This window comes from Mytilus trossulus, chromosome 14, assembly GCF_036588685.1.
Source record: "Mytilus trossulus isolate FHL-02 chromosome 14, PNRI_Mtr1.1.1.hap1, whole genome shotgun sequence".
Lineage (NCBI taxonomy): Eukaryota > Metazoa > Mollusca > Bivalvia > Mytilida > Mytilidae > Mytilus > Mytilus trossulus.
The window spans coordinates 44,202,554-44,346,732 of NC_086386.1; the positions used below are offsets into that span (position 1 = coordinate 44,202,554).

A 144,179-nucleotide genomic window follows, 5' to 3' on the forward strand; every position below is an offset into this window, starting at 1 on the left:
GAATAGAAATTATGTCAATCAATAATTTATAAAGCTAATAACAATAACACATATCTTGAAGTATAATGTTCCCATTTATTCAAAATATTAATTTTTATCCGTTGTGGTAAGTTATGCATATGGATGGATTAAATTATTAAGAGTTCAAGGTCATTTTAGGAAATCGCATTTTCCTATGGATTATGTCACTTAGAAATTAAAATATATTAAGTTGTTAATCGTTCAATCTTTAATCTCAAACTACTTCTTAATACAATTGAAGGTTTCTTGGTTCATATTGGTCATTTTTGGACTTCACAACTGAGGTAGGCTTTTTTAAAATATATTTTTAAATTTCAAAATATTGTTATTTAATTTACGTTTGAGATGTTATATGTATTTGGTCTTTCTTGTCAAACAAATATTTATAACCTAAGAATTCAGAGTTTGAACCCAAACATGCCAGGGAAATACACAAAACCGTTCAATCATCATGCATTAAAAAGAATGGAGATGTGGCGCAAGACAGCAACACAGACCAATGAAATTTTTTAACACAAAAGCTTGTAGAAGGAAAACAGTCTTCAACAATAGACAAGTGTCCGTCTAAACAATAAATTAATCATATGGAAACAGAAGTTTTCAAGACCAAAGAAATGCTATCAACATCAAATTCTACAAAAAAACACACAATAAAACACAAAACAATCAGACATGTCATAGACAACAACTGGCCTTTGACAAGCTATTACGTACTAGTATGTGACAGAAAATAATACATGTGTTCGCATTTTAATATCGACCAGTAGTAAAAAAAGAGCTACACAAGAGAGTCACAGACATGCCATAACATACCAGTGCACGAAAAACCTTTTATTCTGAAACACAGAAATACTAAAATTGAAAATGGAAATGGGGAATGTGTCAAAGAGACAACAACCCGACCGTAGAAAAAAAAATAACAGCAGAAGGTCACCAACCGGTCTTCAATGTAGCGAGAAATTCCCGCACCCGGAGGCGTCCTTCAGCTGGCCCCTACACAAATATATATTAATATATATATATAAAACAGCATCTTAATTCATCAATAAAACTAGACGAAATATTTGATTTTTAAAGGTCAAAATGACATTAGATTTAAGGCAGACTCAGCATTTAGTTGAATATAAAACAAGACGGTTTATAAGAAGTTCATTTGCCGACATCAAGATAAAGCACACAGAAAAGTGGAATGAAGCTGTCGACGTGGAAAATAAAAATAAAATTGCTCTTCAAAAACGAATGCATCAAGTGAGAAAGCGAAATGCCCTAGTTAAGCAACGCATGCTGACAAAAGTGGTTGGTGTTCCAAGAATTATCTCCCTTCTTGGAAGGAGCGTTACAGTAAGTAGTGTGAAATGTTTCTATCATGATACTGACACCGTTTGCCATAATACTTCATATCTAACAAGTTAAGAAACATACTTTTCATAACGAATTATATTTCCTGACACCATTGGTTGATTTGGTTTTACACTTGTAGTTTTCTCAAGGAAGTTAAATAACATCTATTAAATATAACTCCTTGGCTGTCAAAAGAATAAGATATTTGTCCCCGTGTAATCACTATTTGTAAATCTAGCTTAAATATAGGAATAATGCTTTTTGTCGACTCGGTCTCTAAAAATAAGAAGAATTGGTTCCTATAAGTTTTCCGATCATTCCGCTTTTCAATATTTTTTTCAAACACTGAGTCTATATATGAGTTTCTATTGGTTTTCAGTGGAGAAGGTGTAAAACTTTGTCTAAACGGCCCTTGAAACAATTTGTTTTTCTAAAGCTGCTTAACTTCACGCGAATAAACAAAAAGACAGGCTATGATATCACAAATATTTTGGAAATCCCAAATGTAGGTTAAGGTAGGGTTAACATGATAAGGAACAACTTGGGGAAATTATAATATAGAGAAAAAATAGATGTTTATAGATATTATGTAGTTCTAAAGAATAGAGAATAAATGTTAATAAATGATTGAGGAATAGAGAAAAAAATACTAAAAAAGAACCCAACAACACAGATTGAAATGAAAGAGGCTTTTAAGCTCATTAGCTACTCAGAAATCCATGATTGTATAATATGAAAATTCAGGGACAGTATTCAGAAAGAAGTTTGTGTAGACTGGAAATATTTTGCGAAAGGAAAAACTTCAGTATATATATGCAAACTCTTGTAAAAATAAACCTGTATTACCAATGTATTTTTATAACAAAAAGTTTTAAAAAGACATTATTAGATATTAAAAGACTTGCAGTCTGATAAAAGGATAAACGAATCTTTCGAAATCTGGTGTTCTCATTTGCATATGTATGCCATGGTTAGTGCTAATGCAGGTTGAAGTATATACATGTGAGTAGACATCATATTCAACATCTTTAATTGAATTTCGCATTCTACTATATTAACTGGTGAATTCATCTGAAAACAGTCCCTATCCACGTGCACATTGTCACATTTATTTCTAGCTTTTAAGATAAGTACAAACAGTTTTTTAACCGATTCCCATCGATCCTCCTATAAGCTACTGACATATTATAACCTTTTTGAGTCTTGCTGTGACCGAGATATTTCAAAGCCTTGCTCATATAATAAAAAAGCATTGCAAATAGAATCAAAACTTTATAAAAATACCTGCGTCTTTCGTCCATTTTATCGTTTGTGGAATGGCAGATCAGACTTACAATCAGAGACATACATTGTTAGAATGCGAATAATATAACTTTTAAAGTCATATAGACAAATGTTTTGTAGCACTGAACACAGTGCAGGCGGAATGTCAGCATGTCAGCAGCATCCAACCGAAATGAATTAAAGGCTGAATCTTCCACTTCATGCAAGGACTTGGAGAGTTATTATTTTAGTGGTTATAAAATTCGTTTTAAATATATATATCGCACTTATATCCATTAGGTTATTTTGTAACGGAAATATCAAAATTAATGATATTGTTTTATGAAATTGTTGAATGCTGACTTTAAGAAAATTCTATGTTTGTCTCCCATTTTTCATTTAAATTTCCAATGCAAACAAAAAAAATGCATCTGATATCTTCAAAGTTTTATAAATCAATATTTGTCTATTACATTTTCTTCTCGTCGCTACAGGACACACCAGTCATTTATCAAGTATCAGATCTTAATTTACTTTTCGCTACATAAAATATAATTCCAGTTAATGTTTAAATTCATATTTAATGACAAAAAATTGATTTGTTATAGCGAAAATTATTTGAATGAATTCTTTAAGCTATTGAATCTCCTCGCCGTGATTTTAGGAGTAGATAGATTTTTAACATTGTTTCAACTGAAAGACGTTTGTTTAAGACAGACTCAAGAAATGAGACATTTTTATAGTTCAAACAAAGAGATCAATATTAAACTTTATTCAATAGATCTGAGATTTGTCTTGTACATACAAAATCAAATTATAACAAAATCCATACGTCTTTATCTTAACGTTGTATTGTGTTTTATCACACAATGGTGTAGCAACGGGGATTTAAAATCTGTAATTTATACAAACCCCACCGCCTTCCCCATTGTCAGGGTTTAAAAAAATTCTAATGAATTATTAACGCATTTCGTACGGTGCTTTGAACCTTATGATAAAGAAAGATATCATTGCTGTAATCAGAAAACTTTATTAATGTCATCATTTTGTACCTGAACTGAGTAGAGAATCATTAAGTTATTCAAACGGATAATAACTGAAACGTTTCAATGTAACAAAATCATCAATTTAATTATAAACGCTTGTTTTCCGATGAAAATTGAAGAAATTAATTTCTAAAATTGAAATCAATACAAATACAGAATAAAATATTATGTTACAATTTCTTGAGTAGCTTTAATAGAACAAGTGTGATTAAAAACTAAAATTCACGGAAGAAATGGACGACCCTGAATTAATCCGTCTTGATACACCAACGAGAGATTTATGGCCACCAAAAGATCCAAACGAAGAAGTCGAAGAAGAAGACGAGGAATCTGAAGAGGAAGACGAAACGGAAGAGGAAGAACAGGTAAAGGGAGAATTTTATCAACTTCGTTCTTAAATAACTTCGATCTTATATTCAAAATTCTATATAATGAAACATTCTTGGATATAAATTCTGCATTAAGCGTTAGCGTTAATTTTCTATCTGAAATCGAAAGACTTTCTCACTGCTTACGATCTATACGTTATTCGTCAATATTTCGAATTGCATCGCGACACTTTTAATACTTCTGAATAAAAAATCGAAAACCAATGATGTATAGTCGTCAATTTGTACGTCCGTGTTTGTATTCGAATCAATTGGATTTCGGGAAACACAAAGTCGTCACTTAGTACGTCTGTCTGTGTATCCGAAACAGTTCATTATTTATGGACTGTGATTGAAGTTATCGCTGTTGGATGTGACATGTAAGATATAGGGTAGGGAGAGAACATTTTTGATTTTGTAGAAAATAGGTGAAATCTAGGCCACTCTCTAACTAAAGTTAAAAAAAACCCGGGAAAATGGTTAACCAGATGGAACATCATGTCCGGATTTCCTACATTGCCTGATGGGAATATTACTTTACATACACTACTAAATAAAGGGAAATGGAAGAGGCTGATCGATCAATTTTGGAGTCAATACGAGAATTAAGGTTAAATGTCACTGTCACTCAAAAAGCAACGTTCCCCGTTCAGTTGGATCATTTCAAATTAACTCTGTCTGAAAAGAGAAAGTTCCAATGGCATATCATCGTGGTACTTGATGGGAAATAGAACGATAACTATTTAAATGAAAGAAAAATGAATATGTAATAGTAAATCATTTTAAAATCAATAAATGCATATTCTAAACAAAATTGATAAAATATGTATGTATACAGACTTACTTATTACAGTCAAGTATTCAAACCAATTAATTAAAATTTTGCGTTTAGATTTGATAAACGATTCCGTATTAATCCCAAGGGATATATCATGGTATCGTCGACACTGTGGTAGTACATTTTGAAATTAACTTTCTATAAAACTAATCATATTTAATTGAGAATAGTTGGAACTATCATATTTTGGCCTTCGGTTGACTTTAACACATTGAAGAAATTTTAGATAAAGAGTGCTATCTTTTCAAAGTAATTCCTGGTAGTGGACTGAACGACCATTTAAGTTAGTATAGAAAGTCCCTGCATCATTCCAGAGCACAGTGTTTATGTACCGATAAACAAAAATTACAGTTGGTGAAGAAATAGTAATTAATTTTATTCATCTGATTATAAAAAGATAATATTTCAAAATTGAATACCGAAAGAATCGTGTTTATGCACACTTTTTTTATTGGCTTGTCCGAAGTATGAAATACTATTCGTATAGTCACTCATTTATGCTGTTTTTTGACATCGGATCTTTGGTCTAATGAATGTTGGTTTTGATGTCCTGTAAAACGTTAGTCGTCGCATTTATTTTTTTCTTTCACATTAAACAAACTATAGAGATGATTACATTTTGGGTAGTTGACTATCGTTGTAAGACGTCTTGGGACCTCAAATAAAATAGTTCTGTTAATTTTAATGATTTGGTATGACGACTTATTTGCGTTTGAATATATATATATATGTTATTCTAACTTATTCAAATTTACTCATTGCATAGAAAGGCATGTAAGCCAATGAAAATTACGAAAAGCTTAGAGGTAAACCAGCACAATGTTTTTACTTGAGTAATTAAATTTGTATTTCAAAGCTAATTAAACATTTCAACGATAAAGAGAATATTTGACCGAACACTGTCTGAAGCCTTGACACTTTTATACTATATTCTTGTCTTGGCTTATTGCAGACACGAAGCAGCATACATAAGTCGCTTTTTTTTCTTGATTCGTCGTCGTTTTTGTCACACATATACAGTACATGTCATTTTTTGGAATTTTGAGCTTCAATTTTCACCTCTGTCATCTAAATAGTTTAGAATATCTAAATGTAAGAATATAAATATACTAGTACATGTCTACATATATATACTGTACATACAATGTAACTTTTAATTGAACAACAATAATACAGTTCAATAAAATTTGCTTAATTGGTTTTAATGGTACTCCAGTACCATGAGTACTGTCTGTAATAACATACTTGTACTTGTACGATGTAGAGAGGCCTTCACAAATAACCCTTTTAAAATCAAAATCTAAATATTTCCAAATTATATGAAGATCAACCCGATCCATAAAACAGATTAGAGTTAGGTCGAAGGAGGATGAAACATGTTGCTCCATCGGTAAGCGCTAATAACTTTTACCATTTATATTATTTATTGAACGACTATAATTGTAGGTTTAGTTTTTCTTTGTTACTTATAAACAATCTGACGCTTAAAATGTTCATTATTTTTATGTGCAAGCATTTGAATATTCTCTCTATATATCTAAAACAAACATTTTGAGGAAGCCTGTAAATTACCAGCAAAAAAATCATACCATATGGTTAGTCAATATTCATGAAAATTAATAAGAGAGGTCACGTAGCATAGCGAGGTTAACTTTTCAAAAAAACTTTAACACGATAACAGGTTAGGGTGAGATTTTCAGAAATGTGCAGACTTAAGGGCAAAGGATAAAGAATAGAATAAGCTAATCAAAATATCTATATATATAATTTAAGATGGATATGGCTGCCGAAAAGTGAAAAATAAATAGTAATAGGCAATTAAATATAGAATTAAATGGCCTAAAAATCTAAAAATGAAAAAACGAATAGGTCCCCCCTCCTAGACCCTCATACAAGTACTATAGTATCCGATATAATATTAGACTATACCGATATTTGAAAGTTTATATGAATTATGTAAAATATTACCACAATTACTTCCACAATCGACTTTTTCGTAAACCTAGACATATAATCAAATAAGCAATTTTAAAAGAAGATGCACATATTACATTACAAAAACTCTCATTGCACTCAAAGGCGACGATAACAAAATGTATGATCTTAAATTTATGTGCACAAAACACATAGTTACGTTATTATTTATGTTAGTGCATTCTGCTTGTGCACTGAGTAGATAACGCCATTATTTTTTCTTCTAAAAGAAAATATAAGTTCAGAAAAGAGAATTATAGTTTTGCTCGGCGGTTTACGTAATTATGTCAGATAGGAATGGGGACGTTATGAAACCTGTTTACGTATGCGAGGAGAGTGTCTCTTTCTCGGAGAGTTAAGAATCTATTACACTTGTTAGTTAACAGTTCAGTAGTGGCGGATTCAGAACTTTTCATAAAGGGGGGTGGGGGCGCTGAATGACCTTAGAGGGAGGCGCTGACTGAAATAAGAGAGGGCGCTGACTGACGACCAGGGGGGGGGGTCCAGTCATGCTTCAGCGATTCCCTATATTATCAACCATTTTTTCCACGAAAGGGGGAGGGCGGCCCCAGGTCCCCCTGGATTCGCCTATGTTCAGTGCCTCTTTCTTTTATCATTTTGAACCCCACACCCCTGATATAGTTTGATTGGGATTAAAATCTAAATAAAATCAAAATATTTGCGAATAACGTTCGGGTTTTTTTGTCGTTTGGATACTGTATCTTTGACTATACGTACCTTAAAAAACAGTTTATCCGTCAGTCTTTTTTGCCTGTACAAAATTATAATATTTAAATCAGAGTAGTTAACTAAACAAACACAAGTGGATATTTAAACTAGAAAATTATATTGATAAATGTCTAATAAATTTTAAGGTATTTAAACATGATTAAAATTGAATGAATGAAAGAGGGTGCTTTCCGTTGCATCTGGTAATAACTTTTTAAATATTGTATTTAAACACAATAATGCTACATTTAAGAAAATATGGTAGCATTATGAAGTTATTAAATAAAAGTTTAAGTACTTTAAGAGGTAATTAAATTAAATGTACTTGTATTTCAATTATATTATAGGTCACGATGCCTAAGCGCATTAACAAATATATTTCTTTCTCCTTTATCAGAATTAATTATTTGATAGATTAAGTGCTTTCACTACTTGTAAGATGATTTTTTTTAAAACAATACATCGAACTACATACATCATACAATTATACGTCTAAAACGCGTTAATCCAGGTTTCAGTCAAATCAACTCGTTTAAAAATGTTTTTTTTTGTTGTCGTCGTCGTCGTCGACAGTGTTGTTGTTGTTGATGTTGTAGTTGTTGTTGTCGACTCGTCGTCGTCGGTGTAATTTTTGTTGTGGTTTTTGTTTTTTCAATATATGTATATATTTACTACTATGGTTTCGTCCTCTAATTTTCAAAAGCATGTCTCACCACTGGTTGAAGATACATGGGGGGGGGGGGGGGGGGGTGTAAACTCGTCAAGTGTCAGTAACAGCTAAAAGAAACCAATACGACAATATTGGCAAAACCAACGAAATTGATGTAACTATCATGAATATCATAGAAGTTTATCCTATAATAAGTGTTTTTAATTATGAAATTAGTGAATTTATTACTTCAACCGTCTTAAAAATATAGAATGCGTTCAGCATTTATCGGTCAGTACATTTTATGCTATGTTCTTTGTTTTTGGAAAATTTGGTGCACTCCGGTTTTTATTTAATCACTTAATACTGTGTTGCATCATATTGTTTCACAGACTCCAATTTTCACACATTTCAATATTAATATCAACTATTAATGTTCCACCTATCTGATACTGTTATGCATATACATATTTGAGCGTAACTAACTGTATAGAGCGAAGCGTATTAATAGAGCAATGTTTTTGCTTTCATTTAAATTGTACTGAATTAATGTTGCATTAATTCTGAAGAGTACTTGAACATTTTCTATACAATGGTAAGTAATCTTTTAAGAATTACTACCATTTTCAATTTTTGAATTACAACGCGATATCTAGTTGTGGACCTTATAAAGTCCTTTTGGTAACTAAGTTCACACCTAATACATGTACAGATAATACATGTAGTATTACTATAAGACATTTCTGACCTAAATTAGAAACACCGTATAACTTTCTTGCACTGTTCTTAATTTTATTTTTTTTCTTACCAGGATTTGCTTCTCGCATACAAGTTTAGAGCTAGTTCCCCCGGATTTATTTCATATCTGGTTTAAAAGTCCTTCGTTCCTTACTTAGTTCACAGTGGTAAAACTAACTTCATGTGTGTATTTTCTTGTATTAACAATATTTAGCGTATGTTTCAAATGTAACCAAAACATATGAGTATTCTTAAAGTCAGCTAGAACATAGATTTTGACAAAAATAATGTAATTGTTTTAAAATAAGATATACACGAAGAAACATTCTTAACCAGAAAAAAACTTTTTGTAAGCTTTTATGTTGATTTTATGACGTAGTCTGATGAAAAAAAATATTCAATACAAAATTACAAAAAAAAACATAAAATTTGTTTGCACTTTGAAATATCAACGGTCATTTACACCAGCCCACCATAATAATTGTACCAGCAGCTGTCAAAATGACGAAGAACATATACAGTGTAGTTTTTTTTTTAAACAATATTGACAATTCTTGGCATTCCGAACGTGTTTTTAAAATCATATACCAGAATTACAGTTTTGTCTGCAAGACTCGTTAAAACTCGCTCGAATAAAAAATATTGAAAAGGACAAATAAAATACAAAGTTGAAGAGTATTGAGGTAAAAAAATCCCAAGGGTATGCTATATACAGCTAAGGAAAATTATGCCTGGTTAAGAAATGCCTAATGTAGACATTAATATATAAGATATATCTTGAAATTTATTTGTAGCCTTACGTCAAATTTCGACGGATGGCAAGAGCTGTGAAGATGTTAATTCATGTCTGCCATGTTTGTAAAAGGTGAGTTATAAGTATATAAGTATATATGTTGCTATGCTAAATAGTATGATGAAATATGAATGTCTGTTTCAAATTCGCCCAAAAGTAGTCCGTTTTAAGTCATTTGATGTATTATGTTAAAAACAGATCTCTCCCTTATTAGCAATAGAGATTTTTTTTTTGAAATTTCTGAGATTTTTTAAAATTGGTCAAGAATACTGCTAATCTTCAAATTGCCTTCATTTTGACATCGCTGGAAAAATTGTTAAGGCACAAGCATATAATTGGTTGCCATAACCACTGTTGTAACAACCATCATTTGCTTCGATAATTATTCCGTTGCTTAACTTTGATCTGTGGGTTTCTTCAGGATGCCCCGTCTTACACTAGCGGCAAGGGTTACGATCCAGTCCCCTCACACGAGGTAATTTAGTTGTCATCTTTGGCTAGTAGAAGCTGTTTAACAAATGACCACTGTTAAATGTTGCCAATTCAATGTTCCATTTTTTCTCAATTAGTTGGGTATACAAGTTTGTTATCCTTCTGCTTTTTTTTATTCCAAAGCCTTTTAGTGACCTCTGTATCACAAGAATCCTGGTTTGCCCTACTGGACAATTTGATCGCTGTGACCACATTACAACAATCACAGAAGAAAGGAAGAGAATTTGTTAGACTGGTACAAAATGGTGCCGGAAAATTCATGCAGTTGACATTCGATCTCAATGATTATAAGCAACAAAAGCAGACAGAGGTATGAATGCATGGAATATATGTTTAACTTGTTGGACACTTACATAATTGATTCAATCATGTTTAATAAAATTGAAAAAATAAAAAGAGATAACTTGACCAAAGATCAGATAACAGCCATATACCACCAATGAGTCTTCAACAGAGCGAGAAAATATCGCACCCAGAGGTGGGCCTCAGCTGGCCCTTAAAATTTGTACTAGTTCAGTGAAAGATTTTCTTGAGATAACATGACCATTTCAATCTGTAAAAGCAGCTGTAGAGTATAATAAATTTGGAAGTAAACTGACACGAAAAGAGAGATGTTGTATGATTGCAAAAAGGATTATGGCCCCTTCAGCGCGATTTCAAATTGACAAGAATAGAAGCGGATAATTTTACCTTTGGACACCATTTTTTTTATAATATGCTTTAAAATGTTATACCAAGTTTGCATATTATCTATTTCAAAATGCTGAGTAATTGCGCAACATAGTCAATTTTCTACAAATCAATAAAAATGCAACGAATATTCTAAGTATGATGCATATCCTGTGCTACTGTGTTACGCGTTTTTTGTTTAATTGATATATTCAAATATTTCATCAAATAAATGATAGTTGCTGAAGTTGACAGCATCAACATTACAAACAATTTAACAAGCTATTATCCAATTACAGAATACAATAAAACTGTAAAATATCTAAATTAGCAATAGTTATAAATCAATCGATGAAGTACTTTGTATTAAGCACCATACGCTCAAGCAATTATCTATTATGATTACTGACCAATTACACAGACATTCGATGTTTTCCAAAGGTCATTTTTGCAATTTCGTTCTCATTTTATTTAAAGAATTAAATTATGAATTATAAATATGGAAGAAAAACATCTAGTTGCTGTGGTTTATACTGTTGCTGCTTAACGATTTCAAAGCTCATTAACACAATCCCTTGCATACCCGTAGCAAGGGGGGTTCGGACGAACCCCCCCTCCCCTTGAAAACAAATAAGCACTGTTAAAGTCAATGTTCTGTTTGAATTGTGACTGTTAAAGTCGAGTTTGTGAGTCCAACGAACCCCCCTTTGGAAATTCCTGGCTACGGGCCTGCCTCCAAACAGCTCTCTGAGGGTCCGTTTCACAAGGCAAACTTACAGTGGATGCAGTTCTTAATCGCTAAATCTAGGGCAGTCTAAAGTTCCCGCCATATATCCCGGTTGCATCTTGTATAGCCTACCTGTTGTATAAATGTGTATCTCGGTTATCATTCTGAATACGCATGTAATATTTGCCACTGAACGTTGTCCATGCCAAAGTAAAGCATTCATTCTGTATTGCTAAATGAAAAAGCCATTATATAAAAACAAAATGAGTTTGTCCTGGCTGTACCAGTTATGAATATTCTTTTATTAGAATTGGAATTATTGAACCTTAAAAACAACAAAACAAAACGAAAAATAAATTCTATATTCTAGAAGAATATTGAAGAGCATTTTTGTAAACATAAATTATATATTTTACAAAGCAATGTACGTTTGTTTACTAAACTTGCACCTTCTGAGTAAGAAATCTGAGATAGTATGTATTAAATGCGGGTGATATTTTTTATTAAAAAGTAGGGTTAAACTGATGTGTGTTTATTTTATCATCTACAGGGTTTATTTACCGACGAAATAAGAGACATTATGCGACAGAGACCAGGAACACGGAAGCAAGACAAGGTTGATGAAGTGAGTTACAGTAAAACCAATGTTAAGAAAAACATGATTTAGTGAGTTACAGTATAACCAATGTTAAGCTAAACATGATTTAGTGAGTTACAGTATTACCAATGTTAAACCAAACACGATTTAGTGAATTACAGTATAACCAATGTTAAACCAAACACGATTTAGTGAATTACAGTATAACCAATGTTAAACCAAAAATGATTTTATAATTCCATTTCCTGTAACTAACAAAAATTATTATGTACAATTATGTGATTAACGTAATTACCGTTAACGATTAAGGAGAATACAATGTGTAATTATGACCAAAATTGATTTTTATTTTTCACACGGAATGGTCAGTTATTTGTAATATTCTCGGATCGACTATACATTGAAGGAGGTTGGCAATAAATCATAATGTAAGTGATTTTATTAATTTATTTTGCTTACAATAAGTGCATGTTATGGATATTTTATTGAAAGGTTGTGAAATGCCTTAAAAGCATGAGTAAACAGTTCAGAGAGTATCCATTTACTGTACAAAGGAAAATTGTCCAGTATTCTTTCTATGACAAGTAAGTAATATGATGCATTTAATATACAGTATTTTACATTTTACATATAAAGATGTTAAAAAAGACGCAATCAATTTGTTTGATATCATAGAATAGAACTAAGACAACTATTCATTCATCATACCTTCATTCATTTTTGCTAAAAGATTTAATCTACAAATTGTAAATATTCATATGGACACGGCACACCAACTGCTTTTCTTTACAATAAAATTGAGAATGGAAATGAGGAATGAGTCAAATAGACAACAACCGGACCATAGAAAAAGCAACAGCAGAAGGTCACGAACAGGTCTTCAATGTAGCGAGAAATTCCGGCACCCGGAGGCGTCCTTCAGCTGGCTCCTAAACAAATATATACTAGTTCAGTGATAATGAACGCCATACTAATTTCCAAATTGTACACAAGAAACTAAAAACTTAAAATAATACAAGACTAACAAAGGCTAGAGGCTCCTGATTTGGGACAGGCGCAAAAATTCGGCGAGGTTAAACATGTTTATGAGATCTCAATCCTCCCCCTATACCTCTAGCCAATGTAGAAAAGTAAACGCATAACAATACGCACATTAAAATTCAGTTCAAGAGATTTTTAAAAATGTTTTAAACAACCTTAATTATACAGCTTGCTTTGTGGTATGAATTTTCGCATAGTTGAAGGCCGTGTGGTGACCTTTAGTTGTTAACTGTTACGTCATTTGGTACCTGATGGTGATTTATCTCTTTGGCCCTTTGAACTCATGCAACATCTTATTTGTATACCGCTCGATGTTCAAGGATTTACGTACGGTGATCTGCATGAAATTGCAACACATGAATTATAACTTAATGAACCATGGCGCCGTGATTTAAAAAAAGCGGACAAAAGTCAAGTAGTGCTCATGGTCAAACGGCCAAGGATCAATGTCAATGTTACTTAAAATAGAAGAAAAACATATCAGTTTTCGAATGTTTATAGCTCGAGTTTCCCTTGCCTTTTTAGAATGAAACTTATACTGGCGAGAAAAAAAGGGTTCTGGGAAGAAGCCTACTAATTTTCAGAGGTCAAGATCAATGCCACTAAAATATATCTTTTTGAAGTTTGTTTTGGTATGGTTTTAAGTTATGAATTGTAACACATTTATATAGGGTAAACAATTCACAATAATAGTACCTGCGTATTTGTCCTTTCACAAACACTGTCATGTTGAATCCTGGAAACAAAAAAGTTTTCTCTAATTAAAGAGAATCCGTTGCCAGCGCCAGCTTTTTCTTTGTCTTTATTGTATCCTTATGCGTCTGTTTTAACAGCCTTTAGCCAATCTAAACAAAAGTAAAATCACACAAATACTGAACTCAGAGGAAAATCAAATTGGGAAGTCCATAATCACATGGCAAAATCAATTAACAAAACACATAAAAAAGGAATAGACAAGAACTGTTATTTTCCTGACTAGGTAAAGATTTACATTTAGTTCACACATTTTATAATTTAATGTTATTAGTTTTCTTCTTTAACTGCTATAATATAGAAATCTACATCAATGAACGTATGACAAATAAATGAGTATGAATAGCAATCATTATAATTTGTTATTTCTTTAATTAGACTTTACAAAGGTTAACTAAATTACAAATATTTATAACAAAAGGGAGATAATTAGAATTTATTTATCAGGTACAAACATAACAGAGTTATCCTTCGTGAAGGATTAGCTCCAGATGGAATCTACTTTAACGTTAGCGGAACATGTAAGTATTTAAAAGTGATGATACACTTATATGTTAAAAATTAGGAAAACCCGCGTTATGTTGTTCTTGTTGATTTTACATAGAACTACGATTTGCTAACCAGAAAAAATTATTATCAATCCCTTGATATACTTTTCCCTTATATCAATACAAGCAACGATGTTATTTAAAATGTTTGTTTTGAAGGGGAAAATCTTAACCTCTTTTAAATAGAAATGATTATGCAGTTTCACATTGTCGGTTGAGATTGATCATTTTTTATTGACTGTTAAATTTTATATTTTATCTGTAACCAACTGTTAATAATGGCAAAACTATCTCGTTTTTTTGTTATTTATTTCTTTACAAATAAAAATACTGCAAATTTGTCTTGCATAATTTTTATATAATTGTGAAATAAATTAGGAATGGACCTACTTAGTCGTAATCGCATTTACTGATCCTTTTTTTTAATACGTAATAGCAAATAAAGATAATTAATTTTAAACTTAGAAATAAATGGTATGAAAAAGTAAGATACATTTAGCTGAAACAAATTGAATGAAACTAAATTATTCAATCAAATAGTACCCATAATAGTAAGAAAACATTTGTCTTTCTCTCTATATAATATATTTCGATAAAACATAAATGCGCGTACTTTGAACAAAAACAAACAATATTTTTTTTTTAAAAGTTGTTTAAATCATGTTGATTTTTATCGATCCAGAAGTAAATCTATGGTAGTGTGTTTGAAAAATAAATCACCCTGTGTTCTAAATCAAATTTAAATAATCAAAACAGAAAATCGGCCGAATTGGGTAATTTGTCACACTTTGAATTATGCATATGACAAGGTACATGCTGATCATTAAAGATCCCATACAAACTATAAACATAGAAGGTTTAAAAGGTATTTGTTATATCAAAAACACCCGTTACATTAGAAAACCATTTGTAATGTCACTGTTTACAACAGTTTAATTTAAAACCTAAAATTAAAAGTTCCAAGGTTCTTTAGGCTTTGTTGGTATTTCCGTTCATATAAATCGTATTTTGTGAGATACAAAAGCTTAATATTGGCCCCTGTCATATTTGTAATTATGTCTATATACTATTAACATAGATATATGAGCATATACACAATGCTTTGCTACGTATACACTCATTTACAACATAAATGTTTAGGTATTTGAAAAGCGATCACTTACACATTTTGATGCATTGATAATGTTTGAAGATATTCGATTATTACGGAGTATGTGTTGCGTAATTCCAATGTAATCAAGGAGCCTTTATTGCATGTTATTTTTTCAAAGTGATAACAAAACCTGAAGGAAGAAAGAATACAGAAGAGATTCATCCTGGCGATAAATTTGGGGTAAGTATATTATATTGAAAAATATTCTCAATATTAGAAAATAATACATAAGTTGTATAATGAAAACTATCCATTTAGTTATAAAAAAAACATATGCATATTATTTTTTTTTTAATTTGAGGTTTCATATGCTTTATGCAGGCTTAGGTAGTTGTCAATATTCCTTCCGGCTTTTATTCAGCAGGTACAACTCAGCATGTGGTTTGTCAGTTGAGACTGTCAGGCATACCATTTGGAAAGTATTCAATACGATTTTAAAAATATATGCATGTTTTTCAATTTACGAGCCCCGATAATACATATATATGCTTTGGTCGGGTTGTTGTCGCTTTGAAACATCCCCAATTCCATTCTAAATTCTATATATATTAATTCTTTTGATGATAAGGGTTCAACATATTTTCATAATTTTTACCTATATACTAACGTACGTATCAGCGGAAATTTTGATACTGACATTTCGCTTTGTTTCTCTTACTCAAAGGAAGAAGATTTGATTTGCGGATGTGCCAGAAGATCAACTGTCATAACAAGACACGAAGTGGAACTGCTATTTCTTCATCGATTTGTAAGTTTTTCATATGTCTTTTGTTTCTTTTATACCGCGTAGGCGGTGTTGTGGGAGTGCCCGTACTCATCTTGAGTTGGGGATGTCGTAGTTTCAACCCCGGTCAGGTCAAACCTGAAAAATTGATTTTGCTGCGTCTGCGCTAAGTATTATAGGAATAAGAGCAAATATTGAAAAGAAGATGTGGTATGATTGCTAATGAGACAACTCTCAACAAGAGTCCAAAATGACACAGAAATTAACAACTATAGATCACCGTACGACCTTCAACAATGAGCAAAGACCATACCACATAGTCAGCTATGAAAGGCCCCGAAATGACGATGCAAAACAATTCAAACGAGAAAACTAGCGGCCTTATTAAAAAAAAAAAAGGAACGAAAATCCAATATTGAACACACAAACAAACAACAACCACTGAACTACAGGCTCCCGACTTGGGACAGGTACATACATACATATATAATGTTGCGGGGTTAAACATGTTAGCGGGATCCCATTCCACCCCCTAACCTGTAAAGCGCAGAGGAAGAACAATTATCGGACTTCTACCTTGCAAATTAGGTCGTTATAAACTCGATTTACAAAATGTAGTGTGTCGGTCTAGTACAAAACCAGGTTTATATTCCTATTGGATTAATATATTCTCGTCCTGGATATGCATCTAATTTGTTACTCGACATTTATCACCCATTGATTGCATGGTCTTGTTCTTCTTGTAAGGTTTTATTTAACAAAAGTAAAACTGTTGTTCTAGTATATCGGCCATAATGTATCAATATAATATACATGAATAAATAACAAATATAGACTTACGGTATTTGAAAAGCTTGACACAATACAATTAGGGTGTAGGGTTGGGGTTGGGTAGTGGTTGCAAACAATTAATAAATTTTCAGATTGTTGTGTTGCACATGTGTACGCCGCAGAGAAAAACTAGTACGCGATCTTTTTAACAAAACTATCTACTTGATTTTTACTTTGATAAAAGAACACATATAGTAGATACAAATAACCACTTAAAGTTAGAAACCTAACTATGTATTGAGGATATTTCATATTTTAATTCTTGTTATAGATTTTTTGTACTATCGACGGATAGTTATATGTAAAACTTTCCACTTATCTCCCAAACTTTGACTTATAAATATGTACATACTGACAAACTGATAAACGTTTAAGTGCAATATACTTTTGATATCACAGTTTACTACTTGTCTGTGCATTTCTGGAGAGCCCTAAAATTGTCTTATATTATTTTCCAATATTATTATATTAACGTGTCGACTTCAAGTATTTGCTTTTGACGATATCAACTTTGACAGTAAAATTGTTATAACCTCTCTCAGTCGGAAGTAAGAAATATACAAGGATTTAGGTTGTAAGTAATTTCCAATTATATTATACTGTCAATTAAGCATTTAACTAACTTATTATACATAAGGATACATAAGAGCACATTAGACGTCTATGTCACGAACAACAATATTACTACTAATATCAAATATTTCAAAGGAAAAGTAATGGTTTTCTTTCTTTTAACAATATGTTCTTCCTTTCAACGAGATGTTTATAATGTTATGAAATCTTATTAAATTATCTTTTAAAATTTTGAGTGAATTATTGCACGACAGGTATATTATTAAATTGAATAATAATTCTTTGGACTTATTCGCTATCAGAGAATACAACATTAAGTTTGTCCTTCATTTTGTGAAGATACAAGACTGCTCATTTCTGAAGTTTTTATTACGTCTATAAGTTTCAATTACATATACCATAATGGTACTTTACATAACATTGAGAATTGAAATGGGGAATGTATCAAAGAGACAACAACCCGACCATAGAAAAAACAACAGCAGAAGGTCACCAACAGGTCTTCAATGTAACGAGAAATTCCCGCACCCGGAGTCGTCCTTCAGCTGGCCCCCTAAATAAATATATAATATATAGTTCAGTGATAATGAACGCCATACTAATTTCCAAATTGTACACAAGAAATTACTATAGTTTGGGATACTTTCATTATTAATTAATGCATGATTCATGAATATTTTTTTTTTCTTATTTTTTTTTATTTATGAACTGAGAAAAATATTTTTCGCCTCTTATGATAAATACATACGGGCCTTATTTTTTTTTGGATTTGAACGTTCCTGATGAAAGTCTATCAAGAATAGTGTTTCGGACGATATAAAAAAGAAGATGTGGTATGATTGCCAATACATACGGGCCTTAATTTTTTTGGATTTGAACGTTCCTGATGAAAGTCTATCAAGAATAGTGTTTCGGACGATATAAAAAAGAAGATGTGGGATGATTGCCAATGAGACCACTATCCACAAAAGACCAAAATGACACAAACATTAACAACTATAGGTCACCGTACGGCCTTCAACAATGAGCACAGCCCATACCGCATAGTCAGCTCAGTATAAAAGGCCCCGATAAGAAAATGTAAAACAATTCAAACGAGAAGACTAACGGCTTTATTTATGTAAAACAAGAACCAATTTATTTAGAGTAATATATAACTAGTATTTGTTTATTTCCTTGGCTCATTGATCCCAGACAGAATACTTATAACAAATAATTGGACATATCACAGCGCCTTTTTGTCGGTCAATTATCCTATTAACGCGTGAAGTTATATATTTTTCTGATTAAGTCTATTTATGTCTTTATTTTAATTTTCTTATGGAATTATTCAAAGATTAACGGATAAAAACGAAGATAGTCAAGCTGTAAACATTTAAAATCATACTATCGAGGGTACTTCATTTTTTTCCATTATTTGAAATTAGTTGCATGTTAAGAGTTAATGTAGAAATAACACGAAAAGGACATTTAATAAAGTTTAATGATCATAATATTGATTTACAAATTAAAACATTTTTCAATAAAATTTTATCACGAACGGTACATGAAAAGTTACTTTTGTAACATTTAGTTCCGCCTTTGAAATAAATCCTTTCAAGACCATTAATTCCTTACATTTTCGTATTTACTAGACACACTTCCGTTCCTAACTAAACGAATAGGTAAAACGTTGACAAATTGGTATATATAAAATCATACAAATTAAAACTTAAATGGTTTGAAATGTTATTTGTGATATATCATACATGTACATAATGTTTTTTATTAGTTGTTCAAACAAGTACTTTTTTTTCTCACGCTCGATGTATACCTACTGATTTAAGTCTGTATATGAACAAACTGTGAATTTTGTGCTTCAACACGAACTTCGTTGCTTAATGATGGCTACCTATGAACTAAATATCACAGTTTTGAATTAGATAAATTTCACCAGATCAAGAACGAAAACTTTGATATTGTGCATCATTATTTAATCGTTGTTTTAACAGGATTATATGGATATATTTGATATGGCTGCTGATTCTAATGACGAGAAAAACCTAGAAATCTGCAAGTAAGTAACAACAGAAATATTATCAAGTATAAAGATATCTCAAATTTTAATTTCATGCCAAACTATATTGTACAAAATGGTTTTTGTTTAGGGGGTTGGGATTGGGGGGGGGGGGGGGGAGTGTAAAAAAGTGGAACACTTCGTGAGCCAAATCTAATCATACGTTAACATTGTGAAAGCTGCATGGTTAAAATGTCAAAATATTGATACATTCTATATAATATACCTGTCCCAATTCAAGAGCCTGTCATTTAATGATTGTTGTTTTTTGCTGTTTCTCATATTTATTCTGTCACATAAATCAGATCGTTGAATTTTTCGTTTGAATTTATTTAGATTTTACATGATCGGGCTTGGTGCTATATATGCGGTTCGCTTTTTGCTCATTTGTAAAAGGTGATGTAAAACTATCTGAAAGAGGAAACTACGTGTTATGGTCTAAATTATGTACAAAACAATATTAGTTAACATAAAATATTGACATGATACACTGCAACAAAAGACAACTACTGAATAACTGGCATGGCAGTCTGGCTTAGAACAGATTCATACATACTGTGGCGAAGTTTAACACGTTTGAAGTCGCCCAACCCTTCCCCAAGCTATGGCAGTGGCATAACATCACAACATAACAACATTACGTACATATAAATTGAACGCTTGTCTCATCAGATAGAGAAAAAAAGGATCCAAACACAAAATACAGACGCAACAGTATATTTGCAGTTACTGAAATCTAGTGCAATGTCAATAAGGCTAATGAAAAACACTTGTATACAAACATTGCGAAATTTTGTGTGACGGTCTAGTACAAAGCCGGGTTTAGATTTATACCACATTACCATTTTATCGTTCTGAATTTGCATTTAATTTGCCACTGGACGTTTGATAATCATTCAACACAATCACATGATCGAATATGTGTTTAAACTAATGAAATAATAATTCATATAGATAATTGAATAGATCTGTTTTTAACATATGATGTTGTAACGTTTTGTTTTTTTTGCTATAGAAAGAATGAAGTCCTCAGACATTTTCCACTGGAAAAATTAGCTGAAAACCCTGGAACATGGAGTGTTTTGAAATACAAGTAAGGAAAACTGTGAAATGCAAATATTTGTAAACACCCTTGGGTTATTTTAATTTAAATTTACTATTATATGCATTGACAATTACGTCTACAAAGGAACATGGCTATGCATTTTATTCAATGTAGGATTAGTATACTTTGTTACGAACTACTGTGAAATGACTGACATGTTGATCATTGACACAGTATATTAGATCAGTGCGAGTGCCTTGTGTTTTTCTAGTGTGCGACGAAAGTCGCGATACATTTTTTGAATGAACATGGTTATGAATATATTTGTGTGTATGTTCGTGTTTGTGCACATTTATAAAAGTGCTGATCCGACAAAGAAGCGATCTATATTTACTGTTTCACCAGTTTATTCAAACCATTAAAACTATACTTTTAAGGGAAATCAACAGGAACATCAATTTTTAAATATGTTAGACATCTAAGACCACGCAATGCTTAAGAAATATAAAACATTCATATAGAATGAACATATTAAAATATTCAACAAAGTTTGATTGATGAGTGTTAAACGCCACTTCTGTGCTATTGGCTATACAATAAATGGTAACTTAGTCATCGAGATTTCCAAAAAACTTGTAAAAAGTTGGTAATAATGATAGCAATACCTTCATTAAGCATCTTAACGACTTGAACTGTTGAAGTGGATTTTTAAAACAATGTTATGTTTGCAAATCTATAGATATGGAAGACTAATGGTCAAAGATAGCAATGACGTGGAATGGATATATGTTATCAAATCAGTAAGTAGTAAATACATATAATGCATCATTGAAGAAACATGTGCATATATAATTGTAATTTAACATCTGACTAAATCATATTGCAGGTAAACCAATTAAGCATTTTCCCAGTGACGTCAGTTTTCAAATATCGTTCCATATGCATGATATTTAGGTAGCGTTTATTTTTTCGAAACTAAATTGTTGATTACATATGTCAACCATAGGTTGCAGATCGGGGTGAAGCAAAGCATATTTCTGAATTTTATGTTCTTATTTTACTTTATGTCTTTTATAACTATTTCTTTTCTTGTCTTATATATTTTTGTAACTGACAAAAATCGAAAAGAAACCCTACTCTTTCTTAACAGTACGCTCCGCCTTTATTTGATGAGATTTTTTAAATGAAAGTACTGAAATGGTTCCTCTAAATAAATACAATTCTCATAATAATGCTTCAACATGAAATTCATATGTGTATTATTATTTTCATATGAAATCAATTTTCAATTAAGTACATTAGGAAAAATTAATAATATTTCTCAGGGCGAAGCGCGTGTCTTATCATATTTGAAACCAGAAATCATTGATATCTCTAAAAGACGGAAAGAGATACAGAAAATGATGCAAATGGAGTCCCCATTCTACAGGAAGAAGAAGTTGCTCAATTTTATAGCTGGTCGTGATTCAAGTGAGTATTTAATGCAAATGAAATCAGTGAAGAAAATAAAATGTGACAGCAATCATAAAAGTTCAGGACGTTTGCTACTCCTGGTTTTGAAGTTTTGTCAAATATTCGGAATCCTCTAGTTTTTGAAAGAAAAATGTTGCCAATGTTAAATATATAAAACTTCTTAGGGGAATCATATTTCATATATATCATATATTTTTAATCATGTTAATACATCTACGTATCATTTAAATCCGTCAGAATGAATACATTTCCATTAGCATGGAATATGATAAATTGACGGGAGGAACGACAAGACAAAGAGATGTGGTGTGATTCTCAATGAGGCAGATATCCTCAAGAGTTCCAATGATGTGTATTGACGTTTGTCGTTTGAATTGGTCATATAACAATATTCCGAATTCCATCATTGTTATTTGTTCATTTGACCACAACAATAGTTTTTTCACATTTTTCAGCTGAGTCAGCTTATAAATCGGCAAACTATCACCCAGGACAACGACGAGGTTTAGTGTCTGCACCGCCTACATATGGACATCGAAGGTGTCTTGACGATTTGGCTTACAAAAGTTTTCCGGAGACGCCTAGAAATTATCAAACATTAGAATCGGTAATTGGAAAGAGAGAACCATTGAAGCAAATTACAAACGATGTTAAGTTGCCAACACTTCAAGTTATTAATTCGGCAAGATCCTCAAAAAGAAGGGACTCAGAAGACGATAATGAAGAAAATGAAACCAAAAATAGTGCACGTGAACCGGAAGAGAAAACAGAAAATGAACACGTGACCATTGAAGACCTTAAACCAATTACCGAATCAAAAACTTCGTTTTATCAGAAAACTGGAACAAGAAACACGGTTAATTTATTGCCAAGAGCAAAATCAGAAATGTCAAGTCTTCTAAGCAGATCTGGTTCTAGAATGAAAATTGAAAAATCACAATATGAATCAAGTGTCAAAAGTTTATCTGAAAGACAAAAAAGTGTTGTCAAAAAGAGGGAGCTCCCTCCATTTGTGCAAGTAGAAGTGCTTCATCCAGGACAATCGTTTGTAAGTGTAGTTTTATTTACAATAATTACAAAATGTTTTTTTGTGCGTACAAAAATATAAAAATAACGTAAAACGGAAACTTCGCTATATATGACTATGTGGCACTCAAAAATACCATAGTAAAAATAGAATATTTCAAATGCCATTTTGGTAAAAGAGAGGGGAAATATACCAAAAAGACATACAAACTCATAAACTGACACCGATAACTTTCGTTTATAATTGCAGTAAATATAAACTAGTATATATGAAAAGAAGATGTGGTATGATTGCCAATGAGACAACTCTCCACAAGATACCAAGTGACTCAGAATTAACACCTATAGCACATACCGACAATCACTGAATTACAGGCGTATGACTTGGGACAGGCATATACATACATAATATTGCGGGGTTAAACACGTTAGCAGGATTCCAACCCTCCCCTTACGTGGGACAGTGAACAGTACATGTTCATTCACAAAACTAATGATTCGGATATGGACATACTTACGCTTGTGCTAGATATATTTGATTGTGGAATAAAATTTCATGAAACTTCTTAAAAGTCTTCTTCAACTTATTCTTTTCATATTTTATCTTAAAAAAAAGCAACGAAACCTCCTTTCCCTTATCAAGTCAATTTCAATCTATTACGGATTTGGCTATATGTTTTGGACCTTTTGGATTATAGCTCTTCATCTTTTATATAAGTTTGCATTTTTACTATTTTGGTCAAGAGCATAACTAAAGAGACATGTTTTGTCGAAATGCGCATCTGGTGCAGTAAAATTGGTACCGTTAATGTTATTACAATTAAAAATGGCTGATATATTTTTGTCAGCGTAATTACAAGTTCTCATTTCGTTTTTAGGGTTTGCTGTCTCTTTTGGAACCATCACAAAGAGGACCATCAGTAAGCTTAGTAAGTAAAATAAAATATTCTAAATTTTATTGACGAAGAAATTTGTCATAAAGATATAATACAATGTGGTATGAATGCCAATGACACAACTCTCCATTCAAGTCACAATATGTAAAAGTAAACCAAGATAGGTTAAAGTATAGTCTTCAACACGGATCCTTGACTCACGCCGAACAGCAATATATAAAGGGCCACAACAATGACCTTTCAAACGGGAAAATCAACGGTCTAATCTATATTAAAAAAAAGCAAGAAACGAGATTCATGTATGAACCACATCAACAAACTACAACCTACTGAATGTCAGATACCTGACTCATTTGCCAGTTAATGATTTTGAAATTATATCAGTATCTTCCTTAGAATTATCGATGTAATATTTTAAATCTTAGCGTATACCCTCAAAATTCAGAATTAGTAAACGACACTGTTGTAATATACGTATCATTGATTAAGATTAATTTGAACATTCCATTCTATGGTTGTTTTAATAACTTTATAACTTGATAAATTATGTAAGTTAATCTATCTCAGCAGGACATTGCTTCAAAGTCATTTTGTCTATGATTTGTCTTTTATTCAAGTAGACTAGGTTAAGATGAAGTCATATGAAAGTTATTACATGTACGTGTTCAAAAGTGCACACGAAAGGCTTATTTCAGATTTATATATTGATTTAAGGCTAATGGTCGTTTACAATGTTTTACAGGTAAGCGGAGAGTGCGAAGTCCTTGCAATCAACAAAAAGTTCTTCAATAAAAACTGTGATGATGCGATGAAAAGTTTGATTATTTTGAAGGTGAGAAATATAACAGAGACAAATTTATTCCACTTACAAATAAAAAAATCAATAAGTAGGACTTGTCTCTTTGATTATCATATTTCTTATTTTGACCTGAGGCACGATTACATTTCATGATGTATTTTAAATTTTATTTTTCTGCAATACTCAATTGGTACCGTTAAATTTATTTATACTATGAGTTAAACTTGTTGTATTCTCATCAATAACAGCCTGTTGAATGAGTATTATGAATATAAAGCTTTTTATAAATAGTCAATTACTTCAATTGTAGGAAAAACCCTTCCCTCCACAACAGGAGCTGGTGGACAGGCTAGATATATCCATGCAATGGGACGAATTTAAACATGATACTGTGAAAGATTTCATGGACAATTTAACGAGAATGAAAGAAATTAAGCGATGAATTGTTTGAGGCGTGATTGATATACTAACTTGTCTTTCATTTCATGTTTTAACTCTTTTTTTATAAAAAAAAACAACAAAACAAGAAAGAATATTGTGATATCAGCGTTTTTTTATAATAAGGTCACATTAAAACATTAGTTGTAACCCTAAAAATACATCGGCATGCACTTACGTATTGAAAAAAGGGAATTACAAACAATAAACTAATACATGGAAATTAAACCAAATTGAATAAAGTTAGGAAGAAATTGTAGAAGTTATGGACAAGATTTTAAGTGATCTGTTAACTCATGGCTTAAACATATCAGTTGTTAGGACCACTGTCCAACAAATATATATTTTTGACAATGTTTCTGAAGTCTTTACTACTTTTTTATATTTTCTTTTGTTTTCTGTGGCCGTCCGTTTAAAAACATATCTTTTCCCGGTTTTGTGTCGTGATTATATTAAGATCGTTCAGTAAAACGATAAAAATAACATTAGAGATAATAAGTCAAATTCTATAAACTTCAATGACATAGTAGTGTACGAATGTGCATCAGCAGGTAATTAAGTTTGGATTCGAGCGTCATTGATGAGTCTTTTTTTAGACGAAACGCGCGTCTGGCGTATATACTAAGTTTAGCCCTGGTATCTATGATGAGTTCATTCTCTATGTGTGGCTGTCATATTAGTACCTGTGCAACTGAAATTAGGCCACAAGTCTATTTGTTAATATCAAACTAAATGGAAAAACAACAACAAGGCTACAGTTGCTAATCCGATAAGATGTAGATATTTGTGGTCGACTGCGAAACATATTTCGTTACGGTCATTCAAATTAAAATGACGTTAGTGAATCATTGATGCAAAAACGTCCTTGCGAGCCTAAATTATATAGTGTAATGATAGAAAAAGCAACATATGAAACATAGTATCAACTGGAAGGTATGTACTTCATATGGAGGCGTTTCTGGATTGTTACTACACTAAAATAGAAGAATTAAAATTACCTTCTTGTCTTAAGGTTAAGTGATTCACCTCGGTTGAAAGTTCTTCTTTAATACTAATTCGCTCGTTAACTCACTCAGAATGATGTTGTTTATATAATAACTGCTGAATAAAGGCAACAGTAGTATACCGCTGTTCAAAAGTCATAAATCCGGATAATAAAGTAAAACCGAAGCAAAAACATCAACTATAAGAGGAAAACAACCAAACAACAGAACAATTAAGTGCAACAATAAACAAACCACAATGCAACATATATAGAAACGACCTTTTAGATAACAACTGCCATAAATCTGACTTGGTTCAGGACATTTAAGAAAAATGGTGAATCACTTACAAAGAATGAAGTCCTGAAACTTGTCCCCCGAGAAGTATAAACAAAACAAGTTAATTCACAAACAATTGGAGAGCATCTTTTCAATATATGAAAATAATGCATATAAAAGAAATGGATTTGGAAAAGTATTATTTTAACCTTGAGTTATTATACTGTCCAATTCAAGGTTTCAAGGGGACGTATTAAAAACCTTCAATCATATCAATTTATTTTAACATCTTTATATGCTTGTAATTAACTGATTCATATTTGCCTCATATATTGACTTATTTGATAAGAAGAACATCGTTGTCTTTGAAATTTGAAATTGAAAGCTATCATCTATGATGTTATGTATATTATATATCCGCGTGTAATAAAGCGCACACATAAAAAATGTCCCCTGAAGGCGAAAAAAAATACGCATGGGAGAGGATAGAGTATAATTTCTACCTTGCATACACATGATTAAGTCGTATAAACTTATATTCTTGAATTGTAAGTCGCAGTATAGACCTTGATAATTTTATTGTTATACATGTATCAAAGTATCATTTGTTTTTCATTTTTCCCTTTTGTAAGAAACCAACATATTTATGAAATCTTGCTATCAATCCAACCAACCAATTGCCTGAAACCTGTAAATAGATCCATATTGAAATTAAAAAAAAACGTGGTATATATGACCTCAACAATATTTATTTACTTTGACATAATACAGGTATGATTCTCATTTTTTTAAAACTACACGATAACAGTAGCAGAATATAATATGACTGTATATAAAAATACGTTTTAAAAGTAAGCCTGTACGACCCCTTTATAAAGCAACGGTCCCTTTTCATGTAAGTACAGTGCTGGCCACACAATATATCGAACTTTATCACCACTCTGGACATATTCTTTGTATTCAGTCTTGTTGTATTTTGTATCCACTTGAAGCTTGTGATCGAGGTACATCATCGGTTCTTGTATAGCCATGTACCAACAAAGATGTACACATTTGTCAAAGAAAGGTGTTTTCAACAATTCTTCCATAAACATTGCACTTTTGTAACAGTAATCCCAATTCTCCAGTATGTTCTCACATAGTTTCTAAAACAAATGATAACACATACAAACTCTGTTAATGAAGTTTTTTTTAAGAAATGGTTGCATTTTGTTCTACATATAAGATGTGCTATTGAATAACAGACATAGTATAACCGCTTGCGTACATGTATGATCAGGGTACATTTTTTTGTATGAATGCGCAAAATCAAGAACCTTTAATTCGGTCGCTATCGATAATACTTGTTTTTGTTTATTGTGTTGTAAATGAACCAGGTCGATGGCTTTCACGTTTGAATTGTTTAAATTTTGTCATGTCGGGTCTTATTATATACAGTATGAAGTTTGTACATTATTGAAGGACGTACAGCAAAATATAGGTGCCTACTTTTTCATTTCTAGTTTAATTAACCTATCACTTGCTTATTTTCGTGATTCATGTTATATTTTTCAATAACTTCTCACACATTTTTAGTACAATTGATGTCTTTAGGATAATGGACCAACATGATAAAACAAAACAAAAACTTTTTTAAATTACCACAAGCATGTGTTTCGAATTTATCACAAATATGAAGTAACAGATCTAGAGCTAACTCAGTATCTTAACATGTTCAACGATGTATCAGTCTGTTTCAGCAGCAAAGACTTTTAATATATATATTTGAATGAAAGCTTGGATTCAAAATATGTATATACAAAAACACCATTCTGTCAATATATGAAGTTACAAGCAGAACTGAATATTGGTAAATGGTGTAGGTATTTGTTCAATAGAACAGTTACCAAACAACAAAAAATATCTATATGACAACATAATGCCGTCAATAATAAAATGAAGTCTATGCAATATGCGGAGCTTGATTCGCTTAAACATGTTAAAGGTTTTTCAAAAATGTGTTTAAGTTATCAATGAATTTCATAAGGCAACATTTAGAAGTAATTTCTATTTTGTAATAGCTATAGTTGAAGGTTTAACATGCAATATAACCAGTTTTAACCAATCGTTTTCATCGGAAAGTGCCGTCCATGTTCCATGTCAGGAAAATGACTGCTGTGTTCCAAGGGTTCCGTTGGTTAATAGAGCTTGGTTTTTAGAGAATTCCTCCTTTTTCATAATACACTTTCGAGTTTGGTATTTTTATCGAAAAAAAAAAAATAAGTCTAGGGAGTTTTCTCGAACCCGAACATCTACCGTATACAGTTTTAACTTTAAGGTCTGTATTTCTTCTATATTAATTGTTTACCTGACTTGTGCATTTTGTGATCAAACTGGTGGCGAAATCATCACCATGGTGTTTGCGATAGAAACTTATTTCCTTCCAACCAGGCAAATTTGGTTCAGTATTTTCCTGTTATAAGATAATTTACAACTCTACTCTTGCTATTTTATTGATGAGTTTCCATATATTAGTATCATTAAAATAATCTAATTATTTTGTAATAGAAACAAACATGATATGTGAAATTGATTCAAAGGTTATAGATTTTAAATCTTGGACAATTTCTAACGCACGCATTTTGTTTGGTTCCCATGTTCAAAATACTAACTAAATAGATGAAACCTCATTCTCTGTATATGTTTTTTTGAATTGCATATTGGGTTTATAGAGTTTAATTGAACAAATTGTGATTGGTTAAAATGATAATAAAATGCTTCCAAAATATTACTCAAATATATTCTAAAATAACCTTGATATAATTTTTATTCTATTATTTTTCTAAATTGAAAAAAAAAATATTATACTATTTCTGCTCATTCATATGTACTATTGAATGCGGTTGAGGTTACTCATACTGCATTATAATATACTTACTGAGTCAATTGTTAGATTGAAGCTCTCGGCTATAGTCTGTCGAATTGTCTGTGTCTGTTTGAGTGAAATTTTCGTACACTCTTGGTAACAAAACTAAAGGAATATAGATTTTTTTAACAATAATCCACAACTGTTCTATTAAAATATTTAAAAAACAAAACATAACATAACATTGAAAACTAAAGATTCAACAACATGAACCCTACCATTACGCGGGATAGATCTCAAGTTCTTCTGAATAAAAAAAACTTATTCTGATCCAGATAAGTCATTCGTGTTGTTGTAAAGAGAAGAGGTACTCCAATAACAATCAATAGTCGGCCTTTGCAATTGCAAAACCACAAAATTTTTGCAATTTTTTCCAAATATGTCAACTTCAGTTATAATTTATCGGATTAATCTAATCAGGACGCTTTATGTCATACAGGTTATTTGTGGTAGCATGATTATGACGTCATATAGATATGTCAAAATTTAGTGAAATATCGTTTCGAGTTCATCTATTGCTTATACTTAGCTATTAATGACAAAAACTCAGAATGAGGTCATTTTGGAAGCTTATACTATTTACACTAATTGAATTTGAACAAGGTGAACCAACACCTGAAGTGGTTATCGTGCGGTTGGGTAATAGTGGGTGGATACCTTAAGGTATTCACAGTTGTCTATCACTATAAAAGTAAAATAAAACAACAAAGACAACAACACCCATCAATATTTACCCTTATTGTAAGAAGTACGAAGCCTTTCTTGAAATATGTAAAACATTATATTTTTTTATATATGAAATCTGTTTTTCGACTCTCTAATTTCCAACGAACATATGACGAATGTTATTTGGTAGATGCGTGTGGATTTTCGGATGCAAATGACCAATGAATGGCCTTTTCATATATTCTTTTGTTTTCAGTTTTATGTTGCATTAATTATATTCAATGTGTATGTATTTTAACTAATTAAACATATATTTGAACTAATAAAAAAATGAAAAAAATGAACACTGACAACATCAGTGAAAGGTTCACAGAATCATTGGAAATTTATAGAAATCTTGTACAGTCAGTTTCAATATAATTATATCTATTTACTTTGTAAATGAAAATCATAATTGCATACCATTAATGTTCTGTAGAGGTGACGTACGATAATCTCATCTAACTCTGATTTTTCTAAGTCGGGGAAATGTGGTTTTATAAGTTCAACTTTTACCATGACATCTGTCCATTCATTATCATAAAGTTCCCCATACCGTTCACTAATTTTCATTGGACGATTTGGATCACTAAGGTCTGTTATTCCTGGATTTCCCTTTGATAACTTTTCGCCAGCAATGCTACTCAATCTAAATAGGATTTGCAGCCATTAAATGGTCAATACGTTTTTGAATACAAAATTTAAGAAAGTAGTAAGTATGATCTGTACTTGACGTATTTGAAAAAATGAAAAGTAAGGAAAAGTCAAATTGATAAAAAATGTTTAATGAAATTAGGAAAATTTACACTTACTAGTAGTAAAACTCAATGTATCCATTGAAATACGTTGACTTACAGCCCTTGTATGGTGTAAACTTCCCAAAAAAACGTGCATGGTGTAATGGTGTATGGTATATGGTGCAATGGTGTAAGGTGTATGGTGCTATGGTGTATGGTGTAACGGGAATGGTGTAATGGTGTATGAGGAATGGTGTGATTGTGTAACGTGCTATCGGGAATGGTGTGAATGAACGGTGTACAACTTTTCATTGGTTGAAAACGATGTTTTTTTTTGTTTTTTTTTCGGATTGTAAACATAAACAATAAAAATAATCTCAATATTTGAAATTTGATTGCATTATGGGTAATTTCGGATCGTGTAGATAGAATGGGGAATGGTGTATGGTGTAATATGTAAGGTGTATGGTGCAATGGTGTAACGTGTATGGTGTAATGGTACAAGGTGTATGGTGTAAAGGTGTATGGTGTATGGTGTAATGATGTATGGTGTTAGTGGGAAGTTTACACCTTCCAAGGACTGTACAAATTGAATATATATATTAAAAAAACTGCAGGTGTATCTGCTTACAAATTAACTTAGTTATACCTTGATTGTAGTTCATCTTTCTGCTGGAGTAAAGTTTGAATTAATTTATCTTTATCTTCCATAGAATCTTGGAGTTCCTTTCTTTGATTTTCCATGCACATAAGGGTTTTTTGGTTATCTTCGTTCAGCATATTTGCTGCATGCAAACTGTAAATTGTAAAATAAAGATAGTGTTTGATGTACAAGAGCTTGAATGTGTTTTTAAAAACGCCCCTTACATGTTTTGTCTCTCAATCTTACACGAAACTGTTTAAATAATAATCATAAGATAATTTTGTTTTCTCCTCATTTACACTTAATTGTGTTAACACCTTAAAATTAATATTGCAAACATTTCAGTCAGAAACAACAGTGAAAATTATAGATTAAAAGCTATGACGACATAAAAGGACACTATTCTGGTTAACGTGTGACGCTAGCAAAGTTTTGCAGACGGCATTTTTAACTCTTTATTTGTTACTCGATCATTTGCATTTTTCATATCATATTTATTTCGTGTAGCTTATTCTTTAAGAAGGGAATAAAGCCTGATAATGATGTTCAACAGGATATAATGTTATAAACTTGAACAACAACTGTAGAGATTGTTTTATAAAACTTTAGAATTATTTGTTTACATTTTTTGAGTTGGTACCTTACACTACAGGGACATAACTCTGTAAAATCAGTGAAACGTTTTAATTACGCTGTGTTGTTAAGGGAATATTAAGCTTATCAATGATCAAAATATTAAGTGTTTGTCACACTGCTATACAACCAGTGTAAATTTTCTGATAAAACGGTTGGCTCAAATATTTTGAATGTTTTATACTTATGTCAAAGGGTCAAAGCAAATACTTTGCCAAAACGTTGTGAAAATTAAAAGAGCCAAATTAATCTCAGTTTAAGTGTTGGGTACTACCTTAAATAAACATATTTCAATTATATCGATAACAATATATCTACGATGGTTATGATATAACAAAGCGCAGTTTATTTTGTCTTCCTGGATCTCTGTTCTGAATCGAGTTTCATATTTACTAATGAAAAAGATTATTGATTGGGTATGGATTTCCAGACCTTCTCATTAGAGTTTGTTGTACCTGTTTAGAATGCTTGATAAATATAATTATGACCATACGGACAGAATAGTTTATGGTTACCCCTTATTGATATGTCAACCTTCTCTTCTTTATTAAGGATTTGTTGTCATTGCATTCTTGATACTATACCTTTTTTGAAGAGAATCTAAATCCGTACAGGCTTTGTTGTGTTGATTTGTTTTCATTTTGCCTGATTTTGAATTTTTTAACGCTCTAATCTCGTCGTCTTTTTTCTTTAATTCTTCTTCGCATTTTTGTCTATGATAAGGAAAAATGTAAGAAAAGAAATTTTCATTAAAAAAGTAATTATCGACCATATAAACGAATGAAACGACTAGAAAACAACTCTTAAGTACTTAATATTAATTTTGAAACAAGTCCTTTCCAAGGTAATGGGTTGGATTTGTTTTTATCGCTAGAAAATAATCCCACCTGGATGAAATATTACAATAGTTTTGTTATATCGACACACATAGTGCAAACAACACAAACATATTAAGTGGTGGACATTAATTGGAGTCCTGCAGCTTTTCAAAAAGGGGAAATACTGCTCGACATATGGCACCTATCGTGTTACTTATGTTCGGAACGGGATTGTTGTTACGACATAAAGAACATATGAATAGCCAACAAACTCGCAATGGCGTCCCTGAAATTTACGATGGGATGATTTTAACTTTATCATTTGAAACTTTAAGTAACTACTTCCTTGTGGGCAGCAGTATATAGGATAGGAAAACATGATAGAAAATACAGGCCGGGAATATCGTATCAATTAGTTATCATTCTTTTTAATACTTTTTTCTAACGTTATGATGATGTTGTCATTAAGTGTAGTTGTACCAAAAAGTGAGATATGTTTCTGTTTAAATTTACGATAACTGTGTTTTTGTCCTAATCTGATTTATTCGATTACTTTCATTTTACTCATTGTACATTTACATGTAAATCATTACAGTTATTGCAAAGACACAATTATCCATCTTTAGCTTTTACTTTAAAGTAAATTTATGTTTTACCGTTATACCATGTTTTTTTGTTTTGTTGTTGTTGCTGTTTGCAAACAATCAATGATTGGGGAATTGACGGGACCTGAGAGCATACTAGTTTTCGTTTGCTATCGTACTCTGCCATTGGTTTCAAATATTCACGCTTGGCCAGTGATCTACCTTATGGGTATTTTATAATGATCTTGATTAATCTTATTGATATGACGATCACAATTATTAGATTTGGATTTATATTGTTTAAGCTAAACATATATACAGAAAATTTACTGTCACAGATTTCGTGTTACTTGTACATGTATGTACATATAACCTCATTCCTGGATGAATCGTGACTCGGGTCGTTGTAGTATATGTAATAATTTCCCGGCAAGATAGTTCACATAGTAAAATCAGAAAGAACCAACGGATATCGAGTAGCAGTTATCTCTCTGAGAGAAAGTAATGAGGAAATCACAAGTTATCGCTTCAAATTTTAATGATGATATGTATCATAGTGAGAAGAATTGCTACAGTAAACTTGCTAAATAAAGTCATGTAAGAATAGCAATTAATCCAGGGTCAAGAAATGTATTCTCACCGTAAAAATGCAGTTTTTTGTGTACCTTTGATAAAGTAACTAAATGGCAAATTCAAACACAATTTTGTAATCATAAACGATATCATAACTAATCATAACACCTTGTTTTCTTATTATGAAACCAATGAAATAATTACTTGAAATTTGAGTAGCAAAACATGCTATGAAAAACAACATATTAAATACACATTGACAAAAAAATGTATTTGAAATGTAGGTAAATTACGGTCAAACATTTCATTGGACATATTGGTCAAAAATTTAATATATAAAAATGTGCATTAAGACATATTCATCTTTGGTTGAGAGAATAATTCTGTCTTTGTAAGTGTCAAGTCTATCTTTGTAAGTGATATTCCGTCTTATTCATGTAAGGAGAAAACTTAACAATGTGGCTACAATTGTAGTTAAACAACTATATGAATCCTTCTATGTTTCTGTGAACTTACATCTTTTTGTCTTTTTGATTTACAACTATCATATGCATATCTTGTTCTTTTCCTCTGTCACTTGTTTCTTTGTTAGTCCACTCTGCACTTTTATCAATATTTCTTTTCAGATCGCTTTGAGTTTTTATTCTAAAGAATATTATCAATTATCTTCAATATATTGTGCTTATAGATTGATTACTTCTGAGTTGCCCTCACGCTAAAATTATACATATATATTTAACTTTTATTTCCCTTCCGTTATAATCAAATTATTAATTCATAATTTAATCACATTGAAATAAATAATGAAATAAACACGAAATATTAGAAGAACATATAATACACATTTTCATTTTAAAGGTGAACAACATTATTCCAATTTGCTTTCATATGAACTACTAACAATAAACTTACAAATCGTTTTTCAGTCGAATGATAAAGTTGTATACTATTTCAATGTGTTTAATGAATGCGTTTATCTCAGAAGAGTTTGTACAAGGCAGGGTCACTGTATCCCCTGGCGTTTTCCACTGATCAATTTTAACGACGACTTCTGACAGATCCTTTGCCATATTTGAAATCTTCTGTATATCTGGATTTAAATGTCTAAAATAAAAAAAAATATAACATCGTTTTTATAAGGAAAAGCATAGTCACTCGAAACAAAATCTGCTTTGTATCACACAAACTCGATAATGAAAAGGTAATCGAAGAAAACATCAAAAATCCTTCAAAAATATAAGAAGAGAAATGACTTTGTTTTTTAAAAGAAAACAACCACCCTCCCAAAATAAATGACACATGTCACAATTTGCTTGGACATTGCATTGTTTAAAGCCATTGACCCAAGTGTTTTGTTTATGAACTGCATATTAAGCCTAGCAACATTTTATCAAATAGGGTTTTTGACATGGGTAACGGCTATTTCGTTTTATTATTAATGCATTTTTATTATTTTGGTATATGACTTTTATAGCCATTATGTATACTCAGTTGACATTGAGAGAGGTCCCTACTAGATTACTTATAATATTCATATTTTTTCAAATTCTGTTTTATGAATTAGACAAGTGGTAGTATAATATCCGAGGAATAAATAAAGAGGAGAAATCATATTAAATGGAATTTTGCCGTCCTGTAGCATGTGTAGTAAGACCCTATAAATACATGTTGTAGATATAGGAAGATGTGGTATGAATGCAAATTAGTCAAAATCTTCAATAAAGTAACAATTTATAAAAGTCAACCACTATATGTTAAGGTACGGCATTGAACACGAAGCCTGTTCACACGGAACAGCAAGCTTTAAAGGTCCCAAAAATTACTAGTGTCAAACCATTCAAACGGGAAAATCAACGGTCTTATATATATAGTTTTCATTGTTAATGCTGGATTTAATTTAGCAATTAGAAATGTTTTGCTTCAAAGGACAGTGGACATATATGTATATACATGTATATATATATCAGGCATGAATTGGGAATATGAATCGACGTAGAGAAATAATAGCATGCTTGGTCAGGAATGTGCGAAACGTATAACCCCCAATACATTTCCTTATTTGCCAGTAACACGCATTTTGTCAATAAGTTAAGTTACAAACAAAAGATACGGACACAATCAAATATCAATGAGGCATAAGGACGCATTTGATATTGTTAAATATGATAGAATTTATCTAAAGGAAATGTTTATCATAAAGTAGTTTTACGGTATCATAATAACAAAATTAATTATTTACGCGTATAATAGATTTTTTTCTTATCCATACTTTATTAAGAAAGTATTTTCGGGAATGATTCAAAATAGCTACTCAGTGAGCGTTATTGCGTACCGTCTACATATTATCAAACTTGAAAAACTATTTCAATGATTTATTACTCCCTTGAATGATAGTTTCTGTATGCAAAGAAGCCATTTAACTGTGGGTTTTCAATATATATAGTAAAGTTGATATTATTACCTTGTATACTTTTTTTTTTCGAGTAATGACTTTTATTTCATTGGAATTCAATTGGTACCATCTTATTGTTGGTCGTTACTTAGACCTTTTAAATGTATGTTTTGGGGTTAATTAGTTGAAAATAAAGCAGTTTCATTGTCTTCAAACTTTTAAGTTTTCTAAAGTAAATGATAATTGACAACCAACTTGTGACATATAGAATTCACCTCACAGCTTTCAATTGTAAACATATATCATCATTATCTGTTTAACCCATTTCTTAATCTATATACATCGCATTGAATCAAGATAATTATTTACATATTTAGACATTGAAGATATGTCAATAAGACGTTATTGGGTAATTTGCGAAACATTAAAATGTTTTAAAGAACCGCCGATAACGGGCTTCTAATTTTGGACAGACAGATACACATGTGGTTAGGTAGAGCATTGTTTAAGGACCAACCTCTTCCCTTTTCAACCGCAACCACTCAAATAACTAAAGGCAACACAGGCAAAAAATATACAATAAAACGAATCATTTTTTTTTATAATACCGATGAAATGGTCATCAAAACAAAGATAAAGGGAAAACCATTTTCAAAAGTTAATCAGATGATGCTCTCTTAGTAAATCCAAAATGTAGAATAACGGGGTCATTATGGACTACACAAGTCATTATGGAATGGCCCAAGATGCAAGATGGCTGGCTGTTTTCATGAATTCACTCTTCTCAATTGAATTATCTTCCACTACAGTAAATAAATATTTCGAATATTATCAGTGTTAATATAAAAATATGACAATGCAAATATAAGACGTGTTAAATGATATGAACTTACTTGACTAAAGAACTTCGGAAATTCCTGGCTATGTCTGCATTGATGATCATACTTATGTCATCCGCCTCTCTGTCTTTCAAAATGCCATCATGCGTTTCAATAACCGACCTCGGGTTTGACCACTTGGACAGAAATACAATTGGAAATTTTTCACCCTGCACAAATTTTAAATTTGTTTTCGCTGCAATTAATTTGGAAATAATTTCCTTAGCATCACTCAAATGTTTCTTGTTCAGATCAATTATTTGAGTGACCAGCGTATCTCTCGTATCTTTTACCACTTTATGCAATTCGTTTGCTTCTGCGTCTATTAAGGCAGGTAGTTTCAGTTCATAGTAATTTTTCCTTTCACAAAACTGTGACATGGCACTCTCTTCTTGAGCCTTCCTTTTTTCCAAATCGGTAACAGAAATAAGTAAATCACTACGTATATTATGCACAGCCTCTGGTATTGAGACAAAAGTGTGGTCTATATGTCTATCTTTAGAACAGTTTTTACACACAAGATGAAAACAGGTAAAACAGTAGCCATTTACAAAAACATCATGATCAGCACACATATGGATCTTTTCCTTTTTCAGTGTACTACATGAATCGTTGTGGAGTTCAATACATTTCTGACATCCCTTTATAAAACAAATAGCACACTGGTTGCAGTGTTTAACATAACCACATATTCTGCACACCTCGTTTGACATTTTTAAATAGTTTCTTGTTCAATATTATTCCTTGTTTTTAAAGGAATTCTACCACATATGTTACACAAATAAGGAAGTAATATTAAACACTTTTAATTCATTATCCCGTGATAAAATTATGATTATTAAATTGTCACTATATAAGACAATTTATTTATATATATATATCATTGTATCATTTTATTGTTTTAGTACTGGGCTTATTTGAACATTGTTTACACGAAATGACGTATTTTTTTTTCTAAATTTAGACCTTACAAAATTTAACACGTAGGGTTGACCTATTTAGAGTGTTCATTATATAAACATATATCTAAAGTTAACACATGAATATTTGCTAATAATTTGCTATCTATACTTTAACCAGCAGTCGAATTTTAACTGAGACATTATAAAACCAAATGTCACCATCGGGAATGGATTATATTAAGCAAAAACGAACCAAATCCATAACATAGGACGTACTACGTGTACCAGAAATGTCAGGAGTTTCTTCTAAATGATCTATGCAGGTGACTCATATAATTATGTATTATGATTTGTGATCCCCATAAAATATAGAACTTTTTAATTTTTTGAACGATGAAGTTTGTTATATCTTATATAGATGAATGATATATCAAAATTTCTTTTAAAAGATAAGGTGCAAGTACAATGAATCTAGTTTAACTAAAAGCATTTGCAAATCTGCATTAAATCAGACATCATGTACTTGTAAATGAAAATAAGGCAATATATTTATGAAAAAAACCCTGTTTTCTTATATTGCACTCATAGTTTCTGTTTTAAAGTATTATTTTTAAGAGAAAAATATGAAGCATTTTATATTACCAAAAGCTTAGCATTTGTAAAGGAGCTTTGTTTTCTTGCCAAAATATTTAATTGTGTAAACTAGTTATTTGCAGGGTCTCTGTGTCAGGAAGATAGTCATTTAGTTCAATACTGCTATGACATCTAGTGGTATAGGAGGAGTTTCTGGAATTATTTTACGTCAGCGAGCAATTTTAATAATTAAAATGGAAATGTTCGACCCAAACTTGAGCTGGCAAGGTTTTGTCTCGAGTCGTAATAAATTCCCTTTCAGGTAGATAATTCATATATCATTCATTTTCATTCGATTTTTTCTCAGCAACTTTTCATAAAAATCCGTTGTAGCACAAGCGAAATATTTTATTGACATTATATTTTCATTACAGTACTGAACTTTCGACATTCCCAACAGGCTTGATATCAGCAGACTTATAATCCTGATTGTTAACAGATAAAAAGATTCAAAAACAGATATTAAAACTCAAATGAGGAACACAAACTTACATTGCCATGGTCAAATAAAAATAAAAGTCAAACTGTGCGCAAAACAATTAATCAAAGATTGAGTAACCAAAATCCAAATAACATTTTTTAAACAATGAGCGGTAATTAAATTGTAAGAAAAATTGTATTTTTTAAACAAATGAAATTGAAAAGAAATTAAAGAAAGTATAAAAATATCTCCTCGCTCCTCAATGAAAACATTAAACAAAGTTTAGAATATGTTTATTAAAGTCTTTCATGGATCGTGACTGATTCTGTTAAATATCGGTTGTCAAGTAGATGATCTAAACAAATTCATTTAAGGGGGTTCTTGCTGATATCTTCTTCAACAAAAGAGTGGTGCTAGAAAAATTGTAATTTTTAAACAAATGAAATTGAAAAAAAAAAGTATAAAAATATATCCTCGCTCCTCAATCAAAACATTAAACAAAGTTTAGAATAAGTTTATTAAAGTCTGTCATGGATCGTGACTGATTCTGTTAAATGTCGGTTGTCAAGTAGATGATCTTAACAAATTTAATTAAGGGGGATTCTTGCTGATATCTTCTTCAACAAAAGATTGATGCTATAAATAAACAGTACATTAGTTATGGAACAAATTAAGATAAAAATATTGATATTATTGAGATTCTTTGTTTTTTTAGAAAGGGCGGGAAAAGGCAATCTCGTACTTTTACCTTATATTCGCATAGGTATTATTTGATCATTTATCGAAAAAATAAAACTCCTGTATTATAGAATAAAATATAGGTTTCTTTTGACATATATAGCCATATACATATGAGCTATACATGGTGCTTCTAGTTGTCGTGTTCTTCATATTATAATATGTTCAAAATTTGGTGAATGACACTGATGAGCTATTGAAGTCTTATATGGGAAAAGAAAATTGAAGTTGTGTGCAAAACATGTTTCTCTGTATCGTAAGAGAAAACCAAGAAGTCCGAATATCCGACAACAATTACACATTTACTTGAAAAGAATGGTGTCACATTTCACAGTCGAAGACTTTCTTTGCTAAATTAAGCATTAATTATATTTTAATTTCCTATTAAAACTGCACACAAAGGGGTGATCACTAATCAATAGAAAGATACTGCTGACAACCTCAGTTTGCTTCATCTGTATAAGATACTTTACCTTTTGAACATGTATTAGCACTTGCAATTAGTTATAATAGTTCCAGTTAAACATGTCAATTGAATGACCTCTTGACATATTTCGAATTTGCAAATCTCAATTACATAATGTTTGTTATTGGATTCAAATATTTTCAAAATTACGCAAGGAAAGATTGAAAACTGTACTCGATTTAGTAGTGAAACATTGCTTCTACAATTGTGCTTTTTAAAGTAAGGATTTAATGGTTTTACAAAAAAGTATCCTCTTTTTCTAATTTGAAAGATATAACATGTTTGATATAAGCAAATTATAATTCAATCGTAAGATGCTGCTTGAACATTTCATGAGTATAATTGATACATGATATTGACATTACACCTTTTGTTCATGTATAAACACTTGTGATACTTTACTATAATAGTTCCAATTAAGCATGTCAATTGAATGACCTCTTGACATATTTCGATATATATCATCCGTTACTAGTTTATATTACCTATTTGTCATTCTCTAACTCAAATCATAATTTATGTTCAGTATTCTGTTGCATCAGCTACAAGCATTGACATTTAAATAGTGAACATGAAAATCATCGTGCTGCTTTTGTCAATTTGTTTATGTATCAGATATGGATCCTGTATGGTTGGTGATTACGATGCAGCAATGGCAGATCTAAATGCAGGAGGAACAAGGGTGTGTTCGTATTGTTCCTACTGTTTCTTAAGAGGATTATGCAACAGTGCGTGTCATCGTCCGCACAGACTTTGTAACTTTTGTCAGTTTGTTCACTATTGTGACACAAATTGTAGAAATAGCTGTTTATTTTGGTGGAAGTAAAGAAGGATATGGATAGTAAATGTTCTCATCAAATCAGTACTTTATAGTTAACTTTTCTGCAAACAGAGGAAACATAATTTTGTGTCGATTGTTATATATTAATTTTGCAGACAGCTAAAGACTACTTAATGAACTGGAATTTCAATTACATTGCGTTTTTGATTGGATTCAATTATTTTCAATATTACGAAAAGAAAGATTAAAAACTGTATTCCATTTAGCAGTGAAACATGACTGTCGCTATTGTGCTTTTTAAAGAGTTTTACAGATATGTATTTTCGATTATTACTTTGAAACAGATAACACGTTTGTCAGGAGCTAGTTGATTCAATCAAAAGATGCTGCTTGAACATTTCAACGAACATAAATGATGCAAATTATACATGAAATTTACTTTTTGTTATAAAAACCCTCTGTGCAATTTAAGAACATTTTGTTTTCTCGTTTAATTGTTTTACACTGTTTTATCGGGGCCTTTTATAGCTGACTATGCGGTATGGGTTGTGCTCATTGTTAAAGGCGGTAGGTGTCCTATAGATGTTAATGTCTGTTTCATTTTGGTTTCTTGTGGACAGTTGTCTCATTGGTAATCATACCACATATTCTTTTGTATATGATATGTAAAATGTATTTTTCCCTTTGTTGTAAACTTATAATTTTCAAATTATTATAAGATCTAATTTAAGATCTGATATTTTGATAATACATAGCGTACAACCTTCTAACAAACAGTTAGTTCAAAGCAACTAAGACAAACAACCACACAAGGAAAATCAGTAGATAACAGTTCTGATTTTATTTGACGCATACATGAATTTTTATTAAAACATCCTTTTAAACATATAACTTGCAAATTTACACCAGACAATAGTTTACCAGCTAATAATTGAAAGTAAATGAAAAAAAACCAGTTGAAACATGATTGATTCATTCGATATGTACTCAACACGATAACAACTAGCAAAGAGATAAAACGAGAGTGTCATTCTACTAATGAATATATATACACTCACAATTGTTGTCCTATTGAATTGATATACGAATAATTTAAGGAAATATTCCAAAATAAACATTAAATGGAAAAGAACTGTGTAACATTTAAAAATTGAAGATTTTTTTTCGCTTAATCTAAGGTTAATTGTGTATAAATTTCCCATCCTAGTTGCAATCGAAATCACACATAATTTGCAACGGCGTGATCGATGATCAACAAATAGAAACTGCTGACAACCTCGGATGGCCTCATCTGTATAATATACATCACCCTTTGTACATGTATAAGCACTTGTGATACTTAATAATATTAGTTCCAGTTAAACATGTCAATCGAATGACCTCTTGATATTATATTTTAATATATAGCATCCGTAAATAGTTTTGATTATCGTGTTTTGGTTAAACTTGTCACTCTCTAACTCGAATTATAATTTATGTTTAGTGTTCAGTTGTTTCAGGTACAAGCATTACATTAAAATAGTAAAAATGAAAAATGAAAAACATCTAGCTGCTTTTGTCAATGTTTTTTATGTATCAAAATTGGGTCCTGTATGGTTGGTGATTACAAAACAGCAATGTCTCTTATTGCGACCTATAAGATTTAAAAAAATTAACTACTTGTAACTTTGCTTGTATTATGGATAAAACGTTTATATGTCGTTATTAAATCGTGACGAACATATTTACGAAACTACCGATATCAAAGGTAATTTTGTAAAAGAGAGAAGTTCATTAAAGTTATATTCATGACTTGTTACAGGCATTTTCTAAAGACAATGTTTGGTGAAACCCGGTTTTATAGCTAAACAAACCTTCAACTTATATGACAGTTGTTTATACTTCCCGTATATTGACAACATCGGGTAAGCAACCAAAATATACATAATTGGAGAACGCAAAAATAGTTTGCATCCTGGCCGCAGTCAAAAATATACAAACCTACATCACAGACATATATACACAGCTGATTTTAAAATGCATCAAATATACAAATACATTGAACATAGACGCTAACACAAACATTTTTTGCAGTTAATCATATAAAAAGCGCATTATTGTAAAACATAATTTCTTTTAACTTTCCTAAAGATAACATAAACAAAATCGTTGGTTCCGTGGTCATTTTTGTCATCGACTTCGTTGTATTAAAACCAAAAGATTAATAAATAGCTTAGTTCAAAGTTAACATTACAGAAATTCAAGAATCCTAACGAATGTTACCAATAAGCTTGCACCACACCTTTATGAAGTAAGGGTCCATCTTTATGCAAATATAAAGCTGGCCATACCATGAACTTAACCTTATCCCCGCTCTTTACAAATTCTTTATATTCGTTCTTATCAAATTTCGTGTCCGGAGGAAGATGCTCAGCAAGGTACATCAGTGGATCTTGTATGGCCATACACCAACAAAGATGAACACATTTATGAAAGAAAGGTGTTGTAATAAGCTCTTGAAGTACAATTTCACTTTTGTGACCATAATCCCAGTTTTCAAGTACGTTCTTACATGTGATCTATAAGAAAACGTAAACATGTAAATTTTAATACCTAAAAATATATAGTCTATACAGTACAAGTTAAGGTTCTAAATAATCTATATCGGGTATACTTACTAAACATGACACCACATATGCATATGATAACACTCACAATACATCTAAACCAATTGTGTTTAAAAGTTAAATTAGATCTGTAATGAAACCTGAGCACAAGCTGGGGTAGGGGCTTCCACATAGACGTTTAACCCAAAGCATATTTCGTGTAGTTGTCTGAATTTTGGATCATGTTCTTCATTATGGTTTTTATTTTGTTGGTTACTTTCTCTCATATTTGTATTTTTGTTTATCGTTTAGCTGAAATCTTGTCCTGTGTTTGACCTGTTGCACTTTGTAATATCTATCTGCCCTTTAAGTTGTTATGAACAATACGGTTTAGCTAATAGTAATTGTAATTGAAATTGTCGAACGGTGATTCATAGTTCCTTACATCAATGTCCGTTTGGCTTACCTGGATAATAGTCTTCTTAATGTTTTATGCAATAAATTATTGGAAGCAATAAGAGTTCGACAAAAATTGTCTGTCACTGTTAGTCGTAAGCAACCCAGAGAACGACCCAGGGGAGATAAGTATTCACATATAAGGATATCGCGGATCAACATAAGTTTATGTCATTTCTCCATTGTACGCATGCCTTTTTGAAGGGTTCAACTATATTTATTCATGCAACATAAGCTATAACTTTCCATATTTGTAATAGTTGAGAGTTTGGCGCCAACAACATAGTTTCAACCTGCTGCATTTGTATGTACCAGTCCTTAGTCTGAAGCCTGTTAAGTGGTTGTCGTTTATTGATGTGGTTCACAAAAATGTTTTTCCTTTATTCAGATTACACTGTTGGTTTTCCGGTTTGAACTGATTTTTACTCGTCATTTTGGTGGCCTTTACAGCTTGCTGTTCGTTGTAGGCCGTATTTTGACTTATAAATGTTTACTTTTGACACTTTGTCACTTAGAATGGAAGTTGTCTCATTCTTAATCATACCACATCGTTTTCTTTCTATTGTGTACATTGTAGGTAATGAAACAAAATTCAAGAATGTATATCCTAAAGTTACCTGACTTTTGACAAGGTAATTAGCAAACCCTTCTGAATTCTGTCTCCTATAAATTTGAACTTCTTTACACCCAGGTAATGTAGAAAGTTCTTCATCCTGCATGAAAAAGGTATTTTACAAATAAAAGAAAAGATACAAATTTAAAGTGGTATGTTCATTTTCATAAAAACACAGGCCATGGGGAATTGATGTGGAAACAGCTAAAAGGAAATTTTTAAATGCAGTGTGCACCAAATGATGTACCCGGCAAATAACGGTAGAATGTGTATTATTGATTTATACGATACGAAGTAAATAGTAACAACAATATCAGACACAAATAAAGGTATTTCCTTAGCAATCACCATGACATGTTATACAATACTTAAAAACAATCTTTTATAAACAGCAATATTGGATCGGCATATCGCTTTTTTATATATATATATATTTGTAATGTTAAGAAAATGTTGTGTCTTATGTTTGAAATAAAATAAATGTTAACGCTTCAGAAATTCTTTTCCCCAGTATGCCATTATGGAATGCAGGTAATTAATCACAGCAATAAATAATATAAAGTTACAACTCATGGCAAATACTAAATTTTGGCAAACTTTTCGACATTTTATGTCCTAAATGCTTTGAGACCAAATGAACGTCTGGAGTACACAATTTGAATCTATTTTGAGTTTATTTCGCGAAATAAAACCGAAGACACTTTTCATTTGTCAGCAAATGCCTTCTTTTTTTCTTTTTTTTCTATTTTAGATATTTATGAAATAACAATAAAACATACAGATTTTATATTTAGGCACATTGCTTCTGCGACTTTTTGTCCGATATTTTGTATCTGCTTCATGGAAATAATCCTGCACTCTCTAAAACAACACTGTAAATGTAAAGAAATAGACTGTTTAGAATAAACCTTGAAAATAGTATACGTTTTTTTTGTTTGTTTTTTTTTCATTAACCGTGTTACTTATGGAAGATCTTATGCCTCAACAACGTGTGTAAAACGACACATGTTTTAGTTTAAGTAAGAATTCACTTGTGGTCTTCTGTTTCTTTCTTCATTCAGGGAAATTGATATTGAAAGCAAATCTAAGGTATATATACGGTTTAACGCTAGAGGTGTTGTGGTGGTGTAGAGCTATGCATTTTGTGTCCACAATTGTCTGTTGTTTGTGAACATTAACTTTGTTGACCCCTTGTTATCTTTCAAATTGGTTTGTCTCGTTGAGTTGTTGTCCCGGTAAACCTCATCCTCTCCTCTTACTCTAGTTTTATGTTTTATGCTATTATTTTTTTTCATTCAACTTAATTGCGTTTCTAGCTGCATGTATTATTATTTTTTATGTACAATTTTATATTTCTTTATATCGTCTTGTACAGTACAAAGATAACTACCATCAACAGTCTATACATATGATGTATGACAATTTCCTCCTGGTCTGCCTTTTTTAAACCAGGGAAACAGTTTTCTATAGAATCCACATTATCCAACGCATCTGTCCATTCGTTGTCATATAATTCGCCGTACTTTTCTCCGATCCTCATTGGACGGTTGGGGTCTCCCAGATCAGTTATGGATGGGTTACCCTTGGTTAATTTTTCGCCAGCAATGCTACTCAATCTATCAAAGGGTAAATAGCTTAGGCTTATTATCAAATTTCTTCCAATTACCATTGAAATGTATAGGTTCCATTTAAAGCTTCGTTTATTTGCGAAGATAGAAAAATGCAACGAATATTTAAACAAACGGTAAAATTATCTGCCCTGTACGAATTCTTCCAAAGTATAAATCCAAACGATAGTTTGACAGTCTAAAGTTTTCAATGATGTATTTTTTTTTTATGTTGTCTGTAAATTTAATAGTTTTTCGCTTTTTTGCTATGACATTGTCAGTTATTTTTCGACTTGTGAGTTTGCTTATATCCCATTCGTACTTTCCGCCTCTCCTTACTAACTTTCCTCTTATAAAAAAGACCAATAAATATGTATCAATTCATGACACACAATTATCACGTAGATATAACTTAGAAGAAAACAATAGCAAAGTAAAATGTTGTAGAGCAGTTGTAATTAAAGAAACCATGATACTTGTACCATGAACACAAGCACTTGTCTGAGAAAAAAAATCCTACATACCTTCATAAAACTTAAGGTACTCAACTTTTGGAAAAATTTCCGTCGGTCGCGCAATTCCGATATATGTCAATTTCTCTGTTGTCAACTCCACTAAAACTTGTTATGTCGTAAATCTGAATTGATTTATCTACACAATGGTGTATAACATACCTAATTGTATTGTCGGAATTATCCGTAGCAATCCTACCAAGTATGTCAATCGTAATTATTTCGTCTACCGACGCCAAATTGAAAGAAAAAAAAAGTCGCAGTAAATGATAAATTAGAAAACAATATTTCAGAATTTTTTTTTAAGTATTGTCTGAATAGAACTTATCACCCAATACGTAAAATTGTATAAGATACCTTGAAAAAAACTAACCTTTGAGGTATGTTAATAAATGAAATAAGATCAGATAACTCCGAGAAACATTTTGACTTTCCCCTTACATTTTACCAATCGGAAACCGAGATATATAAAGAGAGTGGAAAGATACATTGTACTGCGAGACATCTGTTTCCACTTTGGAGTCGGTACACGAAATAATTACGATTGACATGCTTGGATAGGATTGCTACAGATGACTCCGACAACAAAAAAAAGGCAGGCTATACACCATTCTGTAGATAAACCAATTTAGATTAACGACATAAATAGTGGGATTGACAACCGAGAAAACGGAATTACGCGACCGACTGACATTTTTCAAATATGCGAGTTAAGTACCGTGTGTAAATTTATGGTACAAAGGAAACAAAATGTCTGAGACAAGTGCCTGTGACCATGAACCAAAAATTGACATCAAAGCAATTGTATGTTACGTCCCCGAGCACTGTGTTTATACAATTCCTTGATAGATGTCGATTATGAATTTATACATTGAACACTAGGCCCCGGGTAATGTCAAAACTTTATTATATATATTTCTGGATATGTTCATACCTTTTCGAGTAACATAACAAAAGAAGATGTGGTATGATTGCCAATGAGACAACTATTCACAAAAGACCAAAATGACACAAACCTTAACAACTATAGGTCACCGTACAGCCTTCAACAATGAGCAAAGCCCATACCGCATAGTCAGCTATAAAAGACCCCGATAAGACAATGTAAAACAATTCAAACGAGAAAACTAACGGCCTTATTGATGTAAAAAAAAATGAACGAAAACTAATATGTAACACATAAACAAACGACAACCCCTGAATTACAGGCTCCTGACTTGGGACAGGCACTTACATATATAACGTGGCGGGGTTAAACATGTTAGCGGGATCCCAACCCTCCCCCTAACCTGGGACAGTTGTATAACAGTACAACATAAGAACAAACTATAAAAATCAGTTGAAAAAGGCTTAACTCATCAGATAGACAAAAAATACAAGTGGACGTGGCCGGGTACTTATACATCCCGACACAAAAAGACACAATGAACAGATCTGAGAGTACTCGCAGTTATCTGACAGCTAGTTCAAAGCCACTAACAACTAATAAAAAAATCATGTCTCTAAGACTAAACACTCAATCCGTAAACATCCAGCATACAATAGATTTAGTGTAAAGACGTCATAAACAGCCAGAGAAGAACATGACCTTATGCAATGCCAAGTTACAGGTATTGACAGATTGTAGATCCATGAAAATGTATATGTATATAACATACTAGTAATATTTAGTTAGCTTTTAATCTACTGATAACAAAATCAATATTTATACCAATAAAAACAACATTCAATGGTCTTATTACAGTGTTGAATAGGTAACAAGTTTACATGGATCATTTTTAAATTTCCGGGCACGGTTAACAACATTTCCGTTAAAATGAGGATGTGGTATCCCGTTTGAAATAAGTTTTCTACAGGTACATGTACAACCAAACTTCAAAACCAAATCTTTATATCTATGGAAAAATTAAGTAAAGGTTTTAAGTAATTTATGGTACAATATCCCTGGTTTAATAATTTAGGCTGTCGTACTCATAATTAGAAATTGTCCAATAAAAAATTTTGTTGATCGTTTTTTCACAACATTACGACAAAATTTAAAAAAAAACCACAATAAAACTGACATATAACAGTAAACAAAATATAGTATAAAAACAATAAAGACGAAGCACACGAGCGTTTAATAAAACAGGTACATAGTCTCGCGTTTGGTTTTCTTGTTACATATTAACAATTTATTCATTATACCAGTTGAAGAATCGTTCGATAACTCAAAACTCTATTGCTTTATATATCCATATTTTCTAATATTGTTTTTTTTTAATCAAAATTATATTTTTGGTTTTGTTTTCTAATGAGTTGAACATCAACAGCGTTGCTGTCATTCGCTGAAGAGGTCTACTTGTCAAAATTCATATTTATTTTCGTCAGGTTACTGAACTGGCAACGTAAATATACATTGTTCTTAATAAACATTCTGCCTGGATGTCTGATGTAACATCTAGCTAGAAACATAGAACAATTAGACATAATGCAATGACATTTAAGGTCAAGTAACAGTAAATGGGCTATGTCACAGATTTCAGTAAAATTTTGCATTAAACTCTGGCTATGTGTAAAACCACTGAAAATCGAAAAAATAATGCATTTATCTCATTTATCATTAGAATTGTTAAATTCTTTCAAAATGAGTGAATTTACATCGGCGAAAAACCGTCTACAAATTGTCTTAAAATGATAAAGTCTCTGATTCTACTCAATAGATTTTTCTTAAAAAACTATATGTTGTTGATATATAAATTTCAGTTTTAATGGTACAAACAAAATAGTGTCACCGACTTTATTTTTACGGTATACATCATTCAAAGTTGCTTTCTTTGTGAAAAATACAAGATAACGTCGATCGCGTTGCAGGCCAAACGTGGATTTATGACGTTTTTCACGACCAAAAAGGTATCAAATTGATTAATAGACAGTGAAGTGTCACCGACTTCGTTTTAACCGGTATACATTATGTACACCATTCAAAGTTATTTCTTTCTGCAATAATACAAGATAACGTAGTCGTGTTGTAGGCCGTAAAACGTTGATTTTGTACCCTGTTAACTACCAAACAGGTACAAATTGATTAACAGACAAAAGCAAAGATGGTGACAATACATTTGAATATTATACATCATTTAAACAGATACTAATGCGTCAAGAAATAACAGTTTTTAAGAAAAATCGAAGTAGAGTAGAAATTCGAAATTTTATCATTTAAAGACAAACGTCAGACGTTTTTTCCCGATTTTATGTGCCTTCAATTCAAATGTTTTCCAATTTTGAAAGAATTTAATCAGGTATAATTCATATGATTAATGAGATAAATGCATTATTTTTAGAATGTTCAGTTGCAATTTTAAAAACAAGCCAATGCTTTATGCAAATTCGGTAAAATCTGTGACATAGCCTTTACTGTTCCGTTACCTTAAATTCCATAAGGGAATGTTAATTACACATAATTATATTTCCTGATTTATCCTGGTTTTGTAAAAAAATGACGATGTTAATTATCAATTGTTAAGGCCTTTGATTTTTTTTCGTTCAAAACCAAAACAATTACTGTTCATCTCTTGTTCCATATTATGCAACGAACATTTATCAACAATGACAATAACGGCCTCATATCTACTTCGGAAACTTAGTTGTTCTTCAAAATAGTTTATATTCATCAAGCTAAATCGTGCAATATAGATCTATCGGCTTACACATTTAGATTATTTCGAATACTCAAAGACCGAAACGTTTATGCGGAGGTCATGAAAATATAAATAAGTAAATAATGTTTTTTTTATTTTGGGTCTATTTTACAGCAATTACCAGTTAACAATAGTTTGCTTTTACGTGTGACATTAATTAAATATAAGAAATCTTTTGACATGAACTGTCAGAGTCATCTCTATTCGTTTTTTAAATGTTGTTTCGTTTAGTCAAATTATACTTGCTACTGACAATCATCAGATTTAAATGAGAAAACATCCAAGATGCCGACAGGGTATATGAAACGCGTCTGAGATATGATCTGTCATATATTAATGAATTAAATTGAATTTCAACATACTGTGCAAAACTTGCTTTGAATCTTTTCATAGACTATAAGAACATTCTTTTAACCTTAGTTTCATACAAACCTAGTCTGAAGATCATCTTTTTCACTTTTGACTCTTAGCAAATCTTGCTCGAAGTTTGATATCTGTAGACGTTGCTGTTCTATTGTTGACATTAGTTTTTGTGTGTTGAATTCTTGTTGTTTAATCCAATTGTCCGTGTGTTTCCATCTACAAATAGGTTCAAAGATCATGCTTATATTTAGCTTTGATAAAGGCATTTTTTTTGCTAAATTTGATTAACGATAAGCATAAGAAGTACAATATCAAACTATGACAAATTAATATTCTTATAATTCTTTTTTTACAGTTTGGCAATGCTATATTGTTCACCATTTTTATATTGTACGAAAGAAAAGAATAGAAGACGAATATGTACAGATGTTTAGGTTTTCTGCACATTGCATTGATATCGTAAAATATCAGCCGCTTATAATCTCTTTTTTGATATAAAGAATTTCAAATTAATCGTAAATAGTAAGGGACTACGCATTCAGATTTTTTGAAATGGAGTGTTGCCGAAAAAGGTCAGCAATAATATCTAAGAATTCATTTTGATAAGATTCAACTTATGAATCATTTGTATATAATAAAACGTTTTTAAACGACAAAAGGACGTGTTTGAAAAGGCCATTTGATACATATTTTGATATTCTTACAAAAATTATGGAAACAATAACTACACTGCAACACAATCATACAATAAAACTATTTTAGTAAGCTTTTGCTTAAACATATTTTAAAACATGTCTCATATTGTACGTAGTTTGTTTGTGAACTTCTCTGATACTATTTTATAGGGAGTTTAAACATTGGTTCTATTGTTTAACGTTATGTGCAATTAATTATGCTGTATTATCATTTTGATTGCGCCATTTTTCAAAAGTTTGTAAAAGTGTTACCATATTGTGACTATCGTACTACTATAGCACGTTTGTGATAACAACTTAATTCTTAATTAAAAAGCAAGGGGGACATTTCGTACGTCGTAGATTTGTTATTTATATTGTTTTGAAAGAAATGAGACTTTATATTTATCAATTCGTTTGATGTGTTTGCGCTTTAGATTTTGTCATGTGATTTGGGACTTTCCGTTTTGAATTGTTCCTCGGAGTGCAGTATTTTTGTGATTCACCTTTTTTCTGATCTAGATGAAGTTTTTTTTACAGATAAAAAATCGAAAAGATGTTTCATTGTCGATGAGTCCAGTGATATATTTTGGAAAATATCTTTATTGTTTACTGATCTGGAAGGAGTTGTATTTTAGTTTTCAAAAATCAGGTTAGCCATTTGAGTAACTGACTGATGAGACCATTCCAAATAAATATGTCAATGAGACGGGTAAATGATAATACAACTATCTACAAAATATCTTTTACTTACAATTAGGGGTCTTGTCAAATATGTATCATTTTGTTGAAGTACTCTGAAACATCATGATTCAATTTCGCTTTTGCGACATCTTAGGAGCGAAACAAAACCTATTTTAACTATGCATCATAATAATTTTACTACTCCAAATCTTCCCATATAAATATGTTTGTTATTGTAAAAGAGAATTAGGAGAATTTGCTTTTGGTGAAAGATTTTTTCGAGTTCGTGTTAAATGCACCACAATTCCCCTTATTAATGAGTAACTGCCATGATCAAATCATGTCTGCATAATTAGTGAATTCAAAACTAGAACCACAGAGGTATGATTATTTGTTAAATGTATTGCTTATTTAGCATACTAACCAAGATACCCTCGTTTCTACATATATTGAATATAAAAGCCAACCTTGTTTTTAATTCTTCATTTTCCTGTAATAGGTTCTGTTGTAGCCTCTCTTGTTCAAGTATTTTTTGTAGCTGAAAAGACTGGTGTTGTAACTTTCCACATTGGTTCTGTAGATTATAATTGGTAGAATTGAGCTCCTTTATCTTTTTCTCATTTGACCGACATTCCTCCATATAGAACGACCTATATGAACAGATGTTTCAAAAATATAATCATGTACTTTCTTGAATACAAAATATTTTTTAAGAAGTATGAAACGCTCAGGTACTTGACATGAATTCATATGAAAAATTTGCTTATGTCGAGTATGGTTTTTTTTAAAGTTAGTTAGTATACATGTTTGTTTAGGGTTCAGCAGAAGCTCGTAGTGTGTGATAAACCTGTTTGTTGCGTTAAAGACCTATTCGTGACCTTGGGTTGTTTGCTGAAATTTGGTCGTTTTTTTTTGCTCTTTGACGCATTCCCTGTTTCCGGTCTAAATTTGAAATGCAGTTAATGAATGCCGTATAAATAATGATATCTTACAGTTTTACATCTTTCTCATACATATCTTTTTCATGTTTCATGTGCATGGCATTAATTTCTGCTCTTTGTTTATCTGTCCAATGTGCAACAGATACGCATTTTTCATCAAGTTCACGTGTTCTTTCAGTCCTGTAAAAAATGAATTGTTAAATGGACTAGTATTAAAGTGGTGTTTGTTTGTCGCATGAAAGGGTAGGAAAGAGCACTAAAAATCAAATTATTTATGTGCATGTCTTAAGTCAGTACAAGTGTATTGGTTTTCGTTGGTTGCTTTCTCTATTTTTGTCTTTCTATTATTTTTTTATAGATTTGTCTCACATTTTCTAATTGTTTTTCATTTTTGATCAATGTTCGTCGGCAAAAGTGGTTTTATAACAGTTTTACACACCCTACTTTTGATCCTTTTGAAGGTTGATATTTCCTGAACAATAGAACGTAACTAAAACGTCCAGCTGATTTTTACAGAGATAGCTCCCTGTAGTGAAATGAACCTACTTAATGCATTCTTTTTTTGATGTTTTTAGTAGTGCCATACGTTTGTGTTTACTCAGTTTTTAAACTTGTAAATATTCAATTTCCGAGTAGAATACCTAAAGCAAAAACGATAAGTCTTATGGTTCATTACATTATACGTATGTCATTCCACTCATTCCATTATTTTCTTCGTGATGTCTTTGTCGGATGAATATTGTTATATAATTTATGCTAATACATTAACTTACCCTGCACAAAGCAAACGTAAAACAGATGAATTGAATCCAATAAATATAAAATATTATTCATTGTAGAATTACAATTCAAATATTTCCAAATGAACTACACTGTTGTTTCATATTTTTAACAGAATAGACATTATATTTAAAAATAGCAACTTACAACTCATGTTTTAGTTGTTTAACACTTTTGATCACTGAGTTATATACTCCTGTAAACATATCTTTTAAATCAATGCCTGTTTCCGGAAATGAAATTTCTTCAATCAGATCTTTGCTAGTGACTTTTTGTGTAGTTTTCACAATCAAATTCTGAAGTCTTTTCGAAGTTGTCACTATATACTCCTTTTCATCCTTGTAAACGCTGATGTGATAATAAACATATAATTAAAACAATCCGTTGATCAGTTTATCAAATTGACATTTCCATTATTTATGACTTTGACAGGAAACCTTTTTTTTATATTTAGAAAGATTCATTCAATACTTATAGTGACAAAAGTAAAACATTTCTTTGAGGGAAATTATCAAATTAGTTAATGTAAATAATGTAAGCTAGTATCAAATAATGAATAATGTAGCTCTAAAGTAAAGCATAGTTTCTTTTCGATTATTTAGTGAATATTTTTTATAAGTACTTAGTTTGTATTAGTTCAAATTGTTGTATTGGTATGCCTATGAAAAGTCTACAAAAGACTGGACATTGAGGTGCATATATACATACTTCACGAGTGGCCACTAGGACATTCCAATCAGCATGGTTTTGTTAACAGAGAAAACTGAATTTGGAACACTCTACCAATTCTTCAACTGACTGAATTCTATATTTTAGGCTTTACAATAATAAAATTTTAACCTAGCTTACCTGATGGGGTTGATTAATGTTGCACCTACGATAATAACATGATATGAGTATGCCAAACGAATTAAACAACAATGTGTAAATCTAATACATATGATGAATTATATTGAAAATGTTTGAGGAAAATACATACGATAAACATTTATCCATATAAGCTATTTTCTCCTTTAGACTTATGATCTGATGACGAAGAGATATGCATTCTTCTTTTAGTGCTTTTTTATTTCTGCAATAAAAATGTGATTGCGTATAGTTATTTATCTGGATACTCACCTTAATACTCCGATTGATGCAATGTTCGACTTCGTGACTTTTTTTTTTCATTTCATTTTCTGGTGCTTTCGTACTCATATAAAATTGTTAAAAGAAACCTTTTGTATTTTTACCATTATAATTTGATCAGTAATAAAGACACTTACAGTGTTCCTCGAACTTTTTTTTCAAAGATATTTTTTTTTATCTTTATTGAGATATAATATCTACTATTTTTCTCTGCTGAAGTTACAAACTGAAACTGTGTTCTGATCATTGATAATTTAATTGAAATGTAAATCATAATCAGTGAGTTTCTATTATTAATGTTTTGATACTCTTTACAAAATATTATTCTGTCCGTTACATTAGAGGGTTCAACCCACGTCATTATATAATTGTGTAATAAAGGACATAGAAAATTATCCCGACTGTAGTATAAAACTGAATAATACATTACAATGACCCCCTGAAATACTTAATTCTACTACAGCACATTCTTAGATTTAACTATACCTTTCCTCAACTTCAGTTGGATGGGTGATATTTACAAAATCCTCTTCTAATACATCTTCTTCATCAACACTAGCAACGTCTTTGATATTAGAAAGTTCATTTAAGTTAAACGATGAACTCTCTATTTCACCGGTTTGATATCTCGGGGTTCCATAACTATTGCTGCAATCTTTCATGGAAAGTCTACAATCGTGACAATATGATTATCAAAATAATTTAAAAACTAATTAAACCTTATGTTAGTATCCAGGATTTCGAATAGTTGGTAAATATTTTGTTTTATATCTATAATTATATTGGTATTGAATATATTTTTTTATATTAACTTCCTTTAAATATAACTTTCGGACATGTTGTTACCATTTTTAAATTTGTTATATTTAGCAGATAAACAGGAACATTGTTAAAGAAAAATGTGTTTTTAGCTTTGGTGAACGAATATTGCACTTTATATCAGTTGTGCGTTTACAATGCTTTTATGATATTACTTTTATCAAAACGAAACCATAAAACTTGAAAGCCAAATAAGGACACGATGCATATATACACGAATACATGATGCGCTACATTTATTTGACATAAATGGACTTTTAACGAATGGCTCACTTGCTACCTATTTATGTGCCAAAGAGTCTCTTCTAATTTAGGAATGTGACAGTTATTTTCTATTCGTGCAGTTGGTTAAGATCCCGTCAGTAAGATATTGTTCTATTATATGCCATTATGATATATTTCTATTATGAAGTACTATATACGTTGAACCACAAACGTCAATATAGTTCTATCGCGTAGTGGAATCAACTAACTTTGGATTCTTATAAATTATATATATAACTTTTGGACTCGGTCTATCTCTGTAATTTATTCTTACATAATTTTGATTTTTTAACCCTGTAGGCTAACATTGCCTATGTAAAATTTTAAAACTGTTTGTATGCACATTGAACGACAAAGTTATGTGACGTATAAAAATTTCTGACGTCAGACACTCAAAGTATTAGTAGATAGTAGATGTGTTTGTGTTCTGTTAAATTGTTCCTTTTGAAATTGTTATACGATGATGACTGATGTACCCATGTTTTGACTATTTTGTTTATTGTGTCTGTTTGATTAACGCATCAATGTAAATAAACTGAATTTGATGAAACTATCATTATCAAGTGAGGGGGTTAGCGCTATAGAACCAGGTTTAATCCACCATTTTCTACATTTGAAAATGCCTATACCAAGTCAGGAATATGACAGTTCTCGTGCATTCGTTTTTGATGCGTTTTGTTATTTGATTTTGCCATGTGATAATGGACTTTCCGAATTGATTTTCCTCTAGGTTCAGTATTTTTGTGATTTTACTTTTTGGTTAATCAATGATGCTGCCTTTAACATTATTATTACTATACCTTATCAATGGATCTAGAAACTGACTTTTGATGTCTTGTCCAATCAGGCTCGCCTTGTCATCTGTTTTTCTTTCTTTTTGAAGGGATATTTGTTTTTCAATTATTGATCTTGGGTTTGACCATCTAAACAAAAATAATATGAGATTTTTTTTCATTTTTGACCGATTCTAAAGTACCTTTTGCTTGCGTCATTGAGGTCACCATTGCTTTTGATGTAGTACATTGAACCTCTACTGTTTTCGTCATTTCTTCGACGTTAAGCAGTAGACCGGATTTTTTTGCGTTTAAGAGCTCATGAAGTTGTTTTTCCTCTTCGTCTATTTGCTTTGCTAGGATTTTGGAGTCATTTTGCTTCATAGGAACATTGTCAACGAAACTCTGCTCTTGACCTATCTTAGTTTCGAGTTCGTCAATGGAACTTTGTATATCAAGACGGATATTATGGACAGCCTGACAAATTGGTAATATGTTGTGATTTACATGGTTGTCGACAACACATTCTTTACAGGTAAGACGAAAACAACTGAAACAGTATCCATTCACATATTCATCATGATCTTTACAAAAATGACACTTGTCTTTCATAAGTATCATACAAAAATCCTTGTGAGAATCTGCACATTTCTTGCACCCTTTGAACAAACATGTTTTGCACTGTTCACATTTACCAACACTTCCACAGCTTATACAGTTCGTAGTCGACATGACGGATAGTGGTTAATATACCCCTTTGGTGTAGTCGTAAAAGGAAGTAAATCTATCACAACTATTTTATTTTAGTATCATGTGATAACAATTTAAAAATAGATTAATAATGTCATTGTTTTACTTTCCCGTGTTCAAACAGTAATTTTTCAATTATGACATATTGTAAAATTATGCATTTTAAACTTCAACATCCTATATATATTGTTTACGTTGACATAAATGCAATCAGCAATTATTGGTAAAATAGAAAATATACAAATAGATTTTGGTTTATTAATATATGGAAGATATTTTAGCATACCGAGTCACTGACAATACGTCTGTTATCCAGTTTATTTGATGATTGAGCGGACAGACTTATCAAAATTACTTTTTACTTCATAGTTTATGATTATATATATCAGTTTTTTTCAAAGGAGTCTGTTGAACACTTAATCCATTTTAATTTTATCAAAAAGTAAGATGTAACAATTGGGATATAAAAAAATCTTACCTTCACATGGTTTAGGCGTGAAGGTTACATTTCAAGTTAAAAGATTAACATAAACTGTCGGAAAATTCAGTTGTACGTAGTGATGACAAGAGAAAGGGTAAGTGAACCTTGTGTTTTGTTATAGTTATATCACTTGATTTATTCCTCTTGACTGGGCGGAGTTAAACGTAGAACAGTCCATCTATGAACAGGTGTTTTGGGATAAACTCATTAAAGAAGTGTCCAGTTATGATCATAGATCCGGTTTCAATATGAAAACACTATATGAGTGTTCGCAAAATAAACAACGAAACACAGCCGTTGATTGTCTTGTAAAGCAAAGATTAAAAACATGTAAAATTTCTCACATTTTGGAATGTGTGGATATGAATCAAATCTATGACGACATCAGATGCACAATATGCATATGTCATTGTTCAATAACGTTTTGAATACTTTTTTTCTTAATGATATTCCAAATGCGTTCATTTGTGTGTGTGTGTGGGGGGGGGGGGAGGTTGCACGTGGATAAGTTACAAATAGAATTGATCACACATAAGAAAGAAAATATAGGGTTTAAATATTTTTAATTTTTTATATATATTTTCTTATAAATCACGTTTAAAATAAATCTCACAATCAGAACTGTTTCAAACAGAATAATACAATAGCCAATACTTTAAAATATCATGCTTTTGCACATATCAATGCTAAAATAAACTATTTTATTCGACTCATATTGTAAACTCAGATCTTTTAAATATCTGTTTGGTGACAATGAAGGGTAACTAGAAATCAGTAATTATAAATATAACGGCAATCATCCTTATCACACAAATCTTCGAATAGACTGTCCCTCATTAATAATGGAACGTACGCTCCGCCCGATCAGTTGAAATAATATTGGTAATACAAACCATTATGGGTTTCTTAAATGAACACAACTTGTTTATTTTTATGACCTGACAACAATTGGCAAATCTCAAGATTAATATCTCCAGGTAGTGTCTGAAGGTGGCACGGTAGTATTGCCTGGCTTATAATGGATAATAATAGCCTTTTTTGGATTTTCACCACTTTCTAACACTGCCAATAATTCTACATACACAGTTAACTGAAGAACTTTCAATATTCTAATCAGCAATGAAATTGAATATGTATCATGGACGTTTAATTTTTTTTGTTATTTTTAAAATACTAAGGCCACTGGTGCTTTTATGTTTTTTATATGCAGTGAATACAAAAAATCAAAAAATACAAATCAATTATTTTTGATCTGTATGTAACATCATTTCATATTTTTCTACACCGTCAGTTTGGGAGAGTATGTGCAGTTGTGACTGTATTTTTTTTCAATCACACTGTTCAGACACATTGACTTAAGTAGTGTACACAAAAGAGCAACCTAAATTCCTGAATGCAAATACTTCCGTGCAAACGTTAAACGTTCTATCACTTTTATTAGTTCGAGATTACTCTGACGTCCAACGGCTGTTTTGTCAGACAAGCTGGGGACGTGGGACGTCAAAGCTCGTCCCATATCAAAAGGTGGATATTAACCCACCCAAAATAGATGAGCTGCTTCGTCGCTTCTGGTGCCGACTGACGGCCTTGTAATTATATAAATCGGGCACCAATCTGTGCATTTTTCATTTATCTCTTCATTTATGTTAGTTTCATCTACATGCCAACCTTTATTTTCTCATAATTAGACAGTTTTCACAGTGATCCATCGATTTCGGCATTTTGCCTTTTATTTTCAAAGATTATCACGTGACCACGAGAAAACTGTGATGATTTATGCAAATGACCATAATGTTCATCGTTCATTTCAAAACGATGCAAATTATCTAAATGTCCGAGAGCTTCCGATTGTGATGTGGTCGTAACTAAATGTTAAACATCGATCTCCTATAAAGGAGGTGAAAATTTAAATATTTGCATATTTTGAAGTTCGAGACCACGAACTCTCTTGTAACTTGACATCCAGTTGAAAGTGAAAGTCAAAATGACGTTATCGATGGGTCTCTGTGGAAACTGTTACAATATGGAAAAATAAAGGTTGGCAGGTAGGTGAAACTTACATAAATGAAAAGATAAATAAAAAATAAACAGATTGATGCCCGATTTATATAATTCCAAGGCCGTCAATCGGCACCAGCGCATCTATTTTGGGTGGGCAAATACTTCACTTTTTGACATGGAACTAGCTCTGACGTCCCACGTCCCCAGCTTGTCTGACAAAACAGCCGTTGGATGTCAGAGTAATCTCGGACTAACTTTTATGTACCACATTACAAAATAAAGTACAAATTCGGAATGTAAACGTTACAAAACAAGAAGTTGCGAATATTTCTTTATTAATTTTTTTTCCGAAATATGTAATCTTACCAACACATGAGAATGGTTATATTTGAAATTATGTGCCAGCTGGTGTTCGATTTTGTCTATCCTGTATCTTTTCTAAATGATAGTAAAAGTTATAAGAGAAGGAAAATATTAAATGAAAAGTATGGCTATCACTTATTTAGCGGTGTACATTCACATGTAATGCCCCTTTTCAATGATACGTTATACTGACTGGAAATTTGGCAAAAAGTTATGTTCATTGTCAAATTTGTTCAGAAAATTGATTGGGGTAACAGAAACGAACAAAGCCAGTTACAGGGAGGACGACAATGTGGTAACATAAGAGACAAAACAATTTTTAGGTCACAAAAAACAATAAAAAAAACTTTTTAGTATAACCTAGGGATACAAAACAGCATATGTAAGTACTGTTACAGCCTTCCAAGTACTAGTTGGAGAAAATTTAGCCTTCTAAGTGGATATATACGAACATGTGGATTGTTTTAGCATGTTCTGAATGCAATTTTTTGTTTGACAAATCGTATTTTCGCAGCCTTTCTGCCCATAGGTCCAGAAATTGATTTAGTGTTTATCAACAAAGATGATTTCCTCGATCTTTAATCGAATATTATGGACAAAACGAGCAAAAATCCATATTGGACCTCTTGATAGAAACATGTCTATGGTTTCAAGAAAGGTGTCTCTCTAATGGATTTAAATTTACCTGAGGAGACTTTTGTAAAGTTTTCACCCTGTTTTATGCAATTTGTCGTATCTTATAACTGCAGATTATTGCCATTGTTACACCATTAAAGAAATTGTATTTCACCATTATAACTTTTTGAAAAGAAATTCTATAGAAGATGCCCTCCCCATAAATATACAAATGTATTACACTAAAAAGCCTTATCTAATTTGTAAAAGGAAGGGAAAGACTGTGGTTAAAATTTATGAGTGTCGATTTTAAGTGTTTTTCCTAACTGCTACATTGGATAATAAAAAAAAGTCCGGTACTGACGAGTTTTCCACTTTGATATTTTCAACAACATGTCGTCGGGTTAAATTAACTTTATGTAATATAAATCTTGCTCATTGGTGTTTATTGTATATCAATTATAATGGTCTATAGACCTTCTATTCTTGACCAGCTAAATATCGACGTCTAATAAAGTAAGGTTTCTTAAGTTCAATATTGCTCTGACGTCTAGTGGTATAAGAGGAATTCTTCGAATTGATTGACGTTTAGTGTTATAAGAGGAATTCTTCGAATTGTTTGACGTCAGTGGGCAATGGAAATAAAATGCATGGAAATGTTCGACCAATACTTGAGCTGGCAAGTTTTTGTATCGAATCGTATCGAATCCACTTTCAGGTAGATAATTCATATATCAGTTCATTCCTTTTTTATCCCAACAAGATTGAGTTACTAAAACCCAAACAAAAACTGGTGATCTAAGTTGTTGTAAAATGCTGGGAATATCCTGCTCCACATATGACACCAAATGTATTTCTCAAATACGTTGATAATTTGTGTCAAGTTATAAAATGTAGAAACAGCAAAATTAACAACTCAATGGAAAAGTTAGAACGTAAAAAAGTCCCTCATAAAAGGCAAAATCAAGGCTTTGTAAAGAAAAATAACTGCCATAATCTTATCTTATTTAACCTAGGTGATAACCAAAATCGTATAATTTATACCACAATGAATTTGAATGTGCAATATTTACGTCTCAAAAATAAGATTGACTGATTGATACGCAAAGCAATGAGTGTTTTTTTTTTTTAATTTGATAGATGCTTTTGTGCTTCTTTGTAATTAATGATTGTTTGCTTTGAGATAGAAACACAGAAAGACTGCTGTACCCATATTTTGACTTTTATCTGTTATGTCTGATTTGTTCACAGATCATTGTAAATATAACGGAATTTGATGAGAATGTCATATAAGTGAGGGATTTAGCGCTATAAAATCTGGTTCACTCCACCATTTTCTACATTTGAAAATGCTGTACCAAGTCAGGAATATGATAGTTGTTGTCCATTCTTTTGCTGTGTTTTGTCATTTGATTTTCCATTTGATAAGGGACTTTACGATTAATTATTTCCTCGGAGCTCAGTATTTTTGTGGGTTTAGTTTTTGTAAAGCTAATCGTTTGTGGATCATTCCCAACAGTTCTGTGCACGCGGAATGACAAAGTTCATGAACAAGAAAACCTGTTTGAAATTACCAAAGGAAGCATTATCTGATTAAGCTGAGGATTGATATATATGTATTTTGTGCTTGATTCGGATATTACGTGAATAAACGCTTTATATTCGTTAGATAAATAATAAATAATCGACTTCATCACCTGTCTGTATAAAAAGGGGTCTCATAGCTCAAAAAACGTTTTTTAAACAAAAAAAAGAGTTAAGAAAAATCTTAACTTTAAAAAAATAACAATTGAAAAGAAATGAAGAGAAAGTATAAAAATATCTTCGCGAACCTTAATTAAAATTGAAAAAAGTATGGAATATGTTTGTTAAAGTATGCAAAGGATTATGACTGATTCTGTTAACCTTCGGTTGTCAAGCAGATGACCTAAATAAAGTCATTTAAGGTGGTTTTTGCTGATTTCTATTTCATCAAAAAATTGATTTACATTTAATTTTCAATTTTTTTACATTCGTAACCATCGTGTTTCGTTCACCATTAAATATAACAACCAGACATTGCAAAATTATATATAAACAGTGATTATAAGATAGTTCATTATAAGAAGCGTAAAATACATTATTATGAATACAGAACAAAGTAATCGGATGTTAATACTACATGTTCCTGAACAGCCTTCAACATGAACAAAACATTAATCGGATGTATGAATATAAGATGCAACAAGATTGAATATTATGTAAAATATAATGATATTTCAAGAAGAATATTAGCAATCGGATCAAAGCATGTACTTATGTGAAATTAAAAAAAAATCTAGAATTTAAAATGGTTAATAAGGTAAAAAAAAACATTCAAATATTGAACTAAATAAGATATAACCAGTTTTATTTGCTAATTGAAAATTAAGCGGAATAAAATAATTTAAGACAGCAGAGAAGATAATTCTGTTTAATTGGTTATTACTAACCGACTTACATAAAAGAGTGAGCTATTATTACTGTAAATGTATAATGTCTCTAGTCTGGTCAAAGGGTCAGAGTGTCCTACTTAATTAAACGATAAATTGTTGAAATTAGATAACTTGTTTTCACGTGCAGAGAAATTTCTTTTATGTCCAATGCATGACCGGATATCATCTTTCTTATTGGTCAATGGCATTGCGGGTCAGCACGAGTTCACGTGTAAGTGCATTGTGGTCACTTCCTTTTATCATCAGTATTTGATGTGTTAACTTGTGATTCTTATCAAACAATTTGTTCAAAATTATATGTGGATTAATTTTGGACTGGAGTGATTTCATTTTAGCTATTTCAGGTAAAATCGAACTATACTTTTATATTCTATGCTTACATTTTGAACAAACGTAGAGTTAATTTTTTTTTAACCACCCTTTCATTCGGATAAAACTCACTATTTAGATTTAGGCCAAACATGAGCAGTTGGTCAAATTCATTTCTTTGTCAAAGAGATATTGGGTCAATTTGATTTTCATGTGGGTGGCGACACTATGCGTTTGCGATCAAATGTAATTATTTACCATTTATCTGATGATTAACCTGATTGTAATTTTACAAATTACTGCATCCTTTACAGCATCATAATATTTGCAGAACGTATATCCGCCTTATGTATGTGTAAGATACATGATTCGTTTAAATTTTACTACAATTAAAAATTTGATTATTGCATAATGATAATACTACCATACATGATAGAATGCAAAGTTATACACTTATAATTTATATAATGTTATTAATGGTTTCATACATTTTAAGTACTCTTATATGAAAGAGCAAGACAGTTTAAGTATTAATGCTAAGCTATTGTGTTACAAACCCATTTGACTTACTTGTTTGGGTAAGGTTGGAGTTATTTCAATTGGTGCAGTGAGCTTGACTGCTTGTACTTATGAACTCTGTGTACTATGTGCTTTTTCATTACGTTTTATGCAGAGTTCATTGTTTGATGCTATGTCAAGAAACTCATGCTACTTTGTAAATCTCGTCACGGCAGTTTGGTTTGAGCTTATCATAATTTTGCAAGTTAGCCTAATTGCTATAATTGATAGTATTTTAATTTATGCAAGTGTACCTTGTTTGCTTTATGTGATCGGTATAAACAGGATATGTCTCTTACCTATATGTTTATCGCAATCCAATGCTTATTTATTACGAACCAATTTACCTGTCTTTGCCTGTTTTGGGTAATGTGAACGATATTTAAATTTTCGCAGAGGGCGTGGTTGCTTGTACTTATGTCCTCTGTGTATTATTTTTCTCAGAGGTTGTGGTAGCTTGGTCTATGACCTCTGTGTATTTACTTTTGCAAATATTGTAGTATGTAGTGGGTATTGTTTTATGCTTCGTCATGAAACTCATGCTGCTTCGGTTTTACAGAGGTCGTGGTAGCTTGGTCTATGATCTCTGTATTGTTTTATGCTTCGTCATGAAACTCATGCTACTTTTTAAGAGGTCGTAGTAGCTTGGTCTATGACCTCTGTGTATTTGCTTTTGTAAAGTTAATTTGTAGTGGGTTTTGTTTTATGCTTCGTCATGAAACGCATGTTATATTTTTACAGAGGTCGTAGTAGCTTGGTCTATGATCTCTGTATTGTTTTATGCTTCGCCATAAAACTCATGCTAAACTACATTTAATTATTTTTTCGTCATGGTGATTGGTTTGGAATAAATTTATTGTGTAATCAATTCTTTAACTTCATACAAAATTGCCAGTATTTTGATACATGTAGTCAGATTTACATGTTTTTCAGTTTGTAATACATGTTTTTATTGTATTATTTTATTCATCTCACTCTTCATTTAATACATGATAAAAACATCTTTTCTGTTTAATGGTTGATTATTAAAGAAGAGAAACTTTGATAATTTAATTATCGCATATTATTCCTTAACATGTGTTATGTTTGTGGTCCTTGAGTAAGACCAAGTTTGTTTTTAATGAGAATTTAATTTTTATCCATTATTTTATATTCTTTTTTTGTTTGTTTATTTCATGCCTTGACTATGGACGAGGAGTGCTAAGCATGATTTAGGTCTTTAATCGAAAGCAAAGCAATCTAGAATCTGTTTGAATTTTGGTCAATGACATTTGATGAGCTATTGAAGTCTTATGTGTAAAGTAAAATGGATGTGATGAGGCAACATAATTTTTCTCTGTATCTGTAAGAGAAAACCAAGAAGTCCGAATATCCGACCGAAATTCTTAACCTGTTCTAAATACATAATTAACAAAGCAATGAATTGAAAGTAACTATGACACTCAACCACTGACGGTAGATCACTAGATCACAGTTCCGATTCTATCTGAGACATACATAAATTGGCATTTAAAATACACTTGAAAACACTTCACCAGCTCATTAACATCAAACAACAGTTTACCAGCTAATAATGAAACTAGATGTGTCAAATCGACACAAATTGCTTAAAAAGGCGACAAATCTGCAATTTCAATAACACATGGGGACACAAACATGATAGTTATCTCACATATATAAAATAAGCTCAAAATCTGGAGGCGTATAGAAAAAAAGTCCGTATAACTCTGATTTTAAACAATTTTTAAAGTTGTAAACCCTTAATGTTGGCAAAAATTAGCGGATCTGTAACTCATCATGGTTAGATCTCATACCAAAATTCAGCCCAAAATCTGAAAGCATTTAGAAAAAATGTTCGTATAGTTGTGATTTTCAAACATTTATAAAAGTCTAAAGCCCGAAATGACAGCAAAAATTCGCCCAGCGAAACGAAACTTAAACTTGATCTGTAACTCCTCATGGGTAACTAACATATAAAAAATCAGCCCAATATCTGAAAGCGTTTAGAAAAAAAGTCCGTAAAACTGTGATTTTCAACAATTTATCAAAGAACAAAGCCCATAATTTCACAAAAATTTGCAAAGCGGAACGAAACTTCAAATTGATTTGTAACTTATCATGGTTAACTCCATACCAAAAATCAGCCCAATATCTAAAGGCGTTTTGAAAAAAACTCTGTATAATGGTTTGTTGCAAAATGACGGAACGACGGTATGACGGAATATGACGGACAAGGGTAAACTTTATGACACCGACAACTTCGTTTGCAGGGCCCCAAAAAGTAACAAAACAATCATTTGGAAAGGAATTGTTTCATTAAATATATATACTCTACACAAATATAACTTACAGTGAGATAAAGCGACAGCGTCGATCTACAAATGAATATACGTACACTCACACTTGTCATGATTATTGAATGGATATACTTATAATAATGTGACCTAACGAATAAGGCTATTTATCGAATTTGTTATCTCATAAGCAACACGACGATTGCCACATGTGGAGAAGGATCTGTTTCCCCTCCGGAGCGCCTGAGATCAACCCTAGTTTTTGGTGGGGTTCGTGTTGTTTATTCCTTAGTTTTCAATGTTGTGTCATGTGAACTTTTGTTTGCATGTTTGTCCTTTTCATTTTTAGCCATGGTGTTGTCAGCTTATTTTCGATTTATCCGTTAGACCACCCCTCTGGTATCTTTCGTCTCCCTTTTGAAGGAATATACCAAAATACACATTTATTGAAAAGAATTATGTCATTTGTTAAACCCGAAGACTTTCTTTGCTTAATTAAGGGGTTAATTGTGTATTAATTTCCTATTGTTATTTCAACACTCCCAATTTCCAAAGACATGGCAGATATGGACGGGTGACCCTGACAAACCTCAGTTTGCCTCATCTGTATAAGATACTTCAACTTTTGTACGCGTATAAGCACTTGTGATCCTAAATATAATTGTTCCAGTTAAACATGTCAATTGAATGTCCTGTTGACATATTTCGATATATAGCATCCGTTTATAGTTTGGCCTATTATTGTTAAACTTGTCACTCTCTTACTGAAATCATAATTTATGTTTAGTGATCAGTAGCATCAGCTACAAGCCTCGACATTGATATAGTAAACATAAAAAGTATCGTGCTTCTTTTGTCTGTTTTTGTATGTATCAGATATGGATCCTGTATGGTTGGTGATTATGATGCAGCAATGGAGGATCTAACTACAAGAGGAACAAGGGTGTACTCGTATTGCTTCTACTGTTTCTTTAGAGGATTATGCAACAGTGCGTGTCATCGTTTGAATGATTAAAAACTGAACTCTATTTAATGAATGGCTTTTATTTATTTTGAATTTTATGGTTCAATAAATTCAAAATAAATTATTGCCATTCATTATAAATAAATTTCTATCTAAAATGAGGCTGAAAGATATATATTAATACGAATAACAACGTACACAGATGTTTGCGTATGAATAAACAACGTCAGAGTGGGCGTGTCGCCATAAAAATTGATAACATTGAAAATAAAACTAATTCTTTAACCAATCAGAAGACAGTAAATACATCAAATTTATTTATTTAGCAGTGAAACATGGCTGTTACAATTGTTCTTTATAAAAGGAAAGAATCAATGGTTTTACAGAAAGGGTATCTTCGATCACTAGTTTTGAGGAGATAACATGTTTGTTAGAATCAAATTGATTCAATGAAGAAGCTGCTTGAACATTCAAACGAATGATGCAAATGATAAATGCTATTGACTTTTTGCTAATACAAACCTCAGAAACAATTTAGTGCAAATTAAGAAAATGATATAAAAATGTATTTTCCCTTTATTGTAAACTAACAGTTTTAAACTTATTATTAAATACACTTGAACATTTGTTATTTTAATAATAAATAGTGTACAACCTTTAAACAAAATGCAATTAAATTAAAGCAACTATGACAAACATCCACCAACGGCAAATAACTTGATAACAGTTCTGATTTTATAAGACACATACATAAATTTACAATATAAAAAGTCTTGTAAACACTTTTCTCAAATTGGGCACTGAATTCTTTTAAACTGAGTGTTACTGTGTGTTTGATTTTTTTCTACATTGGCAAGAGGTATAGGGGAGGGTTGACATCTAAAAGAAAAACATGTTTAACCCGCCTCTTTTTTGCACCTGTCCGAAGCCAGGAGCCTATGGCCTTTGTTAGTCTTGTATGATTTTTTAATTTTAGTTTCTTGTGTATAATTCGAAGTGAACTGACGTCATTCATCACTGAACTAGTATACATATTTGTTAAGGGTCCAGCTGAAGGACGCCTCGGGGTGCGGGAGTTTCTCGCTGAATTGAAGACTCATTGGTGGCCTTGGACTGTTGTCTGCTCTATGGTCGGGTTGTTGTCACTTTGAAACATCCCCCATTTCTATTTTTAATTTTAGATGTGTTGTGGGAGGGTTGATATCTTAAAAAAAAATATGTTTACCCCCATCGCATTTTTGCGCCTGTCCCAAGACAGGGGCCTATGACCTTTGTTAGTCTTGTATGATTTTTAATTTTATTTCATTGATATATTTAGGAGTTTAGTATGACTGCCATTATCACTCAACTAGACACGTTTTTGTTTTGGGGCCAACTTAAGAACACCTCAGGGTGCGGGATGTTCTCGCTGTATTGAAGACCCATTGGTTGCCTTCTGCATTTTTCTGCTCTTTTGTCTGGTTGTTGTCTCTTTGACACATTCCCGTTTCCATACTCAATTTTAATGTTGCTCACTAACACCAGACAACAGTTAATCAGCTAATGATTAAAAGTAAATAAAAAAGTCAGTTGGAAATTAAATGTTACGTTTAATACGTACTCAACAGAAATACAACTAACACAGAGATAAAAACACGATAGTGTCGATCTACAAATGTATATTAGCACACTAACAGTTGTTGTGTTTATTGAATGGATAAACAAATAATTTGGGGGAATATACCAAAAATACATATTTACTTGAAAAAGCAACATTCAACAGCCAATTTTGTGTTAAATAACATCAGTCATATTCGATGTTTTGCTATAAAAATAAGCATTATGATTTCTTCCAGTAAGCTTGTACCACTCCTTTAAAGAGCAAAGGACCATCTTTGTGCAGAAACAACGCTGGCCAGACAACATATGCTACTCTATCACCACTTCGAACAAATTCTTTGTATGTGTTCTTGTCAAAAGGTGTGTCTGGGAGTAAATCTTCATCTAGATACATCTTCGGATCTTGAATTACCATAGACCAACACAGGTGAACACACTTCTCATAGAATTCTGATGTCATCAATAATTGCATAACATCGACATTTTTAAACTTGTATTTCCAGTCATCTATTGCATTCTTACAGAGACTCTAAAGGGTGGAAAAACATACTGTTGTAATTTCGGTCACCTTATTATTAACTAATAAAAATTAAAATTGTCTAATGAAAAAAAAGTTGAACATTATAATTAAGTTGAAAAGGTTGTTTATCTCTCCTTAACTCCAATGATAAAGTTTGATCGCAGCCTTATTATAATACAGTCTACATCGCTAATGGCAATCAGTTGTATGTTGCCAAGTGGTGACTGTGAAACCGTCGTAATCCCTTTCGAATGAATAACTTCATAGCAGAAAAATACTTTTCACTTTGTAATGGTCATTTTTGACATATGGATTACAACATGGCATTTTTCATATCAAACCCCTTACTTTTTTGTGTGGTTCGTGTTGCTTATTCTTTAGTTTTCTATGTTGTGTCATGTTTACAATTGTTTGTCTGTTTGTTCTTTTATTTTTAGCCATGGCGTTGTCAGTTTATTCTCGATTTATAAGTTAAACTGTCCCTCTGGTATCTTTCGTCCCTCTTTTATCAGCCCGAGAGCCGACAGGTTCGAGGGATGATTTTGACTATGGACTGATAAGCGGTCTGATATGAAAAATTACATGTTATGTTCTTTTTATCATACACTTCAACAAAAGACATACAGACAAAAACTATTTTTGAAACTTTGAAAAAATGCTTTTGTTGTAATATTTGTTTTGCATTTTTTAATAATATATTTTCCTTATTCTTATATTTATTTTGTTATGTTTTACACAAAGAAACGTACCAGTGAGGTATATTTTCCGGAATTTGCCGAATGACGTCGAAATGTCATCCGATAACGGTACAGCAAAGCATGCGATAATAACTGGAAGCATTTGATATGAAACGGAAGCAGTTGATATAAACCGAAAGCAGTTGATAACAAAAGTGATATCACACGGCTAAGGCAATTCTTTATATCTAATGAATAAATATATGAACAAATAAGTTTAATAAAGGGGTACAATCATAACATAATTTTCTATACGTATACGATAGAAGCTATTATAGACAAAGTATTACTTATTACTATTTATTGCTACTATGTTCAATCGACATTTTAACTTTAAAAGCCCCTGACGTCTTTTTTGCGTTGTGCTCATACAAATCAAAGTAAAGTCTGCTTATTATATTTACCTTATTTTGGTATAAGACTTTCGCAAATTCCTTTGATCTTTCTTTTCTGAATGCAGATGCCTCTTTACATACAGGAAGATTTACAATATCTTCATCCTGTTTGGGAAATTATGATTACATGTTATCTATTGTATAACAATCCGAATAATCATATCATCAATTATACTGCACGGGTTCTATTTGAGCAGTCAAAATGCGTTGACTGTATATTTCTATGTCATATACAGTCACTGATCCGATATCACTTTTTCTCATGAATATTTAAATAGAAATTGCCGAAATATTATTGAATTATTAATATGACCTCTTCAACCTGTTCTTGTTTCCAATGCATACAACGATGCGTGGAACGACTCAACCTTGTTTCTTTTGCAATCATTGGAAAAACATATTTAATTTGTTAATATTTTTTGTTTGCAACCTATAGATAATTATGGTTTATGCTTATGTTTGATATTTAAGTCCATACTCAAACGATTTCGTTCACCATCGAGTGTTGGCTTCAACAGGTAAATGTAAATTTCATTGTGTTGTATATTTCTCTGCGAGCATGATGTGAAGCCTTTTTAAAGGGGATTTCCCCCAAAATTTAATTTAGATAAATAACCTTCATGAATTAAACAACCATTGAAAATGTTTATTTTAGATTGCAGTATAAAGACAATAATAGTGCATTGACCTGACATATCAACGATATAAGGATTCGGCCCGAAACGGGGAAATAGCTCGGCACAGCCTCACATTTCCCCGTTTCTAAGCCTCATCCTTATATCGTTGATATGTCAAGTCAATGCACTAGTATTGTCTATATAAACATATAAAAAAAAATGCGATTAACTACTTCTACAGTTAGTAGTTTTAACATTTAGAAATATTCTCAAGATAAATATAAATATAACTGTATCGGAAAAATATGTAGGCAAAAACATTTAAAAATGAGAAAAAATACTTATATTAGGGTAACGGTGTAGTCATTGTTTCTGAACATTGTAATAAATTTACCGGTGTTATGTTCAAACACATGGTTTCAGCAAATGCCTTTCCAATCGATTGTATTTGCTGGTCTGCCCTGGCCAAACAGTCATCATAACAACACTGAAATGTATCAATCTCACTATAGTACTCCTTAATTTGTTATTCTGACAATGCAAAATTCATTAACAAAGAAGTCTATAAAAACTGCGAAAATCAAACTTTGAACTATCAATGAGACGATTCGAAAACAATTGCCATATCCTTGACTTTAATTGGTACATGCATTTCCGAAGAAAATGGCGGGGTAAACCTTGTCGTATTATTAGCCAAATATCTCACTTGTATGACAGCTGTTTTAAGTTTCGATGTATTGTTACTATTAGGCGAACAAACAGTCTTTGTAGGTTCATTTGACAAAAAATGAGATGCAGTAGTGAAAACTGTAAACAAACACCACAGAACCTGTCCTAAGTCAGGAATCTGATGTACAGTATTTGTCGTTTGTTTATGTAATATATACGTGTTTCTCGTTTCTCGTTTTGTTTATTAGATTAGACCGTTGGTTTTCCCGTTTGAATGGTTTTACACTAGTAATTTTGAGACCCTTTATAGCTTGCTGTTCGGTGTGAGCCAAGCCTCCGTGTTGAAGGCCGTTTAATGGTTTAATTTTTAAATTGTTATTTCGATGGAGAGTTGTCTCATTGGCACTAACACCACATCTTCCTATATCTACCACAGAAATAAAACACAACTGACTCGAAATTTCAAACAAACCTACAAATATATCTATCACAGACTCTACACAAAGGATTTTTAAATTGGTTGATAATATTTATACCAAAGACACCGATAAGAGAGTTTACGTAATTGTTTCGCTCAGTAAACATTTTCTCGTTAAAGTTCAAACTAAAGTAAAATATGATTACAGAAACAAGCTTGACCTCTTGCATTTAGTTATAAGTTTTAATGTTGTCAATAACTTTGTTGTATACAAGACACTTCAACACTTTGCAATATTCATATGGAACTAAGCGAGTGAATGGAACATCAAATTATACCCTTAACATTCTTAAAGCCTTCAAGTTACAATTTCCACGGAGTTCCTTATTTTTGTCATTTTACTTTTAAGAGATGTTGATGTCTACACGTGAAGTATAAAGCGCTCAAAATGAGTTTAGTATCAATATATATATATATAAATATATATTTAATTTACTTTCAATAATCTGTGCAGATGATGTATGATTATTTCCTCTATTTCCGAATTATTTAGACCATGATAGTACTGTTTTACAGTTTTTATATTCTCCATTGCATCTGTCCATTCGTTGTCATACAATTCACCGTACTTTTCACCAATTTTCATAGGACGATTAGGATCACCAAGATCTGTAATAGCTGAATTTCCCTTTGTTAACTTTTCGCCTGCAACACTGCTTAACCTAGCAAGATGATACAATATTCAACAGAACAAAAATGCAGTAGCTTCTTATTTGTTTCTTATTAAGCTAATTGAATGTAGTTCATGTTTTCAGAGTGTTTAAATTCATGATATTCGATTTTTGAAACATTTTCATTCTACATGAAGAAAATGTTCGTGTCGTCATCAGTGTTAATATGAGATTATGAGTTCATAAGAATACTTGAATAGCAGTTTATGAATAATTTTTGTATTGTTTCCTACGAATTTCTTTGTCTGAAGCAACCTAGATATTAAAGTAGTGTTCGGCACAGCATTCGATGTTAATGGGTGAAAATGCTCAAACTGTCAACATTTTTTTAGTTCATTTGATATGCCGAGGTGTTTTTTGTGTGTTTTTTTTTTATCTAAATTTGTTTATTGCAAATGGATTTTCAACAGATGACCGTCGATAATCTTTTTTTTTTTTTAATTTTTAATCTCTGTATTTTTCGCAATATTATTTTTAACTAATTCGGAGACATTCGATTAAAAAAGTACAGATATTACAAAATAAAATCAGATTCATGAAGTATAATTGTGTATTCGCTTTCTCTAAATTGTAAATTATTTAAAGGTTACATCAGGGAAAAAAGATACAATGTTCTGCTCAAACAATGAATGCTCTAAATTTGAAATTATTGAATATAACTATGATAAACATTCAAAATACCATTTTTATAAGGGTTGTAGAAAAGTAGTGATATTTGTGTTGTGATTTTCAATGTAATTTGAACATATTCGTCTCATAAAAACTGTTTACCCTTTCTTCAACAACTTTACTAACCATATGTGTGCATTTAAATTATATGTATCAAAATTATGAAGATATAAGCATAAGAAAATACACGATGATCTTGAAGTATATGTTCTATGTACTGACGTTAGTTGTCGTCTTAATTACGTGTGATAGTGATCTTTTATTTGTCTTTGTAAATTTAAACTTTTACTGTGAAGTCGATTTTTAGTCATATTCATTTAAGGTGGCTCGGTACTTAAACGTCATTGTTTTATTGTGCTGTGGTACTTTTTTTATTTTTGTATTCCCTTTTTGATGATATTCTTTGTTTATATGCCTTTTTGTTTTTATTTGTTCTTTTATAGTGATAACAATTAAACAACTGATGTACTCCTATTTTTGAAAATGTAACCTATTATGTCTAAAGATATAAGAAAAGATGTGGTATGTGTGTCGATGAGACAACTCTTCATACAAGTCATGATATGTAAAAGTCTACCATTATAGGTCAAAGTACGCTCCGTATTAAAACACGAGCTCTTAGACTCCCATCGAACAGCAATCTATAAAAGGCCCCTGAAATTACTAGTGTAAAACCATTCAATGCCCAACAGTCTAATCAATATTAAAAAAACGATACATGTTGATACTTTTTAAGCCGACTAGTATTTTCTAGTTTGCATTTACCAGATAACACCAATGTCGACTGTCTAAAGCTTTAATGTACTTCCTCCAAGGGTGAAATTAATTTGAGAAGGTTCTAACATCGTAAAGAAAAAAAATGACATTTATATTTATGTTATTCATTCCTATTTACAATCATTTGACACAAATAAAACAAACCTGGTTTGTAGATCGTCCTTCTCTTTACGTAGGACCGTAATTACCTCTTCTTTTTCAAATATTGTATCTTTTTTGTGACGATTCATCTTTTCTAAATCTGTTATAGATTTATCTTTCTGATTTATTTGATAAAAAGCCTGTTGTATTCTACAACAAATATAGTCATTTATTACTTTCGTCAATACAATTTGTTAAATAGTTTACCGTTCAATTCGAACAAAAAGCCAACCATGTACTTGTTTTGGCTAAACTATTTTTGTTTTTAAGAGTTTTCTACTACTAGTACCTTGGTAATATTCAATCATTTTTTTTAAACTTTTTTATTTGAAAATATTATTATCATCGTGTACAATATGTGCCTATTGTCAAACTGTATGTTAATATACTCATTTACGTAATTCTTACTTTTATTTATTTGTATTCTTCTATGCTCACATTTTTGCTGGTTCACATATCATTATTAGTGCCTCCCCTTTCTCTCTCTCTGTTTAAATGATATATGAAACCCTGACTGATTGTGTCACATTTGTCAAATACAATACAATTGCACTTTGTAGATCATATGTAACATACATGTCTGTTGGAAATCATTTGAGATACTTCTTCATCGATTTAAAGTCATTTCGTCGGAACAGTTTTTTTTCACCACGCGTGAAGTTACGGGTTGAAACAGTCTATATAAAAATTTTATAGTTTTGACCTTCTTAATGCAATTATACATTTGTAACCGAGGTGAAATTTTCATTATAGATACTACCAGATTCATACTGAATTTTAATAGTTTGTATCTACCTGAGTTTTAAGTCATCCTTTTCATTACATACAAGTTGATACCTTTCTTCAGTCTGATTATTTTCCAGTTGATATCGACGTGTCCTCTCTTGTAATTCCTTAAATTGTTTATTAAGATCATCGTTTGATTCTTCTTGTTTTTGTCGTTGCTCTTTTGTTGATCTTATTTCACTCTTTAGTACGAGTCTATAACATCAAGATGAAATACTTGAAGTAGTAAAAATTTTGTTTAATTTGTCGGAGCACACTTGCATAGTTCATACAAAGTGAAAAATTGTTCGAAATACTAATGTTTTTCAAACGCTACTACTAGTTGTACTTTTTCAGAGTTTGCATTGAAACTTTGAATCTTTATATCAGTAACTTCTTCTAGTTGACATTATTCTATTAGTTAACACTTCTTCATTTGAAATTGAATTCATAAAGTAATTGATCTGAGAATCAACTATTCCGCAAATGAAATATCATTCGATACACAATTGTAACAAAAAATTTGATTCTATATATCAAAAGAAGATGGGATATGAAAACCTTGATTTAATTCATTGCATCAATAACCAGTCTAGAAAAAAGATTATACGGAGTCAACATAAACATAAACTGTAAATATGAAATAAACAATTATGAATTGCACTTTCATCATGAATGTTCAAAAACGAACATATATGAAAATATAGGATGATGAAGTGACCACGCTTATAACAATTTGTTCATCTGCTTAAAATCAACCATAAACCTAAAATACGTTTAGAATATCAATCAGTTAGATTTCATCGCATTTCACGCGAATTGAAATATACTCATGTGAAAGTTATCAAATCGTGCGAAAAAAGTAAACGAACAAAATTACTGATCATAAAAAATACAATTCGGAAAGCCCCACATCACATGGCAGATTTAAATGCTAAAACACATTAAACGAAAGAAAAACTGCAGTCTTATTTCTGTCTTGGAACAGACATTTTCCTATGCAGAAAAAAATTAATTAAACGTTGTTTTATAGCTAGCGTATCATCTTACGTGTATGGCAGTTGCACAGAACTTCATTTTATTTACAGCAAAGTGTGAACAAAACAAATACACATAATAGATAATGGGACAAAAAAGGATTACAGCAGTCAGAATTGTCTTATAATCTTACTCATCTAAATACATGACAAATATACAATAATTAATGAACAGCCAAATTTTGATCATTATGACAAATCAATTTAAGAAAAAACAAATATGACGGACATAAATCAACGGCAACCACTTAAACACAGGTACCTGACTTTGGACAAGATCCTGAAACGAGACAGGCACAAGTACAATGTGAATAAATAATATGCTAACCTGTTTGGGGCTATTACTTTCAATATGTTATTATAAATTGTCAGCATCAACTACAGTATCCTTGTATTTGAAATTTAAAAGTTAAAAGAAAGAATTTGACAACAAAAGTTATTTTGTTTTCTTTCTTATTTTCAGTCCTTTAAAAAAGCTACTGTTCAGTTATAAAAAAGTCATAAATGTACTACACTAAACGTGCGTTTCGTTTGCATAAAAAACACAAGCAGGGGTGTAATGAATGCATTTGACATATAGTGCAGATTTTAACAGAGATGCAAAGCAAGGTTTTGTTTAGATTGTTTTATTAAGGATTTAATAAAGGGTGAATTTGAAACACACTATGAACCACATAAAATAACATAGAATTATATATTAGCCAAGGGTTATGATATTTTACAGTTGGTTAAAATTTAATAAAGTAATGAACTGGACAACCGGGTCCTACTGTTACATCATTATTACTTTGTTGTTATTTGTTTGTGTAAAATTTAAAAACAAAACTAAATATGCCGTTCAATAATTATATACCAAACAGTTATTTTCTGTTTTGAACTTAGTTTTATTCGACATTATGGGACCTTTGATAGACATATACCATGTTTTGATCGGGTTTTGATAGAATATTTAGGCCTCGGGTAAATCTGTATTGAACTTTGCACGTTTAATTAAATAGACTGAAGTGTATGGATTTTCCTAGTTATCGATTTTCTTTCGTTGACATATAGCTTTGGTGAAATGTATTTTATGTGGATAATTGTCAATTTTACCGCGCATCTTCAGCTACTGATATCTACAATTAAGTTCTCATGAAGTTAAGACATCTCGTTTTGGATGGAAAACCTGTACCAGATGTGTTTGACAATCGACCAAATAAATTACCATTATCAAATCAACTTTTTTGAGGCCGAGGTGCTCTAGTGATCAAACTTTTCATACTGTATTCCTAGTTTGTCAACACCAAAGCTATGATATTTATATTCGTATTGGAATACGCGTTCGACTACAATCTTTAATAAGTAAAATTGTTTGAATATAATAAATTACTACTTTGAAATAATCATCTGACTTACATGTTTTTCTTTTGTTCCTCGATAACATATTCGAGTTGTTTATTGGTTCTGTTTGTTTCCGTCTGTGTACTTGTAAGGTCCTCAAATTTATCCTTCTCACTTTGAAGAACGTTTTGTATGGAAGCACTTACATGGAAAAAAAATATTACAAAAACAAATAATAATAAAAGAAAATCGTATCTGCATGTTTAAATTTTTTCACACAGCAATTTAAAAAGCTACATCATATGTAATATGAATTTATATTATTCTAATGTGTTATCATTATTTAAGACACTTTTCAATATACATATATCTAAAACTCATGTCATTTTTTATCACCTCATTTTGTCATTTAATGCATTTTACTAAAACAAATTGCAGTGTTGACATGGTTCCATAAATCATTCTTCCTACATAGATGAGTTTACACCAGAAAGAAAACACTACCAACACAGTTTATTTTGTTCAAACTTTGATATAACAAATAACAACCTGTGGAAATTAGAAAAAAAATGTTCTTCATTTTTTTTTTAAATCTCTGTAATATATTAGCAAGGAAAAGACTGCAAGTTACGGGACTGAAGTTCGTGACATTGGAATAGGTTGACTTGAAGCTACATTGTACTTCTAAAAACGGTGGGGATGTTTTTATAACAGTTAACAAATTACCTTTTCGACAAAGAAATAGAGCCTTTCTTTATGCATTTGATTACATACCTGTGTTGTTCTAATATATCTTTATGATCGTGTATTCATATGTAGTTATATCAATTAAGAATCGTTATTCCTAGTTCCAAATGCATGTATTTTATAAGAGATTTACGCATTTCCAAATCAGTAATTTATTTTTTACATTTCTTCTCGAATTAAACAATTGAAATTTAAAATATCAGAAAAAAAGAAAGATAGTGATGACCGTTCGTTCACAGACATATATGTTTTTTTTTATAAAACTTAAAAATATAAATTAACATACAGATTTCCGTAAAGTTTACTGATATGATCCAATACAAAGTCAACAACATCTGAAATAGAACTGCTATTAGTTGGCAGTGAATCCTTAATACCCAACAAAATTCTTGATCCCATATGTACAATAGTTTCTTCTGAAGGATTCAATGGTCTTAACATCTCCAATTTTCCTTCTGCAGTTTTTCTGAAATTAATCATCATCATGGTGTGTACTTTGAAATTTGTTAAAACGTAGGCTTCTGTGGCATCCCTGTTAAATAAGGACTATTAACTCCGATTATTCGTTCATTTACGAAAATCGCTTCAATTTCACAACTTGCACTGTTTGTAAGAATATGTTCAAACGAAGCTGACCTTTATAAATGATAGTGATGTTATATCGTGAGCCCTTTCGAACTTTTGTTATGTTTAAAAAAAAATACGACAATTTAAAAGCAATTTGGTGAAAAAATCATTAGAAATCAAATGATTGTGATCTTGATGTCGATGTAAAAAGTTAACGTGTTATACTCACTCCTGCGTTCTTATGAATTCATCCGTTCCTTTCTTCAATCGTTCAATCTCGTTTTTCACATATGTCAACTCTTCCAAAATTGTCTTTTCATTTCTGGATCAAAAAAAACAAACGTGAATGTTTTATCACATGCATCATATGTAAACAAAATCTAGTTAGACTATTTAACAAATGTGCATTGTGATTTGACTCTGTGTACTAAATTTGTAATCTTACTCATTTGTTTTTTTCCCGAGACTAGAAAATTGAAATTATGCTACGTAAAAATGTGCCTCCGAATCGCATTTGTGTTTTCTTTTTACGCTTACTTAATATATTTTATCTCTTAGAATACCTGTTTTTGAATCAAGTATTTTTTTTAAGAAAGTATTATATGAAATTTTTTGACGATGATGAGGAATAATGGTGCATCGTTTGGAAAAAATATCTTTTAACATTATCGCAATATTAAAAAAACATAAAAACAAACTTAAACATTTATATAAATCATCTATGAAATTGATTAAAATGAAAGTTGAATCTAATTAACAAATAATGGCAATATTTTGCTGATCGTCGTTGACTTGAGAAAGAACATTTGTCAGAACTTTTGAATAGGTATAAGGACTAGCTCGAGGTTTTTCTTGTGTGACACTTGTTATTTCTATTATAAAATGATATCAGTTTCTAAAAATCCAACACCACGAGATTGCTTAATAATTTTATATCTATATTTATGTTTACATCGCTTATATTGTCATCGGATGACTTTAGAGGTCAACTCGATATTTAATTAGATAGCCTCTGTGCTAAAATACACACGAAACGAAGCTACGTATTTTCATTCATGTGGCAAGTTAATTGTTTATTTTAGACTTTTAATAGTTTGGATAATTTTTTACATTGTTATCAATCAAATATGAGAATTTTATTAAAATCGGCGAACATGAATTTGACAGCTAGTGCCCTTTAAAAACTGCCACAGACTCGTGATAAAAATAGAAATTTGATTCTGACGGTTACTGATTTTTGACTGATAGAATCAAACTAAAGTGTTTAATTTATTGTAAGCGCAGAAACATTAGCTAAGAAACATGTCATTTTTCATTCAAATTAGATTATTATTGTAATATTCACCCATCATCTTTTTGTAGTTGAACTATGTTAACAAATCCATCTTCCAAAACCTCATCATCACTAATATCATAATGTACCGAACTATGCGGACCATTTACAGTTTCGAATTCAGAAACATCCGAGTCTGAGCAAAGGCATGTGGACAAAGTGTCATCCTTTCTGTAAAATCAAATTATAATATTTATCTAAATGAACGAATAGGTATTGCTTTATTGACAAGTGCAAGTTTTTTTATGAGCACTCAAAAACATGCATATATTATAGGTGTATGAGGACTTTATGAATAAGATTGTGTCCATAGTACACGGAAGCCCCATCCGCACTATCATTTTCTATGTTGAATGGTCCGTGAAATCGATGGAAAATCTCTAATTTGGGATCAAAATTAGTATCATCATAAAATAGGGTACATGTTTACTAAGTCTCAAGTTGATTGGACTTTAACTTAATTAAAAACTACCTCGACCAAAAACTTTAACCTGAAGTAGGTCCGACGGAAGGACGAACGGACGAGCACACCAGAAAACATAATGCCTATAGATAAGGCATAAAATGTATATAAAGATCAATCGAAAAGCTTCGACAAACTTGATCATTTCCAAGGCTTTTATACACTGTACATGCTATAACAGTTTCTATATTGAAATCGATTGGTCGCTTCTGCATAACAACAAGACTATTTGTTGTTCCTTTTTCAAATAATAATCATCCATAAAAGTAAATGAGGCTAAACGTTTCTCCAGAAATGTTATTTGAAGACAATCATGTGTATCGGAAATTAAACTTAAAACCTTATGACAATGTAATACTCGTATATAACTATGTGGCCACATCAACTCAGGAACTGAATAAAAGGTATTAGACCACCAATCAAAATTTCCTTTCTGTTTAACCAAATTTTGCAATTTATACAGCTTTCTAAATATTTAACCTTCAGTTTAACTTCATATGAACCAGGTATATCCTGAATTGTACATGTATCAGCTTTCTACATGCTAATTTTCAACATACCTTTAAAATCACATTAGATAGCAGAGGTATCCCAAATAGCGGAACCATTAAAAATAACCCCTGGTTTTCTGAAAATCTTAAATTAGTATACTATGGAGTGCATTTATCCTCAATGTTGTATTCAAACTCATAGACAAGTATATTTTGGCTCAAAATGGTTTTGACATATTTCTCTTTCACCAAAAATCTCATTTCTGCCAATTTGTTGGTTATAGTGAGTAAACATGAGTGACATCAAATGCACTATTTTGTCCGAGAAGGCCTTCTTTTACATAGGTCCTAAATAGGAGGGAATAATTGATGGTCTGACACCTAAAAGGAATCCCCCGTCTTGCATTACTATAAATGCTGTAGAATAAGCAAAATATATCAGCTAATTACATATGGGAACGAGATCAAATTATTCAATGATTTAACTATATGTCTAAATGTTTTCTAGATATCCAGCTGTTTCCGATGAATTTTGAATACATTCAAGATATTTGATGATTGGTATGTAACCTAAAATAAACAAACTGACATTTTTTTCTTCTTGATAAATTCAAGTTATTATCTGCATTAATCTTGTTCAATTGTATACACGAAAGCACACACATATATTTGGGCACGATAAGTAATATAGATATCTACACATAAACACACTTAACTGGACTATCATTATTACGACACGTTGATATGACTTTCATTGTAAGGGAATGTATATAGACGACCTATGAAAGTTTTTGAAACTTTTCTGAAACTAATTTACTCTATCAAGGTTGATCCATACAAATGATCGATCCCTAGCTGCGAAGGTTTACTATTTTTCAATAAGAGGAAGTATGAAGCTGCAGATATTATAAACGAATTTGACTATCTATGAACATTTCATATACAAAATTTTCATTTTTGTATATGTAAATTTTTCCCGAATTTATTATTACTCCAATTTTTATTATTGTAATCCTTGGCAGTAAGTTCTTCCTACGTAACATAAACTTACATTATAATATTTCGAAAATACTGCCTAACACCTGATTCGGTCTTCAGTAAGATTCCTCTCGTTTCTTTAAATTTTAATATATTCATCTCTTGCAATTTAGTTTCATATTTCCTTAACCCTAACATAACGGCAGACCATCTGGACAAAAACATTATACAAAATTCTTCTTTCCATAAATTATGTAGTATGGCTGTCATTTCGTCTACTATCTGAAGTAAATCTTGGTTAGACTGTTGAAAAGCTTCAAAATTTTCAACTTGTGTTATTACTTTTACTTTCACACCAGCAATCAAAGTTAACAACCGCCGCTCTTCTTCTTCAATACAAGGGACAAGTCGTTTTCCGATGGAATTTTCTTGTGCATAATGTTGAATTTGTTTCTGAAGTTTGCCGGCTTTTTTGCTAATATCACTTGAAATACTTGGTATCTTTCCAATAATATTTTTAGCTGCATCCTTCATTGGAGAGATTTTATGTCTAACATGTTGGGTGGTTCTGCATACAGCACAAATCAATTCACAACAATTATTACAATATACCTGCACTTGACTTTTATGATGGTTACACAAGTGAACATTACTATCCTTAAACATATTGCACCAGCGCTTGTGTGATTGAAAACATACTTTACAGCAATATATTTTGCAGCTTTTGCATGTCTCTATAACCATTTGCAAATCGCAAATTGTACATAAGCTAGACATTTTTTATCAATATATTTACTTCCTGTTTTATTATCTGACATATATTAATAACATACATTTAACTGACATTTTTATTACTTAAATCTATTTATAAACAAGGATATCGATGAATAAATGTATTTGTTACTGTATTCTAGTGTATAAACATTAATTCGAAAACATTCAACCTTTAAATTATCCAAAGACAAGGAAAATATATGAGGCATATTTTTCATCCAAATGGTTGAAGGTCTATATTACTCTTTAAAAGTTGATAATTTTAACGGATATATGCTAAATGTAGTGGTGTGAAAAGACAAATGTAATCTTACCTTTAAAGAATTTAGGTATTTTCTACTCTGAGCAATATTGCTAATATTGATAAAGCGTTTGTAGCATTCAACCCTTTTTTGGCGAATTCTACATGAAAAAAACTATGTTGAATATAATGTTTTAATAAACTAACAATAAGCACTTATTTTAAAGTAACCAATTGTTTAGAATTTCAATTAAATAATGGAATTTATATTGGTGTTTAGGACTAGGAAAACAGCAGATTTTTAGTTGGTAAACCAAATATTTCTACATTATAAAAAAAAAGAAGATGTTGTATGATTGCAAATAAGACAGCTCTCCACAAGATAACAAATGACACAAAAAATGAACAATTATAGGTTACCGAACGGCTGTCAACAATTAGCAAATCCCATATCGCATAGTCAGCTATAAAAAGCCCCGAAATGACAATGTAAAACAATTCCAATGAGAAAACTAACTGCCTAATTTGTGTACAAAACATGAACACTTAACGAATAACATACCTGCTTTGGATGTTTAGCTTTTCTTTGAACATTTTTTGTAATAAATGTCATAATTTTGTTGACAACTGCAGAACTTGTTAAAGGAGAGGGTTTGCTATGACCCCTAATTTAGCTAGTGAAATTTTGTTAAAAGGAGAATAATCAATTCATTCAAAACTAGCGTTGTTTTATTAAATAAATAAAGATATAATTGTAAGCTAGACATGTATAACATAAAATATATGAGATGTGTAGATGTTGGTGCATCGGACTACTGACACAAAGGTTCCAGGTTCGATTCCCGTTCCGGGATGAAAATTTCAGGGACTGAATTTTCGGCTCTGCCTTGACATTATTTGCGATTATGGTCTTTAAGAAAGGATGATAGTCTGTCTGAAGGACACGATAAATGACTGACCCGTGTTAAGAGAGAGCCATATCTCTTGCACGTTAAATACAACCTTGTAGATTTCGATGAGAGCAGGCTATTGTCGCTACATGACAGCACTCGCAGTCGCCAAGTGGAAAGGGATTAACATAAATTGAAAAGCTTTTTTTTCCAAATCCACTAGAAAATAAATGTGTTTAAACTAAACTATAACATAAAGTATGGCTTGTAATTTCAATATAGAAAAAAAACAAAAAACGTTTTAAACATGTTCAAATTGATCTTCAATGTTACACATACTATTCGACAAATATCATTAAAACCACTTACATGTAACACAATGTGATATTGATCACATATGATGATAAGCTTGATAGTTGGTTGCTGCGAATAAAAAAAGCTTTTAAACCAAGGATTTAAAGTGGTGAAGTAAAAATCATCCCTTTCAAAATTGTACAGAAGTCTTCACGACTTTGTTAGACTTTATGAAAACAATTTTACGCGCAAAACCACGTAGATAGAACAATCTCGACATCTTTTCAAGAATTGTGGCATCCCCGAATATATATCTTATCAATAAAGTCATGTTTCCCATGAAAGAAAATCACAGATGCCTTCTGCCAGATAAAGCTTTATTAACACAGGGAGATGTGATACGAATGCCAACCTGACAACTATCACTTGAAGTGAATGTAAGCATTTATAGGCACCCTTTCGGCCTTCAACTACAAAAAAAACCATGTATATGGTCAATATGACCATCTTTCCAGAACACCTGAGTTAGTGTTTGAAAGATTTTGATACTGAGTGTTTGTCCATATATATGGTCAATATGACCATCTTTCCAGAACACCTGAGTTAGTGTTTGAAAGATTTTGATACTTAGTGTTTGTGTTTCAATGTTTAGGTGTTTAGTATTTGTCCATGGCGCTGTAATGTTTACTACAATGAATTCCAGCTGCTCCACTGATATCTTCGCTTTTTTCACAGACATTTTTTAAAAGACAACATTAACACATTTATTAAATCTTTCAATGTCATTTGGAGTAGTTATTCATTAAGTCAGAGCGTATATTTTATATATCACTGTTGACTAGAAAAAATGAAATTGTAGAGATTGGCATTCGTTCATTTTCATATTTTATTCATGAAACTAATCAATGATAATGCAATTATGATTTTTTAACGATCAAATTATTTTAGAGTTCTTATTGTCAACTTTTCATTATTCCGTTACAATATATATCGTGTTTTATTCAATCACCAAGGCATATATTACCTTAGCCGTATTTGGCACAACGTTTTGGAATTTTGGATCCTCAATGCTCTTCAACTTTGTAATTGTTTGGCTTAATAATATTTTGATATGAGCATCACTGATGAGTCTTATGTAGACGAAACGCGCGTCTGGCGTACTAAATTATAATCCTGGTACCTTTGATAACTATACACACAACTGGGTCGATGCCACTGCTGGTGGACGTTTCGTCCCCGAGGGTATCACCAGCCCAGAAGTCAACATTTCGGTGTTGATATGAATATCAATAATGTGGTAATTTTTATAAATTTCCTGTTTACAAAACTTTGAATTTTTCGAAAAACTAAGGATTGTCTTATCCCAGGCATAGATTACCTTAGCTGTAATTGGCAAAAAGTTTTGGAATTTTGGATCCTCAATGCTCTACAACTTTGTAATTATTTGGCTAAATAATATTTTGATATGAGCGTCACTGATGAGTCTTATGTAGACGAAACGCGCGTCTGGTGTACTAAATTATAATCCTGGTACCTTTGATAACTATTCAGTAATATTTTTGTACTCTAAATGTTACAATAAACAACTGACATCCCTCTTCAAGTTTTTATAACTCATTATAAGGGTTTACTTTATCGCTACTCGTCAGTTTGCTTTGGAAAGCAGTTTATTCTTCTTTTAACGTTGTGGGCAGTACATTTGTGATTAATTTTAGAATACCACGAGTATAATGCCTACACATGCTAAAACTACAATAAAGTAAAGTTTGCATCAATTATTTTGCTTAGCACAATTGAAATTATTTCTATAAATCAATAGTGTATAAGTGTAGAGCGTTTGTGTAGGCTCCTCCATATACGTCCCTATTTGTCTGTAAAGAAGCAGACAACTTACAGAGTGTTTTTTTTTCAGAGGGATTGGTTTTCAACAGCCGACATGAACGTTGCCGTATCTACGTAAAATCGCGAAGAAGGAACACATTGTAGTCATTGTTTATGTTTATTAGTAATAACATGAGCATCATTTAAGAGTTTGAAGTGTTTAAAGTTTATTTAATATATTACATGAATGCCAATTTGATATAAATCATTTTTTCTGCAGTAGTCAATATCGCATGTGCAAACAAATGTTATTGGCTTTCGAGCATTGGTGTGTTTGCAAAGCGAAACAAGCACGTCACATTAGAATTGTACGTTAATACCGCTTTTAACTTCTAAGTACGTTTAATTCGAAAGCGGTCAACAATTTTAATTTTAGAATTATAGAAGATTAATACTGGCAGTGAATGAACAGTAATCTCTGATATTAGAGATCACAGTAGGTATTAACCTTATTTGTTACTTAACGTGTCGGTATTGAGTGAATTCTTGACTTATTTTGATTGATGTTTTTCCTTTTGCTACAAGAGCAATGTTGAAGTAGAACAATGAACTACAATTGGCTTTCCGAAACATCTCCTCAACTCAAATAATGTTACCAATTGGTCAATGTGTTTCAAGAAATTCAACGGTATATCAATGAAAAAACTATAACACAAAATCCTGTTGCTTTGAAGTAGTACGTTCAGTGCACAAACTCAGATATGTTATAAATCAAAGGATCTTAACGTTAATTTTATAATGTTCATTTTTTCATTTGCATTTAGTAGTTTGAAATTATAACGGTAGTTATGAATCTGAAGAGGCTTTTTTCAGTGTATATGTTAATAACATAATGTAAATGACGTCAAGATATTTCAATATTTATTATTTGTATAATCGAAATAGACATTGAGTTCTAGATAAATATAATACAGTACAGTAAATTCATGAGACAGTAAACGAAACCAGTTAGAGATACCTTATTTTGATAACAAAACAAACGTTTTTCGACAGGACTCGCACTTTGCATATTAAATTTAAATTTCGCGAGAGTAATTTTGTAACACTTGATGCTTTGATGGAATCTGTAATTCGTAAATGCTTAAAAAATTAATTACAGGACATTTAATTATACTGAAGGTAAGTTTGAGCTTTTGTTACAAGTTTGTCCTGTTTTGAACATCAATAAAGGATAATCATATCTTTTGTAACAGTAATATAATTATACCAAATGAAAACTAAATACAGTTAAACACGAAAATTAAACAAAACTTAATACTCTATAAGGTAAAATTCCTTTAACAACAGTATGATTAAATATATGATTTATATGTGCATACCTGTCAACCTATGAAAATGAAAATGCATTGACGAAGAAAATCTCAGGTCATAACGCGTACGAGTTTTTTTTCAGCTGAGTTTAAGTAGTCGGGGAAAATTTCTTATATTGTTATTTTGGAAATAAATTGAATGAATTTTAGGATTACACATGGAAGCATTAGTACCAACAAGATTTATATGAATATATTGTAAATTAATATTTGGTATAGGAATAATCTACAACAGTTCAATTAAACCTAAGTTACAGGCATCAAAAGGTTTTGATAAAGTGTTTATTATGTGAACAAATTGGGTATTAAATCTTTAATACATCGTACGCGTCGATCAAACATTCAGAATTACGTCTGATTTTAAGCTATTCATACAAATTGATTTATTTTATTGTTGTTGTTTTATCATTGAATCTAATTATTGCGGTATAATAGAATGCTATCAATACGTTTAACAAACAATTGCTTGGATTTGGTCTGTTTTATTTATGCTCCGGACCATATGAGCATGATATGAGTATTTGGACTATACGCGAATGGTCATGACCATATGGGTATATACTCATATATGATCCTACCATACGCGTATGATATGACCGTACGCGCATTGTTACAGTCTACTCTGAATTCTTCCAAACTCTTCATATGGTATGACCGTTCCTTAAATGTACGCTATCATTTAGGTCAGGTTACTATCATATTATTATAAATAGAAGTTTCACATAATTAGTTTTACTACCTAGTCAAGACTATAATAAACACATTTTAAACCAATGTCCATAACCGATTTGTTATTACGAGTGAATAGCAATATGTCGACTTGAAAAGATAACTTCCAAAAATTGTTCAATAAAATGTTACACAAGACGTCACTGGCAAAGAACATAGTTTATGCAAGTTGTTTTGTGAATATGGTGCACCTTATTTATATTACGTTATGAACTCAAGAGCTTAGCGTAGACATTTCAATAACCCAACTTCTTGGCATCACTGCACGTAGCTGCAAAGAAAGCTATTCTTTATCTTGCAAACAAAAGGTGTAACTGCAAAGGATCATGCATAACCATTACGTGCAAATACGAAAAACGTTCAATATGCAAGAATGTATTAAGCGATGACAATTAACTTTGACATCAATATACAAATTTAACGTAGCCTTTAAATTAATACATTGTCATGTAACCATTGTCATGTAATCATCATTCTTTTTTATATAAAGTTTATTATATTATTGAAACGTCTGTAATGTATATTTGAAAAAAAAATACCTATACGGTCAAAATACTCATACGATCTGACCCATTAATAACAATACGAGTATGTACTCATATGGTCCGATCATACGCGTACGGTCGGACCATACGTGTATAGTCGGACCATATGAGTATACGCATATGGTCATGACCTTACGCGTATTGGTCCGGCCCGTCAATAACCGTACGGGTATATACTCATACGCGTATGGTCGGACCATATGTGTATACGCATATGGTCATGACCATACGCGTATGGTACAAATACACATATGGTCCGGAACAAGTATATTGTCTCACAGACATCAGCTATTCCTACAATTACTTTACAGGTCGGGTACGGTGCTTTATATACGTATGCATAAATAAACCTATTAGCATTGCCGCTGTTATTTGTTAATATGATGCTCTATCATTGACCAATCCATCCAAAGCGGAAGACCTGCTACACATGATGAACTTTATACGTATTACATTTTTCGTCTTAATGCATACATTTACAGCACGTGGTATGAAGTATCTGTTTTATGCTAAGCTTAATGAATAGTTATTTCTATTATATGAAAATAATGTTTACAATACTCAGTATAGAAACTAAAAGTTTGGATAAATAAAATTCCGTTTGTGCAGGATACAGAAATCACAAAATAGTTGTTTTCTGCTTACAATGTTTTACATATTTTACAAAAGGGATATTGAATTCAAGTTTAACAGGACAGGCTTACATACCACAAATAAATTACTTCCATGTTGCACATGGTGTTACCCTAGTTAACGGTGAGCATCCTCGCACAAGGTAACATAAGTTTATTTTTTTTGGCTTCATCTATCTTTAGGATGTTGATCCCTGATAATATATATATTAATAAATATAAATCACCGTTAGTCTTAACTTAGCTCTAGCTAATATATGTCTTCTTTCAAAACTTTATAGTAGTAAAATTGGTCATCTACTTCCAGTAAACTTGTACAACCCCTTTGTAAAGTAATGGTCCGTCTTTGTGAAGAAACAATGCAGGCCACACAACAAAGGCGACTGTATTTCCACTCTTGACAAATTCTTTATAAGTGTTCTTATCGATTTCTGTATCGGCTGGAACATCTTCATCTAAATACATCACGGGGTCCTGTATTACCATACTCCAACATATATAGACACATTTTTCAAAGAAAGATGAAGCCATCAATAGCTGGATAACGTTTTCGTTTTTATGGTTGTAGTTCCAGTCATCCATTGCATTGCTGCAGAGAATCTACAAAATTACAAATTGCAACAATATCTTTTTATCACTTTAAATGTACAAAAGTCTGATAAAAACAATTTTTGTATTAATTTGCACTATCCAAAAGTATAACTTGTGCATAATTTTTCTTGACAATTTCTGACCGACATTATATTTATGAAATTTACTCGACAAATTCCAAACATTCTGAATTCTTTATTGCCAGGGATGTGTCAATATATGTCTTCATTTATCTTTTGATTTAGTTAATATATAAGTGCGTCTTTCAATGTCTCAGTGATATTACATATATTTAATTTGTTATCACATATTTAACACAAATTTAAAATGTCAATGTTGAGACAAATCCGGACATTATCCGGATATCATTTGAAACTTTACAGAAGTTGATGACTATGCATTAAATGTCAATAGTCATATGAGCACTAGATGCTAGATTCTATAACTATCTAACATGATTTAAATTAAGGATACAGGAGGGTTTAACTATTCCATATTATACTGATATATTTTTTTAAATAAACGATGATACTTAAATGAGAAAAGACAGCAAGTTTTTGATACTATTTTCTCTAGAATGAAAATAAAATGATAAACAAAACATACCAGGAATTTATGAATGTTATCCTATTGCTGCCTTAAAGTAACAATACCTATGAAATGTAGACTTATGAGTGATTGGATGGGAAACAATTATAGGCATTAATGTTGTCTGGTATTCTGAATCATTTGGAACATAAAAAACAGTGCACTGTTTTATCAGTGACGAAAGTTTCTTTCAAAATAAAAGAAGTTGATTGTAACAGCTCATTTGAACCGCACAAGACCATGCCCAGCTAGATAAAAAAAAAGAACCACTCTGATGATCCGTTGATTGCAACGGAACTAAATTTGTGTTCCCATAAAAAGCAAATTGGATAAAAAATGTTTGATGAAATACCACATATTACCTGATTTTCAAAGAGGAATTTTGCAAATTCCGCCGAATTTGCTTTTCTGAACACCGATGCCTGTTTGCATGAAGGCATGCTGAGTACTTCTTCTTCCTTTTCAAAATAATAAAAATTTCAAATTCAAACAAACAAATCTAGCAAATTCATTTTTAAAGCTATCTTTCCACAATAAACATAGTTATAAATACGTCATATCATTTCTGTGTATCACTTTAATAAATTGAAATTTTATTTCACTATTTGACTAAACTTACCGAATTGAAATTTAAACACATTGCCTCTGCGAAAGCCTTTCCAATAATCTTAATCTGTTCATCAGCTTTTGCCACACAGTCATTGTAGCAGCACTGAAATTGATAGATATCATTCGTTATAATTTCAAAAAGCGTGTTTGGCAAATTTTAGTCACTAATGCTAACATTTTTGGTTAGTTTGAACTTAATGTTCATCAAACTAATGAGTCGACCGAAACCATTTCTAAGGTCGTTAAAAATAATGTATATTATTTCTCTGAATGTGTGCGTCAGGTCAATGAAACAAAATGTATGATGTTTCTTTTTTTTTTATCAATTTTGAAGTACAGTACTTAAATTTATGAGTGAATGAAAGATGATATGGCATATATCAGAGTACAACTGATTTGATGGGCAAAATGTGTCTATACCTTTTCGATTTCAATATAACAATTATAATGCGTATAATATAAAACAAGGAGATGTGGTATGCACTTTCTTATAATAAGTCTATACCGTCTAGTTAGCAAGATTTTTAAAGGAAAACTCAGTGCAATTAGTAAATGTATATTCCTGTATCGGTCTGTCTCTGAGTCTCTAAATCATAATATAATTAATCAACTTGAAAAAAATGATTTACACGATAACCTTTATTCACTGTAATATATCATGAATAAAGTAACGTTTGTTATCTGTTAAAAGAAATATGCTTTTTGTATCAACATGATCAATATAAAATTATTTCATATGTTCATCAAATAAAAGGAACATGTAATGTACTAATGAACATAAGTGCTCTCGCTGTACTACATATCGTATTTTCCTCGATCGAAATTAATTTTAATACAATTAACTTTTTTTATTTAACAAGTTATATATGAAGCGTGAAAGAAAGTGATTCCTATTGGTTGGTTAGTATTATGTTTTAGTGTTTAATTATAGGTTAGACAATACTTGATCTTGTTTTATGAAGATTAAAGCCCAAGGTTGACCAATTTAGAACACATTAACACTTTTGAGTGACCTTACAAAATTATACTAGTTTCTTTGTATTATCTTGAAAGAAAAAAATATCCCTAAAATGTCAGGTATATAAATTAAATAAGTTTTATTTTACCTACATCCTTATCCAAATTGTTTTTTGTTTATTCAATATATGTGAACCGTTAGAAAATGCATGAACATTTGCAAAATTCAAAATGTTTAGTTTTAATCCTTCGTTTTTAATCAGTATGCGCTTTTTCCATAGAAAATGCCTTAGGGAATTGATTGAACACTTCGTTAGTGCAGTTATAATGAATTCACGTTCATGACTAACTAGCAATGACCAGTCATTCATGTTTAGCATTTCATAGTGCATGGAAAACCATGTACTATGAAGATTAGAGGGGGAAAACTGACTTTTCATTTGACGAAAAGGAATGAGTATGTTTATAAATTTATATGTTTACCTACGATGTATGGTAATATATATTCGTATTTTATTGTAGAGAATCGGTTTTTACGATAGTACATGAAGCCAAAATTATATGTTGTTTTGATGAATAAAAAAAAATGTCTAACCGTATACTCGACATTATCGGCCATTTTTTATGTGATCCGTACTCTGAGCATGTCGGTCTTGTAAATAGGCAGGATTCTAGTTTATACCAAAGCAAGTTGTTCTTACTCCTGAAATTCGCGCAATCTTTGTTTTTAAATATTTGACTCCACCCTTAACATCAAACATTTTCCTACTGATTTTAACGTTATCATTAAGGAGGATGATATAACTAAGGATGACTCAATTTAAACGTTTCTTATTGTCCTAATATGGTACGACGACCGCAAGTCCAAGCACATAAAATTTACTAGGTTGCAGTCAAGAACAATAATAAAAGAAAGTTAGACAACCCTATAAACAAAAGAACTTAGAGGAAGAGGCAACTCCAACTCACAAAACTCTACAAACAATATTTAAAGATTACGCTACACGAATTTCTCATGTTTTGTGGTATGAGAAATTACACCTCTCATAACATCTATATTGTGTTTTTATTTTGTGTTTGTTTTTTCGTCGTTTTCCTTTTTAGAAACATTGCATTGTCAGGTTCCTTTCGACTTAGGAGTTTGAATATTTCTTTGTTATCGTTTGCATATTATCCGTAGGTCAAAAAGTACTATATACTCGGGTTGAAAAATTACAGTGTTTTAACATCTGTATATTGTAATGAATTCTGAATTAGATTTACTGTTGAAAACTGATATCTTCAATTTCACATGATTCATTTTCATAAGACAAAATGTTTCATAAAGATGGATAGGTAAAATGTTGTATTCCCATGTTTCAAGCATAATTATAATAAAATTCTAAAGAATTAAGATTAATAATTTAATGATCAGAAATTTTAGGCTTTAACCCTTTCTTCAATAAAAATTTACCGTCAATAATCTATGAAGATGACAGATGATAATGACTTCTATTTCCGAGTCTTTCAGTCCATGGTAGTACTCCTTGACAGCTTGGTTATTATCCAAAGCATCCGTCCATTCATTGTCATACAATTCACCGTACTTCTCACTAATTTTCATTGGCCTATTTGGATCTCCAAGATCCGTAATTGATGGATTTCCCTTTGTCAATTTATATCCTGTAGCACTGCTGAGTCTTAAACATATATATATTCCAAATACATAAAAAGATTAATGTAGTTCACGTATGAATGATAGTTTAAAAGGAAATTCATTGAAAAATTAAAAAGTCAATTGCTCATAAAAGTTCTTTCCTTTTTTCTTTCATCAAAAGCATATATGGTTTCTAACGGCTTTTATGTTAACAAGTGGTTGCTAAGGACAAAAATCATTCCTAAGGATAAGAATTTTACGGAAGCGGATTAGCGCCACACATTTTTTTTATTTTTATTTTTCTTCCTATGTTTGCGTTATAACGCAAACCATTTGTTTTATCTTATTTCTTATTTAAGATTCAAAGGAAACTGTAGTTAATAATGGAGGAGGCTGTAAATATTAAAATGTATCACCTTTGTAAGTTATTGCAAAGTAAAATGCTTGAATGATTAGATCATATCAATGACTAATAATGAGCAGAATATTATAAGAAGATGTGGTATGAGTGCCAATAAGAAAACTCTCAATCTAAGTCACTATTCGTAAAATAAAACCATCATAGGCCGAATTACGGTCTTCAACACGGAGCATTGGCCCACACTGAACAACAAACTATAAAGGTCCCCAAAAACGATATCCATGTTACTACTAGTATATATATTACAAAGAAAATTGAGTAAATTGAGGTCATACCTAAGAGAAAAATCAAGCCTGCCCTAGCCGAATATAAATATACTTCCAAGGTAAGCCCTCGTTTGAGAACTGTGTAAAGTAGGGTGGATTCAAACAAGCTACCCTTTGGCAATAAATGTATAGAATGAAGATTTTTCATTAATAAACTTATGTTCTCTCTATTCAAATTGCTACCCAAGCATCTTAAAAATACTTCATTATATTGAAATGAAAATTCAATGACTTTCTATCAAAGAATCTTATTCATATTCTGAGATTTTTAAAAAAAGCAGAAAGATCATTGTGTCTATTTAACTTGGATGTTTCACAATTGTATGACATTATTTTTTATCTTTCAATTTAAATATGACTATATACTAAACTATATCTATTTTCTTGTTAAATTATATACTTTTCTGATGAACAAATCAGTCTTAATTTATGTATAATTGGATATTTTTTTCTTTCAAGATAATACAAAGAAACTAGTATAATTTTGTAAGGTCACTCAAAAGTGTTAATGTGTTCTAAATTGGTCAACCTTGGGCTTTAATCTTCATAAAACAAGATCAAGTATTGTCTAACCTATAATTAAACACTAAAACATAATACTAACCAACCAATAGGAATCACTTTCTTTCACGCTTCATATATAACTTGTTAAATAAAAAAAGTTAATTGTATTAAAATTAATTTCGATCGAGGAAAATACGATATGTAGTACAGCGAGAGCACTTATGTTCATTAGTACATTACATGTTCCTTTTATTTGATGAACATATGAAATAATTTTATATTGATCATGTTGATACAAAAAGCATATTTCTTTTAACAGATAACAAACGTTACTTTATTCATGATATATTACAGTGAATAAAGGTTATCGTGTAAATCATTTTTTTCAAGTTGATTAATTATATTATGATTTAGAGACTCAGAGACAGACCGATACAGGAATATACATTTACTAATTAAAGCTATCTTTCCACAATAAACATAGTTATAAATACGTCATATCATTTCTGTGTATCACTTTAATAAATTGAAATTTTATTTCACTATTTGACTAAACTTACCGAATTGAAAGCACTTCAAGTATTCCATTATTCCAATGCATATTTATTATAATGATTGTGCCTTGTATGTATGTTTCTTTTTTTTTTATCAACTAGTAAATCACATCCGAAATAAATGACAGACCGACATATATACAAAACTTAATGAATAATTGAAATCAAGATATTTGCGTTATAACGCAAAGGTTTGGGTTATATCGCAAAGGTTTGCGTTATATTGCAAAGGTTTGCGTTAAACGCAAATGTTTGTGTTAAACGAAAAGGTTGGCGTTATAACGCAAAAGGTTTGCGTTATAACGCAAAGGTTGGCGTTATATCGCAAAGGAAGAAAACAAATGTGTGGCGCTAATACGCTTCCGTAGAATTTAACTACCAGTACTAAAAATGTCATATATACTATTCGAAGTATTTTAAGTTAAAAAAATAAGTGATTGCTAAGGACTTATATGTCGTTGCTAGGGACAAAACTGTCATTTCCAGTATTAAAATTTTAATATTTATATTATTCATAGCTTTCTAAGTTCAAACAAATATGGTTACTAAGCTAGGAACTTGACCTGTGACCGTGACCTAATTTGTAGATCTTATTATGCTGAACATTTTTGCAATTCAAAGTTTCTTTCTATCTCTAGTATTATTTTGGTCTATATCTAATATATATTTCTATTATGAATTACTATATACGTTGAACCACAAACGTCAAAATCATTTAATCGCGTAGTGGAATTAACTATTTTTGGATTCTCATAAATTCTACCTATAACTTTTGGACTAGTTTAAATCTCGGTCTATTTCTGTAATTTGTTCTTACATACTTTTGATTTTTTAACTCTGTATACTTACATTGCCTATGTAACTTTTAAAACTGTTTGTATGCACATTGAACGACAAATTTATGTGACGTATAAAAACAATAATGACGTCAGACACTCAAGTCAATCCATGTGTTCGTAGATAGATGTTTTTGTGTTCTGTTTAATTGTCCCTTTTAAAATTGTTATGCGATGATGACTGATGTACCCATATTTTGACTATTTTATTAATTGTGACTTTTTATTTAACGCATAATGTAAAGATAACGGAATTTGATGAGACTGTTATGAAAGAGAGAGGGTTATCGCTATAGAACCAGGTTTAATCCACCATTTTCTACATTTGAAAATGCCTGTACCAAGTCAGGAATATAACAGTTCTTGTCTATTCGTTTTTGATGCGTTTTGTTATTTGATTTTGCCATGTGATTATGGACTTGCCGAATTGATTTTCCTCTGAGTTCAGTATTTTTGTGATTTTACTTTTCTCTAACCAGATTTGAGTTATAAGCAAACAATCATCATTTCGGACCCCAAAAACAGTTTTAGTGCCCTAGTTCCATAACAGTTGGTCAATAATTTTGAACCCACATCACAAATGTAGATTTCATAAAGACACACACTTTCACCGTTACATTTTATCAGCCATCTTTTACGTTATTGAGTAAATCCGATAACAAGCCAAGGTCAAAATCTAGGTCATGATCTTGACCTTTGACCTTAGATCAATGTTCATGGTCACGTAAATTTATGATCATTGGTGATAATCCTAGATGGTTACAACTAACGGTTTCTGATTTTAAGTGGCCAACTGACATTTGTTGATTTAAAAGGGCATAACCCTACCAATGAGTCGTTGAATCTTTTCGATCCAAATGTAACGAAGAACCAGGGTCTGTTCCTGAACAAATTCCACCCTTTGTTTTTTCTACTTATTATGGTTATGGAGTTAAAGGGATGACAAGGTTTTCTGTGTTAGGGGAGATAACCGCTATAAAGGAAATGTTACGGGGTCGTGCCCTCACCACAAGATAGCTTTTGGTCAACCGATACTAGATACCTGATATCATTTCAATATGTCGCGTACTTTTTTGGGGAAATTTCGTTAAAGTTTGGCGAAAAGAATAATAATAATCAGAAGAAATACAGTAAGGTCTTTCCGTATAGAAAAAGAAAAGACCTTAATTATCAAAGTTGGAAATTGTAGTGCCGTTGTCCTTATTGAACTTACTGTTGTGTCATCTTATGAAGCAAATTTTTCTGTTGATGTAACAAATACTTATTTTGGTTTTGTCAATATTGTTCTGTTTTGTGATGTAACAAAACAAATATTGTTCTTTTTTGTGTTATGTAGCACTGTGCTCACATATGGTTATATTTATAAACTAACTGTTAAACTGTCGTGTGGCGTTCATATTTTTTAGTTAACGACGCAATACGTTCACTTCCAGTTAAGCGCCAGTTTTTTTTTTATTATATTTCGTCGTTTGGGGACAGAACATTGTAAATTGCACAAAAGAAGATATGTACTCGCTAAAAAAAAAAGCCAAGGAAACGTAAGGAAAAATTGTGAGCTGGATCAGTTAGACAAAGGCGCAAAATTAATAAGACAAAATACAACATTGTTTACGTTCTAGTTTGTTATACCCTAGTTCGACGATCAAACTATGATAATCAAAACATTCGGATCATGTGTATCGACACAACACGGTAGGTATAATGTTCGGCTAGGATCATGGGTTTTCGAGTGATTTGATCGGGCTTTTTCGAGTGTGACCACTTTTTTTTAAAGTGTATATGATCAAAAATGTAATCAAACAGACTTCTTTTAAAAAAAGACGTGATATAAAGGTTTGATTTTGATATACAAGGTTATACATGGTATTTTATTATTTGAGATATAAAGGTATTATCATTTTGACATTTTTTTAACTAAAAATGTTATTTTTAGCCTTTAAATGCGTTTATTCCAAAATACAAAAATGAAGCAATTTTCATACACATGCCAATGCAAATGTCGACGACAAAGCATACATGGAATCTATATATTATCAAATATACAGACACTTTACAAAAACTATTGTTATTGCATTGAAAACGACATTTTAAGACTAAATTCATTTGTTCATGTCCAGGTTTTTTCGAGAACAATCCGGGCTTTTGCGAGTGTTTTCATTTTGTATCGAGTGATTAAACACACTCCTTATAGCTAAACATGTTGTGTTGGTGGAGTTACGTTTAAAACCCATAGAATAAAGGCTCAAATTGAGTAATTTCAAGGCACATGTTGTATTAACACTCGCATTTTATAAACATGTATCTTTCAGTCACTGTTGTTTATATCCTTTTTCTCACATCTTATATATTCCATGATGTTCAGTAATAGTTATGTCATATATTGTATATATTCGTGATGTCAACAATCTAATATGAGTGTTCCGGACCATATGAGTATTTGGACTATACGCGTATGGTCATGACCGTATGGGTATATACTTATATGGTCCGATCGTAGGCTATTGTCCGACCGTAAGCGTATGGTCGGGGTATTAAACACGTTTACTTGTAATATATAACCATTCTAGTTGTCATATCATTAAATAATAATAATAATAATCTTTATTTGCAATGAAAACAAAAAACAATTTTGGTTATGGCAAATACATTGACAAAACAAACATGATCAAACATAATGACAACTAGACAATATTATAAGAGATATGGTTAAACCCGTTATTGTTCCCCTTTCCTCAGTTCTAATGACTCTTAAACAAAAGAAACAACTGCTTTTACAGCATTTGGCGTTGATGAATTAAGTATAATCATGAGTTTATTAGTAAAATTAAATGTATTAAAATTTACATATTTTTGTATATAATATTTTAGAAAGATTTCTTTTTTATTTTTATTTATTTTATAAATGAAAAGATGATGTCAAATTTAATTTTATTATATTTTATTTTGTTATAATAATAATAACAACATTTACTAAATACCATTTTTAAACAATGTGTCCGTGGTTAATAAAGGATAAATATAAAGTATAATTAAGTAATTGGTGATATAAACTAGATTTTATAAAGAGTATTTTTTAAACTAATCTAGAAACTATAGAGCCAAGAGAGATGATCTAAATTATGCTTCTGCAGATTTATTTTCCTTTTTTTTTTTATTCCGGTAAAACAATACTTTACATATGTTTGAAATTCAAACAGACCTAGAAAATGAGCCGTTATGCGATTGCAGGTGACTGTCTATATATTTATATTAGTGTCTAAGTTTGTAAATCGAGTCGTATGACAATCGGTATTGTTCATATGTCATCTCAATGGTTAATTAGTTGACGTATAAAGATCAATAGTAACGAATCAACGTAACGAAATTGTTCCATTTTGAGTTTTTTTAAATGAATAAACGTTTCAGTACGTTATAAATCAAACGAAATTGAGAGTTAATGTTTCATTTAAGAAAACTAATATGTCATATTTTCAGTAATTGTTAATTTCATTTAATCCAATTGTAATCCCATTTAATAGTTTACCACAATTACTCACCTTTCTTCATGCTCACTTGAAACACACAAGTTTTCACGTATAATGCTTTCAAGAGGTGATAATTCATCAGTTTGAAATCTGCACTCTGTTAATTGAACTGGACGTATTGAAATAGACGTATCCTTGAATTTAAATTTGTCAATATGAGATTTTATACTTGAGAAATGCGACAGTAATGACGTATCGCTTCCGTGTAAATAGTATTTAATCTTTCTTTCCATTTCTTTAGCTTCTTTCAAGCAATGTTCGAGATCCTCTAATATAAAGGATATTCTTTCTGTCTCCATAATTGTTTTTTGCTTTAGACTGTCTATTATGCATCGTCTTTGATTTTCCATAACCTTTGAAATATCCTTTGCATGTCTATTAACGCGCTCGATTACATCAGTATTTTCTACTTTGCACTTTTCCACGACATTTTGTAGACTGCTCATCTCCGTTTTAAACTTATTCAGTTTTGTACAAAATATGTTTATACTAACATTTAATACTGCCTTCTTACTAGATGCGACTTCGTCTATCTTGAGCATTCTATGCTCTTGGTGATTTTCTGGGAGACATACCGTGCAGACAAGTGTTTGGCATCTCTCACAGAAGAAAATGAAATGTTGTTCGTGTTTAGTGCATCTCAATTTCTTAAACTGTGGCTGAAATGTTCCACTGTCAACAAATTGATGGTCTTTAGTTGTCTTTGCCTTTATATGTCCCATCTTACATTCTTGGCAGAAATATTGGTCACAGTCTAAACAAATAAGTGCACATTCTCGTTTGTCACATATTTCGCATTTTAGCATAGATTGCGCCATTTCAAACTGGAAATTTAAAAACCTAAAAAATAGTAAGTAAATGATACAAACTATTAACAGAACCATGGTTTCTTTCTCATATGACAAATCCTTGATATGGTAATCATGATGCATTATATATCTTGGGCCAACCATGAACATGAAGACAAATTACTTCTTTTATTTTGGGGTTAGCTAAGAGAACAACAAGTATTTAAGGAATTTCACAGATGAATATGCCAGTAGTTATATTTAGAAATTGCATTTTTGATATAAACAATATTGGAAGTGAAAATTTTCAATTCTGGTATCTACATGATCAATGATAAGTCTAATTGAAAATTAGGGGTCAATGCCACTGCTTGTGGAATTTTATTTCCCCGAGGTATCACCATCCCAGTAGTCAGCACTCCTGTGTTGATATATATTACCATTGATGTGGTAATAATTATAAACTAACTGTTAACATTTTTGAAGTCTTTTTGACCTTGTTCTGCAAATCTTTTTAGAAATGTTTGGTCTTCAATACTCCTCAACGTTGCACTTTGTTAGCCCTTTTTTACATTTTTTATTAAAGCGACACCGATGAGTCTTTTGTAGAGGAAACGCACGTCTGGCGCAAATATAAGATTTCAATTCTGGTATCTATGATGAGTTTATTTATTTGTCGTTGTAAATTACTAACCTTTACAATGTTAAATATATGCTTTTTTAATACGTTTAAGTCCACCAAGGCCAGATGGACATGTACACTTTTCACATTATGCTTTTTTAATACGTTTAGGTCTACATAGGCCAGAGGGACAAGTACACTTTTCACAGTATGCTTTTTTACTACGTTTAAGTCCACATAGGCCAGAGGGACAAGTACACTTTTCACATTATGCTTTTTAATACGTCTAAGTCCACATAGGCCAGAGGGACAAGTACACTTTTCACATTATGCTTTTTTAATACGTTTAAGTCCACATAGGCCAGAAGGACAAGTACACTTTTCACATTATGCTTTTTAATACGTTTAAGTCCACATAGGCCAGAGGGACAAGTACACTTTTCACATTATGCTTTTTTAATACGTTTAAGTCAACATAGGCCAGAGGGACAAGTACACTTTTCACATTATGCTTTTTTAATACGTTTAAGTCCACATAGGCCAGAGAGACAAGTACACTTTTCACATTATGCTTTTTTAATACGTTTAATAACTTTTACAAAAAAAATCTCTTCTGGAACGATTATGACAAATTTAACCAAACCTAGATACAACCATCAAGTGGTTATCTTGTGTAAAAATGTGTCCAATGACTCCATCTCCACCTCTTTCAAACCCACATTTGTTCAGCAAATCAAAATCTGCACATAAATTATCATGAACAAAACTGTCCATCGACCCCTTCGGGAGTAATTGCATTTAATAGTCAGTTCTAAATATAAAAAAAATTGTAAATGTCTGCAATATTTTACAAAAGTCTTCTCCTCTGAAACTTATAAAAATGATTTAACCAAACTTGGTGTTTATCATCATTAGTGTATATGTATTTTTTTTAAAATGGGTCCTAAGAGACCGCCAGCAATCCAACGTGTTAGACATGGCTTCAGATACAACATAATTATAAAATTTAGTTTTTGGCTTATATCTCTTAACCTTAAGTATTCAGAGCAAATCTGAAATGAGAGTGTTAAGGGCATACGATGCAGTTACAGGGGAGGTAATGATGTTGCTTACGTAAATTGTTTTTTTTTTTGCGACGTCAAACGGTGACTTATCGATAAAAAAAGGTGCAGTTTTCGGTTGATTTTTATCATTCAAACTGATTTAACTTGAAAACGAGTTCTTGGACCACTCTTTTATAAAATGACATATGGTTTGATTACGTTAGAAGATTTTATGTACCAATTCTCATGAAAACGTAAATACTTCATTTTTATTTAATTTGATTAATATACAGCAAAAAATAACAGGTTTTTTTTTTCAACATACATGAACATTTGATATTTTTTAGTTATTTGTAAAAATAAAATGTACAAATTTATGCAATATTTATATACCACATAAATTACAGAACAATTTAACAAACAAAAAGCTCGTGTTTATCTTTTATAACAAAAAAGTTATGTATTTGTATCAGAAGGAAAAATACTTCTGAAAATCCGTATTTTGAGAAATATCTGAAATTTGAACCTCAATTTACTCAAAAAGTTGCACATGATGATATATTTTTTTTATTACATATTTGATTTAATCAGGTAAAAAAAGCATACATGCAAATTTTCATCAAAATTAAAATACTGGATCAAAACTGTATCGTATGCCTTTAATGATCACCAGGTTAATTTCAACCTGCCCTGGAATTTTCAGACGAATCAAACAATCTGTTGGGTTGATGTCTCTGACTTGGTAATGTTAATTAAATTTTGCAGTTTTTTGCTATTAGACATGTTACGAAAAGGTATATTCACGACGCTGAGGTTGACAATTTACACTTTAAATGTGGGGACTATGTCAAAACACAAAAAACAGAAAAGAGATTAGCCTTTCATACATTGGATATTGATTTTTTGGAGACAATTTATTACAAATATTCCGTATTGAAAGAATATTCAATAGCATTTGAACCATAAGAAATATATGAAATAGACAATCATAAATTCTTTAATATTTAAAAGTTTAAGAAACTTTAATGCAAAAAAAATTTGGAGGAAAAGGTGGACAGATAAATGTGATGGATGTGCAAAGCAGCGGAGACACGGGGTACATACTTGTGTTAATTTTTAGGAAAACTGTATGTTTGCATACAAATGTTTCATCTCTATGCGCATGCAATCCCGGCCTTAATAGACCTTGTAAATAATCTTAAGTTTTATAATCTTTTTATACCTACTCGGGATATATATGTAAGGGTCATTTTTATATACTTTGTAATGAAAAGCAAACAAAGAAGTGACCATAAGTTTTTTGCACCCAAATTTTTTATCTAACGTGGTCTACTTTATAACACCTGAACACGATTTTTATACGAGTCAACAAAAACATGTTTGCAATATAGTTTTAGAATAAAACTGCCGGTCTTCCCTCTATTTGAGATAACATTGCTAAGGATTTCTCTTAAACCATGCGTACCTGTACCTATTGATAACTTATGGAGGTAGTAGTCGGGTTTTTTTTCCGAGAGGGGTGTGTGTGTGTGTGTGTGTGTGTGTGTTTTGGAAGGAGGGTTGCTATGATGAAATTTGATGTCAGTTTATTTTAAAAAAAATAGTCAGAATAAGCTATTAAAAAGGATGGCGCAAATAGAGTGATAAATAAAAAGACCGGACAATGAGAGATTACAAAAAACCAAACAAATGCAGAATAAAATTTGTCATTTTACCCCTCCCCAAAATCCAAAAAAATATCAAATGGTAACCCCTTAGTTTGAGTGAACATGTTTTTGTATATTAGTTTTAATAGTCTTTGAACTATCATGCAGTATATGCGAGTACTTTTTTTTTACTTCGGTGCTTTTTGTCTATCGGTTGTATATTGGGTGTTTGTAAGCCTCGTTTCGATCTTATGAAATAAGCCAATTAGAACTGATTTTAATTTATAGTGAGTCATAATTTTGAACTGCAACATCAAGTGCTCATAAACATGTTTAACCCTGTCACTGTTTTAATTGAACCAGGTTTAGAGTTAGATTTCCCCAAGAATTTTGTCATCTTAGTGGTTAAAATTTATCCATTTCGATCGCCCCGCATTACCCCGACTCAATCCAGCACGCTTAAACATTTCACGTCTTATGATCGCCAGCATTGATAGCAAAAAGCATTTGTCATATTCGATGTTACGCTATGATGTTCTAAATAATGTGATTCAAATTAACCAAGAAGCACAGGATTTAAAGTTTAGCTGTTTAAATCTATAATCAATGTTTTGACACCATCCCCACATTTAAAGTCTATTTGCTAACCTCAGCGTCGAGAATATACCTTTTCGTAACATGTCTATTACCTTTAATATTATTATAGATAGAGATAAAAGAGGGACGAAAGATACCAAAGGGACAGTCAAACTCGTAAATCTAAATCAAACTGACAACGCCATGGCTAAAAGTGAAAAAGACAAACAGAAAAACATTAGTACACATGACACAACATAGAAAACTAAAGAATAAACAACACGAACCCCACCAAAAACTAGGGGTGATCTCAGGTGCTCTGGAAGGGTAAGCAGATCCTGCTCCACATGCGGCACCCGTCGTGTTGCTTATGTGATTACACATCCGGTAAATAGTCTAATTCGGTAGGTCAAATTCATGAAAGGGAAGGGGATTGTAGTTACGACGTAAGGAACATATCCGATATCATTTGTGAAAGGGTTATTCCATAACGGTCAACCAACTCGTGATGGCGTCCGTAAAATTTACGAAGGGATGATTTCAACTTCACCATTTGGAACTCTTGGTTTAATAGCTTCCTTGTGAGCAGTAACCCTCTATCAAGAAAATCATGATAGGAAACGCAAGCACGGGAATATCGTATCAATTGGGAGATATATACCCCGTATGCAGGTGCTGCTGGAATGTTGCTACTTAGAAATGGAAAGTTCACAATTGGAAAGCTGAAATCATCTCTTTTTTCGTAAAGTTTTGTCTTCAACCGACCCTCATTGTCAATTTCTAGATGTAAGTCAAGATATGAAGCCGACTTAACTGTATCTGTAGTATCCTTTATCTCTGGGATAGATGCGATCCACATAGTCACCAAATTTTGAATTGTTTAGTGAAAGAACGTCATCTATATAGCGGTAAGTAGAGTTAAAGGATATTGCTAACTTCTTATCTTTCTTCCTAAGAAGTTCCTGCATGAAGTCAGCCTCATAATAATAAAGAAACAAGTCAGCAAGTAGAGGGGCACAGTTTGTTCCAATTGGGATGCCGACAGTCTGTTGAAAAACACGTCCTCCGAACGTAACAAATATGTTGTCAATCAAGAAATCAAGCATCTTGATAATATCGGTTTCAGAGATTTTTTTGTTTGAATCAGAGTGATTCTTTACAAAGTAGGATTTATCCCTCCCTAAGACAAGATACTTGTATCTACGTTGGCCATTCTTTTTTATGAAGCAAAGTAATACCAGCTCTTTTAATTTGTCTTTTAGTTTGGAATGTGGAATACTTGTGTAAAGAGTAGAAAAGTCACATGTTTTAATACTCTTACAAGATGAAAGACAGTTAGATTGTATGTACTCTAAGAGATCTTTGGAATTTTTAAGTATCCACATCTGATTGACGCCACCTCTGGAATAGGCAGTTTCACAATAACTTTGAAGCACGTCTTTGATTGCTGATAAGATGGATGGTTATAATTTAGAAAGGGGTTTCGTGGAGCACTTGGAAGACCCAGCAATATACCGTTGTTTGTAAGGACACTTATGTAGTTTAGGTATCCAATACAGTGATGGAAGATCCAGTTCTTCATCTTTGGTTAAACTTTATACAGATATAATGTTTAGCAAATTAAAATCTGCACATAAGTCATCGTGGCTCAAATTGTCAAATGACTCATTAAAGAGATTTTGCCCTATATAGTATTTTTTAAGAATAGCTCGTAAATTTTTGAAATCTTATACAAAATTCTTTTTTACCTAAAGTACTAGGCCAAAATAGAGTAACACTAAGCCACAATTTTCAATAGTGTATGTTGATTGAAATATTGTATCCGATGAGTCCGCCATTCAACCACTGTAGCCTACCATGGCTAAAAATAGAACATGGTTGCTTTACTATAGAAGAGTACAGGAAAATTGTAAAAAAAAATCTAAATGGTCACAACTTGAAAACTGCTGATAATAAAACTTTTTCAAAACTTAATAATGATAAAGGGTCTTCATTAATTATAGTAAGACCATAAAGGGATGACTTGTGTTTTTAATGGAAGGGTGTAATTTTATTTTGGTGGGGTGCACTTCTAGTATTAAACAGACACTGGGTGATACAAATTGTGGAGAGGAGGGATATTCAGTAAGTGTCTGTTTAATTGTTTGAAGACTTTCATGACAGCATCATTCTGCAATGTTTATTAATTTATAATTGAGATAAACTGTACGTTGTAAATAGCAAAAATTTCAAGCTAAGAAAAATCTACAAATAAGTTATTTGACAAAAAAACTTTAAATTGACATCCTACTGGAATTATTGTTCTTGAAATACAAATAAAAAGATGTGGTATGATTTATTTTCTGCAATGTATTGGTAATTGTTTACACCTTTTTAGTATAACTCCGCTCAGTCAAGTGAAATACGTCAAGTAATAGGTATCTCATACTATTTATATTGATTTTAACCTGATTGTTACAGTACATGATTTCCTAAACCAAACATAGATACAGGTGAGTGACACAAGCATTTGAGAGCCTCTAGTTCATTTCCATTTATCACTATCCGAGGATCTACTGCATATGGATTATCATTAACCCAGTTAAAACGATATTCCAAAGGTAAAGTTTTTGATCTTATTATCATGGTGAAGAGTAGATGTTCATATAGAGCTAATTAAACAAGAGTTCAAAATGATTACACATTCTTTCAGATATATAATGCACGTTACCACCAGATGGTTTACCGTTTTTCAGGTTAAGAATATTTGTTTCACTGATGAAAACGAATATTTTCCAATTTTCGTTAGGTATGAACAATAACACTCTCGATTTCCCTATTTCCCTATTTCCCGATTTCTCAATTTCTCGATTTCGCTTTCTCGATTTCTCGATTTCCCGATCGCGATTTCGCGTTGGAAAAGTGAAAGGAGAAAACGTGAAAACAGGAAAAGAGGAAATGGCCACATCCGGCCACCATAATAATCCCTTAAGTTAATATTAATCTTCCTGAGAGTCCTCAAAATAACAATTACATATTCATTAGTACGTCCAGTATTATAATAATATTTTATATACAATATACAATTGTATTTAAATGAGTATGTTCAACAAGAGGAACAGCTCTGCTTATCCGTCCAGAGCACTTTAAATCACAACTAACCCCACCCTTTGTGTTCGTTGTAATTAGTTTTGGCTTTTCGTAGTGGTGTTTTGTATACTGTTGTCTGTCTGTTGGTCGTTTTACAGTTTTTTTCATGCCATGGCGTTGCATGTTCCCAATTTTCAAATATTAATTTTACTTTATAGTGTACGAAACGAGATTTAATTTTCTATGGAAACAGCCCCCTCGGTGTCAAAGATCCAGTAAAAGTACCTATCAATCTGTTTCTATCAAGCATTCATTGGTTCTATAGCTTTTACACTTTTATCGAAAGGTCGTATAATATACAATGCAATCAGAGGGTAATACTTTAATCGGCACACAATGGTGAGGTCATGTGCTTGTAAAGACGAAACGCGCGTCTGGCGCACTAAATTATAATCCTGGTACATTTGATAACTATTTACATCACTGGGTCGATGCCACTGCCGGTTGACGTTTCGTCCCCGAGGGTATCACCAGCACAGTAGTCAACACTTCGGTGTTGACATGAATATAAAAAATGTGGTCATTTTTATAAATTTCCTGTTTACAACATTTTGATTTTTTTGAAAAACTCAGGATTTTCTTATCCCAGACATAGATTACCTTAGCCGTATTTGGCACAATTTTTCATGAATTTAGGATCATAAATGCTCTTCAACATTTTACTTGTTTGGCTTTATAAATATTTTGATATGAGCGTCACTGATGAGTCTTATGTAGACAAAACGCGTGTCTGGTATTCTAAATTATAATTCTGGTACATTTGATAACTATTAAGACAAGAACAATCAAAACCAAGGAGTAAACAAAGACTCATAAAACCAAAACACATGTATATCAACATTTACCAATAATAAATTAAAAAACCCAACACGCACTGTACTAAAAAGCGGATGTGAAATCAGGTGCTCCGGAAGGGTAAACCTTTCCTGCATCGTATACGGCAGCCGTCGTGTTGTTTCTTTGTTTAGTTCGGTAATGATGGAAGGTTATTATGATCGAAGAAGAATATCAGATATGATTTCTGACACACGTCTGTCATAATGGCCAATCAGCTCATGATGGTGACCGCAAAAGTTCTTCTAAAATAGCAACATGTCCAATATCACTGCACAAGATGTCCTGTTTACATGTTTTATTGCCAAACTGAGATTTGCATTAGGAATACCGACCCTTATTGTTGGATATACGTTTAAGAAGGTCGCCAGAGGCTCTTTTACACAAATATCAAGGCTTTTTTTTTATCTCGTTTGCTGCGCCCACTATCAAAGCTTGCTTTTATGTCTCGCAGTGATATTAACATGCAGACAACCTGGCAATCGACAATGATTCTTTTGAATGTGCATAGATCTATATCATTTTGAAACACATATAGATATGTTACATGATAAGCCCAGGATTATTTATGAGTATCATGATAGAAAAAATTTACGAACAAATATATTTTATCCAAAAATGAAATGTCTTCTGTCGCAATAACACTGAAAAGTGGCATTGTTGTCATGGGTACGTAAATGCAAATCATTTGCTTGGTTTTAAACAATATTTCGTCGAGCAAATTTCAAATACATCATGAATTATTCTAAGGTCAGTAGATATCACGTTCGTTATGACTTTCATATAGGTTGAAACAATCCGTTATAAATACGTATTCATATTTTTTACAAGTTCAAAACATTTAAAACATTTGTTTTACAAATGTATAAGTTGCACACCCAAGGTCAGTTTTGTTCCTTCCTCCAACTCATTATAGGTGAAAGATAGCTGTTTATATGTAGTGTATGAGTTTACTCCATTTACCTGAGTTAACTGACTATGTGTAGTTTAAAAAATATATACTACAGTAATTTATATATAAGTGTATCATCAATAATTACAATACGTATACTGAAAGGTAAACATTGGCAGTTAGATTAATATTTTACCTTCATAAAATTTCTGACTGTTGTTGGGTTCTAGCATGAATCAAAATACAGATCTCTGAATGTTGAACACATACTCGCCTATTACCATGGGACAGCATTCAGGAAGTTTAATCTACCAAATCAATAAAGATAAAAACTGTGTTTGAGAGCTGAGAAATCATTTTAAAGTGTTCGTTTTTGTTGAACAAATTCAATTGAATTTGAACATCACATGCAGGTCATGTGATTTTATGCGGTAATATCTTTAAACATAGATATGGATTGTACGTACATATATACATGTATAAATCAGATCAGGCAACTGAAAATTCTATCTTTCAGAAAATGAAGGATGAAAATACCAAACAGATATTCAAACTCATAAGGGTGACAACGCTATTGCAAGAAAAGAACCAAAACGTCAAAGACAAAACAAGTTAACAACACACAACGGTAGGTAGACCACAAAAGACTTTCCAACACGACCTTCATCAAAAACCTTATGATATCAGTTTCTTTAGTAAGAATAACAGATCCTAATCCACACGTGACACCTGTTCTATTTTTCTGTAAGTTAATCCTATGTTGAGAGGTTTTATGTAACTTCAAAGTAAGGAAGGTAATATAAGCAGACATCTCCTTACGTCTCGTGTAAAAAGGAAGACCCTCTCCAGGGGAAAAAATAAATCAAAAGTCGCTTTATTGCAAGGACAAATGTATGCCATTTTATTAATATATAATTCCCTTTAGATAAATTAAATTTCCATTGTAAAAAAAAATATGATACATGTTTGGTTATCCCTACAATGATTATTAAATTTTGTTTTACGTCATTTTACGGAGTTAGTTTTGGTTTAATTTCTTTTAACCTTTAACTTCATGGATTGCCACTATTTCATTATGAAGGCCTCGTACGATTATTCTTAAAATGTGCAAATGATATATCCATGTTTTCCTTTGTTTAAGATGCTTTAAACATTTTAATTCAAAGGTTGGTGAAAAGAAATGTTAATTTTATATTTTAATTTACAAGTGAAAAGTTTAAACAATAATACAAATATCAGAATATTGAACATGTTGTTATGGAAAAAACTCGATCGTAGCTTGCCAATATTTGTTTACTCAGTTTGATTATTTCGTCTTTTTTTTACCCAAAACCTTGTAATTGATCAATTTGATTTTCTAAATGGGAGATCCTATAAACACTTTTCATCCTACATTTTAAATACACTAACCAACTGTCAATAATTACAAGAGAAAATATGATTTCTATGTATCGGAAAATAAAATATGAAATAATAAACCCAGCTTTTAAGTTGGAGTATTATTTTCGACAATTTGTTTATATTGTTACTTTAATTTTTTTTCTAATTTGTGAGTGTTTGTTATTTCGAACATTAAATGTTGTTATTGCTTATAAAAAATCATTTGTTTAAAAATGAATTAAATCACTGTTTATTTGGATTTTTCACTGTGAGACATTAGAGACTATCAGTAACAAAATTATTCATCATTTACCTTTTCGTTTGTAATCACTTTCCCTAAAAATGTTTTTTATTGTACGTTGGTTAGAGCCACGAATTTGTTGAAGGTCGAATATATGCTGCTGCAATTCTAAAGTTTGTAACCGCTTAGTCCACTTTCAAGAGCTCGTTTATCATCATCTGTAGCAAACACTCTCTGCCTAGAAAAATTCAAGCTTTTACTTATATTCGTTTGTGAATTCATTTTTCGTAGGTACCAATTTTCGAGGATTATAGAAAAGTTACATGCTTTCGTAGATATTAAATTTCGTGGTTTGTGAATTCATTTTTCGTGGGTCCCAATTTTCGCGTGGATTAAAGAAAAGTTGCATGTTCATGGATATTTAATTTCGTGGTTTTGTCGATATCTGCCTACAAGCCTATAAAATAAAGATTATTCGTTCAACATTCAATATCGTGTTTCACCTGTTCCCTATAAATCCGCAAAAAATGGTTTCAAACAAACAATGATGACTTTACAGTATGAAATTTGTCATTTGTGACCACATTATGATTCGTTGTTTTGTTACTGTTAATTTGAATACGACATCAGACAGAACGACAGCGAACACGGTCATAGGTTATGTTATATAACATTACTGTTAGATACTGTAGATATAATATGAATCATGTATCTTCTTTGTCTCCTGTAACACAGCTATGATGCTACTGTTAGAATGATACAGCCTACGGTCAAGTTTTAGACATAAACCTTTAGTTGTACACAAGCTTTAAGAAAAAAAGATGGGTTCAGCTGTGAACATTCCATTTTCACAACAAAATATCCCAACATAAGTTGCAAACGAAGTATATTTCTGCTAATTAACAGAATATTTCAAACTTAATAATTGACCCGATAAACTAAGGGTTGAAAGTGGTAAAGGAAAAATCATCCCTTTAAAAATTGTTCAGAAGCCATCTCGAAAATACCGTAGTTAAACAATCTTGACATCTTCCCCTACATTGTTGCATCACCGAATATAAATTAAATATTTAATCACCAAATTCCTGTTTACCATGAACAAAACGACAGATGTAACATGCCAGATAATGCTATATCAACATCTGGAGATGGCATATGAATGCCAACGAGACAACTATCCACCAAGGTAAAATAAAGCAATAACAGGCACCCTTTCGGCATTTAACAACAATAAAGCCTCATACATATGGTCGGCTATGATCCTTAGGGTAAGGGTTTGAGGTAGATTGTGTTTAATGTTTATGTGTCTAATTTTGTTATAAGTCTCGTATTGTCTATGGCGTTCTTATTTTTACGACAATGCATGTTATATCGTTCTCTTTTTTCACAAAAATGTCTAAAAGACAACCTAAAACATTTAGCTCCTTTAAAGTCTGTTTGAATAATCCATTATTAACTCAGACCCTACATTTTGTATGTCTCCGTTGACTTGAAATAACGATATTGCATATAATGACGTTCAATAGTATTCATATTTTATCGTAAATTAATCAATAAGAATGTAAAACTTAATTTAAAGTTTATGACCGATCCGATCAGTTTTCCTTTTGTCAACATCTCAATATATCCTTTGTTAAATTCAATCCGCAAGTTTCAGTACTATTTTAGTACTTTAAAATTGTAAGAATAAGAATTGGACAACATTCTACTTAATCGCTTCTCGACAGTCGCCTGTTAAAGCAACTTTCCAGTTACCTATAACTCACATCGGAATTAACCACTTGTTTTGTTAACAAGTCTAAATGCCAAATGTTGTTTTTCTGAAGTTTTCTGAGTTGTTAGTGTATTACTACCATTATTGTATTTGAAAGTATATTTAATTTAAAAGCTTCCAACAATCTTAATCTCAGCATTAAAGAAGATTAATACTGGCGAAGAATGGACACTTAAAGAGGGACGAAAGATACCAAAGGGACAGTCAAACTCATAAATCTAAAACAAACTGACAACGCCAAGGCTAAAAATGAAAAAGAAAAACAGAAAAACAATAATACACACGACACAACATAGAAAACTAAAGAATAAACAACACGAACCCCACCAAAAACTAGGGGTGATCTCAGGTGCTCCGGAAGGGTAAGCAGATCCTGCTCCACATAATCTTCGATATTGGAGATTACCAATGAAAGTTCCAAGCGGGTAATAACGTTGTTATTTGCTTAAAGGAGCACTAGCTGTCAAATTCATGTTCACCGATTTGACTCAATTTCTCATATTTGATTTATAACAATGTTAAACCTTTATCCAACTATAAAAAGTAAAATAAACAATATACCAGACATGCACTTGCAAATATGTAGCTTCGTTTCGTGTATATTTTAGCTAGATGCCATCTCATTAGCTGTCGAATTGACCTCCAAATACCATATAAGGGATATAAACATAAATATAGATATAAATAGATATAAGACTCAAGCTGAAGGACGGCTCCGGGTGCGGGAATTTTTCGCTTCCTTTGAAGACCTGTTCTTGACCTTCTGCTGTTGTTTTTTCTATGGTCGAGTTGTTGTCTCATTCGTTTTTGATGCGTTTTGTTATTTGATTTTGTCATGTGATTATGGACTTTCCGAATTGATTTTCCTCTAAGTTCAGTTTTTTTGTGATTTTACTTTTTTTGACACATTCCCCATTTCCATTCTCAATTGTATTTGTATTTTTAAAAGTCTGTTTGCTTTAATATTATCGATTAAAACTATATGTTAATCATCGTTTTTACCTTATAAGAATTCCTTTTGTGGATCAAATCAGTCAATCATATGATTTACCCTAGTTTCGCTTTCAATGTTTTTTTACATTCTTTTCCTTTAAAAAATTTAACACGGACAATGCATGGCGGTATCTATCTATCTCAGAAGTGAAAATTGAAGTTCACATTAATATGGATTAAATGAGGTCGAATTATTTTCTTGCATCTGAATAATTCATCATAAATGTTTCTTAGCATATTTTTACAAAATTGAATCATACCGGCAGATAAAAGCTATATTTTATTTCATTATATCACTTTTATTAATGATTGAACAAAAACAAAATCATATTTGTTTTTTATATATATCGTAGCTAGTGCCCCTTCAACATATCGGTATTCATTAGATTAATGATTTATTGTGACTAATTTTATTCCATGTTACTCTTGAGATAGAGTGGCGAAATATAATTAAAAAGGTATTTGTATTTTAAACCATCTCCTCTTCTTTTAATAGTTATTATCAATTGGTCAAGGTGTTTCAAGTAATAATATGGAAAACGAAAAACCACAGACAAAAGCTACATTGTATATCACAAAAACATGGGACTTTGAACTAAAGTATATGTTAAGTGCACAAACTAATGTATGCTATAAATTGAAAGTTCATAACGTTTATTTTATAATGTTCTTTGTCTTCATTTTGTTTCCAGTCTATAGTTTGAAAATAAAAAATAAAATTTGATATCTGAAGATGCTTTATTTAATCACCATATGAATGACTAAATGTAAATGACGACAAACTATTTCAGAATTTATTATTTGTAAAATCAATAGACATTGAATTTTTAATAAATATAATACAGTACAGTAATTTCATGAGACAGGAAAACAAAATTATCCAAGATACTAAATATTGTTATCAAGACAAGCGTGTTTCGGCGAGCCTCGAGCTTTAAATATAAAAATTAAACTGTCACGAGTAGAAACATCGCAACACGTTTTGCTCTCGTGAAATTTATATTTCGAAAATATGTTTAAAAATTGATTAGACTGAATGCATGTTTAAGCTTTTATAACAAGTTCTGTTCTGGAAAACAATGAAGGATACTCTTATCTTTTGTATCAGTAATATGATTTTACGGAGTGCAATCTACATACTGTTATACGGGAATTAAAAACAAACGTGAATACTTTTTAAGCTAGAACTATATTTACCACGGTATATTTAAATGAATAATTCATATCTGCATACCTGTTAACCTATGATAATGTAAATGAGGATCGTAACCTAAGGTCAAAACGCATTCGAACTGGTTTCAGCTGAATTTAAGTATTTATGGGACATTTTTAAGAATATTTAGTTATTTTGGAAATAAATTGAAAGAATTTCTAGGATACACGTACAAGCAAATTTTTGATTTGTCCTCGGAAATCAGTATATTCTTTATTCAAATTTTTATGAATATCAATAAGATTTAAATAAATGTAATTTAGCCTAATTTTTTAGATAAAATTAATCTATTACAATTCAATCAAATTATATTCACTATTCATGTTGATTATTGGTATGTACTTTTTTAACAATTGAACCGAAATTACAGGCATCGAATGTTTAGATAATGTGTTTTTTGGCGATAAGAAATTGGTTATTAATTCTTTGTTTTATTTGAGACATTGCCGATCAAGCATTTAAAATTGTATCTGATTTTAATTAAATGGAGATTTTAGATAGCAGTGATTTATTTGTATAACTAAATAAAACAAAAATATCGTTTCACAATTTTTCATACACATTGATTTATCCTATTGTTGTTGTTTATTGAAACTGATCATTTTGGTATAATAAACGCGTTTAAGAAAAAATTAAATGGATTCGATCTGTTTGATTCATATTGTCAGACGAACATCAGCAATTCCTTCAACTGTTTTTACAGTTAGGGAACAATATCATATACAACTATGCATGATAAAGCATACTAACGTTGCCGCCGTTATTTGTAAGCATGATACTTCTTGATTTACATGTGTCATTGACCAAACAATTTTACGTTGAAGAGCAGCAAAAGATGATGAACCTCTACAAAAAGCAGTAATATGTATGATTAGTATTTATTGGATTGAAAGCTTGTCTTTATATAATCGGGGAAACTTAATTCAGGAAAGACAGCGAGTTTGTGAATAGTTATAAAAGGTATTACATTTCTTCTGTGGGCATATATTTACAGAACATGGTATAAGGTATTGGTTTTATGCTACGATTTTAATATATATCTCTATTCTATGAAAAAAATGTTTAAAATACTCGAACTATAGCAAATAATAGTTTGTATAAAAAAAAAATCAGTTCGTGCACATGAAAGCAACCAAACTACACAGAATAATTATATGTTTCATTCAAATCTTTAAAACGGTGGTACTAACTCGTTTAACGATCGTTTAAGTGATTACAAATCAAGAATATTGTTTACCATTCGTTCGATTATAAAATCAACGTGGAAAAATAGACTTGGTGATATATTTATAACACCTAGTCTCTTGGGGTTTTTTTATGTTTGAAAATACAAAATAAGAAATATCTACAAAATCAAAATAATGAAAATAATAAGTGTTATGATAAGTTGTTCGTTTTTATTTGTTGAAGGTACAAGTGTGTTCCTAAATCTTTTAAGGGTAGCAAAGTAAATTAATAAATTAATAAAATTGAAAAACGTGGCTTTATTTTGTTATCCAGGTACAAAACTTAAGATTTATCAGCTAAAACATAAAATTAATACTGACCTAAAAATATTATTCTCTAATTTATATTTCGAGAACAGAAAACTTTTTTTTTACTATCATCTCCGGATTTTTTTGTAACAGCAACATATTTTTTTTCTGTGTATAACGTTTCTAAATATTTCTTTCCTCGGTGATATTGAATACAAGTTTATATCGACAAGTTAACATACCAAAACTAATTTCTAAATAATTTTATGTTACCTCAGTTAACAATACGCATTCTTTCACACGGTGATATAAAGAATTTGTTTTATTATTTCATCTACATTTATTTTTTTCTATAAAAAGAATATATATTGATAAAACAAGTTTCTGCCAAGTTCACCTTTATATATCTGTTTGCACATGAAACGATTTATATCATTAACAATTGTCAATTACTTCCAGTAAGCTTGAACCGCACCTTTGTAAAGTAATGGTCCATCTTTGTGAAGAAACAATGCAGGCCATACTACAAAGGCTACTGTATTTCCACTCTTGACAAATTCTTTATAGTGTTCTTCTAAATTTGTGTGTCTGCTGGAACATCCTCATTTAATTGTTGATGATAAATAACTTTTTTCGTCAAAAAATATAAGGTTGGCAAACTGAATTTCTAAATAACACATTTTAAAAAGGACTGGCTCCAGTTTTCCTTTATCAATATAGAAAACTTTACATTGTTCAGCCAATACTTGGTTCAATACTGACCCAATCCATGTCTTCCCTTATTAATACTTCGATAGCAGAAAATATATTAACCGATTTCCCAAGTTTCCACTTTTAAAAAATACTCTTGTTAATGACGTTTCTAAATAATATTCCCTAGTGATACTTTGTAATAGTTTAGCAAGACAAGCTTACATATCACTATTAAATAATGTCATGTTAACTCAGTTAACAGTGTGCTATCTTTCACACGGTGATATCAAGGTTTTTTTTTTAATTTTAGCTACATCTATTTTTTTTTTATATAATTAGAATATATATAAATAAATATTAATCACAGTAAGTTTCTACCAAATTCACTCTTGAAATCTGTCTACACATCAAACGATTTATAGTATTAACAGTTGTCAATTACTTCCAGTAAGCTTGTACCACTCCTTTGTAAAGTAATGGTCCACCTTTGTGTAGAAACAATGCTGGCCATACTACAAAGGCCACTGTAATTCCACTCTTGACAAATGTTTTATAAGTGTTCTGATCAATTTGTGTGTCGGCTGGAACACCCTCATCTAAATACATCACGGGGTCTTGAATGGCCATACTCCAACATATATAGACACATTTTTTAAAGAAAGGTGAAGTCATCAATAGCTGCATAACTTTTTCATTTTTATACTTGTAGTTCCAGTCGTCCATTACATTTCTGCAGAGCATCTAAACAGTACATAGTACAACAATATGTAATTTAATAAAACTATAGAATCTAGATTAATTCCGAAAAAAATGTTTGTTAGTTTATACACTATTGAAGTAAAACAAATTAAGTGTTGAAAAGTCGATTATAAAAACAAGGATTTAAAAATTTAAGAATAGCCGAAAAATCAGCAACATTCATTTGTATACGTATTATCACAAGAATACTAATAAATAATTTCCATTGTAAAGGATAATACGTTGAGACGAAATCAGAATTTTGAGAAATTTCTAATAAGAATTCAAAATGCAAAAAAAGTATTGAGACAAAATAAGAAATTATCCATACTTTTCGGAATCTGTAGACTTGGTAGTGAATGTAAATAGCGTGTTATGAGCAAATATTGCTATTTGAGCTTTTAACTAAAAATTTAAACAATATACATGTATGATGTAGGAGGCTATGATTTTAACAAACAGATTTGAAATCAAAACTGATTGCAACACAATCGATGATCATTTAAATGTTTAAATATTTAAATATTTTGATAGTGTTTTCATTTTATTATAATGTTCAGTCTGTCTGATTAGATGATATAAGATGTTCTTTTAAACCCATTATAGGAAATAGGTTTTGTTTAAAATTATTCCAAAGTTTTGTCATGGACAATACAAGCGAAGAGTGAATACAACTGCTCATTAGGGTCGTATGAGATAGTTTAGACAACATAAATATAATTGCCTTTTTAAAGAAATGAATAAATGATCATGCGATTAAATGAAATTAAATTAATTTAACTAAACATTGTACCTTTTTTTCAAAGAGGACTTTTACAAAGTCCGCCGATTTCGCTCTTCTGTACACTGATGCTTCTTTGAATACATGTAAGCTAATAACTTCTTTCTGTTTGAAAATTCAAAGTATTTACATTAAAACAAACGAGTGATGCAAAAAGTAAAATAACCAAAAATGCTGACCTGGGATGAAAATGTAAACGGATAGTCTCTAATCAAATGAAAAACACAAAAGCTCAAACACATCAATCGAATAGATAACAGTTGACGTGGAACAGTTATTTTCGTATGTAAAAATTAGTTAAACCAATCATATATCATGGCATTTAAAATAAGGATTTCTATAACTTTTATCTTCCTTAAATGTTTTATTGAAACAGTCTAGAATACCAGATTATCTTATATGTTATACATTCTCTATAATTAAAATTAGCTTCATTTCATAATCATTCTCGTCTTACCGAATCGAATGTACACATTGTCTCTTTGAACGCCTTTCCAAGTGTTCGAATTTGTTCGTTAGCCTTTTCCAAGCATTCTTTATAGCAGCACTGAAATTGATTGTTAACATTAGTGAGTATTAAGTATCATTAGTGATTATTAAGTATCATTAGTGATTATTAAGTATCATTAGTGATTATTAAGTATCATTAGTAATTATTTAGTATCATTGGTAAGTATTTAGTATCATTAGTAAGTATTTAGTATCACTACGATTCATTAGTGATTATTTGAATACACGTGGTTTGTTTTCGTCAAAATTTAGACATGATTGAATGCTGTAATTCTAGAATATCTTTGGCTGTATGAAATTTAACCAAACGAAATTACCAAAAAGATGTTTTTATCTGAATATGTGCGTCAAGTCCATAAAACTTCATGCATATATGAGGTGTTCTGTTTCTTTACTGACTGTCGCTTCATTGCTTCATAAAGTATGAAATTGGAATACCATTTTCACTATAGCAATGCGTAGTTAAAGTACAAATACACTACATTATCCTCTCAAAACAAAGAAATTGTTATGTACAATAGGTTATCTGTTAAAGAACGGTATATAGCGGCATGTCAATGAGACTGCATTAAAATTATAAGCAACTCATTACACAATGTTACTCTGCAATACAAAATTTCAAATCTACATTAATTAAGTAGAAAATCAGAACTTTTTGTATTAATATCAAATATCAACATGTGTTCAAAAAAGGCAAGTTCACGAAGCATAAAATACAACCCTCTTGCACGAGTAATAAGGTCGTCATATCGAGGAGCGTTTAGTACAGTGATATTGTCATAGTTTGGATAAGTGTGACATGACGGTGTTAAGTGTTTTTGATAACAATCAATCCAAAAAATGAAAACATCCGGATATTTTGTAAAAGGAACTTCTGATCGATAATTCAGGCTGGTAAGTACCTTTGTAAAAAGTAAATGGGTTAGTACATCAACAGTTGTCTCATATAGTTAATGATTTAACACAGAACAAAGCTTGCGTATGTCAAAATTTAAAAGTTGCTAATTGTTTTAACGTGCATAAATAAAGTTATTATCTTTCTGTTTGTTACATGACATATTTCTTCGTGATATAATACTGCCGTCAATTATTCTGAAAAACACCTACTTTTGCACTCAATTCAAAATTACTAAAATATCTGCGTCATGGATTGGTTCATTCGTGTCATGGATTGGTTCATTCGTGTCATGGTTTAGTTCATGTTGGACATGGTTCAGTTATGTAATTCTTGTCGTGTATAATGAAGAGTTACTATCCAAATTAATAACAATTGTTTCATTTGAAACACAAAAGTGCACAAGAACGCACATACAATGTAGTAATATGTTATAAGTAGATGCAATATGATTGCCAATGAGATAACTATCCACCTAAGATCAAATGACGTAGATGTTATCAACTATATGTCATCAAGAGGCATTCATTATTCAACAATGAGCAAGACCATACTTCTCACCAAGTTATAAAAGTATGGGACAAAATTCCATTTATAGGAATTCCAATAAGAAAACCACCAGCCTAATTTCTGTTCCAAAAAAATAGCAAAATATGATATACAGTTACAAACGATATTTACTTAACCGGAGACAGAATATACTTAATATTGCGGAGTTGAACATGTTTGTAGGCTCCACAACCTCTTCTTCACCATGGCAGACATGTTAGATTTACCAGATAGGTTTTAAACAATAAAATCTGGTTGATTTAGTGGGACCTTATTTCAAACCAATAACAAATTATAGATAATTATAATTCCAAGATAGCTTCCTTTTAAATTTCAGGATGGAATTCTGCTGCTAATATTGTGAGCTGTACACTTTACACATATTTTCAGTTCTAGGACACACCATACTAAATCATAACATGAAAAGTAAAATATTTGAAAGAATTAAGTGATATTTTACTCGATGCATTTATACAAAATTACTGGCATTGTATATAAAGTGTGAATCCAGTTTGTTCATTTTTACTGTTATATGCCAGTACGACTATTGTAGAATAAAGATGACAGACAAAACTGAGTTTGTTGGTCCGAGACCACAATTATTTCGTAGTGCATTTCTTTTAGAAAATAAATTAAAATAAAAAGAACAACCTGCGCTTTCTCAAAAAAACTTTCACAGTGTCTTGTACTACTTTTGGGACAAATTATGTCAAAACTATAGAAAACTAGATTGGGTGTTACTCAAAATAATAATTTTGTGTTTAATGCGTCTTGAAATCTTTAGACAGCTTCCGAAGTGCTAATTTTAAACCTTTTTCAGCTGGACCAAATCACTACTTTCTTTTGAAATTCTGGAACCATTTTTTTACAGGGTAATCCCCCCTTCTTGCAATTTGAGGCATTACACATGGAGGAATAAATTCGAAAGGGGTATACAAATTAATGGCAAGTAACCCACTGTCAACAGTAGGGACTATATTTGTGAACAACGAAAATCAAGGGACAACAATTGTGTACTTGGACCTAATGTTTATATTTTGAAAGTAGGAAATAATTGATTTTAATGTATATTTTAACAAAATTAAATAAGAATACAACTTTCTTATGTACAATCACAAGACTAAAGTAAAAAAAAAAGTGTAATTAAACCAGCTGAATCCATAACATCGTTGACTGGATTCTATTCAATTTAACTAAAGTTGCGATGAATAATCACTTGCAATCATTTCTGATGTGGAATATTTACAGGTGCGATGAATTTTCATTATTATTTTATATGATAATTTGACAAGCAACAACCGAAAAAAGTCTCGAAAAAGGACTTTAAAACTGATGATATTTAAAAAGCAAAATGGTCGTAGATGATGACTTGAATAACGCGGGTACAACCAAACTATGGCTGATTTAGGACATTGTGTGTAACTGTTCATCGATATTTTTGCTGTACTTAATTTTATGGGTTATTTTTGTCTTAGTTCTAAACCGTTTGTAAGTAAAACATCGAGAACATAGTTATGAGAAATTCAAACAGATAACAAGGTGACTCGATTGTTGCTCGAACTTTCTTTACTGTATAAGATGTATAAAAAATGTAAAGCAATTGTTTGTGTGAGACGAAAATGTTACCACTCATCAATCGTGAAATAAAGATCTTTATGTGACTTCTCTTTGATTTTCATAGATGCATCAAATAAAACTATTTTCATAATGATTATAGTTAAACGATTTGGATGGCTTGTTTGCGTTTTTAGTATGAATGTGTGCTCGATCTCAATTACAATGCCTAGGCAAACATGAAAACAAACCAAGCAAGCAAGTCTTAAGTATGTGCTGTATATGTAGACCGAAATCCTAAACTGCTTTTCATTTGCAGTCTTTTTTTTTTTTGGGGGGGGGATGGGTTACTTGAGATGGCACATTAGTTTATGTAACAACAGATTTCATTTTTGAAAAAGAACTATATTAATGTGTTATTAAAGAAAATGAGTACAATCTTATTTTCAAAATGTTCCCTAGGGGTGGGGAGATGCCGCTCACGATATCCTTGGCAGAGTCAGGCATGGATATACAGAGAAAAGATTCTATGTGAAACAGAAGCAACGCTTTGTATTGATTTGTATAATTATATTGAAAGCTAGTTTACAAAATCGGTGACTTTTAAAATGATATTGTAGTAACTTTTAGGTTAACAGGCTTTTTTTCTTCTTAGGCAGTTCATATATAGTGTAATTTTGTTCAATAACAGGCGCTGTCAAACAAAGTTTCCGTATTATAGTGAAACATATATATATATATAAATTTATTTCGATCTAACCAATCACAAATTTGACCAAAACCATGACAAACTTCTAGACTCTTAACCGAACCATGTCAATCGCCTAACCAAACCATAGCAATTCCGATATCTTGCGTATTCTGCATTATTTACATGAAACAACAATTCCAATGTAAATCGTTTGACCTCCAATACAGATTTAAACATGGTATTTGCTTTTCATCTCTTCGTGTGAACAGAACGGAGGCAATTGTTTAGGAAAATAACATAAATCAACCATGTCAAACTTAACCAAACTATGACAAAATCACTGTACTAAACGCTCCTCGATATGACGACCTTGCTACCCGTGTTCTTGTAAGCCATTTTTTTTAAAAATCTTCGATGGATTGTTATTACGCGCAAAAATTTTCTGTTATTTTTTTCGTTTTATTGCATATCTTTTATGGCAAAAAAGGTACAGTTACGGTAAACCTCGTGGACTTCTCTGAAAAAGTTAGCAATGTTTACTGTGGTCGTCACTTATTGCTGTTCAATTATTTTGGATCGTACGTGGCGGCCATAGTGAAGATCGAGTTCTCATGTATTGTCAATATATCCCAAAACATGCACTTATAGAAAACTATGGTAACCTTTGATTACACTAATTTATGAATATATTTATTCATCAAAAACGAATTGAGCTGTGTGATATGACTTTTGATATCAACTGCTTCCGATATATATCAACTACTTCCGGTTTGTATCAACTGGTTTATCGTATGCATTTCCTAAACTTTATCTCAAAGCCTTTCGAAAAAAAACTCAGTGGTAAATTTTGTTGAAAAATAACTTAGAAGTATTAAAGACGAGTAGTAGAAAACAGAAAAAAAATACTATTAAAAAATGTTAAATAAATGCTAACTACATTAAATGATTTTTATAAAGTTTGTTTGTCTGTTTGGTTTTTGCTGAAGTAAAAAAGATAAAAAATCCATTACATTTTTTATATCAGATCCCTTATCAGCCCGAGGTCAAAATCATCCCCAAGCCTCTCGGCTCCCAGGTAGAAATCATGGACAAGGGCTGCCGATAAGAGGTCTGATATGAAAAATAACATGTTAAAATCCATACCTATAGCTATTTTAGGAAATTTTCCTTTGATATTACTTTGATCTTACTGACTGATAATGTCCTTTCTCAGCTCAGTAGAGTGATAAAACAAATTATCGCTAGAAGGGCGCACGTGGCGTTGTTAACAAAATATCATGGTCATAATCATATCAATGGCTATCCATATTTTCACCCATTTCATGTAGAAATTTGTTTGCACACAAATTAATGTAAAGAAGTTAATAGAGCTTAACAAAAATTGAACAAAAACAATATGATGCTAGTACAAACAAGTTATAGGAACATCTAATATATCCACACATCGATGGTGTCATGAAAGCGTATTTCATCGCTTGTGTGATCTTAATCCACATAAAATACTTAAAAATTGTAGAAGTGCTGCTCTTTCGGTTATCATGCGGCATTTATAAGTAAGGCTAAGAGCAAAGATGACTTGGTTCGTCGTCAAAATAATTTGTTAGGTGTCGATTGTTAATAAATTGATATTCCTAACATTTATGCGTGTCATGTACTGCTTACTAATTTCTGTGGGAGATTTGTTATAAACAATGAAACAGACTATTTTAAACTTCGTTGGCTAAATATGTATAACACCAGAATACTAGTAAAATGTTGAAATTATACAATAACACTTCAATCACCATCAGTAATCTACAGAGATGCCGAATAGCAATCTCTTCTACTTCCGTTGTATCCATATCAGGAGAATGATATCTCTTTTGTTCATCCATAAATTCCAAAGCATCATCAAACAAATCGCCGAACTTGTCACTTATCTTCGATGGACGATCTGTAATGGCTGTATTCCCTTTTGTCAAGTTGTACCCAGTGATAATACTCAGTCTTTAAAATAAATATTTTTAATGCATCTGTGACGAATGAATCTTCAGATGATATATATTTTATATATTATTAGTTACATACGACATACTGATACGATATATATATATATATATACGTCTAAAAATTACACCAAACAGTGTAAGAGTTAGATTTTGTATTGACAAATTTTGGCCGTTCCTCAGCGGGATTCGAACTAACACCTTTGATACACTTCATCACCTATCGCTAAGCCTCATGTCCAGTGCTATAGACCGTATCCATTATATAAAAATATAACTTCAATAGTCGTAGTGTTACCTTGTCACGGAAGTCGAGTCTAGAGATAGACATAAGACACGTGTTTTTAAGCGTGTGAAGATGTTCATTTGGGGTAAGAGCGAAGCTCGAATCCCCATATGGAATAACTGATCCCATATATATCAGATTAGGTCACTAGAACATTTGTAATAAATCTATCTTTTTGACTTTCTCAACATGTGATTTTAAGACTAGTTGCCTATCAAATTGATCAAAAAAGAGGGACGAAAGATACCAAAGGGACAGTCAAACTCATAAATCGAAAACAAACTGACAACGCCATGGACAAAAATGAAAAAAACCCAGATAAACAATAGTACACATGAGACAACATAGAAAACTAAAGAATAAACAACACAAACCCCACCAAAACAAGGGGTGATCTCCGGTGCTATGGAAGGGTAGGCAGATCCTGTTCCACATGTGACTCCCGTCGTGTTGCTTATGTGGTAACAAATCTGGTAAATAGTCTAATTGATCAAGTCATCATTACTGTTAGTATTTCGAATCAACTTGCATTGGTCTATACAAAATAAAATCCAATGATAAAAACGTGTTACTTTCAATGTGTTAAATGAATTTCTTTCAATCGTTCATCATCAATGTCATCAACAATTCGATCATCGATGCGATTGTCTGTTGTAACCTTTAAGCTTTTTCTTCAGCGCCGTGTGGTTTTCATAATAGGGACGTAACATCACTACTGACCGTGTATTGAAATAAACTCCTCTTCTTCATCTTATATGAAGCCCTTCTAAATCATCTTGAATACACACGGTCTCAACGCAGTTGCTTTTAACCAATCACATTTCTTGGAATGTAAAGGGGTTGAGATAAATTTATTTTATAACGCAAATAAGAATAAACTGATATCACAGGGATATGTCTCGCCTTTTTGTATTTTTGATTATGCAAATGTTGAAATTAAAATAGCAAGCCCTTAAATTGTTACATAAGTTTTTCAATTATTCCAAGTCAATGTACTATGACTGAGGTACATGGCTTAACAATCTCCATGTACATGATATGTTCCAATGCTAATTCAAATGCATACCGAATACCCTTGACCTATTATAAGTTGTTCCCTTTAAACAAAATTGTAAACTTAGACAATGAACCATGAAGAAGGGGGGCACAATAATTTCGATGGAAATAATTCTAACAAAATATCATTGACCTCACCTCAGCAGTACATCTTAAACTGATTTAATCACAAACTAATATATGTAAACTAAGCGAGTAAATAGACCAGAACTAAGGGGGCGGAACCAAGTAATCTCCATGGAAAAGAGATATGCCCATGCTTATACAACAACATACCAAATAGCATTCACCTACAACTAGTGGTTCCCGGTAAACTGACCTAATTACAAACTAATACTTGTAAAATAAGCAAATGTTTAAAACTCAATTAACCATGACTGAGAGGGCATGGTCAAATAATCTCCATGGAAATGTGATGCGCGGATGCTAATGCAACTGCATTTCAAATATAATTTAACTACCACTTCTGGTTTACCATTAACTAAAGCTAATCACAAAGTAATACGTTGTTCACGCCGCCGCCGCCGCAGACGCCGACGTTTAAGGTTAAATCAGATCATAGAAAATACGTAGTTAGAGTGCAATAAGGTCGCGCTAAGATCGCAATAGTCGCTGAATGATGGTAGCGAGGGCGTAGCAAGAGCGCGATTCAAGTCGGAGATATTCTTATTGTCTTACACCAAAGTTATAACGACCTCACCACGACCTTGACGTTTTCCATAACCACGCATCTACTAAAAATACACCACGTGTATATTACGTAGTAGTATATCACGTGGTTAAAGACCACATAATACGATTCTAGCACGATCATGTCGTCACTATAATGGATAAAAAGATAAAGAAATTTATAAAGTTGTTCTTCTGAATAGGGGTAAAGAATAAAGTAATACCTTCTGGTTGTGGCAAACTCATTTAAATGATCATACATGGTTCAGAGAGTAATAAATTTCTAAATAACATTCTTTCAAAATTGAAACATCATGTTTTATTTAAATCGCAAAGCCTTCTGAATTCACAAGATAAGTAGAGCTGTCTTTTTACCTGTAAAGCTACATGTAGGTTCACAAAACTGATCAGATCAACTCAATGAGCCCGATTGCCAAAATTCTCACGACCAAGCGTACCAATTTTTTGATCGGACCTGTTTATGACTTCTACCCGACCGCTATCCGACTGTACACGACTTTAACTCGACAACTCACGACGTCTTAATGACTCCGTCATGACTCAAACCAGACAACTACATGAATCCATATTTAAAATTCAGATCACTTCACGACCTCTACAAGCTCCTATTTCTCATTTCGCCTTAGCTTTGAATTCCAGGTTAAAACAGGTAAAAAAATATACTAAGCCAGATGAAATTGAACTAAGGCAAAATGTAAATTTACATAAACAATATTAAATATTAAATTAAACCTTTGTATTTTTATAATAATTTGAACAACATGTAAATAGGCAATTGTTTCTCTTGAATTATTATTTTTGATAAAAGTGACCATTTTTATGATTTAAAAAGTTGTGAAAACAGGAAAAATCAACAATAAAAAAATATAGTTTGAAAGTTGATTATCTTGAAATATTGTTTGTTTCATATTGAATATAAGTGTAGTAGAAAAATAACCTATAATAATTCTCTCACAGACTTGTTTAACTACATAATAGAAACTTTAATACAATAAATGTTAAAAAAAAACTTCAAAACTGTGCTTATTATATATATTAAGCATAATCCATGGTGTACAATGACTTAACTTCTTCAAGATTTGAAGAAATTACAAATGATTAGTTTATCATGAGATGCTCAGACCATTGAGACTGCACAAAACTGTTTTCATTCGAAAGTATGAGATCAGCACTCTTCATGACGAAACTGCAGTCACGTTTACCAAATACTTAACCAAGAATACACACCTTGGAAAACGCACATCAGACTAACGCGTACACAAAGTTGACGTATAATTGTGATATTAAGAAAAGGCAGATACCAATAACCAACCTGGAACCCCTACTAGACAGAAGGACCCAGGAAAAATAAGCATTTAGAGAGATGGCATAACAAGCTCAAAAAGAGAGCCAAAACAGCACATTTAAACATATTCTAAATATTCAATGTGTTCAAGAAAGAGCAAGCAGCTTACGAGGCAAGGAAAGTAAAGTGTCCAGCAGGTGGCAATATAAAAAGAAAAGCAAAGAAGAATAGATGAATAGAAGAAAGATTCACCACTTTAAAGGAAACCCTACACAATGGTCAAACTTGGTAACTAAATTAACCTTTTACATTCAAATGTGTATATCAGTGCCTTGTACTTGTACATGTATGATACATTTGTCTTTATTTTTTCGTTATAATATGAAATGTTCATATCCAATTTGTCATCTCTAATAAGATTTGTCACAAAATTTATCAAATGAGTAAAAATAAAACACTTTTAGAAAAAAAACCACCAACTGTTAAAAGTGGGACACCAAAAATTAAAAAACAAATTAAAACTTATTGCAAAACAAACAAAACATAACTTAACTACGTTAATTACAGAAGCTCCTAATTCGCCTTAGTTAATTCTTGTGTACCTGAAAATTTATAATAGGGCAAACTGAGATTAATTTTAAATATAAATTTTGACAGCTAAGGCGAAATAAGAATAAGCCTTACGAACAGCTAGACCAATTTGACGATGTTCGATGTCAGTCCGATCTCGAACAAACCAGATCGACCTGATCGTACAGCGGTCTTATGGATATCCGGGACTTTTCAGGGTATATACATTTTCATTTTAAAAACATATAATTGTTTTATAACACGCCGTAGCAGAGATTACATTAGATCCGTTGGCACGTCCGTCCAAAAAAAAATTAAAAGATTTACTTCAATCAAATTTTATGAAACTCATACAAACTTCTTATCATCATAAAAGACAGTTCAAATTTGAATTTGTGTGTCGTTATTTTTATCTTCATTGAGCTATGGCCCTTTTTAACGCTATATGTAAGCAGTGGCATGATCTGTGTCTCATTAAAACAATCGCCATTTATTTGGTTAGATAGAGTAGTTGGCAGTGGCTAATGGATACGGCGAGTACTATACAGGAGCTCAACTCAAAATCTTCATTGGATCGGACGCTGATATGTGAAGCACAAAGTCTGGATGGCAAGCACCTGAAGATTAAGTGCCCTAAAGGACTTTTTTACATTGACTGATTCTACAAAGGATTTTTGTCAGCTCTTCGACCATTTTGAGCTACGGACCTATATTCAGTAAAAGTACATTACTTTTAAATGATGTGTTATGTGGACTGCTAATTGTGTTGATTTATTTTTTATCCCTAGATATGTCGGTTTGTTTTCGACCTTTGAGTTTGATTGTTCCTTTGGTATCTTTGGCCTCTCGATGATATTTACACTTCTATTATGTGTACGAAAATATCACAAAATATTAGATCTGTGACTTCAATACTGTAGGAGGAGATAGCTGAACAAACCATGCAGCTTGTATAAAAACCAACTAAGATCTAATACCTGTCATTTTCAGATTATCTGAAAAAAATCAAAATCCTTCACACCGTCATTTTGCATGTTTATAAACATCGTTCATTAAATTAAAATTGTACCTCCAAAACTGATGGATGAGACAGCCGGACAAACAATGTATCTTAATCCGGACGAACGAGCGGACTAAACTGGAATCCGCTTGTATTAAGCTACACACAAACAAGCAGTATGGTATGTCAGGACTAAATTTTTTTAAGAGACGTTACTTTGTTACATAGTATCTTACACTATCAGAACATGTGAACATACAGAATAATTTGTTTCCTAATACATAGAAAAGCATAAATTTAAAATGCGCAAAAAAAAATTCCTATTCTAAATATGAATAATTCATTACGGTACATGAAGGAAAAAGTATCGAAAAAGGTATCAATATTGCTTTAAAAAATCGACTAAACTTCATGAATGATTTTGGCACATCAACATGACGTTATACAAAATAAAAAAAATTAAACTGAAGTCTATGGTTCTTACAATGCATTTTAACAAGTGAAAAAATATACCTTAGAACTTCTGGAAGGAAAAAAGGATATTCCCTCTAATTTGCGATAACATTTCATGGATTGTAGCATTAAATTACGCGTCATATTTACAATGCGAAGTGCAGTATAATACATGTAATTTGATTGGATGACTAATCAGAATCTACAATGGATCGGATCTCACCGGCTGTCTATGAACAAAGTGTAGCCGAGAACCACTTTACGGGCGGACATGGGTAGATTAATTTCCCCATACAATTTGTCGAGGGAGCATTAACAAACATTGACAAATTTTCTTGTGGAATCAAGTTATGAGACTTCATATCTGCAACCCGTTTATAGAAACTTGTAGCAGGCATGTGTACTCATGTATAACGAAAAGAGGTAAAAAAGTTGTCAAATAGAGGTCGGGTATTGGTCGAGTTGGTCTGGGGTCCCAAAAAATTGTAACCGCATTGATTGAGAATTAGTCAAGTTAATCTGAATCATTGATCAAACCAGATGGCGATGATCGAGTAACGATCGGATAAAAGTCTAACAAAGGCCGAGATGATCGAGTGCAGATCGGTAAAATATTTGTATTTTGACCAAACTCGATCTTTTCACGATCCATTCTCGATCAATTCGATCGCTGCTTGACGAAACCCGAGGAACTTGCTTTTTTATCCTTAATCGATTTGTTTTGAAATGTGAAAAATTCTCGGTAGAAAGTCAGATCTATAAAGAGCAAGGTAGCTAAAGATTATCCCGAACATCTTGTCGAACAAGTTAGACCAGTCTCCTGATCGCTTAATTTGTCCTGATCGGGATTGATCGAGTTGGTCCGACGAAAAATACTTTAATACCGATGGAAAATAATCAACGAAAACAATCTGAATCCGATGTTCTTATATCAAAATGGCGTTTAGATTTGCAGAACCTCTACAACAGTAGCATATTGAAGAGTTCAACAAGGAGCATAATGATCAGCTATAATGCACAAACAGTTACTTGAAGAAATCATGGAAGACCCTATATACTCACAAAATGATCACATAAATAATAACATAACTATAGAGGAATTACAGAGATAGCAATTCATTCATTAAACCGTTCCGCATGTGGATATGACAAAATTCCTTACATTTTCATGAAGTTCCATTAATTAAAGAAAATCTTCATCATTTGTTTCAAATAATATTCGATACAAGCCTTATTCCGTCTTTATTATATGGAGAAAATCTATAATTATGCGTTCAATTCAAAAATATTGTAACACTGATTCCAGAGACCCGATGAACTACAGAGGGATAAGCTTGTTGCCCTGTATATAAACTCATCATAGATATCAGAACTAAATGTAGTATGTACGCCAGATGCGCGTTTCATCTACAAAAGACACATCAGTGACGCTCAAATCGAAAAAAGGGTAAAAGACCAAATAAAGTACGAATTTGAAGAGCATATAAGTATAAGTAAGCTGCACAGTGCACTTATAATTTAGAAGAGTCACGAATTATTTAGAAGATAATGAATTGTTAGCGGACGAACAAAACGTATTTAGATGGAATTTTTCATGTGAAGACCATATTTTAACCCTTAATGGTTCAATTACATGTCGAGTATGGTTCAGACTAAGTTGAGCATCAATGATGGTTCAGATTATGTAGTGAATGGTTCAGACGCGTTTCGAATGAATAAGTTACGGTAGAGTACAGGTCTAGTACAGGTTCAGATACAAACAGAATATCACACAGCAAACGATATGTCATATGCCGATATGGTAAAAAAAAATGTGTTGTGTATTCTTCAAATCATTATAAACTATGATATTGTGGTATTTACCTAATTTGAAGGTATTCTTTTTCCATGTGTAAAGCAGCGCTATGTTCCTTCTGTAAAGTAGCTATTTCATCACTTTTTTCTTTTAACCCAGCTATCATTTTGTCTTTTTCGTTCGATAAACATAGCATACGTTGTTCGTTTTGTTCCTTTTCTTTCAATTTTTGCTCGATTGGATTCACGTAGTCCCTGAATCTGTTTTAGAGAGAGGGAAACGAAAGAGAAATAGATAGGGATAAGATATATCATAAATTCAAAAAAATTCAAACAGTAACACAGATAGTGTCCCATGAGAGTCGATATCTGCTGTCCCTTTTAAAATTAGATCATCTGAGATCACCCCTGATGTATTAATGGGGTTTGTGTGGCTCAGTCTTTAGTTTTCTATGTTTCGTTTTGCTTCCTGTTATTTGTCTTTTGGTAGTTTGTCGCCACGGCATTGTCAGTTTGTTTTCGACTTACGAGTTAAGTTGTCCTTAAAGCTAGGTTCTCTCTGCCTATCACATCAACTCGATGATTTTGATTGTCCAACTTTCCACGACCAAGCGTAACAAGAAATCTTGATCGGGCCTGTTGACGACTTCTACCAGCTATCCGACTGTACACGAACTTCAATCGACATTTCACGACTCCTTGAAGACTTCATCACGACTCCAACCCGACCGCTAATTGAATATATATATTCGATGATTCCGACCAATTCACGATCTCGACACAATATTTAAGAGACTAGCTAGACCATTCTAGTAATCAACTATACTTGATCGTAGTCTGGTTTCGGCCAGACCTTATCGACATGATCGTGTAGGGGTCGTAGAGAGAGTCGGGCATTGATCGGGTATGGACAACTTCAGTATTAACCGTCTGATTTTTTTTATATCATCCACTGCAGCGGTAGGGGCATCAAGCGTTACCCTTGTCTGTACGTTAGTACGTATACGTATGTCCCAGCAATCAGTTTCCGTTCTCTAGTTTCATTTTGCCTCAATCAAATTTTATGAAACGTTTACACAATGCCTAATACAATAAAACACAGACGAAATTCGAATGTGGAGGCGTCACTTTTATCGTTCTTATGTAATGACTCTGCAAGCTGGGGTCTTATCTGTGTCCCTTCTGCATTGACACTTTCTCCGTCTATTTTGTTATTTTCAGTCGTTCACAGAATGTCTGAGAAAAATTCAAAGTTTAAAGTATCTACGTGGAAATAAAGCAGTTGAATTATTTGGCAAGGTGGTGAGAACTCAGATAGAAAGGCTAATAGCTGTGACGGAGCTTAGAGATAGCATAGAAGACGAAAACAAAGGGTAGACGGCAAAGGGTCTAGATGATGCAGTGGCTGTCACGGCGAACTCTGTTTGGGCAGTATAAATCGTAATCACCAAAATACTGAACTCTGACGAAAATTTTAAACGGAAAGTCCCTAATCAAATACTGAAATCAAAAGTGTGATAGATTTGAGGAGCTCAACAATGGTAACAAAAACTTCCTAAAAGCTGGACACATTTTTAGAGAAACTTGTATGGCCGAGTAAAGTTTGAAAAGTGGTCGAATGTGGTCGCGTCGAGATCGGGTATTAGTCGTGTTGGTCTGGGATGGAAAAAACTTAAAAATCGCAGTGATTATGAAGCGATCGGGCATTGGTCGAGTTAATATGAACCACATATCGAGCAGGTTGTCGTTGATCGGGAAATGATCGGAAATAAATCGAGCAAAGATCGTAATGATCGAGAGCTGATCGGTAAACTATTTGTATTTCGACAAAACTTAATCTCTTCACGATTCATCCCCAATTACTTCGACCACTACTCGACACATTCTCGATCTCTTCTCGAGTGATTGGTTTCTCGATCCTTACTCGAATGTTTTTGAAATGTCAAAAACTCTCGGTTAGAAAGTCCGATCGATGACGACCAAGGTAGACCACGCCGAACATTCTTGTCGATCGAGTCAGACCAGTCTCCCGATCGCTTGATTTGTCTTGATCGGAATTGATCGGGTTGGTCTGATCGGCAGTGTGAATCTAGCTTTAGGTATCTTTCACCTTTCTTTATAACTGTTGTTTATTCAATCTTTTTTAATTCTAATCCATTTTTCACTTGTTTGTTATAAGGAAATGGCATATTGTTAATAATGTAGGAGATTGCAATTACTAATTGTGTACTCATCAGAAACTGGATTTCCTATATAATAATTGCCCATATTAAGAAAGGTGTGAATATATGACTAAAACACAACATTGCGCTATTTGTAGGCTAAAGGAAGACTCTGTCACACTATTCATTCTATTATAATTCTCTACACATTTTTCTAACTAATGATACAATCGCTTAAAGTACTCGGTTAACATGAATATGAAAAAAATTCATTTGAAAACCCACTTCAAAGTACAATATGTTTACATGAAGCCTAATAGCAAATTTCAGGAAGTTTGTAGTTCCGTAGGAAAATGCGACGAAAATTTCAGACATGAACAGCATGTGTTGTAATAATATAAAAATATTTGTTCTACAGAGAGTTAATAAACGATGTATCTAAACCCGCTACTGGTATAGCATCCTGAAATGAAGCCTGAAAATAAATTTCAGGAAGCTTTTCTTTCCAGTTTCATGGAGAAAACACCATTTATGGTAACTTTGATCAAAATATGCAAGTGTTAAGTAAACATGCTAAACAGGGTGCTGATTAGTCTTCTTCCTTTGCAGCGAGATTAAATGTAACGAGTGTTTGAATAAATGTATAGGATATATCACCAACTAAGTTGATGTATTGGTGGATATCTGTTATATTTGCTCCAGTATTAATTGGAATGGTAATTGATTGTACTATACGTTATACTATAATTTCGGTATGGACTGTTATTGTTATTTTTTATGTATTATGACCAGTATGCAATATCATATAGCTCAGTATGATTGCAGCTGACTCAAGAACAAATTTTGGTAATGGATTCAGAATAAAACATATTTTCCAAGGTAAAATGAATGAGGTACTGACAATATTTCATGTTGGAACTTTGTTATTTTCAGTATAAAACTTAACTTTTGTTTGCATAACAGGTCTTCTAAAAAAAATATACAATTATAAAACAATTTAAACGAGAAAACTAAAGGCCAGATTTATGTACAAAACATTGAACCAAAAAAAATGTATTACATCAACAAACGACAACCACTGAAATACAGGCTCTTGATTTAGGACAAACAATACAGAATGTGGCGGGGTTAAACATGTTAGCGGGCGCCAGACCCTCCCCCTAACCTAGCACAGTGTTGTAACAGTACAACATAAAAACAAACTGTAAAAATCAGTTGAAGGTCGTACGGTGGCCTATAGTTTCTGTATCATTTGATCTCTTGTGGAAATTTATCTCATTGACAATCATACCGCATCTTCTTTTTTATATTAACTCATAAAATGGAAACAAATAGAAATTCATCTAACAAAAACATAGAGTGTACGTGGCCAGGTACTTGAACATTAGAATGACTAAACTAACTAAGGAACGATCTGTCAGTACTCATAGTTACTGATAGCTTATTCAAAGCTTATAACAACTAATAAAACGAATCAAGTCGATTTATTTAGCTAATTTAGACAACAACTAAGTGACAAGTAGGGGCAGATATATGCCACCATACAATTGATCTATTATGATTTATGAGAAATATATCGCACCACACAAATTAAACATTGTCAATGAAACACCAAAAAGAGGTAAAGGTCAGATGACACATACTAGTTGGGGAGCTACACCTAAAAATCATAAGATGCACCATATAGCAGACCGGACAAAATAACAAAATTACCAAATCCTATTGGTGATCAATGAAAAATGAAACTGAGGTCAACGATACATGAAATCTGGCAGACTGGCATGTACACCCTACAACCGTTCCAAACAGCAAATGTAATTGACCTATGCTGAGTTTATCTGAGAAATATACCAATCACAATCAACATTAGCTTATCATTGTCAAACAACAAACCAAGAAAATTATGTCAAGGTCAAACAACACCTACCTGTTTGGTCATGTTCATCTTACAGTCATACATACAATCAACATATAGTTGATCTATTGCTTTTAGTATCTTAGTTATTATGGATTTGACCACAAGAACTACAACTTGTTCAAAAATACGTCAAATGAGTTCAACGGGCAACTATCATACAGAGTGATGACCTTGACCTAGAACAACTATAGTCATATTATTACTTATTATAGCAGTGCAATTAACATTACAAACTTCTTTTTATCTCTTTTTCAATTAATCACTATCCATAAAAAGACGTCAAACATAGTGCACATAATTATGACAAATTGGAATTTCATGAGGCATCTATATTAAAGAAGATATAAAGCATCCAGGTCTTCTACCTTCTGAAATATTAAGCTTTAAAGTAATTAATCAACGCCTCCGCCGCTGGATATCTATCCGTATGTTTCAATAGTCGCATGCAAAACTAACAAGAGGCTCCAATGAATTTGTGTCGCTCACATGATATTTATTTTAACAACCTGATATTTTTGTTTACAGTTGATGCATAAAATAATGAAACCATCATCATACGTTTGCTTCATTTTCAGTTTCAGAGATATCAGCCCAAAATGGCATTTACATCTATGTTATATTTTTAGTCATGTTGGCTGGCAGACGGCGTCACCGGCCGGAATAATTTTTTAACTAGATACTCAAATGATGACTCTAATGCGGCAAAGTTTAATTTTAATTTGTCTTAAGAAGTTTCAGAGGAAAATACTTTTGTCAAAAGATTATTCAAAAATTTATGAAAAATTGTTAAAAATTAAGTTGAAGGATGAACTAACTTACGGGGATATAAAAAAAAACTGAAGACAATTAAATAAGGTACGAAATAAGCTAAAATATTGATAGGTTATGGTGCTTCTTCCGAGATATTTGTTTTCTTTTTTTTAAATGGCGGGAAAAGGCTAACTCGGACTATCCCTTATATTTGCATTGATTTTTTTTTGGTCGCAAATCGAAGGGAAAGAAATCTTAAAACTGCTTAAATGTTGTAAAATAACATTTTATCAGCTATTGAAGTCTTATATGAAAAGAAAAATGGGTCTTATGGCAACATATTTTACCCTGTATAGTAGGTAAAAACAACAAGGGGTTTGGACCTCTTTGGCGATTGACAATATGCATTACATGTTTTCCTCAAATTATTTAATATCATATTTTAAGAATATGTAAGGCTTTACAAACTTATATCTTTCCTTATCTTAAACATACACCTTTCATTTTAACCTATGATTAGAACGATATAAGAAGATGTGGTATGAGTGCTAATGAAAAAGTAAACAATTATAGGTTAAAGTACGGTCTTCAACACAGCAAGCTTTAAAGGGTCCTTATTAACTACTAGTGAAAACCATTCAAACGGGAAAACCAACTGTCTAATCTATATCAAAACCGAGAAACAAGAAACACTCATGAACCACATCAACAAACGACGACTATTGAACATCAGATTTCTGACTAAGGACAGGTGCACACAATTGCAGCGGGACTAAACGTTTAAATTGTACCAAAACTTCACCTTTATCTTAAACAATAGTGTAAAATGTGTAGAAAGACACACTATTAAATGAAGAAATACTTATATAGAACACATTCTAATTAGATATAAGAGGTACTATAGCTTACTGTTTTTGAAGTTTCGTTATTTCACTTCTAGCGGCCTCTAACTCAACATACTGCTGCTGGGTTTTTTTCAAAGCTCTGTAAGAATTGAAACTTAAGGTTTCAATTCTTCTAGTCAAGTCAACATTTTCTGTTTGGAGAATTTTTCTTTTCTTTTCCAGTGCGGTTATTTGATTTGAGTATGTAGCACTAAGATAGAAAAATATATTTATGATTATTTCATTAAAATACTATTTCACACATTATGTAAGTTAACTGGTGGATTAAAACAGTGTCATTATTTCCAAATGCATGGGTTCGTATTGTTACCTTAGATATATTCCCGTACCGTTTAGTGTCAGCAGTAACCTGAAAAACCACCGTGTATTATAAGTTACATGGCGTGATTGTGATCTAATACGCTATACATGTGGTCAGTTAATTCCATATTGAGTGAGAGCGAAGCCAACAATATCAACGTGTTAGCTTTAAATGATTTTTTTGAATTTATTTCAATCGTTCATATTAATTTCATCGTCAGTTGAAACCGGTGTCACGATATATTAGTAGCATGGGTTCGAAAGCAAATTTACAGATCTAACTTTGTTTGGTTGATGTCTAGACGAATTGTATATATATACAAAAAAAATGCGAGTACAACTCGTCTAAACATCAACTCAACCATGTTAGATCTGTAAATTTGCTTTTGCAATTTTTTTGTTTTTCCCTCGTACGGCTTCGAACTTATGCTACTGAGATATATTGACACCAAATCGCCTACACTGTATCCGGCGCGCTAGACCACTCGACCACCCTGGCTTCACAATAATAAAGCTATCGGTGGCCGGGTGTTACTTTTCCTCTTCAGTTTTAATCTAGCGTCTTCATACAGTACATGATAACATCGTAATGCCATATAAATCATGAACTGTATTACAAAGCTAGATTAAAATAAAACTGTTCGATGGATACAAACTGTCGAAGAATTGTCACTGGTATAGACGTTCTTATGAAATAATTATTTTTGTGACTGCATCCTACATTATTTTGGAAGATATTATACGATGAATAATTCAGCTGATCTGCAATATTCCATCTGTATGCCTTAAATATCTTGTACTGTATTACAACGCTAAATAAAACCTGACGTAGAAAGGTAACATCCGGCCATTTAAGCTTGATATTTGTCGAGCCTATGTGATCGAGCAGTTTAGCGCCCCGCGCATAGTACAAGACGATTTTGTACCACGATATCTCAGTAGCATAAGTTCAAATCCCGGCCAGGGAAGAAATTAAATTGCTCTTCAACTGTATACTTGTTTGGCTTTATAACTATTTTTATCTGAGCGTAACTGATGAGTCTCATATAGACGAAACGCGCGTCTGGCGCATTAAATTATAATCCTGGTACCTTTGATAACTGCTAACATTGTTAGGCTTTTATTAAGATGATTTAGATATACCACTTTTTTCGATTCTTCGCAAAAATAGATAGAGAGAAACTTTGAAATGCAACATTGATCAGAAGGACAAGTTTTATGGTTGAAATCATCAGTTGACTCCCTATTACCGTTATGACCTTTGATGCCATTATGTAAGATATATTTCTTCCTGTTTTTCTTATATCTAAAACTTTTAATATATAAAAAGAAACTTAAATATACAAAAATGATCAGAAAGACAAGATCTACAATAAGGACAAATGGCGTAAATTTCCCGATTACTCAATAATGAGGTTATTGCTTTTTAATAACTATTTTTACCATTTTGTTTTTTCAATTAGGCTTACATGATACAAATTATATTAGATGGATAAAACTTTAGATTCAGAAGTGATAAGCAAGACGAGACCTACTTACTTGTTAATTTTTGCCGATATATATAGATTCTTACATTGATACGAGTGGATTATCAGATTTATCCAATCGAGATAGTTAGATTATCAATTTTAAAGTCTGAGCCTTGGGGAGGACTTTAAAATTTATAATTTTACTATCGAAATTGGATAAATCAGATAATCCACGAGTAACTATGTAAGAAATTATTTCTCTAATGATAACAACATACATTTTCTTTTTTGTTAACCAAAAAATCCCCTCCGAGTGCCTTTCACATTGCACGAAGTTGTCAATTCCATTAACACATATTTGATTCATCCAGTTAGCTGAAAAGGGCATGACCTTTAAAATCATATAATGATCTTCTGAGATCACCGTTCAAACACATGTTGATTAAATCTTTTTATACAATGGGTTTGGAAGGGGATGAATTTCCATAGATTTAGAGAAAATATTCTACAAAAGTCATTTTATAGAAAACATATATCAGTTCTTTGTACTGTTTATCATGTTGACACGTGTGCATCCTTATACATAATTTAGACGCATTTTGACATTTATACACCTGTATATATTTATAGTTGTTTTGTTCGACTATAATTTAGTCAAAGGTTGTAAAAAATAGATAAATTGATACACTGCATAGTGCGTTGTTTTATTAAATCGGGTATTAAAGAAGTTGTGAACTACATTTAGACAATATATGTTATGATAAAATAAAATAATACAATACCTGGTGTGAATTTGATTTGCGAGAGCTTTCTGTATTTCTGCTATATTCACGTCATGCTTGGACATCATATTATTCAATGTATTTCTACAAAGATAAAAAAAAAAAATACGGGTTAGACAATACGGGTTTGTATGCAGACTTCGGTAAAGCCCTGAAATTAAATATCAACGAACATAGTTTTCTTTTTATAATGTTTACGGAATTGAGGTGAATGAGCAGATCTACCGAAGTTTGGCATAATACTTCCATTAAATATATGCTAGTTATCAACTCATCATTTTTTTGCGTGTTGGTAAACTTATCTTTAGAATTGAATATAATTGAGAGGAAGGTTGATAACAGTTACTTACAAAACAAAAGGAATTAGCTTAAACACTTTTGCGACAAATAAAAGATCTTTTACATTTCAAACTCATATTTGCATTGTAACTTTTGAAATAATATGAAACTATACTCATCCTAGATACCAGGACTAAATTTTGTATATACGCCAGACACGCGTTTCGTCTACAAAAGACTCATCAGTGACGCTCGAATCCAAAAAAGTTAAGAAGGCCAAATAATGATAAAGTACGAAGTGGAAGAGCATTGAGGACCAAGTGCTATTTACTGTACGTTCCTTTTAATTCAGTTGTCAATCGTATTCTGTATGCACATGGCATAAGAACAATATGAATGATAACATGCATATCCTGTCGCTATACTTCAAATGTTCAGACTAAATTCAATGTAAAGATGTGTTCAATAGTTACAACATAACATAACAACTGTGATTTAAGGTGGTATGCGACTCTAAAATAAAAATGAAGAATTTAATTTGTTCATACTTTGCCAAAACATAGTATATATTGGTAAATGTTAAAAAATATAATAAAAATGATAGGTCACCCCGCATTTTCTCAATCAAAAGGTTTTGACAAAAAGATTCCTTCAGAAAATGCACTGTTTTAGAGTTACCTCCCCTTAAAATGCCAATTTAAAAACATTTAAAAACAACCACAAATAATCTACACTTGTAAAAATCATAATATTTAGAAGTAATATTGCTATAAATTGGTTCCTTAAATGAAAGTTCACATTAAATGTCTACATTTCTGCATCAAATTAGGATATCTTGATAGATAATCTGAACCTTAGTTTCCCTGGTTTTTTTACAATATGAGATGGCGAAAGACACCCATACCACCTTAAAAACGTTAAAAACAAACATATTATGATTTCAAATAGTAAAAAAGCAACAGCCAATATCCAAACCATTAAGAAACAATGCCCATAACATGGCAGAATATGACAATGAAATATATACATATAATACATATCAGAAGTTAAAAAAAAGAGTTAAGTCTTTACTTTTGAAATTTGGATAAATGAAAATTATCTATAACGTAAAATGAAAAAAATACAGCAATAATTTTGGGCTTTTCTTGATACCCATACTCTATTCTAATTTCTTATTTTCCGTTATACCTTTAGCTGCCCGGTCGTTATTCTAGTTTAATGTTTCATTTTTTAGCCAATAAGACTTAAGCTACATTATAAAGCAAATGTATGCAACATAAAAGAGAGGATAAAGGTATCAGAGGAACTCATATTTCCAAAATAAACTGACAACGCTATGGCTAAAAGAAAAACCCAAATATACAATCAATAGGACATCAACACAGCATAGGAAACTTAAAACTGATTAACACAAACCCATAAAAACCGGAGGTGATGTGAGGTGCTTCAGGACTGTAGGTAGATCCTGCTAATATAGATATCGTTTAATTCAATTGTTAATAATTCTCACCTTTCTGCATGTTCACTCAAACCGCATAAGTTACCAATAAAGATGCTTTCAAGAAGTGACAGCTCTTCCTTTGGGACATTGTACTTTGAAAATTGAACCGGACATGTTAAAATGGACGTATCCTGGAATTCAAATGTTTTAACCTTCGACTTGATTAATTGAAAATTCGACAATAATGACGTATCGCTTCCCTGAAGATCTAATTTAGCCTTTCTTTCCATCTCTTTGGCTTCTTTCATGTTATTTTGGAGACCCCCTACTATGATGGAGATTCTCTCTGTCTCGGTTCTTGCTTTTTGCTTAATACTTTCAATGATGCATCGTCTTTGATTCTCTAGAACATTTAAAATACTCTTTGCTTGTGTATCCACATGCTGAATTAAATCTTTATTTTCTTCTTTGCACTTTTCCGTAATATTTTGTAAACTATTCACTCCTGCTTCAAACTCATTCAATTTTGTAACAAATGTTTTGATAATCTCATTCAATTCTTTCTTTTGAAAAGAAGCTACTTCACCTATTTTAAGCATTCGATGCTCTTGGTGGTTTTCTGGAAGACATATTGGACAGACCAGAGTTTGGCATCTCTCACAAAAGAAAATGAAATGCTGTTCGTGTTTCCTGCATCTCAATTTCTTATACTGTGGCTGAAACGTTTCGCTGTTGTGAAACGTGTGGTCCTTAGTTGTCTTAGTTTTTATATGTCCTTCCTTACATTCTTGGCAGAAATACTGATCACAGTCTATACAAATCTGAGCATATTCCCGTTTATCGCATATCTCGCATAACACAATAGATTGTGCCATTTCCTACCGGAAACAGTCTAACCAGTGAAAAGACGATACATACGC

The 144,179-nt window shown here is 31.6% G+C and overlaps 6 protein-coding genes across 8 annotated transcripts; 1 reads left to right on the plus strand and 5 right to left on the minus strand.

Annotated features, from left to right (window-relative positions):
• Positions 1-229: 229 nt before the first annotated feature.
• On the plus strand, positions 230-25,676 carry LOC134696144 (uncharacterized). Of its 2 annotated transcripts, XM_063557778.1 has the most exons (17): positions 230-305; positions 1,099-1,362; positions 9,762-9,832; positions 10,376-10,562; positions 12,199-12,273; positions 12,739-12,830; positions 14,488-14,561; positions 15,860-15,921; positions 16,406-16,489; positions 19,861-19,925; positions 20,941-21,018; positions 21,710-21,770; positions 22,296-22,440; positions 22,899-23,491; positions 24,348-24,398; positions 25,108-25,197; positions 25,475-25,676. In XM_063557778.1, the coding sequence occupies exons 2-17, from the start codon at positions 1,105-1,107 to the stop codon at positions 25,604-25,606; spliced, it is 2,118 nt and encodes a 705-aa protein (XP_063413848.1). In that variant the 5' UTR covers positions 230-305; positions 1,099-1,104; the 3' UTR covers positions 25,607-25,676. The 2 variants fall into 2 exon arrangements, with proteins under 2 accessions (XP_063413848.1, XP_063413849.1); XM_063557779.1 differs by lacking the exons at positions 230-305; positions 1,099-1,362 and adding an exon at positions 3,698-4,036.
• Positions 25,677-27,606: 1,930 nt separating this feature from the next.
• LOC134696633 (uncharacterized) lies at positions 27,607-38,555 on the minus strand. The gene is made up of 9 exons (XM_063558547.1): positions 37,748-38,555; positions 35,375-35,566; positions 34,979-35,107; positions 33,072-33,200; positions 31,861-32,007; positions 30,898-31,123; positions 29,782-29,874; positions 29,212-29,316; positions 27,607-28,009 (listed from the first exon to the last, which is right to left on the minus strand). The coding sequence occupies exons 1-9, from the start codon at positions 38,443-38,445 to the stop codon at positions 27,710-27,712; spliced, it is 2,019 nt and encodes a 672-aa protein (XP_063414617.1). The 5' UTR covers positions 38,446-38,555; the 3' UTR covers positions 27,607-27,709.
• A 3,944-nt stretch (positions 38,556-42,499) lies between these two features.
• LOC134696028 (uncharacterized) lies at positions 42,500-58,341 on the minus strand. 2 transcript variants are annotated; one of them, XM_063557574.1, is made up of 11 exons: positions 57,580-58,341; positions 56,183-56,365; positions 55,548-55,640; positions 54,716-54,916; positions 53,840-53,968; positions 53,315-53,497; positions 51,559-51,705; positions 46,718-46,943; positions 46,107-46,199; positions 45,332-45,427; positions 42,500-44,231 (listed from the first exon to the last, which is right to left on the minus strand). In XM_063557574.1, the coding sequence occupies exons 1-11, from the start codon at positions 57,732-57,734 to the stop codon at positions 43,932-43,934; spliced, it is 1,806 nt and encodes a 601-aa protein (XP_063413644.1). In that variant the 5' UTR covers positions 57,735-58,341; the 3' UTR covers positions 42,500-43,931. The 2 variants fall into 2 exon arrangements, with proteins under 2 accessions (XP_063413644.1, XP_063413645.1); XM_063557575.1 differs by lacking the exon at positions 46,107-46,199.
• Positions 58,342-70,009: 11,668 nt separating this feature from the next.
• On the minus strand, positions 70,010-83,869 carry LOC134697797 (centromere-associated protein E-like). The gene is made up of 11 exons (XM_063560082.1): positions 83,409-83,869; positions 81,416-81,574; positions 80,300-80,392; positions 79,790-79,969; positions 78,832-78,957; positions 76,430-76,615; positions 75,638-75,784; positions 73,813-74,038; positions 72,624-72,716; positions 71,622-71,717; positions 70,010-70,489 (listed from the first exon to the last, which is right to left on the minus strand). Exons 1-11 carry the CDS (start codon positions 83,867-83,869, stop codon positions 70,181-70,183), a joined length of 2,076 nt encoding a protein of 691 aa, XP_063416152.1. The 3' UTR covers positions 70,010-70,180.
• Positions 83,870-90,234: 6,365 nt separating this feature from the next.
• On the minus strand, positions 90,235-111,023 carry LOC134696697 (transcription intermediary factor 1-alpha-like). Its single transcript, XM_063558619.1, has 6 exons — positions 110,844-111,023; positions 101,130-101,957; positions 94,830-95,055; positions 92,430-92,522; positions 92,173-92,268; positions 90,235-91,231 (listed from the first exon to the last, which is right to left on the minus strand). Exons 2-6 carry the CDS (start codon positions 101,933-101,935, stop codon positions 90,929-90,931), a joined length of 1,524 nt encoding a protein of 507 aa, XP_063414689.1. The 5' UTR covers positions 101,936-101,957; positions 110,844-111,023; the 3' UTR covers positions 90,235-90,928.
• Positions 111,024-138,988: 27,965 nt separating this feature from the next.
• LOC134697798 (E3 ubiquitin-protein ligase TRIM33-like) lies at positions 138,989-144,134 on the minus strand. The gene is made up of 3 exons (XM_063560083.1): positions 143,329-144,134; positions 141,540-141,623; positions 138,989-139,178 (listed from the first exon to the last, which is right to left on the minus strand). The coding sequence occupies exons 1-3, from the start codon at positions 144,132-144,134 to the stop codon at positions 138,989-138,991; spliced, it is 1,080 nt and encodes a 359-aa protein (XP_063416153.1).
• Positions 144,135-144,179: the final 45 nt, after the last annotated feature.

Coding starts and splice junctions, on each gene's coding strand:
- LOC134696028 (XM_063557574.1), bottom strand. CDS start 57,734: ATGAAAAAAAATCTCATATTATTTTTGTTTAGATGGTCAAACCCAAGA. Junction 46,944..51,558: donor AAAGATGATCTTCAGACTAG/GTTTGTATGAAA, acceptor ACCCTTTGATAG/ATTGAGTAGCATTGCTGGCG. Junction 44,232..45,331: donor ATTACCTTGTCAAAAGTCAG/GTAACTTTAGGA, acceptor GTTTTCTTATAG/ATCACATGTAAGAACGTACT.
- LOC134696633 (XM_063558547.1), bottom strand. CDS start 38,445: ATGTCAAACGAGGTGTGCAGAATATGTGGTTATGTTAAACACTGCAAC. Junction 33,201..34,978: donor AATCAAAAAGACAAAAAGAT/GTAAGTTCACAG, acceptor TCCTTATCATAG/ACAAAAATGCGAAGAAGAAT. Junction 28,010..29,211: donor TCACAAAATGCACAAGTCAG/GTAAACAATTAA, acceptor CATTTGTTTTAG/AAACTATGTGAGAACATACT.
- LOC134697797 (XM_063560082.1), bottom strand. CDS start 83,869: ATGAAGGATGCAGCTAAAAATATTATTGGAAAGATACCAAGTATTTCA. Junction 79,970..80,299: donor GAATTCATAAGAACGCAGGA/GTGAGTATAACA, acceptor GATTAATTTCAG/AAAAACTGCAGAAGGAAAAT. Junction 71,718..72,623: donor TGTGTTTGAACATAACACCG/GTAAATTTATTA, acceptor TTTCCCAAACAG/GATGAAGATATTGTAAATCT.
- LOC134696144 (XM_063557778.1), top strand. CDS start 1,105: ATGACATTAGATTTAAGGCAGACTCAGCATTTAGTTGAATATAAAACA. Junction 14,562..15,859: donor CTTTAACGTTAGCGGAACAT/GTAAGTATTTAA, acceptor ATTTTTTCAAAG/TGATAACAAAACCTGAAGGA. Junction 21,019..21,709: donor TGGAGTGTTTTGAAATACAA/GTAAGGAAAACT, acceptor GCAAATCTATAG/ATATGGAAGACTAATGGTCA.
- LOC134696697 (XM_063558619.1), bottom strand. CDS start 101,935: ATGGCGCAATCTATGCTAAAATGCGAAATATGTGACAAACGAGAATGT. Junction 95,056..101,129: donor TCAAGTGAGCATGAAGAAAG/GTGAGTAATTGT, acceptor TATATGTTTAAG/ACTCAGCAGTGCTACAGGAT. Junction 92,523..94,829: donor ATCTTCATAGATTATTGACG/GTAAATTTTTAT, acceptor TATCAATTTCAG/TGCTGCTACAATGACTGTGT.
- LOC134697798 (XM_063560083.1), bottom strand. CDS start 144,134: ATGGCACAATCTATTGTGTTATGCGAGATATGCGATAAACGGGAATAT. Junction 141,624..143,328: donor TTGAGTGAACATGCAGAAAG/GTGAGAATTATT, acceptor TTATCTTTGTAG/AAATACATTGAATAATATGA. Junction 139,179..141,539: donor GCAAATCAAATTCACACCAG/GTATTGTATTAT, acceptor TTTCTATCTTAG/TGCTACATACTCAAATCAAA.